The following is a 144,179-nucleotide window of genomic DNA, read 5'->3' on the forward strand; positions in this document are numbered from 1 at the left end:
CACAAGAATGGTCTTGGGAATGAAGGGTTTGTCATATGAGGAGCGCCTGAGAGCTCTAGGCCTGTACTTGAAGGATGAAGGTGTGTGGGTGTGGAGTCTGATTGTAACTTACAGAATACTAAGAGGGATGGTTGGAGTGAATGTGGAGAAAGTTTTAACATTATTAGGAGATACTAGAACCCAAGGACACAGCCTCAGAGTGAAGGGAAAACCCTTTGAACTGAGATGATAAGAATTCTCTCCAGCCAGTAGGGGATGAATCTGTGGAACACCTTGCCACAGAGGGCTATGAAGGCAAAGTCATTGAATGTATTTAAGACAGAGGTAGATACGTTCTTGATGAGTAAAGGGATCAAAGGCTATGGAGAAATGGCAGGAGAATGGGATTGAGAAACATATCAACCATAATCAAATGGTGGAGCAAACGCAATGGGCAAAATGGTCTAATTCTGCTCCTACATTTTATGGTCTTACAGTCTTTTCAAGGGCAACTCAGAATGGGCAATATATTACAAAGCATTGTAAATATTTTTCAATCAACCTGTTCAGAGACGTTATAGCATACTTCTGGAGCAGATGGTACTTGAAGTCAGACCTCCTTATCCAGATGTCAGGATATTTCAGTCATAGAGTCATAGAGTTATGCAATATAGAAACATGTCCTTTGGCCCACCATGTCTGTGGTCCAACAAGCACCAAACTACACTTATCACATTTACCTGCACTTGGTCCATAATCTGCTGTGCCCTGGCATTTTAAGTGCTCATTCAAATGTTTCTTAAATGTTGCAAGAGTACTTGCCTCCACCAACCTCTCAGGCAATACATTCTGTATTTCTATCACCCTCTGGATGAAAATAAATTTCTTGCATCTTCTGTAGTCACTTACACCTCACCTTTAACTCATGCCCTCTGGTCTTGGTCACATCTATCACAGGGAAGAGATTTTCATGATCTATTCTGTATGTGCCTCTCCTAATTTTGTATACCATTATGAGATTCACACCCCAACCCCCAACCCACCCCTGCCAGCCGGCTCTGCACAAAGGAAAACAAATCCAGGCTATTCAGACTCTCCTCATAACATAGATTTTTTATCCAAGACAACTTCTTTGTGAATCTCCTTTGCACCCTTTCCAGAGCAATCACATCCTTTTGATAGTATGGCAACCAGAACTGCACAATTGTAGTCCAAATCAATGTTTTATAAAGTTGTAACAAGACTTCCTTGTTCCTACATTCTATGCTCTGGCTAATGAAGGGATCTATGGACTTGTACACCAAGATGCCGTGCACCACTTCAACTCAAAAAGCCCACACTCCAGGTTGTGTGTTGACCTATGTTGCTCCTGATTGAGCAATGTCTCAATTTTAAAATTTTCATTTTGTCTTCTTATCCATCCATGGCTGTACTACTCACAATCTTTCTCTGACCTCCTCCAATTCTGTAATTCTGAGGCAATTATGAAGGTCCAATTTTGGCCTCTTGAACATCCCCAATTATAACCATCCATTATAATCAAGGGGAATTAGTGGTGACATGGGGTAATGTCATTGAACTAGTAAAGGCAATAGACAATAGACAATAAACAATAGACAATAGGTGCAGGAGTAGGGCATTCAGCCCTTTGAGCCTGCACTGCCATTCAATATGATCATGGCTGATCATTCCTAATCAGTATCCTCTTCCTGCCTTATCTCTATAACCCTTGATTCCACTATCTTTGAGAGCTCTATCCAACTCTTTCTTAAATGAGTCCAGAGACTGGGCCTCCACTGTCCTCTGGGGCAGAGCATTCCACACAGCCACCACTCTCTGGGTGAAGAAGTTTCTCCTCATCTCTGTCCTAAATGGTCTACCCCGTATTTTTAAGCTGTGTCCTCTGATTCAGCACTCACCCATCAGCGGAAACATGTTTCCTGCTGCCAGAGTGTCCAATCCTTTCATAATCTTATATGTCTCAATCAGATCCCCTCTCAGTCTTCTAAACTCAAGGGTATACAAGCCCAGTCGCTTCAGTCTTTCAGTGTAAGGTAATCCTGCCATTCCAGGAATTGACCTTGTGAACCTACGCTGCACTCCCTCAATAGCCAGAATGTCTTTCCTCAAATTTGGAGACCAGAACTGCACACAGTACTCCAGGTGTGGTCTCACCAGGGCCCTGTACAGCACCTCTTTGCTTCTATACTCAATTCCTCTTGTTATGAAGGCCAGCATGCTATTAGTGTTCTTCACTACCTGCAGTACCAGTATGCTTGCCTTCATTGACTGGTGTACAAGAACACCCAGATCTCTTTGCACTGCCCCTTTACCTAAATTGATTCCATTTAGGTAGTAATCTGCCTTCCTGTTCTTGCCATCAAAATGGATAACCACACATTTATCCACATTAAACTGCATCTGCCATGCATCTGCCCAGTCACCTAACTTGTCCAGGTCACCCTGTAATCTCCTAACATCCTCATCACATTTCACTCTGCCACCCAGCTTTGTATCATCAGCAAATTTGCTAATGTTATTGCTGATACCATCTTCTATATCATTTACATATATTGTAAAAAGCTGCGGTCCCAGCACGGATCCCTGCGGTACCCCACTGGTCACTGCCTGCCATTCCGAAATGGAGCCGTTTATCACTACCCTTTGTTTCCTATCAGCCAACCAACTTTCAATCCAAGTTAGTACTTTGCCCCCAATACCGTGCGCCCTAATTTTACTCACTAACCTCCTGTGTGGGACTTTATCAAAAGCTTTCTGAAAGTCCAGGTACACTACATCTACTGGATCTCCCTCGTCCATCTTCAGAGTTACATCCTCAAAAAAGTCCAGAAGATTAGTCAAGCATGATTTCCCCTTCATAAATCCATGCTGACTCTGTCCTATCCTGTTACTACTATCCAGATGTGCAGTAATTTCATCCAGCATCTTTCCCACCACTGAGGTCAGACTAACTGGTCTATAATTTCCTGCTTTCTCTCTCCCACCTTTCTTAAAAAGTGGTGTAACATTAGCCACCCTCCAATCCTCAGGAACCGACCCCAAATCTATCAAACTCTGGAAAATAGTCACCAACGCATCCACGATTTCCTGAGCCACCTCCTTCAGTACCCTGGGATGTAGACCATCAGGCCCCGGGCACTTATCAACCTTCAGACCTAACAGTCTCTCCAACACCAAATCCTGGCAAATAGAAATTCCTGTAAGTTCAGGTCCTTCAGCCACTGTTACCTCAGGGAGATTGCTTGTGTCTTCCCCAGTGAACACAGATCTGAAGTACCCATTTAATTCTTCTGCCATTTCTTTGTTCCCCGTAATATATTCCCCTGTTTCTGTCTTCAAGGGCCCAATTTTAGTCCTAACCATTTTTTTGCCTTGCACATACCTAAAAAAGCTTTTATTATCCTCCTTTATATTATTGGCCAGTTTACCTTCGTACCTCATTTTTCCTCTGCGTATTTCCTTTTTAGTAATCCTCTGTTGTTCTTTAAAAGCTTCCCAGTCCTCCGTTTTCCCACTTATCTTTGCTATGTTATACTTTTTCTCTTTTAACTTTATATGTTTCTTAACTTCCCTTGTCAGCCATGGCCGCCCATGCCTCTTCCTGGGATCTTTCTTCCTTTTAAGAATGAAGTGATCCTGCAACTTCTGCATTATACACAGAAATATCCACCATTGTTCCTCCACAGTCATCCCTGCTAAGGTATTGCACCATTGAACTTTGGCCAGCTCCTCCCTCATAGCTCCATAGTTCCCTTTATTCAACGCTTCCGACTGTACCCTCTCCCTCTCAAATTGCAGATTGAAGCTTAATGTATTATGGTCACTACTTCCAAATGGCTCCTTCACTTCGAGGTCTCTGACCAATTCTGGTTCGTTACACAATACCAGATCCAGAATTGCCTTCTCCCTGGTCGGCTCCAGCACCAGCTGCTCTAAGAATCCATCTCTGAGGCACTCCACAAAGTCTCTTTCTTGAGGTCCAATACCATCCTGATTTTCCCAGTCTACCTGCGTGTTAGAATCCCCCATAACAACTGTAGTAACATCTTTGCGACAGGCCAATTTCAGCTCCTGATTCAACTTACATCCGACATCCAGACTACTGTTTGGGGGCCTGTAGATAACTCCCAAGAGGGTCTTTTTACCCTTAGTATTTCGCAGCTCTATCCACACTGACTCTACATACCCTGATTCTAGGTCCCCCCGTGCAAGGGACTGAATATCCTCCCTTACCAACAAGGCCACCCCACCCCCTCTGCCCGTCAGTCTGTCCTTACGATAGCACGTGTAGCCTTGAATATTCATTTCCCAGGCCCTGTCCACTTGAAGCCACGTCTCAGTTATCCCCACAATATCGTATCTGCCAATTTCCAAAAGAGCCTCAAGCTCATCCATCTTATGTCTAATGCTTTGTGTGTTCATGTATAGTATTTTTAATTTGTTACAACCTCATCCTTCCCATCAACCCCTATTTCACCCAACCTTGCAGCATGATCCCTTTCCAAGTTTTCTGCCTCATTGATACAGTTGTCTTTCTTGACTTCTCTTGTTCTAACTTTCCCTTCAATTTCCTTTTTAAACATCCAGTTTGTCCCCTCCCCCCCCCGGCAACTTAGTTTAAATGTAGCTGTGTTGCAGTAAAAAACCTGCCTGCCAGAATGCTGATCCCTAACCTATTAAGATGCAAACCGTCTCTCTTGTAGCATTTATGCTTGCCACAAAATATACCCCAGTGATCCAAGAACTTAAATCCTTGCTTCCTGCACAGTTCCCCAACCACACGTTCAAGTCCATTATCTCCCTGTTTCTGGCCACACCACCCCGAGGAACTGGAAGCAAACCGGAGATAACCACCTTGGACTTCCTGCTTTTCAGCCTTCTTCCTAGTTCTCCGAAGTCCCGCTGTAGTCTGTTCCTCCTCTTCTTCCCGACATCATTTGTGCCGACATGTACCACCACCTCTGGCTCTTCACCTTTGTCCTTGAGGATTTCCTGCACTCTGTCCACGATGTCTTTAACCCAGGCACTAGGAAGGCAACACACCATCCTTAAATCCCGTCTGCTGCCACAAAAACCCCGGTCAGTTCCTCTCACAATGGAGTCCCCTCTTACCACGGCTCTGTGCGATGTCCGACTCTTCCGCTCTGCCTCTGCGCCAACTTTTGATTGACAGACCGGGCCACCTTGCGAACTTGGCAGTGTCATCAGTCTCTGCTGTTTCCAAAAGCTTCAACTTGTTCCTGACAGGTACTTCTCCCGGGGCCTTTTGCACCTGTCTCCTCTGTGCCTTCCTCATCGTCTGCTCTCTTCTGCTCTCTTCTGGCATGATTGGTGTAATAACATCACTGAAGGTCTTGTCCAGAAAGATCTTGTTCTCTCGGATGAGCCTAAGGTCCTCGAGTTCTTTCATCAGTGCTGCAATATGCTCGGTCAATAGCTGAATGTGCACCCACTTTCCACACATACACGAGCCAGACACACCAGAGTCGTTGACCTCCCACATCAAGCACGTAGCACACTGAACCAGCTGGGCAGTCATGTCTTCACCCTCTTCAACTGTGGCGTAATCACTTCACTCAACCTCCTTGTCAAAGACTCCTGGGCTGAAGCCTCATTCTTCGATCCAAACTTCCTTAGACCCTCTTTTTGTGGCAAGTCTGTGGACTCTTAATTTAAGTTGGAGGATAAGGGAGGGAGGGAGACCCTACTTTGTAGGACCTGGGGTTTAGAACACACCCCCTCTAATAACAATCACTTACCTTCCCGACCGGCTTTGCGCTTCACCTGAACTTCCGCCCAGCTCCCGCCGCTCTCTGCTGCAAAAAAAAGTATTACAGGCAGGTAGATCCGTATATGGCACAAGTATATGAGCTCAAATCCCAACATAACAGATAGTGCAATATGAATATAATGAAAATCTCACCCCACCACGACCATGTAACCATAATTGAAATATAGGGCAGCAAGCCAAACCAAATCAGCCTCACTATCACTGGGTTCACAACACAGTGATAGTAAAACGGTCAATGACCTTCAAATTTGCTCAATGTCTAACTGGACTTTACAAATCGCAGATCTTGGACATCTTTGTATAACTTAAACAAAAATTAACAATTTATTATAAAGAATTTAACTTTACCAGAACATTGGTCAACTACAAAGAACTCTGTTAATATCTATAACCTAAGCCCAATCTTCTTTGAGCATAAACCCACACTCACAACCAATAGACAGGTAGAATTAAAGGATACATTTTAGTAAAAAGAATCATAATTTGCTAGTTCAATATCCGTTTCAATTATGGATGCCAGGTCTTCATGAAGTCCTTGGATAATAGATTGTATTACAGGCAGGTAGATCCGTATATCTTACTTGAATTCCAAAATCACCAATCAATATTACAGCTTCTGCAGACCTTTGGAGATTTTGGTTTATTTCTTACAGACAGGGGTTCTTTTGTCAGAACTTTCAATGACTGGTGAATAATTAGTGTGAACAACACTATAAATACAGCCCCAGACTAAAAGCTTCCAAGACAAAGTCCTGCCCAAAATCCAATCAGACGCTGTTTAATCTCCTTTTCTCTCTTTGTTTTCAATATTCTCTGTGGTTGGCTGGCCAGTACCGGTCTTCTCCTGATTGACCAGTTCAACATCCAACCAGCTGCAAACCAACATCTTGGTGCTGAATTATCTGCAGTGTCTTCAGAACAGTAACCAACCTTACATTATCTTGCCAGGCCAGTTCCCAGCAACAAATACCTGTCTTTTGCTCTCTTCTCTTTCTAAGACAACTGCTGTTCAAGTTTCAAATTTGAATTCTCAAGTTCAACTCAAGTTCCTAAGCAAAAATCAAAAAAATAGTGATGGTCACCATGTCATTGTTGATGTTCATGAAAACCGTTCTGGTTCATGAATATCATTCTGGAACCAAAATTTGCAATCTCTGTCCAGGTTACCTTTGACCACAGACCCATGGCAACACAATTAACTCTGAACTGCTGTCTGGGCAATTATGGATGATGGCTCAAATTCCTAAGTTGCTCCACCTCTCTCTTTAATATGTTCCTTCAGCACAGTAAAATGTCCCAAAGCATTCCTCAGAATCACCAGCAAACAAAATCAACACAGAACCACATGAAGAAACATTCAGACAGATGAGAAAAATATTTGATCAAACATAGGCAAGTTTTAGGAGGATCAAGAATGGGAGAGATATAGGGGAGAATAAACAGAGATGTGACCATGAAAGACTTTGAAAGCAAGGAAGAGAATTTTAAAATTAGTGAAGTGTTCAACTGTGAACCATTGTTGGTCAGTTATTTTGCAGCGCCCTTCCCTTCCCCAGTCCTGATGAAGGGTCCCAACCTGAAATGTTGCCTTCCCTTCTCCTCTGGTGCTTCTTGATTTGCTGTGCCTTTTCCAGTCCACTCTTTATCCAGTCCTCAGTTTAATAATGTCCTGCCTAAAACAGGAAGACCGGAACTGCACACAGTACTCGAGAAGAGGCCTCACCAATGTCCTGTACATCCTCAACATGACATCCCGACTCTTCTACTCAAAACTTTGAACAATGAAGGCAAGCGTGCTAAATGCCTTATTAATCACTCTGTCCACCTTTGACACAGATTTAAACCTGGAGGTGAAAGGCTAGAACTGAAGAAGACCAGTCAGAATCTTAAACCTGTTCTACCAATCAGTACCATCAGTCTGCCATAAATCTGGTACATGTAATATCCTTGACTCAACAATACTCCCAATTTCATTTTCAAAATTTTCAAGTGAAGTTCAGTAACTTTTTGTTGAGGGTTGAGTTAAAAATTTCCATTGCCCTTTGTATGAAGGAATCTTGCTGACATCACTACCGAATTGTCCAGTTCTAATTTTAAATTTATGCCCCCCTCCTTGTTCTGGACCTCCTGACCAAAGGAAGCCATTTCACTTTCTCGATCCTATTAAACCCTTTCACCATCTTAAACACCCGAATAAGTTTCCCCCTCTGTACTTGATGGTATACAACCCTAGCCTATCCAATCTATCTTCTTAATTTAACCCTTTAGCCCCAGGTATCACACGTTGTTACATTATCTCTTCATTTTGTTGGCTATCAGTAATATGTAACAGCTGCACATCATTGTCCCCTTAAAAACAAAACCACAGGAAGAAAAGCTCAATTAAAAAAAAATCAGTTCAATTATCAAGCAAAGTGATCCCCAAGCACTGCGAGCGCCAGTGGTCATTTATTGTAATGGATCCTTGAAGAGTTTAAAATCCACACAGACACTGGATTGATTTATTGAGTTCAGATATTTTTATATTCCCCGTGTTCATGAGGTAAAACCTTCACCTTATCCATCGTGATTACTTTTTGTCTTCCCGGTGCAGAGACATTGCTTCACTGACGGAAATCACTTGCCTGGCTACCGGAGGGCAAGTTGCTGAAGTACATAAACAGCAGATGAGGTAATGTGCCAGCCTGACGCCCAGGGAATTTAAATATTGATAGGATGTGCAGCTTTTGCTAATGCATTAAACCTTTAAGACCTGCTCTGTATGAGAAGATACTATGATGACTGAAGTCGACAGATTTCATGCTTAAGTAGGTCAAAAGGAAAGGCAATATGTCCATTTTATTTGTCGTCCCACTGTCTTCCAAAGGTCTGTACTTTTTCTTCATGTGCTGTCCTCTCCTTTTGGATTCCTTGCTCTGTATATCAGATCTTATCTAATTGTGCATTAAAAATGTAAGACTTTCACTGTTGTGTGCTGAAACAATTCTCTCCAGAGTAACTTGGTCCTGATTTGAGATGGACAGAGATTTTTTCACCAAGAGTATAAAAGAAAAGATATGAAACTAAAGTGGGTCGATATTCTCAGCAAGCTTTCAGTTTTTTTTTATATTTGACAGCATTCCAAAACCCACAACCTCCAATACCTAGAAAGATAGGTGTGGCAAATATATTGGAAGCACCAACACCTGTCAGTTCCCTCCAAACCACACACCATCCTCACTTTGAACTAATTTCCATTCCTTCGCTGTCATTGGGTCAATATCTTGGGGATTCCCTTCCTAACGCTGTGGATGTCTCTACATTCCAGGGGCTGTAGATGTTCATTAAGGCAGTTTACCACCACCATCTCCAGGGCAAATAGCAATGGGCATTGTATAAGACTCTGGTGCGGCCGCATCTGGAGTATTGTGTGCAGTTTTGGTCGCCATACTATAGGAAGGATGTGGAGGCACTGGAACGGGTGCAGAGGAGGTTTACCAGGATGTTGCCTGGTATGGGAGGAAGATCGTATGAGGAAAGGCTGAGGCACTTGGGGCTGTTTTCATTGGAGAAAAGAAGGTTTAGTGGTGACTTGATAGAGGTGTATAAGATGATTAGGGGTTTTGATAGGGTTGGCCATGAGAACCTTTTTCCACGTATGGAGTCAGCTATTACGAGCGGCATAGCTTTACATTAAGGGGTGGTAGGTATAGGACAGATGTTAGGGGTAGATTCTTTACTCAGCGAGTCGTGAGTTCATGGAATGCCCTGCCAGTAGCAGTGGTGGACTCTCCCTCTTTATGGGCATTTAAACGGGCATTGGATAGGCATATGGAGGATAGTGGGCTAATGTAGGTTAGGTGGACTTGGATCGGCGCAACATCGAGGGCCAAAGATGTTGGTTTGCAGCTGGCTGCCCTACCTAGCTCCCTAAATTCTTGTTTCAGGACTCATCTCTCTTTCTCCCAATGTTCCTTGTCTCAATGTCAACTACAATCTCCAAAGGTTTCCCCACTCCCTTCAGAATGTCCTTCAGCCATTCAGTGATATCCTTGACCCTGACTCCAGGGAGGCAATGCACCATCTTGGAGTCAGGTCTGCAGTCAAAGAAACACCCATCCATTCTCCTCATTGTTGAGTCTCCTGCCTCGATTGTTCTTCCTTTCTTTCACTTTGCTCAACTGGATTCTGGCTTCACTCCCCAGAGGAACCATCACTCTCACCATTTCCCAACACAGAGAATCTGTTCTTGATTGAGAAGCAGTTTGGAGCTTGCCTGACTACCTGCCTGCCTCCCTTCTTCTGACTGATGGTCAGCCACTCCATTGCTGACTTCATTTCATTGTGTTGCAGGGTGACCATGTCTAAAAGTGTTCTACCTACATAATTCTCAGTCTTACGGATGAACTGCTGTGTCCGCAGCTGATGCTCAAGCTAGTTAAATCGGAGCATTTTTTGTAGATGTGGTCATCCAGATTGTCAGGGACATCTGAAACCTTTCATATACTGCAGGCCAAGCATCACATTGAGACTGAGCTTCCCACCATCCCTTTCGTTAAAATACTCTTCCCTAAATTTAAGCCAAGTAGAAAACGAATTACTGATTTTTTTTAAAAAAAGGCTATAACTCTTACTTTTCCAAAATACTGCTGTAAAGTGGAGAAAAAATATTTTACCCACAACCCACCACTCAGCTCTCTGAGTTGATGTCACCTTTGTCAGCTTTTTTGAATTCTGGCAGAAGTCCTGTTGTTTGGTTGCTGCTCTGACTGAGCTTGATCTGGGCTTCAAGCCTCAGACTTTTGTTGAGAAGGTCCACTGTCACTGTTCACCCTACCCTGCTCCTGAAAAGTCAACATCCATTCGATAATTTTTTAAAAATGCCTTACATGTCTGCCTAAACATCCCTTTTCATCTATTCTATAGCTAAGCATGCAGTTCACTTCAGCTGGCTCAGCTGAGATGCACACATATTTGCCTGTATCTATGTTTAAAACACAAGTCTTAGGCCCAAATTTTGACCTTTCAAACTCCTATTGTAATCATGACTATCTAACGCTGCCTCTACTCTGAGGCCATTTATTAATCCTGTTGAAGGGCTGATGCCTGAAACGTCGATTCTCCTGTTCCTTGGATGCTGCCTGACCTGCTGCGCTTTTCCAGCAACACATTTTCAGCTTCATTGCACAACACCAGGCCAATTATAACCGGATGTCTAGTTGGTTCCTGAGCTGGCTGCTCTCAGAAACTATCTTGAAAGACCCTGTGAACTCTTCATCTAAGCTACCGCCAATCTGATTTCTCCAATTTACATGTAGATTAAAGTCACCCATAATTACTGCTACCTTTTGATCACAAACACATATTATTTCTTCTGGTGTACTTTACTGTGTTGACTGTTATGGGGTCTATGGACCAAACCCACAAGAGATGTTTTCCCCTTCCTATTCCTCATTTCCACCCAAACTGATTCAATACCTTGATCTCCTGAACCAAGGTCATCTCTAACTATTATAAAAATGGCATCCTTGATTAACAGCTGTTATCTATTTTGCTTGAATATCATATAAACCTCAATATTCAGAACCCAATGTATATTGCCCTGCCGCCATGACACTATGGGCAATTTAGCAGAGCCAATCCACCTAGCTTGCACATCATTTGGATTGTGGGAGAAAACCCTCACAGACATGAGGAGAATGTGCAAACAGACGGTTGCCTGAGTGTGGAATTGAACCCAGGTCCCTGGTGCTGTGAAGCAGTTGCTAACCACTGAGCCACGATGCTGTCCCAGTCAATGGGAATGAGAGGAAATCTCTTCACCAGTTGGAGTCATACCTATCACAAATGAAGATGGTTGTGTTTATGGCTGTTCCAGACTGTTCAGCTCAGTTGAGAGACATTGCTGCAGTAGTTGCTCAAGATAGTGTCCTTGTCTGAACCAGACTCAGCTGATCTATCAATGATCCTCCTCTCATATAAAATAAGGCCAGATAAATTCAGAGTATTCAACCGAGTTGGCAACTAGCAATTCATGTCTATGTAGAGCAAGATCTGGTCAATATCCAGGCTTAGGATAATAAGTTGCAAGAAATAGTCATGCCACAGTGGTGCTGACCAAAAACCATCTATCCTTGACAATAAGTGGTATTACTATCCCCCACCATTAACATCCTGGGGGTTTACCATTGACCTGAATTGGAACTGGAGCAGCAACATAAATGATGTAGCTACAGGAGCAGGTTAGAGCTGGGAATTTTACAGCAAGTAAAATACATCCTGTCTCCCCAAAGCCTATGCAACACCTGCAAGACACAAGTTAGCAGTGTGATGAAATGCTCTCCACTCATCTTGATGTATGAAACTTCAACAACACTCAAAAAAAGCTAAACATCATACAAGGTAAAGCAGCTTACTTGATCGGTTCACTGTCCATCACCTTAAAACATTCACTCCCTCCTTCACAACCTACTAAAGCTCATTCAAGAACATCTCACATACTTGTGACCTCTACCAATTAGAAGGAGAAGGGACAGCAGGTGAATGGGAAGACGAGTTCCTCTGAAAGTCACACATCATCCCACTTGGAAGCATATTGAAATTCTGTCACAGTTAATGCATCAAAATCTTGGAACTCACTGCTAGCAGCACTGTGGGTGCCTGTAGCAGTCCAGAAAGGCAGCTCCCCTCAACTTGTCAAAGACAATTAGGAATGAGCAATAAATGCTGACCTTGCCATAGATGCTCATATCTCAAGAACAAGTATAAAGAAAAGCTCTGATGATAGTTTCCCAATATGTGAGACATCATTAAATGATCAGACTCAAGCAACGAGTGTTTAAAAGGAATTGAAGAGGAGAATTAATCGAGCCTTTTAAAAGTCACCATGAAATCTGGGTTGAATGAGCCTGTTTAGGTAGGCAAAAACGTTATTAATTAAAAATTAAAGTAATTATGTAAATGAGAAAAATAAGGAGTAATTTCTTTACACAATTTTTGGAGTTGAATACTTTGTGACATGAAGTAGTGAGGCAACTACCATTGTTTCTTTTAAAGGAAGCTGGATAAATACTTGAAACAGATGGTCATGAAGGGGCATGGCAATAGAGCAGCCTGTGAGATTAGTCAATGATTTAACAGAGATACAATGGTCCATCACTTATAATGGCTGCATTATAAGTGTACTTTGGCAGGTTTATTATTTTGTCAGAGATGATTCAAACTGTTCATTGATGGTCTAGCAGTCTGCACTACAGTGTAAGGCAATGACTACTTCCCCAGTGAAACAGAATCCCTGGGTCAGTCAGGCTGTGAAGTGAACTTGCAAGCTGATAGGCTGGTAGCCTAATCCTAAAATCACCAGAGCTATCAGACCACCCTAAACTACTTAAAGAGATGTGTCAATAAAACCCTTGGAGGCAAGTCAAATAGAAATGAACTTGAACTTTGTGAGTATTTGATGTGTCATATGTTTAATAGCTGCCATAAACTAAAGTAAAAAGTGAGTGCTGAGAAACTGGTCACATTACTGTGGCAAGCCAGGCAGTGCGCAATGTGCAAATGTCAATCCTTCAAACTGTGAAGGTCTTGTACAAGAAATGTCTTGGTTTGTTTACTGGATAGAGTCAAGCTCTGATGTTTGTTTGCTTCCTCATATGCTACTGAACAAAGTCAAACTGCTTTAGTGACATTGCATCTGTACAAAGATATTTTTATGAATAAAGTATATTTTTGAAATAAAAAGACATAGTTTATTTTCACCAATTTTAAATTGTGACAGAATTGCAGAAATATTCTTTTGTTAAATTTGATTGGCAGATTATGTTCAGTTTGGACTATTTGGCCTATTTCCGTGCTGTATGACTATGTCTTTCTCTTCATGTTTGGGCATCACTATTTTGAATTTATTCCTGCGCTAAAGGTTTTCACTACCAGACGAGTCTTGGAGCTTTTTGCAGGTGTGGAGAGGGCTCCTCACGTACAGCATGCCATTGCAACTATTTTCCACAAAAACTTTATTCTTACATACAATTAAGGTAACTCAGCATAAATTTCCACTGGAGGCATTTCAGTTAAGGCTAACTAGATTGTTCCTTTGGTGAATATGTAAGCGTATAAATTATATATATTGCAGGTTAGAAGAATGAGTGGTCATCTCATTGAAATATAGAACATTCTGCAGGAGATTGACAGGATGGTCAATGAGAGGTTGATTCCCCTGACTCTGCTTCTATTACATAGGGACAGAGTCTCAGAATAAGGAGCTAATCATTTTGACTGAAATGAGAAGAAATTCTTCCCTCAGAGTTGAGTCTTTGGAAATTTCCAGCCTCGAAGGCTATGGATACTCCTTTGCCTGGGGCAGGTGGCAGTGTGTTGGTAAAGTTACTAGACTAATAATCCTGAGACCAAGGCTTGGATTTCAGCATGGCAAATGATGTAATCTGGAATTAAAAACTAATCTAATGCCATTGCCATCTCATTCATAGCATCCTTTAGGGTGTGAAATCTTTACCTGGTCTGGCTTCCATGTCACAACAAGGATGTGGTTGACTCTTAACTATCCTCTGAAAAGGCCCTAGGAAGCCACTTCATTCAAGGAGTAGTTGTGATGGTCAATGAATGCTGACCCAACCAGAAATATCTGGATTTCAGAAATGAATAAAAAGCAATTCTCTCTCGGCATCAGAGTTCTACAGTGTCTCCATTTAAGTAAAATGCTACTTTTCTGTCCTTCCTGTCAAAGTGGACAAGTTCCCATTTTCCACATTATAGTCCATCTGCTAAATTTCTACCCATTCACCTAATTTGTTTGTATCCCTTTACAGACTTCTTATGTCCTCTTCATAACCTAATTTCCTACCTATCTTTGTATCACCATCAAATTTAGGAAATCATTCATATAAATTCTGATTAGTTTAGAATATATTAGATTAGATTCCCTACAGTGTAGAAACAGGCCTTTTGGTCCAACAAGTCGACACCGACCCTCCAGAGAGAAACCCACTCAGACCCATTCCCCTGACTAATGCACTTAATACTACAGGCAATTTAGCATGGCCAATTCACCTGACCTGTACATCTTTGGACTTGAGGCCCCAGCACTGATACTCCACTCATCACATCTTGCCAACTAAAAATGAAGACCGAATTATGCATACTCTCCATTTCTTGTTACTTAGCCAATCTTCTATCCATGCTCACGTTACTTCCTTAATCCATTAGATCTTATATTGTGTAGTAACCTTTATCAAATGCCTTCTCGAAAGGAAATCTAATTTAACAAGTTGAAGCTTTCTCTTTATCCACATTGCTTGTTATTTCTTCAATTTCCCTTCAAACAATCCTGTTAACTCCAAACAAAAAAAAAGCTGCAGATGCTGGAAATCGTGAAAAGAAAAACCCAGCAAGTATTGTGTTGTTTGTGGAGAGAAAGCAAAGTTAACATTTCGGGTCCAGTGACCCTTCTTCAGAATTGTTCTGAACAGTTTCTGTTCAGCAATTTCTGCTATTGTTTCATAGAACCTTTACAGCACAAATACAGACCCTTTGCTCCAAACAGTCCATGCTAAACATAATCCCAAACCAAACTAGTTCTGCCTGCTCCTGGACAATATCCCTCCAAACCTTTCTAACATGTACTTATCCAAATAACTTTTAAATGTAGTAGTTCTACCCACATCCACTACTTCCTCAGGAAGGTCATTCCACACCCAGACCATACTGTAAAAGAATTTGCCCCTCATGTCTATTTTAAATCTCTTTCCTCTCACCTTAAAAATGTACACCCCTCGTCTTACAACATGCTGGTGTGCAAAGGGACATGGGTATTCTTGTGCATGAATAACAGAAGTTTGGTTTGCAGGTGCAACAGTTAATTAGGAAAGCAAATGGAATTTTGTCCTTCATTGCCAAAGAGATTGAATTTAAAAACAGGGAGGTTATGTTGCAGCTGTATAGGGTCTGGTGAATCCACACCTGGAGTACGACATGCAGTTTTGGTCTCATTACTTGGGAAAGGATATACTGACAGTAGAGGGGGTGCAGAGGAGGTTCACTAGGTTGATTCTGGAGTTGAAGGGGTTGGATTATGAGGAGAGACTGAGTAGACTGGGATTATATTCATTAGAATTTAGATGATGGGGGGGCTCTTATAAAAACATAAAATTATGAAGGGAATAGACAAGATAGAGGTAGAGAAGATGTTACCACTGGCGGGTGAAACTAGGACATGAAGGCATAACCTCAAAATTAGGGGAAGCAGATTTAGGACTGAATTGAGAAGGAACATCTTCACCCAAAGGATTATTAATGTATGAAATTCCCTGCGTAGTGAAATAGTTGAGGCTTCCACAGTAAATATGCTTAAAGGAAAGATAGATACTTTTTTGAATAGTAAAGGAATTAAAGGTTATGGAGAGAGGATGGGTAAGTGGAGCTGAGGCTATGAAAAGATCAGCCATGATCTTATTGAATGGTGGAGCAGGCTCGAAGGGCCTACTCCTGCTCCTAGTTCTTATGCCTTGAAATCCCACATGCTGGGAAATGTCATCTAGTGTTAACTCTATCTATACCCCTCATCATTTCATAAACTTTGGTAAAGTCACCTCTCAACCTGCTACACTCCAGTGAAAGAAAGTCCCAGTCTATCCAGTCTTTCTTTATAACTCAAACTTTGAATTGAATTGATTTGAATTTATTGTCATGTGTACTGAGGCACAGTGATAAGCTTTGTCTTGGGAGCAATACAGGCAGATTACATAGTTAAGTAATATAGATAAGTAAATAATAGGTAAACAGCGGCAAAACAAAAACACAGGTACAGGCGAATGTGAAGAGTTTTTGAATCCATTCAGTATTGTAACAATAGTAGAGTAGAAACTGTTTCAAAACTGGCTGGTGCATGTGTTCAGGTTTCTGTACCTTCTCCCTGATGGTAGAGGTTGTAGAAAAGCATTACCAGAATGAGATGGATCTTTGAGAATGTTGGCGGCCTTTCCTTGACAACGGGCCTGGTAGATGGATTCTGTAGATGGGATGTTGGCCTTTGTGATTGTCCAGGCCAAGTTCACACACTCTGTAACTGTCTCTGATCTTGAATGGTACAGTTCCCATACCAGGTAGTAATACATCCAGACAGAATGCTCTCGATGGCGCACCTATAAAAGTTGGCAAAGGTATTTGCCGTCATGCCAAATTTTCTCAGCTGCCTGAGGAAGAAGAGACATTGTTGGGCCTTTGTAACCAGTGTGTCCACGTGAAGAATCCAAGAAACAATCTCTATCATCGGGATGAAGGTACAGAAGCCTGAACACAGGCACTAGCCAGTTTCGAAACAATTTATACACTACTGTTGTTAGAAGACTGAATGGACTCAAAAACTCTTAGCATTCTCCTGTACCTGTGTTTTTGTTTTGCCACTGTTTACCTATTATTTGCTTATCTATGCTACTTAACTATGTGATTTGCCTGTATTGTTCACAAGACAAAGCTTTTCACTGTGCCTCAGTACACCCGGCAATAAATTCAATTCAATTCAGTTCAAGGTTGTTGATGACCTCTCCCAGGAGCTTGACGCTGTCCACTCATTCAACCTCTGTGCTGTTAATGTGTAGGGGAGCATGAATAACATTCTGCCAAAAGTCAATAATGAGTTCCTTGGTTTTGCTGACATTGACAGCTAGGTTGTTCTCAGTGCACTATTTTTCCAGTCCACCTATGTCTGTAGTCTGTTTTGTGGCCATCTGAGATTCAACCGACTATGGTGGTGACATCAGGAAACTTGTAAGTGGCATTAGTTTAGTTAATGTTTCAAGTCCAATATGACTCTTCTGCAGAACTAGATTTACGCGATTTTACTGCTCCTCTGATGCTGTGCTTTTCCATCATACTCTTGACTCTGCAGAACTAGATTGGTCCATGTTATTGTTTGAGTTCCGTCTCCACCTCTTTCATTTAAACCCATCAACAAGTTCTTCTATTCCTTTCTCTCAGATGCACTTATCCAGCTTCTGCATAAATGAATCTATATCGTTTGCCTCAACCACTGCAATTGATAGTTGAGTTCGATATTCGCTCCAGTCTCAGTAGTCATTGCTCCTGAGTTCCTAACTGGATTAACTGAATTGAATTGAATGCCTGGCATGCCTTTCCATGTCCGGTAACATCTCCTCTGAACCCTCTCCAGCATAATTATATCCTTCCTGTAGATAGGTGACCAGAACTAGACATAATATTCTGGAAGGAGAAAATGAGGACTGCAGATGCTGGAGATTGGAGTTGAGAGTGTGGTGCTGGAAAAGCACAGCAGTCAGGCAGCAACTGCAGGGCAAGAGAATTGATGTTTCGGGCAAAAGCCATTAATTAGGAATGAGGCTTGTGAGCCAAGGGGGTGGAGAGATAAATGGGATGGGTGGAGCTGGGGGAGGGTGGGGGGGGAAGGTAGCTGAGAGTGTGAAAGATAGATGGAGGTGGGGGAAATGGTGATAGGTCGGAGAGGAGGGTGGAGCAGATAGGTGGAAAGGAAGATGGACAAGTAGGACAGATCATGAGGGTGGTGCCGTCTCTACCCTCATGACTTGTCTTACCTGTCTATCTTCCTTCCCACTTATCCACTCCACCCTCCTCTCTGACCCATCACCATTACTCCCACCTCCATCCACCTATCGCACTCTCACCACCCCCTCCCATTTATATCTCTAAACATTTGGCTCATAAGCCTCATTCCTGATGAAGGGCTTTTGCCCGAAACACTGACTCTCCTGCACCTCACGTAGTATTCCATAAGAGGTCTCACCAATGTCTTGTATGATTGCATTGAGATTTTCAAAGTGACACATTATATTATCCAAAATAAAGTAAATTCAGCATTTTCCCCTTGACAAATGTTAAGCCTATTGAAGTGATTTCCTGCTTCCACCTTTCTTGAATAAAAAGAACAAATAAACCATTCAACACAGGTTATACATTAAACTATATAATCTAATCACATCAAGATATGGCTCTCTAATTGATGCGTCACTATTTTTCTCAACTGTACATACCCCATGATGAGTCAAACATTCTCATAACTCTCTCCTACAGAAGTTTCCCTCAAATTTCCTGACTCTCTCATCTTTGCACACCCCCTTCAGGTATCCCTCACAGGACTGAATAATCCTCCCCCTTGTGGACAGCATCAATTCCATGAAAACGTATTGTAAGTTTATATAGCCTCTTCTATTTCTGAAAAAAAAAGAGCTGGGGGTTGCTTAAAACTATTGCAGATCCTGGAAAGCTGAAATAAAAACTGAAAAGTGCTGGAGAAACTCAGCAGGTCTGGCAGAGTCAGTGGAGAGACAGAAAAAATTGACTGGAGTCAATTATAAAGGATGAAATTATGACACATCTGGATAGCAGTAACAGGATAGGTCAGAGTCAGCATGGACTTATAAAGAAGAAATCATGCTTGACTAATCTTCTGGAATTTTTTGAGGATGTAACTCTGAAGATGGACGAGGGAGATCCAGTGGATGTAGTGTACCTGGACTGACAGAAAGCCTTTGATAAAGTCCCACAGAGGAGGTTAGTGAGCAAAATTAGGGTGCATGGTATTGGGGGCAAAGTACTGACTTGGATTGAAAATTGGTTGGCTGACAGGAAACAAAGAATAGTGATAAATGGGTCCCTTTTGGAATGGCAGGCAGTGACCAGTGGGGTACCGCAGGGATCAGTGCTGGGACTGCAGCTTTTTACAATATATGTTAATGATATAGAAGATGGTATTAATAGTAACATTAGCAAATTTGCTGATGATACAAATCTGGGTGGCAGGGTGAAATGTGAGGACGATGTTAGGAGATTACAGGGTGACTTGGAGAGGCAAGCATGCAGGTACAGCAGGTAGTGAAAAAGCTAATAGCATGCTGGCCTTCAGAACAAGAGGGATTGAGTATAGAAGCAAAGAGGTTCTTCTGCAGCTGTACAGGGCCCTGGTGAGACCACACCTGGAATATTGTGTGCAGTTCTGGTCTCCAAGTTTGAGGAAAGACATTCTGACTATTGAGAGAGTGCAGCCTAGGTTCACGAGGTCAATTCCTGGAATGGCGGGACTATCTTATGTTGAAAGATTGGAGCGACTGGGCTTGTATACCCTTGAGTTTAGAAGACTGAGAGGGGATCTGATTGAGACGTATAAGATTATGAAAGGATTGGACACTCTGGGAGGCAGGAAACATGTTTCCACTGATGGGTGAGTGCCGAACTAGAGGACACAGCTTAAAAATACCGGGTAGGCCATTTTAGGACAGAAATGAGGAGAAACTTCTTCACCCAGAGAGTGGTGGCTGTGTGGAATGCTCTGCCCCAGAAGGCAGTGGAGTCCCAGTCTCTGGATTCATTTAAGAAAGAGTTGAATAGAGCTCCCAAGGATAGTGGAATCAAGGGTTATGGAGATAAGGCAGGAAGAGGATACTGATTGAGGATGATCAGCCATGATCAGAATGAATGGTGGTGCAGGCTCGAAGAGCAGAATGGCTTACTCCTGCACCTATTGTCTCTTGTCTAAAAACAGTTAATACTTCCAGTCTGACATGTTCAAGGTTGTGCAGTTTAGTTGAATTGGCCGTAGTGTTCAGGGATGTTTAGGTTAAGTGAATAGGTAAAAACAATGACTGCAGATGCTGGAAACCAGATTCTGGATTCGTGGTGCTGGAAGAGCACAGCAGTTCAGGCAGCATCCGAGGTGCAGTAAAATCGACGTTTCGGGCAAAAGCCCTTCATCAGGAATAAAGGTTAAGTGAATAGGCAATAGTGTTCAAGGTAAAAAACAATGACTGCTGATGCTGAAAACCAAATACTGGATTAGTGGTGCTGGAAGAGCACAGCAGTTCAGGCAGCATCCAACGAGCAGCGAAATCGACGTTTCGGGCAAAAGCCCTTCATCAGGAATAAATGAATAACTGCTGTGCTCTTCCAGCACCACTAATGCAATAGTGGTCAAGGATGAGTAGATAGGGTAAATTGGCCATAGTGTTCAGGAATGTGTAGATGCATTAGTTAGAGGAAAGGTAAAATAATAAGGTAGGGTAATGGGTCTGGGTGGGTTACTCTTCATAAGGTTGGTGCAGACTTCTCGGGCAAATAGCCTTTGTCCACACTATATGGACTCTATGGCCTTTCTTCAGGCGCCTCCTCACTATATTTTCACTCTCTCTCCTATTGCTCCTCCCTTTCCTATACCCAGCGCCTCGCTGGAAACGGCCACGTCTCCGTGGTGATACCCACGAGCCGTTCCTCCAATCAGGAAGGCACACCACCGTCAGGAATGGACGGTGTCAGGGCATCACGAGACCAACCGCTCGCGTCACCCGCCCCAATCCCTCCACTCATTGGTCAGACCGGGGAGGCTCGGGTCGTGGAGAGGCGGCCCGGCGGCCCGCCGTATGCGCCCAGAGCCGATTGGGCAAGCGCAGAGCGGGCGGCCAGCCCCTTGACCAATCACAAGACGAAGACCCCCCCGCCCCTCAGGGAAACGGTGATGAGTGGTCGCAGAATGTGAGTGGCATTGATATTGTGCAATCAGGCACTGGAGGGCGGGTTCTAATGCCATGATCTGATCCGGTATTGGTCATTCCCATCGGAGTGACGTAGATGCTAACCAATCGGTGGACGGGAGGGCGTTGCCGCTAAACCCCGCCCACAGCCTCCCTTCCTAACGGACCATAACAAACAGAGAGGAGAAGGGCCGGAGTTGAGAGTTTTCCGGGTGTCAGCAGCTGCCGTTGGGTCTGCTGCTTCTGTCGTTCATGTCCGATTTATGGATTCCTGTCTTCGGTTCGGCCCCTTGGGCCGCTCTCTCCTTCTTCTCTTTCTGGCGGTGGCCGTTGCTGTAGCCCAGGGGCAGCCGCTCCCCGAGGCTCGGGTTCCGGCTCCGGCTCCGCCCGAGGCCGCCTGTGTCCGCGGGGTGAAGCCGATCGCAGTGTCCGGCTCGCCGGCGGGAGGAGGCGGCTTGGAAGCGGTCGTGGAGGACGATGAGGCGGAGGAGAGTGATACGAGCGGGGAAGATCAGCTCAGGTAAGGGAGCGTCCTCCCAGTAAACCCGACCGTCTCTTCGCCCCACACCCCCCCCCCCACCCCACCCCCCACCCACACCCCCCCCCCACCCCACCCCCCACCCACACCCCCACACTGACCACACTGTCCTCACTGTCCTCCTCCCCACACCCCCCACATTGACCACACTGTCCCCATCCCCACACCCCACCCCACCCCCCCCACCCCCCACACTGACCACACTGTCCTCACTGTCCTCCTCCCCACACCCCCCACATTGACCACACTGTCCCCATCCCCACACCCCACCCCACCCCCCCCCCCACCCTCCACACTGACCACACTGTCCTCCTCCCCACACCCCCCACATTGACCACACTGTCCTCCTCCCCCCACCTCACCCCCCACATTGACCACACTGTCCTCCTCCCCACCCCCCACCCCCCCATTGACCACACTGTCCCCATCCCCACCCCCCACCCCCCACATTGACCACACTGTCCTCCTCCTCCCCACACCCCACCCCCCCACATTGACCACACTGTCCCCATCCCCACACCCCACCCCCCACATTGACCACACTGTCCTCCTCCCCAATCCCCCCCCACCCCCCCACATTGACCACACTGTCCTCCTCCTCCCCACACCCCACCCCCCCACATTGACCACACTGCCCCCATCCCCACACCCCCACATTGACCACACTGTCCTCCCCCCTCCCCACCCCCCCACATTGACCACACTGCCCCCCTCCCCACCCCCCCACATTGACCACACTGCCCCCCTCCCCACCCCCCCACATTGACCACACTGCCCCCCTCCCCACCCCCCCACATTGACCACACTGCCCCCCTCCCCACCCCCCCACATTGACCACACTGCCCCCCTCCCCACCCCCCCACATTGACCACACTGCCCCCCTCCCCACCCCCCCACATTGACCACACTGCCCCCCTCCCCACCCCCCCACATTGACCACACTGCCCCCCTCCCCACCCCCCCACATTGACCACACTGCCCCCCTCCCCACCCCCCCACATTGACCACACTGCCCCCCTCCCCACCCCCCCACATTGACCACACTGCCCCCCTCCCCACCCCCCCACATTGACCACACTGCCCCCCTCCCCACCCCCCCACATTGACCACACTGCCCCCCTCCCCACCCCCCCACATTGACCACACTGCCCCCCTCCCCACCCCCCCACATTGACCACACTGCCCCCCTCCCCACCCCCCCACATTGACCACACTGCCCCCCTCCCCACCCCCCCACATTGACCACACTGCCCCCCTCCCCACCCCCCCACATTGACCACACTGCCCCCCTCCCCACCCCCCCACATTGACCACACTGCCCCCCTCCCCACCCCCCCACATTGACCACACTGCCCCCCTCCCCACCCCCCCACATTGACCACACTGCCCCCCTCCCCACCCCCCCACATTGACCACACTGCCCCCCTCCCCACCCCCCCACATTGACCACACTGCCCCCCTCCCCACCCCCCCACATTGACCACACTGCCCCCCTCCCCACCCCCCCACATTGACCACACTGCCCCCCTCCCCACCCCCCCACATTGACCACACTGCCCCCCTCCCCACCCCCCCACATTGACCACACTGCCCCCCTCCCCACCCCCCCACATTGACCACACTGCCCCCCTCCCCACCCCCCCACATTGACCACACTGCCCCCCTCCCCACCCCCCCACATTGACCACACTGCCCCCCTCCCCACCCCCCCACATTGACCACACTGCCCCCCTCCCCACCCCCCCACATTGACCACACTGCCCCCCTCCCCACCCCCCCACATTGACCACACTGCCCCCCTCCCCACCCCCCCACATTGACCACACTGCCCCCCTCCCCACCCCCCCACATTGACCACACTGCCCCCCTCCCCACCCCCCCACATTGACCACACTGCCCCCCTCCCCACCCCCCCACATTGACCACACTGCCCCCCTCCCCACCCCCCCACATTGACCACACTGCCCCCCTCCCCACCCCCCCACATTGACCACACTGCCCCCCTCCCCACCCCCCCACATTGACCACACTGCCCCCCTCCCCACCCCCCCACATTGACCACACTGCCCCCCTCCCCACCCCCCCACATTGACCACACTGCCCCCCTCCCCACCCCCCCACATTGACCACACTGCCCCCCTCCCCACCCCCCCACATTGACCACACTGCCCCCCTCCCCACCCCCCCACATTGACCACACTGCCCCCCTCCCCACCCCCCCACATTGACCACACTGCCCCCCTCCCCACCCCCCCACATTGACCACACTGCCCCCCTCCCCACCCCCCCACATTGACCACACTGCCCCCCTCCCCACCCCCCCACATTGACCACACTGCCCCCCTCCCCACCCCCCCACATTGACCACACTGCCCCCCTCCCCACCCCCCCACATTGACCACACTGCCCCCCTCCCCACCCCCCCACATTGACCACACTGCCCCCCTCCCCACCCCCCCACATTGACCACACTGCCCCCCTCCCCACCCCCCCACATTGACCACACTGCCCCCCTCCCCACCCCCCCACATTGACCACACTGCCCCCCTCCCCACCCCCCCACCCCCCACATTGACCACACTGCCCCCCCCCCACCCCCCCCCACCCCCCACATTGACCACACTGCCCCCCCCCCACCCCCCCCCACCCCCCACATTGACCACACTGCCCTCCTCCCCACCCCTCCCCCCCCCCCACATTGACCACACTGCCCTCCTCCCCACACCCCCCCCCCCACATTGACCACACTGCCCTCCTCCCCACCCCCCCACATTGACCACACTGCCCTCCTCCCCACCCCCCCCACCCCCCCCACCCCCCCACATTGACCACACTGCCCTCCTCCCCACCCCCCCACCCCCCCACATTGACCACACTGCCCACCCCCCCACATTGACCACACTGCCCCCCCCACCCCCCCACATTGACCACACTGCCCTCCTCCCCACCCCCCCACATTGACCACACTGCCCCCCTCCCCACCCCCCCACATTGACCACACTGCCCCCCTCCCCACCCCCCCACATTGACCACACTGCCCCCCTCCCCACCCCCCCACATTGACCACACTGCCCCCCTCCCCACCCCCCCACATTGACCACACTGCCCCCCTCCCCACCCCCCCACATTGACCACACTGCCCCCCTCCCCACCCCCCCACCCCCCACATTGACCACACTGCCCCCCCCCCACCCCCCCCCACCCCCCACATTGACCACACTGCCCCCCCCCCACCCCCCCCCACCCCCCACATTGACCACACTGCCCTCCTCCCCCCCCCTCCCCCCCCCCCACATTGACCACACTGCCCTCCTCCCCACACCCCCCCCCCACATTGACCACACTGCCCTCCTCCCCACCCCCCCACATTGACCACACTGCCCTCCTCCCCACCCCCCCCACCCCCCCCACCCCCCCACATTGACCACACTGCCCTCCTCCCCACCCCCCCACCCCCCCACATTGACCACACTGCCCACCCCCCCACATTGACCACACTGCCCCCCCCACCCCCCCACATTGACCACACTGCCCTCCTCCCCACCCCCCCACATTGACCACACTGCCCTCCTCCCCACACCTCCACCCCGCCACATTGACCACACTGCCCTCCTCCCCACACCCCCGCCCCGCCACATTGACCACACTGCCCTCCTCCCCCCCACACACTTTGACACTTGCCCCTTCTCCCACTACACCCCCATTCTTGCCACTTGCCCCTTCTCCCACTACACTCCCATTTTTGCCACTCTCCCTTCCTCTCTCTTTTGCTCGTCTTCCCTCCCGCTGCCCCCCCCCCCCCGCTGTTGACACTCTCCTCCTCCTCTCTCCTTTCCTTTTCCCCCATGACCCCTGCTCCTTGCCCTCACTGTATTAAGTTTCATGTAACGAAGAAGAGCTCATGTTGATAGGTGAACATCTTCAAAATTAATGTTCATTTCCTATGGATATGTAAGAATGAGAATCAAGGTGTACAGAAAAGAAGTTGAAATACTTCAGTAGAAACTGAAAATTAATGGAATGACTTCAATCTAGGTTTAGTTTAAAATCACACAACACCAGGTTATCCAACAGGTTTGTTTGGAAGCACTAGCTTTTGAAGCGCTGCTTCTTCTGGTGGTTGTGAAGCAGGGCCACATGACACAGAATTTATAGCCAATATTGTTTGCTATAACCTGGTGTTGTGATGTTTTGTTTTTAACTTTGTCCACCCCAGTTCAACACCCCAGTACCTCCGAATCATAGGTTTAGTTTGACATTTTTCTATTCTCATGGAGCTCCTGTACTTCATTTAACCTAGGAGTAATAATTTGTGTTCAGTTGTTGAACATGACCTACGTGAAACAACATATACTAATCCACCTCAAGTAAACTTGCAAACTATGATTTATGGCTGTCTCGTGATTAATAGTTCTTAGCTACACTTCTTCTAGGAGCAATTTAAATTCAGTGCAGGAACACGGATGCTTTTAGACTGAACAGACCAGTTCTAACTGCTGGCCAGTGCTGAAAGTTCTCAGAAGGAAGTAAAGTTTTAGCAACAGAAAAGAATTGAGTTGGAACATCTGCGGGCAGTGTTCCTAGATCTTTGGTTGATTTCCACACTCGATATTACATAATTTCTACTTAATTTTATGAAACCCTTTTGCAGTGGAACCATTTCTATTAGGATCAATAGAATAAACCCATCCTAGTGGATGAGAGAAACTCTGGTCCACCAAACATGACCTTGTTTGTTTGCAGGCATACTTAACTTTTTTGAATGAATATTTAAAGAATACAAAGGATATTAAATTTTTTTTAATAGTTGTTGCAAGTATTTTGATAAACAGGTCGTGATTTGATTTTGAGATACAGTGAGAATGTTTGCCTCAAGGCTTTGTAACTTTACACGGAACTGGTATGATTTTATTGTTTAAATGTTGGCATATGTTTTGTTCAACATTTCGCAATACCTTTTAATATAACACTACAAGTTAACTCTGTCGATGATGATGGTTCACTCATCAGTCAGAAGTTGCACGTTGAAATTACAAGTGCAAAAAGAACTAAGAAGTAGCATCTTAAGACAATGTTTAAAAAATCAGCCATTTGATTGAAGAATGAAGAGCCACAGATAACTCTTTTTAGAGAGTAGAGGGCAGCAGAAACAGGTAGAGATTTAAGCATGTTTGGGTAATCATCAAGCAGTTTCAGCTACAGGACCACAAGTGTCTTGCTTGGAGTAGCTCCAAGCAGCCAAAGGACTATACACATGATTGCAGACACGGCAGGATCAGTGTTTTAGGAGTTTTTGGTGCTAATGAGCAGAGGATCAAGGGATTGCTGATGGCCTCGGGAGAGAGATGAGAATGGCTTGAACAAAAAATGTTTGCAAATAGCTGGAGTTCCTCATTGCCTTTTGTGCTGTAAATTCTGCGTAGGCCTGTTATATTATTTAAGATGGTCTTTGTGGACACAATACAAGTTTGGAAGGGATTAATATTCTATGATTTATGAACACTTAATGGTAAGGTCCTAGGGAGTGTTGCTGAACAAAGAAACCTTGGAGTGCAGATTCATACCTCCTTGAAAGTAGAGTCATAGGTAGATAGGATAGTGAAGAAGGCATTTAGTATGCTTTCCTTTTAATGGTCAATGCATTGGTTACAGTAGTGGGGAGGTCATGTTGTGACTGTACAGGTCATTGGTTAAGCCACTTTTGGAATATTGCGTGCAATTCTGGTCTTCTTCCTATGGGAAGGACGTTGTGAAACTTGAAAGGGTTCACAAAAGATTTACAAGAATGTTGGCGGGTCGGAGGATTTGAGCTACAGGGAGAGGCTGAATAGACTGGGGCTGTTCCCTGGAACGTTGGAGGCTGAGGGGTGACTTTATAGATGTTTATAAAATCTTGAGGGCATGGATAGGATAAATAGACAAGTCTTTTCCCTGGCGTGGGGGTATCCAGAATTAGAGGGCAAAGGTTCAGGGTGAGATGGGAAATTATAAGAGAGACCTAAGGGCCACTTTTTCACGCAGAGGGTGGTGCGTGTATGGAAGGAGCTGCCAGAGGAAGTGGTGGACTTCCAATTACACCATTTGAAAGGCATCTGGATGGGTATATGAATAGGAAAGGTTGAGAGGGGTTTGGACCAAGTGCTGGCAAATGGGACTAGATCAGGTTAAAATATCTGGTTGGCATGGATGAATTGGACAGAAGGGTCTGTTTCTGTGCTGTACATCTCTATGACTCTATTGAGCACTGTGGAAGCATGTGGTGTAAAGTCTGGAAATCACACCAGCCAGTTTTATAGAAATTCATCAATGGAATTTTCAGTCCTTATATGGCTCCTACCAAGTTTGTAACTTTTTTGAGGAGAAAACATTTTTTTTGTCAGATTCCTTACTCTGATTGTATCTGCTGGCAGATCCCTGGTTATTGTAAGTATGATGGATGGTCGCATTGCAGCATTGGATCCAGAGAATCATGGAGTCAAGCGCTGGGAGCTTGATGTGGGTGCTGGTTCTTTAGTCTCAGCCAGTCTCAGCAAACCTGAGGTAAGAGGCAAATGCCATAGTCTGCAATATCTTAACAGTTTTATATTATAACCTTCTTTGTTTCTGCTTATGTCCATCTACCCAAAGCCACACTGATGCTCGTTGCCTGCAGATACAACCATCTGAAAGATTTCTTGCTTCCTATTGTCCACCTTCTGTAGACTTCAGCTCATTCCGCATGCTATCCCACAATTAGACTTGCTGTCCCAAATTTACTATATTTGTGGATTTGTCCATTGTGTATTTGTAGAACCAACTCCTGTCCTGCACCTTGCTGGAGCCCTGGATTACATCAACTTTGGCCTCTCTACAATTCCCTGTTTACTCTGGCCATTTGTTCAGCTGTTAAGCTTGAACTCCCTTCCTAACCTCTCTCTCTGCCTCTCCAACCCACCCTTTTCCTCAAGATCTACCTCAAAACCCACTTGAGAAACCTGTTTTAATTTGAGCCTTTAGTCATCCCACCTAAATTGATGCTGTTCTGAAGAAGATGTTTTCATCTGCAAAACCTTTTCAGATTTTTTTAACTATTCAAGGTTTTTGTTGCAATTTCTATGTTGAAATGTTTGTACATGTTTTGTTTTTAATTTGTTGGTGCATTGCATTGTAGACATAGATCAGTTAGTAATGCTTCCAACCTGTTGTGAGATAAAACCCTACTGCAGACCTGGTATTTGTTTAAACATGTTTAAAAAGAAAATTCATGTTCATGGGATGTTGCTGTCACTGGCAAGGCCAGCATTTCTTGCCAATCCCTAATTGACCAGAGGGTAGTTATGAGCTGATGACATATTTGTGTGTTGTGTGTAGCCCAGACTAGGTAAGGATGGGGCAGCTTTCTTTCCCTAAAGTATGTTATTGAACTAGGTGGTTATATATGACAACTGATAATAGTTACATTAATATTAATTACACATCTTTGGTGCAGCAAGGACTTAATGTGGGCTTCCTGGCTCAGTGGTGGTCCTACCCTTATGCTACAAAAAGTCCTTCTAAGGGATATTAAATTTATTTTTTATATAAGCGCAAGTGGAGATTTTTTTTATTAACTTGTTTGTGGAAACTGAGAATAGAACCCAGACCTCAAGGCTCTAAGGTATGCACACTACCACATAAGCTCTCCTTAATTGATTTCAAATATCTTCATCTGTGACAGTGGGATTTCAACTTCTCTTTTCCCAGAACATTAGTCTGGGACTCTGGTTTATTGGTCTATTAACTTTACCTCTTTCAGTTGTTGCTTCACTGATTGATTGGTTTCCTTGATGTCCTGTCTGAATTCACTTTACCACTGTGACAGCACTCTCCCCAGTGTGGAGGGCAAAATGCAGATATGTATTGTATGCCTGCTTAGAGTAGTTTTTTTAAACAGACTGTTCAGGCATGTTATGACACGCATCCAGGGCCAGTGGAGCTTGAACTCTGATCTGGTTTGGAAGTAGGTACACTACCATTGTGCCACAAAAAATAGTTCTAGGCAACATTAGGATGAGATATTTTGTAATTACACACTTCTGAAGCTGGTAGGAATCAAACCTGGGTCTCCTACCTCAAAGATGGGGATACTATCACTGTACCAGAAGTCCCCTTTTAGGAGCTAGTTCCTCTTTCATATCTACAGATGCTCTTAGATATGACTAAATGTTTGTTTGGATTCCCATCACCAAATCAGTTGTGGCCACAGAAGAGGGACAGTTAGTCAGCCAGCAAATATGATACTCTCCAAAGCTTGCTGAATCGACCTGTTAATAGACAACTTGGCTAAGCCCAAGGGAAGATTGCTTGAAGGTCCTCTGACGTGGCCACAATGCTGCACTGAAGCCCAAAGATCAGGAGCATGGGGCTGAAATGCAACCTTAGGCTAAACAAAAGATTTTTTAATTGACAATAAAGGAGGTGCATTCACCCACAGCTAATATGTACATGATCCACAGACTCCACGACATGTAAAACAAACTGTTGGGGTGGGGATCTGTGAACTGTTGTGATCTGCACTTATATTGGACCCCTGTGCACAACACTCTTCACATCAGATTCCTGACAGAAAGTTGAGTATTCCTGCAAAAGGAGCGCCATCCACATCACATGGGAGTAAATAAGTACCCCAGGCATGTCTGGGAAGTTGAAGTGGACGGTGTGCAATAACAGCCCATACAAAAAGGATCTATTGCCAGGTGGAACAATATGTAGGGCGTTCTCATGAGGCTCTTCAGATTGTAAGGAGGTTCAGTAACCTGGGGCCAAAGTGAAATTCCATCCGAGCAGCAGTACATGCAGACCAGATTGCTGCACACCTATTCTTCCAACTGGTGTCTGAGCACTGACATTTTTAGGCCATGACTTTGACTTTATTGACAGGACTTAGAGGTAGTCACTCCCCAGATAAAAGAAAAAGACAGATCGGTGACAGTTAGGGGACAGAAAGGGCAGTGCAGGGATCCCCTCAACAATAAGTATATCGTTTTAGATACTGTTGGGGGGGATGACTTGCCAGGGGAAAGCAGTGGGGCACCTGCTGCTCAGAAGGGAAGGGGGAAGAGGAGCAGAGTGGTAGTCATTGGGGACTCGATAGTTAGGGGGACAGATAAGAGGTTCTGTGGGGACGAGAGAGAGACTCCCGGTTGGTGTGTTGCCTCTCGGGTGCCAGGGTCCGTGATGTCTCTGTTTTTGGGATCCTTGGGGGGAGGTAGAGCAGCCCCAAGTCGTGGTCCACATTGGCACCAACGACATAGGTTGGAAGAGAGATGGGGACTTGAGGCAGAAATTCAGGCATTTAGGATGGAAGCTTAGAATTAGGACAAAGAGTTGTTTTCTCTGGTTTGCTGCCCGTGCCACGTGCTAGTGAGGTCAGGGATAGAGAGAAAGGAATTGAACACGTGGCTACAGGGATGGTGCAGGAGGGAGGGTTTCGGGTTTTTGGATAATTGGAGCTCTTTCTGGGGTAGGTGGGACCTCTACAAGCAGGATGGTCTTCATCTAAACCAGAGGGGTACCAATATCCTGGGTGGGAAATTTGCTTAAAGCTATTAAGGTGGATTAAAACTAATACAGTTGGGGGATGGGAACCAAAATTGTAGGACAGGTACAGAAGAGGATGAGAGTAGGGAGTTCCAAAATCAAGTATCTGACACTGGCAAGCGAGAACCTGGTTTGAAGTGTGTGTACTTCAACGCAAGGAGCATCCGAAAGAAAGTGGGTGAACTGGCAGCGTGGGTTGGTACCTGGGACTTCGATGTTGTGGTGGCCATTATGGAGACATGGATAGAGCAGGGACAGGAATGGCTGTTGCAGGTTCCGGGATTCAGATGTTTCAGTAAGAGCAGAGAAGATGGTAAAAGAGGGGGAGGTGTGGCATTATTGATCAGGGACAATATTACAGTTGGAGAAAGGATGTTTGGGGACTCGTTAACTGAGGTAGTATGGGCTGAGGTTAGAAACAGGAAAGAAGTCACCATGATGGGAGTTTTCTATAGGTCTTGCATCTAGACTAGAAGAGATGGAGGTTCACAAGGAAGATGTATTAGAAATACTGCAGAGTGTGAAAATAGACAAGTCCCCTGGGCCGGATGGGATCTATCCTAGGATCCTCTAGGAAGCAAGGGATGAGATTGCCGAGGCTTTGGCATTGATCTTCAAATCATCATTGTCTAAAGGAATAGTGCCTGAGCAAATGTGGCTCCCTTGTTCAAAAAGGATAGTAGAGGCAACCCTGGTAATTACACACCAGTGAGTCTCACTTCAGTTCTGATCAGGGGCAGTCAGCATGGGTTTGTGAAGGGTAGGTCATGCCTAACGAATCTTATTGAGTTTTTTGACAAAGTGACCAAACAGGTAGATGAGAGTAAACCAGTTGATGTGGTGTATATGGATTTCAGCAAGGTGTTCAATAAGGTTCCCCACAGTAGGCTATTATACAAAATGCGGAGGAATGGGATTGTGGGAGACATAGCTGTTTGGATCAGTAATTGGCTTGCTGAAAGAATACAGAGGGTTGCAGTTGATGGAACATGTTCATTTTGGTGTCCAGTCACTAGCGGCATACCGCAAGTGTCGGTGTTGCTCATTTTTATAAATGACCTGGATGAGGGCTTAGAAGGGTGGGTTAGTAAATTTGCGGGCGACACTAAGGTCAGTGGAGTTGTGGATAGTGACGAAGGATGTAGTAGGATGCAGAGCTGGGCTGAGAGGTGGCAAATGGAGTTTAATGTGGACAAGTGCGAGGTGATACACTTTGGACGGAGTAATCGGAATGCAAAGTACTGGGCTCTTGGGAGTGTAGGTGAGCAGAGAGATCTTGGTGTCCATGTACACAGATCCCTGAAAGTTGCCACCCAGATTGACAGGGTTGTTAAGAAGGCATACAGTGTTTTGGCCTTTATTAATAGAGGGATTGATTTCCGGAACCAGGAGGTTATGCTGCAGCTGGACAAAGCTCTGGTACGGCCACATTTGGAGTATTGTGTACAGTTCTGGTCACCGCATTATAAGAAGGATGTGGAAGCTTTGGAAAGGGTGCAGAGGAGACTTACTAGGATGTTGCCTGGTATGGAAGGAATGTCTTACGAGGAAAGGCTGAGGGCCTTGAGGCTGTTCTCGTTAGAGAGAAAAAGGTTGAGAGGTGACTTAATAGAGGCATACAAGATAATCAGAGGGTTAGATAGGGTGGACAGGGAGAGCCTTTTTCCAAGTATGGGGACAGCAAACATGAGGGGACACAATTTTAAAGTGAGGGGAGATAGGTATAGGACAGACGTCAGAGGTAGTTTCTTTACTCAGAGTAGTAAAGGTATGGAATGCAACGGTAGTAGATTCGCCAAGTTGAAGTGCATTTCAGCCGTCATTGGACAGGCAAATGGACGTACATGGAATAGTGTAGGTGGGATGGGCTTCAGATTAGTATGGCAGGGTGGTGCAACATCAAGAGCCGAAGGGCCTGTACTGCTCTGTTTACTTCCACCAGGTAATCAAATCCATGATGGATTAGTGAGAACTGATGTCTATTTTGTACTTTTGTGAACTCCCTTAACTCCACAGTGCTTGAGAGAGATACTATGAGCTGGAGGAACTGGGTGGTAGATATTTTCTAATCGCCCTGTTCAGAGATGTTACGACACCTCTGGAGCAGCTGGGACTTGAACCTGAATTTTCCAGCTTGATAGCAAATTAGCCTTTTTGTATACTGTTAGAGGTATCTCTCTTCTTCAGAGTCCCATCGTTCATTGCAACCTTCATGCTCACATGTTCTCTTGTTGGCTTTAAGGCAGTGACATGAATTGGATGTCTGTTGTGACATGGAAATATTCACTAATCCAGTCAGGATCAGTCTGAAGTTGGATTAGTGCCAAATTCAGCTAGTTAAGTTTCGAGTTACATCTGTGCTATGAACTTTGTAGCAAATGCTGATGCAAGTTTAGAGACAATAACATGATTTAAGTAGAAGCTTGTGTGGATCCCCTTGGCGTTGAAATGTTTACCCTGTAAATTTATTCAGATTATAGTAAACTCCAGAGTATTGTTTATATTTCTTTTGGTCATTAGTGACTCAGATGAGGCAAAGAGAGCAAATATTTGATATTGTGTATAAATATACACATCTTCGTTCTCAAAGTTAATTGTTATTTTCATATTTATTCAACAGCATGGTAATGTTACTATTCTGTATAGCAGCTTACAATACGAAGGAGTAATTATAAAATGACCCATTCTATCTCTATGCATGTCCTATGCTGCAAATGATTATGCAATCGTCTCCATAATCTATGCTCATGGATCAAAATTTACCAGGAAATGTCTCTGCATCTCTCCTATTCTCTCGTCGCTAATTTTTCAAATAATGGCCACCAGCATACATTGGTAACAGTATGTATCATCTACAAGATGTACCGCAGTACCTGTCAAGGCTCCTTTTGACAATATGTTCTAAACACATGACCTCTGCCACCAAGGTGAAAGTGAGTTCTGCAGGCGCTGGAGATTAGAATCAAGAGTGTGGTGCAGGAAAAACACAGCAGATCAGGCAGCATCCAAGGAGCAGGAGAATTCACGTTTCGGGCAAAAGCCCTTCGTCAGGAATGAGGCTGGGACCCTTGTGGAGTGGAGAGATAAATGGGAGAGGGGTGGGGCTGGGTGGAAGGTAGCTGAGAGTGCAATAGGTGGATGGAGGTGGGGGGTAAAGGTGATAGGCTAGGGGGGAGGGTGGAGTGGATAGGTGGGAAGGAAGATGGACAAATGGGACAGGTTATGAGGATGGTACTGAGCTGAAAGCTTGGAACTGGGATAAGGTGGGGAAGAGGAAATGAAGAAACTGTGGATTGTATCATCGATGCCATGGGGTTGGAGGGTCCTGAGGTGGAAGATGAGCTGTTCTTCCTCCAGTTGTTGGATGGTAAGGGAGTGGTGATGGAGGAGGCCCAGGACCTGAATGTCCTCTGTGGAGTGGGAGGGAGAGTTGAAGTGTTTGGCCACGGGGTGGTTGGGTTGGTTGGTATGGGTGTCCTGGAGATGTTCTCTGAAGCAGTCTGGGAGCAGTGGGTACAGTAAATGACATGTGGAAGTGCAGGTGAACTTTGATGGATGTGGAAGGCTCCTTTGGGGCCTTGGACGGAAGTGTGGAGGGAGGTGTAGCAAGAAGAATAAGGGCATCAGATAATTGCAAATGCCGCCACATACAGTCTTGAGTTAGAAATTTACCACTACTTCACTTTCATTAACGTTGATGTGTCTACACCAAATGGGTGGTAGTGGTTCAAGAAGGAAGATCATAGCAGCTTGAATAAAGTTAGAGATGGGTGTAAATGTTAGTGGCACTTTCAATCCATGAATAAATCTTTTGAATAAACTGAAGAGAGTTCAATGCTCCAAATTCTATGAGCTTAGTTTGGTTACATAAAAATATTGTGCAATTTAATGGCTATTTCCTTAGAAGCCTAGAACACCTTTGAAATAGTTTGCAATGTGCTTAATAATTAAATATTAATTTAAATAAGAAACTTCATTAACACATTGGTACACCAGGCCTTTAAATATTTGATCATACTGCAATTTCATTGTATCAGTGCTTCTTTTATTGTTTTGTGATCAATTCCAATCAAAAATAACAGTTGCGATATGTCTTAAAATTAAATGAATAATTGCTTTCTGACTTTTACTGCTGCTATGTCAAGATTTGACCACCTTGTCTCCTGATAATATGGAATATAATTAGATTATTATATGGAGGTTGGCTGGATGGCCGGTTGCTTTGTGATTCAGAGCGATGCTAGCATGGGTTCAATTCTTATCGACTGGGGTTACCATGAAGGTCCCTCCTTCTCAATATCGCTCCCTTCAATTGTAGTGACCCTACAATGAGAGCGGAGTCTTATAAGGATGATAGAAACTTTACCATTTTAAACTTATTTTTATGCATTTCACGCTTTGGATTATTTTTGTGCTGTCTGAACATTTGACTTTTGGGGGGTACTGGTAGTTAGCTGTTAGAATATAAACATGAATGTAAGGTGTTCTGCTGATTTTGCTGTTTGCTTACAAGGTGTGAGGCAAGCTAAATACCTCCATCATTTGACTATGAAGGACTTCTGCAGTAACCATTAAGATCCCTGGGGTCGGGGAGTCCAGAACTAGAGGGCATAGGTTTAGGATGAGAGGGAAAAGATATAAAAGAGATCTAAGGGGCAACTTTTTCAGAGGGTGGTATGTGAATGGAATGAGCTGCCAGAGGAAGTGGTGGAGGCTAGTACAATTGCAACATTTAAGAAGAATTTGGATGGGAAGGGTTTGGAGGGATATGGGCTAGGTGCCGGTAGGTGGGACGAGATTGGGTTGGGATATCAGCATGGACAGGTTGGTCCGAAGGGTCTGTTTCCATGCTATACATCTCTGACTCTATAAACTACGCAATCTAAATGAGAATAGGCCTAGAATAATAACTTTTTGACCTCTATGGTATCTTCTGTGAGTGACATACAGTAAGCTTTATCTGTGTTCTTCTCAAAGCTGATTACAGCTTTTGATGAGCTTGCCCACACTATTCTGCTCCAGGGGATTTCAAGAGTGGGGGAACGTTTTTATGGTGAGAGGAGAGAGATTTAAAAAATGAGGTGCGCACTTTTTACACAGAGGGTGGTTCGTATGTGGAATGAACCTTCTGAAGAAGTGACCAAAGGGTGTTTATAAATTTCTTGAGGACAAAAGGGTAACTAGGGAGAGAATAGAGCCCCTCAAAAATCAGCAAGGTGGCCTTTGAGTGGAGCCACAGGAGATGGGGGTGATACTAAACCAGTATTTTGCATCAGAGTTTGTTGTGGAGAAGGACATGGAGAATATAGAATGTAGGGAAATAGATAGTGATATTTTGAAGCGGAGGTGCTGACACACAAAAGTGGGTAACTCTCCAGGGCCTGATCAGGTACCCTAGAACTGTCTGGGAAGCTAGGCAAGTGATTGCTGGGCCCCTTGCTGAGGTGTTTGCATCATTGATAGTCACAGGTGCGGTGCCGGAAGATTGGAAGTTGGCTAACAGGGTGCCACTATTTAAGAACGTTGGTAAGGAAAAACCAGGAAATTATAGACCAGTGAGCCTCCTGTCAATGGTGGGCAAGCTGTTGGAGGGAGTCCTGAGGGACAAGATTTACATGAACTTGGAAAGGTAAGACTGGTTAGAGATAGTCAGTCAGTATGGCTTTGTGCAAGGGTAATCATGTCTCACAAACGTGATTGAGTTTTTTGAAGAAGTAACAGAGAATTGATGAGGGCAGAGTGGTAGATGTGATCTATGTGGACCTCAGTAAGGTGTTTGACAAGGTTCCCCATGGGACACTGATTAGCAAGGTTAGATCTCATGGAATTCAAGGAGAAATAGCCATTTGGATCCAGAACCTGCTCAAAGGTAGAAGACAGAGGGTGGTGGTGGAGGGTTGTTTTTCAGACTGGAGGCCAGTGACCAGCGGAGTGCCACAAGGATCCGTGCAGGATCCACTACTACATTTATGTAAATGATTTGATGTGAATGTAGGAGTTATAGTTAGTTTTATGACGGTGTAGGTGTGTACTGTAACTTTTGAGAGCATGGAAGCTAGCAAGGATTGGCTGAAAGCACAGTGTGCTGAACAACTTAAAAATCTAACATTTAACTGAAACAAATAGCTGGAGTTGCATTGCCATGGTACAAATTCACATTCAGCTAATCAGTTTAAATTATGCCCCAGAGACCAAAATCCAATCTAATTTGAATTTAGTGTTTTGATGACATCAAACCAATGAAATCATCTGATGTTTTGGGGTAGAAACTGGATATTTTGAATGGTTAGAGAGAGAACAGCAAAGAGCACCCACAAGTAAAGACTGCCTGCAGAAAAGCTCTGAAAGAAATTTGTGCAGCAGAAGACTGAAATGGACATAGAGAAATCTACAGAGAAAGTTCAATGTCTGAAGGTGACAACTGGCTTTGAAATTGATTTGCCGTTAAGAGGGAATTTATTGGATCAGTATTGTAGAGTGGGAGGTAAAAGATAGGTTTAAGAGAAAGGAGTTGTAAGTAGTGGTTCTAATGTTCTCTGTTAGACTTGAATAATTTAATTGTTAATGTTTACTATAAATAGTGAAATCTTGGAAACTTTTTGCCTCTCAAAATTTGTTAGATTATGGTGCGAGGTGAGCTTCTGTGTGTCGGGTTGAAATTAGCCGAGGGGTTTACCCCATGTCGTAACATTAGTAAGTTTACAGATGACACCGAAATTGATGTAGTGGACATCGAAGAAGATTACCTCAGAGTATAACGAGATTTTGATCAGATGGGCCAATGGGCTGAGAAGTGGCAGATAGAGTTTAATTTGGATAAATGCATGGTGTTGCATTTTGGAAAAGCAAATCAAAGCAGGATCCACTTATGTCATTTATGTAAATGATTTGATGTGAATGTACACTTAGTGGTAAAGTCGTTCAGAGTATTGCTGAACAGAGAGACCTTAGAGGGCAGGTTTGTAGTTCCTTGAAAGTGGAGTCATAGGTAGCTGGGATAATGAAGGAAGGTATTTGGTATGCTTTCCTTTATTGGTCAGAGTATTCAATACAGGAGTTGGGAGGTCATGTTGTGGCTATGTAGGATGTTGGTTGGGCCACTTTTGGTTTGTGTGCAATTCTGGTCTCCTTCCTATGGGAACGATGTTGTGAAACTTGAAAGGGTTAAGAAAAGTTTTACAAGGTTGTTGCCAGAAGTGGAGGATTTGAGCTACAGGGAGAGACTAAATAGGCTGGGGCTGTTTTCCCTGGAGTGTCGCAAGCTGAGGGATGACCTTTTTGTAAAGGTTTATAAAATCATGTGGGGCATGAATAGAATAAAAAGCCAAGGTCTTTTCCCTGGAGTGAGGAAGTCTAGAACTCGAGGGCAAAGGTTGAGAGTGAGAGAGGAACATATAAAACGTACCTAAGGGTCAACATTTTCACACAGAGGGTATACGTGTATGGAATGAGCTGAGAGAGGACATGGTGGAGGCTGAGGACATGTCCCTCAGCAGCACAATCAGAAAACATAATGTCAGGTTTCTTTCACATGCTATTGTAACCTATCTTGACCATGATATGACCCATGTCATCCAACCTCACTGCCTCTTGTTACCTGTAGACTCAACTGTTCCAATGCTTTCCTGAACTGCCACCCATTTTGTTTGTAATCCTGTGAATTGAGCTCAACCAAAGCTCTGGCTATACCCTAACTTGCACTAAGCTTTCTTTGTGAGTCATAGCTCTGCTTGCTGGCCTTATTGCTCATAGTCCAGCCAAACTTTAAGTTTCAACATTCTCAATTTTGGGATTTCAAATCTTTCCATTACTTCACACTTTTTCTTACCCCATGTCGCATAGTGCTGTGATTTCAATATTCCTCCAATTCTTAAGAATTCTTAAGGCTTAAGGACACCTATTTTGAAGTTATAAACTCTCTAATTCTCACTGAATCTCTTTCTGCTCATTGTATACACTGTTGTTCATTATTTGTTCGTGACGAATCTGTCGAGATGCACAATTAAGACCATTACGGAACACTTCAACCCCAGGGCATCAATGTGGACTTCACCAGTTTCCTCATTTTCCTTCCTCCTCTTTCTCCTCCCCCTGTCCGCGCCCCCCCACCCCCACATCACCCCCAATTCCAAACTTCCAGCTCAGCACTGTCCCCATGACTTGTCATACCTGCCTATCTTCCTTTCCACCTATCCACTCCACCCTCTTCTCTGACCTTCATCCCACTCCCATTCACCCATTGTACTCTTTGCTACCCTCCCCTATCCTCCTCCCTGACCTATCACCTTCATCCCCACCCCCACTCACCTATTGTACTCTAAGCTACTTTCTCCCCACCCCCACCCTCTTCTCATTTATCTCACCACCCTTCAGGCACTCTGCCTATATTCCTGATGGAGGGCTTTTGCCCGAGACGTCGATTTTCCTGCCCCTCGGATGCTGCCTGAACTGCTGTGCTTTTCCAGCACCACTCTAATCCAGAACCATGTATTGATTTATGCCCATTCTTTCTTCCTCTCAACAACATACTAGTTCAATTTTTGCTTTTCACTTGGTTCATGGGTTGCAGATACTACTGCAGCAATATTGTCTATTGGAATTGCTCTTGAAAGTGCTGGTAAATGGAAGCACTGCAATGTGATGGGTGTACTTTCACAGTTTATAGAGTCAGCACAGCAACAGACCCTTCAGTCCAACCAACCCCAGCCAAACATAATCTCAAACTAAACTAGTCCCATCTTCCTGTGCTTGGTCAGTTTCCATCCAAACCTTTCTTATTCATGAACTTGTTTAAATATCTTTTAACATTTTAACTGTATCTGCATCTACCACTTTCTGACAATTCATTTCACACATGAACCACTCAGTGTTTTTAAAAAGTTGTCCCTCATATCCTTTTTTAAAAACTTTCACCTCTCACCTTAACACTATGCCCCCTATTCCTGAAATCCCCCACTCTATGACCCAATCCTAGGGATTTATCTACCTTTATGTATTTTGTACTCTCCATCATCTTCAATGTTGTTCTTCATTTAAATAATCACCACCTGTATTCTTCTGGCCAAAGTTCACACCTCACATGTTCCCACAATATAATTCACCTGACTAAAATGCCACCTCCTACCACCCTCCATTTACTGTTAGTGACGCTTAGGATTTTGATACAGCGATCATTAAGGAATGACAAAATATTGTCAAGGTTGTGTGGCTTGGAGGGAACTTGCAGGTGGTGGTGTTCCCATTATATCTGATGCCCTAAATGGTAGAAGTCATGGGCTTGAAAGATGCTTTTGAAGCAGGCTTAGTGAGTTTCTGCACTGCACGTTGTGCATAGTATATACTGGCCCTACTATGGATTTACTGTGATAGAATACCAACCAAACAGGTTGCTGTCCTCTGGACACTAAGTTTTTTGTGTTATTAGTGTTACACATATACAGATGAAGAATATTCCATCATACTCGTCCTAACTTGTGCCTTGTAGGTGGTTAATAGACTTTAGGTATGCAGAGGTAAGTTATTTGCCACAAAATGTTTAACTACAATATTTATATAGCTGGTCCAGTCAGCTTCTTGTGAATGGTAATGTTTGCGGACCTTGTTATCTTAGGAGTTGCAAATACAACGATCAAGAATGAGTCGCTTGGCCCATCAGAGTGTGGTACAGCTGGTCAGGCAGCATCTGAGAAGCAAGAGAGTAGACTTTTCGACCATAAGCTCGTCTTCAGGAATGTGGGGGTGGAGGTGGGGGTCTGAGAGCTAAATGGGAGAGGGGTAGGTAGCTAGGAATGAGATAAGTGGGGGTGATGGTGATAGGTTAGACTGGAGACTGGAGGGGATAGGTGGGAAGGAAGGTGGACAGGTAGTATAGTTCAAGAGGGTGGTGCTGAGTTGGAGGGTTAGATCTGTGATAAGGTGGGGGGGGGGGGGGGGGGAGGGGAGACAAAAAAACTGGTGAAATTGACATTGATTTTATGTGGCTGGAGGGTCCCAAGGCGAAAGATGAGGTGTTCTTCCTCCAGTTGTGTGGCTAGGATTTGGCAGTGGAGGAGGCCCAAGACTTGCATGTCCTTGGTGGAGTGGGAGGGGTGTCGTCCCGTTCCCACATCAAAGCAAAACACTCAGATACATGGTACAGTTTTACCTCCTTCATCTTTATTCTGGGTCCTGGAGGGAGAGTGAACAATCACCCATGTGCACAGGGTTCTCAGTCTTCTCTGGAACAGCAGATTTTTTTTTTAAGGCAAGTCCCAGGCAGCAGTGGTGGAGGCAGACCTCTGGCAACAGCAGTGGTGGAGGTCCTGGGGAGGGGCCCAAGGCAAGTCCCAGGCAGCACCAAAGCGAGTCCTGGGCAGCAGTGGTGGAGGTGGGCCTCTGGCAGCAGTAGTAGTGGAGGTCCTAGGAGAGGCCCAAGGTGAGTCTCAGGCAGCAGCAGTGAGGCAGGCCTCAAGCAGTAGCAGCAGAGGCAGGTCCGGGTAGGGTCCCAGGCAGCAGCAACACTCCCTTGACCTGGGTGAGGCTCTGGCAGCAGCTGTGGAGGTAGGCCAACAGTAGATTCTTAATGAATTATATCGTCACTTCAGAGAGGAGCATCCAGGTAAGGCAACATACATTTTGATTGGGTGACCGTTACAATCAATAAGTGTCAGCAGTAGAGATTAAGCCATCTGCTGTTACGTAATGAATGTTGTAACCTTGTTAATTGGCTTCGCGTAATGAATACTTTTCACCTTGTTCACTGACTTTACATACTGAATGATTCAACGAATGCTTTTCCATCTTGATAACCCACTACCCTTGCCTCAAGTACCTCATTTACTGCAAGTTCTTATCTGAGTCATGTTTAGCTGAGCCTCTTGTTTCACAAAACTTAAAACTTAACTCTTTCCCTACGCGTTCATACCTTATACACTTTCTCAAGGGGAGTTGAAGTGATCGGCCACAGGGTAGTGGGGTTGTTTTGTGCGTGTATCCCAGAGATGATCCCAGAGATGTTCTCTGAAATGTTCTGCAAGTTGACGTCCTGTCTCCCCAATGTAGAGGAGACCACATTGAAAGCAACAGACGCTATAGATGATGTGTTTGGAGATGCAGAAAAATCTCTGCCAGATGTGGAAGGATCTTTTGGGGCCTTGAATTGAGGTGAGGGAGGAGGTGTGGATGCAGGTTTTACCAGTCTTGGGGTGGCAAGGGAAGGTGCCAGGAATTGAGGGTGGATTGGTTGGGGGGTGGCGAGGACCTAACAAGGGAGTCGTGGAGGGAATGGTCTCTGTAGAATGCTGAAAGGGGTGGTGAAGGATATATCTCGCTGCTGGCGAGTTCTGACTGTAGGTGATCGAAATGGCGGAGGATGATGTGTTGTACCCAGAGGTTGATTGGATAGAAGGTGAGGACCAGACAGGTTCTGTCCTTGTTGTGGTTGGAATGATGGAGTTCAAGGACGGATCTGCAGGAAGGTGAGGAGATGTACTGAAGGGTACTGTTGACTACGTTGGAGGGGAAATTGCAGTCCTTGAAGTAGGAGGCCATCTGGGATGTTTTGGAACGGAATTGGTCTTCCTGGGAGTAAATATGGCAGAGGAACTGGGAGAAGTGGGTAGTGTTTTTACAGGAAGAGGGGTGGCCCATCAAGTCTGTTGTGGCATTCAACATATTGTGGCTGATCTGGTTTTAACCTCTGCTGTGCATTCCTGCAAATTTCTGAAATCTTTTTCAATAACTATCTATCACTGCCTTAAACACATTAGATGCAGAATCTTTCAATATATTTTGAGGATGGGAATTTGAAAGACACTCAAAAGAAAATACTTCACCATTTTAAATGGGCAACCTGGTATTTTTAAACTGTAACTAAATGGAACTGATTGATCATTTCAATTATTATTGCTGACCTTGAGAGAGCAGAATATCATTGACAATTTTTGATTAGAGCCCTAGCCTGAGGAACATGTGCATCAGTGCCCTGAGACTGAGATGATTGCATTTCAACAATCTCCGCCATCTTCCTTTTATGTTTGGTGCAAATCTAATCATTGCAGTGCTTTATTCTGGTTCCTGTTGTCTTCAATTTTGTTTGAGGTCATTGATACCATGTTCAACTATACTCTTTCCTTACCCCTCTCTTTTCCTCTAGCAGCTAACTATTGATTTATTTTCCCATGGCTGTTATGTGGTTCTTGTGGAACCCACAATAAGCAAATGCCTTGTTGCTGCATGTTATCACTGTTGACAATACCTTTTATCATTTTGAGGATACATTGGAGCAATAGTTGGCAGGGTAATAAACTTGTGATTTTGATGCTACTGTTACTCATGTACTGTAAATGCCTTGTAAGTAGGTCAAATGACTAAGCTAACTTCATCAAATGCAGTTGTGCTGACTTGTGGTTGTAGCCATGTACTATGGTGTGTGGATATGGGTTTATACATTTGCAAGTTAAACATTTGAGCCTATGCCTATTTAACTTTGGACCTTTTTAAAAGAAAAAAAATTCTTGGCAACATTTTTATACTTTCATGTGATTACCTGTAAACACTACATTCTTGTGACTCAGAATGTTGACTGTTCCATTGGAGGACTGATTGGTATTCTCTAAGCAATTATGCTCTGATATCAGCAACAGGAAGGTTACTGCCCCACTTATACCATCCAGCAGACTTTATCCACTGACCTCTTTTCTATTCTTTCCATGTCTTCCTTTGTTTCCAAAAACACCATTTGTTTCCTTAAATCTTGTTTTAAATGTACAGGTATTACATACTGATCATAAGCATGGAGAAAAATGAGGACTGCAAATGCTGGAGATCAGAATAGAGAGTGTGGTGCTGGAAAAGCATAGCAGGTCAGGCAGCATCTGAGGAGCAGGAGAATTGACGTTTCGGGCATAAGTCCTTCATTAGGTATGAGGCTTGTGGGTCGGGGCAGAGAAATAAATGGGAGGGGTGGGGTGGGGTTGAGGAGAGGTAGCTGGGAAAGTGATAGGTGGATGAAGGTGAGGGAGAAGGCGATAGATCAGGCGGGGCAGTGATGGAAGGGTCGGTGGGGTGGGGGGAGCGATACCAAGCTGGTGACTTGGGACCGGCACAATGTAGGGGGCAGGAAATGGGAACGCTGTTGCATTCCACTTTTATCCCATGTGGTTGCAGGCTTCCAAGGCAGAATGAGGTGTTCCTCCTCCAAGCATCGGGTGGTAACGGTTTGGCGGTGGAGGAGACCCAGGAGCTGCATGTCCTTGATGGAGTTGGGGGAGGGGGGTGGGTGAAGTGTTCAGTCACGGGGTGGTGGGCTTGGTGGGTACGGGTGTCCCAAAGATGTTCTCTGAAACGGTCCACAAGAATGCATCCTGTTTCCCTTATGTAGAAGAGACCACACCGGGTGCAATGGATGGAGTAAGTGACATTGGTAGAGGTACAGGTGAATTTCTTACAGATGTGACTCCCTTGTCTGGTCCACACCCACCACCAGCCCACTCCTGGCATCTTTCCCTACCACTGCAGGAAGTGTAAACCTGCGCCCACACCACTCCCCTTACCCAAGGGATCCTTCCACATCTGTCAGAAATTCAGCAGTACCTCTACCAAGAACAAAGGCATGCACGGGAATTCCTAGAAGCATGGCATTCCCAACTGGAACTCTATCATCAAGCTCATCAGGTTAGACCCCATCTACCACCCCTGAGAAAAGGAACAGGAGGTGACTTCACCATGGGAAATCACACCACAAGAAATGACACCACCAACCCAAACATATGAATGGAAAGCAGGAATTATCAACAGTGCTTTGCCTGAGGCCCACTGAAGATGTCACCTAGTAGGGTGACGAAATGTCTATAAATGAACCTTCCAGCTCAGTGAGCAAATTTACATCCAAAACCTCACTCTGAGCTACGAATCTTCTTAAAACTCACTTACCTCTATTAATGTCATCTCCTGCAACCATTGCATCTGGCGTGGTCCCCTCTACATTGCGAATTGTTTGGGAGAACATCTCTGGGACACCTGCGCCCACCTTCCCATGGATGAACACTTTTTTTAAATTTAAATGCATTCATCACCCTGTAATCTTCTTGGATTTTTCTCAGTCTAGTTTTTGGAAGATGATAGCCAAAGCATTCACTCTTTTCATGGCCACCTTCTTTAGTAACCTGGGATGTAGGTTATCAAACCTTGGGCATTGATCAGCTTTCGATGTCTTTATGTTGTCTGGCACTTTTTCTCCTCTTAATGCTGACTTCTTTCTATTTCTTAGCGTATCAGGGAAAATATACACTGCCTTTTCCTTATTCTCTATGATCATTTGTCATATTTCAGATTGTAAGGAACCTAAATTTGTCTCAGCTAAGTGGATATGGGGAATGTTGAATCAGCCATGATCCTATTGAATAGTGGAGCAAGCTCGAGGGGCCAAACAGCTGACCTGTTCTTAATAGTTACCTGCTGGGTTCTTTGTGTTCTTTTTGCATCCTTCAAAGCAAACTGTAAGAGCTTCTACATGTATCTTGCAAGCTTACACTCAAGCTATGTTTCTCCCCTTTAACCAGTTTCTTCATCCTCCTTTGCTCAATTCGAAACTGCTCCCAATCCTCATGCTTGCTAAACACTTTGTGTGATTCTCCCTTAGATCTAATGCTATCCTTAATTCATTTTGTTATCCATTGTTGGGCTGATTTTCCTGATGTATTTGTCCTCTAGAAAGAAATATATAAATATTGAAATGCATGAATTTGTTTTTAAAATAATAGCCATTGCTTATCCACCTCATGTCTTTCACTGAAATTGTAGCCAGTTTGTGCCTCATCCTCATGATTTCCTTTTATGTTTAGGACCCAGCTTTGGATTAAACTTTGTTTATTTTCTGTTGCATTGAAGAATGCCATCAAATGTGGTAACACTTTCCTGAAGGAATTTGCACAAGCAGATTATTAATGAATCCTTTCTGATAGCCTGGTTCCTAGTTTGTTCCTCATAATGTCAGTCTTAAAACAAATTTTGTACACAATTCGTGAGCCACTGTATAATTGCACATGTGGTTTGCCCATTCTGTGTGTAGATTAAAGCCATCGATGATTACTCCAGCCTTCTTGGTATGTGCATGTCTCGTTTTATTTTAACTTGTGATTACTGAGTTTTTTGTATGTTATCTGAATATATGTTTTTTGGCCTCTTGCTTATTAGCTCTACTGAGACTGATCCTGATCATTCATTGAGATTTTCTGAGCAAACATGCTTTTCCACTATTGGACTCCCTTTCTTTTGCCTGTTCTTCCAAAACATTGAATAATCTTAGCCTTGGTTACCCTGCAACCTTGTCTCTGTATTTCAATCATTTTGTATCCTGTTACAACTACTGTGCATTCAGATACGGTACTTGACTGAATGGAATGCATCGCATCATAGAATGTTAAAAGAAGTTGCTACAGAAATAGGGTGTGCTAGTAGTAATCTGCAAGAATCTTTAGATTCTGGCAAAGCCCCAGAAGTTTGGAAAATTGTCAATGTAGCAGCATCTTTTAAAAAGGGAAGAAGACAAAAACCAGTGAATTAGCTTCACATCCATCATTAAGAAAATGCATCCTTCATCTGTGATGAAGGATGTAATAATAGAGCACTTAGAAATATAAAACATGATTAAGCAGCATCAGCATCGCTTCACAAAGAGAAAATTATGTCTGACAAATTTTTAAAATTTTCAGGAAAGTGACGAGCAAGATGGGTAAAGAAGAGGCAGTGGATGTAAGAAGACATTTGATAAGTACTGTGCAGTTGGCTACTTAAGCTAAGAGCCCATCGTGTTGGAAGTAATATGTTGTCATGGATAGAGGATGGGCTAACTAATGAAGAAGTCAGTGTTGGGCTGATGGTTGTGAGGATGCTGCCTCAACTGCTGTGCTCTTCCAGCACCACTAACCGAGAATGATGGTTGTGAATGCTCTGTGGATTTTCAGAATTTTCACTTGTAACTAATGGAGTCCCACAAGGATCAGTGCTGAGGCCACAATTATTTACAATATGTAATAATGAATTAGATGAAGAATGTACTGTCGCTACGTTTGTGGACGACACAGGTGGGAAGACAATTGGTGAGGATGAAACCGTCTACGGAGTGATTAGCCAAGTCAAGTGAGTGGACAGAAACCTGACACAGAATACAATGTGGGAAAGAGCATACATTGGAAGGAAGAAAAGAGGTGATTATTTAAAGAGAGCACAACTATAGAAAGCTATAGAACAGATGGGTTTTTAAAATATTCATTCACAGAATGAGGGCATTGCTTATTATTGCGTAGAGGACCGTTAAGAATCAACCACATTGCTATGGCTCTGAAGTCACATGTAGGGCAGACCAGTTAAGGATGGCAGTTCCTTTCCCGAAGGGGCATTAGTGAAACAGATAGATAGACTTTTTCAACAATTGGATTTGTGGTCATCATTAGACTTTTAATTCCAGATTTTTATTGAAACCACATTCTATCATCGTCTGTGCTGGGATTTGAACCCAGAACATTACATGGATCTCTGGGTTAACATTACAGTGGCAATATTGCTTGATCACCATCTTCCTGAGAGGGAGTTTGGGAGTTCTTGAGCACAAAAAGCTAGGATTTAAGTTTAACAGGTAATGGGTAAGGTAAATGAAATGTTGAAGTTTAATTCAAAGGCAATGGACTATAAAGTGGTGAGATTTTATGACAACTATACAAGGCACTAGTCAGACCACACCTGCAATACTGTGACCGGTTTTGTCTAAGGAAAGATATATTGCCTCTGGATGCAATCCAGAGAAGATCACAAGCTTGATCCTGAAAAAAGGTGGGACTGTGGCATGGTGGCTCAGTGGTTAGCAGTGCTGCCTCACAGCACCAGGATCCCAGGTTAGATTCCCGCCTCTGGCGACTGTGCAAACTCCACACAGACATTCTCCCTGTCTCTGGGTGCTCCAGTTTCCTCCCACAGTCCAGAGATGTGCAGGTCAGGTGAATTGGTCATGCTGGATTGCCCATACTGTTAGGTGCATTAATTAGAGGGAAATGAGTCTGGGTGGGTTACTCCTTTGGAGGGTCGGTGTGGACTGGTTGGCTTGAAGGGTCTGTTTCCACACTGTAGGGAATCTAATCTATTTTATGAGGAGAGCCTGAATAAGTTGGGTTTGTACTCTCTAAAGATTAGGAAAGTAAGAGGTGACCATATTGAAACTTGGAGGACTTGACAGGGTAGATGCAGAGAGACTTTTTTTTCTACTTGAGAGTCTGTAGAATTTTTTTCACCATGGAGTGATGTCAAGACTGGGTTGTTAAGTATGTTCGAGACTGAAGTAAACAGAAGTTTAATGAGTAATGGATTGGAAGGTTATATAGTGAACAGTACAGCACATAGTGGCCCACCATGATTGTACCATCTATGATGCCATTCTAAACCAATCCAATCTGTCTGCAAATGGTCCTTGTCTATTTATTCCCTGCCTGTTGATGTCGATGGAAACATCTCTTAAATATTGCTGTCATATCTGCTTCTACTGCTTCCCTTAGCGGTGTGTTCCAGCTATCTACCATTTTTTTTTTTAAAAACCTGTCTTGCCCATCTCCTTTGAACATTGCCCCTCTCACCTTAAATCTATGCCCCCCAGTAGAAAAGAACATAAGAACTAGGAGCAGGAGTAGGCCGTTTGGCCCTTTTGAGCCCGTTCTGCCATTCAATAAGATCATGGCTGATCTTTTTGTGGAGAACAAAACTGCAAACAGCACTCACCGGCACCTTGTACAGCTGCAACATGACCTCCCTGCTTTTAAACTCAATCCCTTTAGCAATGAAGGACACAATTCCATTTGCCTTCTGAATTACCTTTTGTACCTGCTGCTTTCTGTGATTTATGCACAAGGACACCCAGGTCATGCTGCAACTTTTTAACCATCCAATGATAGTCCTTTTTACTATTATTTCTTCCAAAATGAATGACTTCACATTAACTAACATTCTATTCCAGTGTGGTTGGCCTACTACTTCCATAGTCTTATTGCATTTTTACATTTTTTTGTATATTGGCCCTATTTTCCCTAGATTCTCTGCCTTCCATTTTTGCTCTTTACTTTTCAATCTTCAATTTCTAACTTTGTTTCCTTTTCTTCTGGCTTCTCTCTCAAGTTTCCATATCCATCACACTAGTTTAAACCTTCTCCCACAGTACGAGTGAATGCAAGGGTGATCTCCTTGCAATCGATCCTGACAGTGTGCTGTTGCAGAATCAAGCAGTGATTTTTAAAAAAAAATATAAAAAAGCTATCTTATTTGTTGATCGTACGTTGTTGTGTTGGCCTGTTGTTGCACAGGTATTGCCCCTGCCTCTGGGCCAGAAGGTCAAGATTCAAGTCCCCACTTAACACAGGTGTGTTTGAACAGGTTGATTTTTTTTTGTTACACATTAACTCAAACCCATATGAAAATTATCCTAAATTGTTGCAATCATCTTGATTCCAATTGCTACTTTAGTGACCATCTATGCATGTTTACTCCTTTCCAGAATGACTCCATTTCATTCTAGTTTCAGTCAACTGGCAGCTGTCCAGTTCTGTGCTGAAGTGACTATTTATGCAAGATGGCAGTATGTGTTGCCAGACACCAGCTCGCACAACATTGAGCCAAATATCATTCTTGCCAGCTTGAGTCACAATATTTCCTCTGGATTGGCTGCCTTCGATCCTTGCGTCTTGAGAAATCATTTAGGCAGTTTCTGTCTTACCTGGGGTTGTCAATGTCTATCAACCAATAAAGTAAGGGCAACGTAAGGTCCTCAAAGCTGTCACCTGCTAACTTGCTTAAGATGAGGGTCTGAACAAGGAATTTTTTTTCACTTAAGATCTTATCCTTCTTTCACCTGAGTAATTAATGAACAGCAGATGAGGATGTGCAAATCTTCTGTGCGTATTCCTTTAGATTATCTCTTGTGAATAACTAATTAAGTTTAAAGAATGTCACCTGCTAGAATTTCTTGCTGGATACTTGCCCTGCTCCTGCTGACTTCAATCTCTGCTCCCCACTGGCATTCTGTAAAACATTTTGAAATTATTTTGCAAGGGGCAATAACTGTTTGAATGTGGTGCTACTTGGGAGCAATAGGATGCCTTCCGTCTGGTATGAGTCATACTAACAGATTAGCTGGTGAGGTAATGGTCTTTGGAGAGACAGGAGGATAGATGATGTCACCTTGTTTCACACTGCATCTTCAGATACCTACAGTAAGAGTGGAGACTGAGTAATTTATAATCCAATGTGTCATTGATAAATTCCACTGTTAATCTCTTCCCTTTTTAATTAGAAATTTTCAGTAAAATGCCAGTTTGCCAATGATGTAAAATAATTTGCTGTGCTCAGCTTTTAAATTCAGCCTCTTGACTGTGGAACAGATATAGTGCAGCTTCACTGCACTGCACTGATGTAATTTGCTGCAGTCTGAATCCATTCTGCATATAGCTGCAGCCATGAGATGATCCTTCATGGGATTGGGAGGGGGGAGGTGGGAATTCATAAAGTTTCCTGCAGTAAAATGTGTAAGAAGTGAGATGGAAGTCTAGAAATCATTTTGGTTACATTTTGAGAAATTAAAAACTTTGTTGTGCATGTGCTGCAAGTACTTTCACATGCATCAACCTGTTCTCCAGTTTTAGAGTATTGTAACTCATGTAACATTGCTCAGTAGATTGTATAATTTGGCTGCATTTCTCATGGCCTTAAAAGATTTTCTGTGCCATTGATTGCTTAGTTAAGGCAAGTGTGATAGAGAATGCATGAGATAAACAAACACACAAATGAGAAAGGAATAGTGTGTTTTTGGTTTCAGACCCAAGTGGTTATGAGGAGGATTTGTGAAGTGTAAACACTAGTTGTGCTGAAATGGTTTTACAGCATAGGTCAGTGAAAATTTGGTGCTGAGAAGAGACAATGTGGCAGATGAAAGAAGGTCCAGGATTGTCACAACTCTGTGCTGTTCAGATGATTTTATTTCTTTACTGTCATGTGTACTTTGTTACAAAATACAGTGAAAAATGTATGGTGTTGCCATTCTTTGCCATCTTAAAACAGAAAAATAAACTACATCAAGGCAGAAAAATAAAATTAGTTCAACTTTACAGTCCTTAAGTATCACCCATGGGGATGATGGAATCCAGTGCCACAAGGAATGACAACTTTTGCTAATTATTTAGCTATTAAATTTTGCGATTTGTATTGATGGAATTTGAATTTGATAAAATTCTGAAACCCAAAAGCTAGTTTGACAATGACTATGTAACACTTGTTGTTTGTTTGTTTCTAAAACTGATAATCTAGTTCACCTTAAGGAAAGGATATCTGCTGTCCTACGTGTAGCTCCAGAACCAGAGCAATGCGTTGACTGTAGCTACCATCTGGGGAATTCTAGATTAGATTAGACTACTTAGTGTGGAAGCAGGACCTTTGGCGCAACAAGTCCACACTGACCCTCCGAAGAGCCACCCACCCAGACCCATTCCCCTACATTTACCCCTTTAACTAACACTACAGGCAATTTAGCATGGCCAATTCACCTGACCTGCACATCTTTAGACTGTGGGAGGAAACCGGAGCACCCGGAAGAAACCCACGCAGACACTGGGAGAATGTGCAAACTCCACACAGTTGCCCGAGGTGGGAATTGAACCCGGGTCTCTGGCGCTGTGAGGCAGCAGTGCTAACCACTGTGCCGTCCATAAGCAGTAAATGTTAGCCGAGCTAGTTACTTGCTTATTCCTTGAATTCATTTTTCTTTAAATGTTGTCGTCTGAAAGGAGCATTACAGCAAAACAAAAACACAATATTTTTGTTGAAAGCTTTTCTTCAATAGAAACCAGAAGAAATTGTTTAATTACCAGCTTCAGTGAAACCCATTTGTGAGCCAAGGTCTTCTTTTGTATTGAGACAAAATTCAAAGTTAAATCCTTCCACTTCAGGGACCCAATACCATACTGGTAGGTTAATGTTTGTTTGGAGCTCTTTAGAGATTGAGATGTTTACTAAGATTATTGTTTCAAGTTTGCATGTCAGTGCAGTATCAATGGGGTTTTGTTGTGGAGCCACTCCTGGAATAAAACCATTTTTCAACTTGTTCCTACAGTTCGGATATCTTTATAGTCTTTTTTTTATTCCACCTGTTATTTGAAATGAGTGTTTTTGTATCCTGCCCAACATGCTTTCCCCTAAACCTAAAACAAAGAAATGTTGATTTTGAGGTCGTAAACAAAAACAGAAATTTCTGGTGAACTTAACAGACCTGCCAGCATCCTTGGGAGAAAGCACCTTCATGTTAGAATTTCGCTAGCAATTTCTGTTATTGTTTCATGTCTCCCTCGAACAGTTTGTTACTTCGCCCAACTAACTTGGTTAGCTAGATTCACAAGTGAAGGACAGCCTTTGCTCGTGGTGTACCCATTTTTAATAACTTATTTACTCCTCCTCACAATTAACTAAGAGTTCCATTCTGTTTGGATTCCTTTCTTATCGTGTATCATTCTTTAAGAAGTTCCTGATATCAGCCTTCGACATCACTTTTCCTGATATTTGTTTCGACATCCCCCTCACAGCTTATATGGAAATGATCTCTGTTTATTTGATGACAATCTTGCTTCTGTCAGATCACCTCTGGCATCTCTTTTTTTTAATGTCCTCATTTCAATGTCAGGGAACGTTTCAGGCAGTTTGTGAAAAGTAATTAATGATCTAGTAACCTCTCCTGAAATCATTTGATTGAGGGATAAATATCATAACTTGCACTTTAGTAGGACTGGACCTGTTATGCTTGTGGAGAGATTTAAAAGTCTTGTTTGGGACAATGTAAGCTAACCCCTCAGGTAGATGGGAACCCAAGCAGAAGTTCAGAATTAAAACAAAGCTGGCATAGGAGGAAAACAGGTCGTAAAAGGGCCCAGTGATACAGTCACTAGGCTATTAATCCAGAAACTTAGCTAATGTTCTGGAAACCAGATTCAAATCCCAAATGGTAGATCATAGAATTTGAATTGTATTTTTAAAATATCTCTGAGTCTACTGATGATCATGAAACCCTTGCTGGTTCACTAATTTCCGGGAAGGAAATCTATTCTGGTCTGCATGTGACTCCAGACCCACAGCAATGTGGTTGATTCTGAACTGCCCTCTGAAATGGCCCAACATGCTACTCAGCTATTTAAATTGCTATGAAGTCCTAGCAAGTTTTGAGAAGATTATTGAGAGGATCTCAATAATGAATGAAAACTAGATGGACCACCGCTCAACCCTAGGCAACAGGAAAGACCATGATCGAAACAGCTCTGTTGCCCTTGTAAAGACATCCTTATAAACCTTTTGTGTCGAGTGCCAAAATTGCAACAACTATCTCGCTGAGAGTCAAGCAACAGCCTGAAACGGTTATACTCATAGAATCATACCTTACAGACACTGTCCCAGACAGCAGCATTGCCATCCCTGGATATGTGCTGTCCCACTGGCAAGACAGACCCAATGCAGTTGAAGAAGTTGCCCAGGAAGTTCTCAACATTGACTCTGGACCTCACAAAGCCTTGGAGGTCAAGTCTTCAGGTTAAACATGGGCAGAAAAACCTGCTGATTGCCTTGTACTGTCATCTCTCTATTGATGAATTGGTACTCCTCAATGTTGAACCACTCTTGGAGGAAGTAGTGAGGGTGGAAATGGTGCAAAATGTACTCTGGGTGGGATTTTCAATTCCCATCACCAGGGGTTTGATAGCAGCACTACTGATCAAGCTGGTGGGTCCTAAAGGACATAGCTGCTAGACTGGGTCTGTGGTAGATGATGAGGGAACCAATATGAGGGGATAATGTACTTGACATCATCCTTACTAATGGGCAGATACAGTCATGGACAGATGCATCGGTAAGTGGCCACTGGACGCTTCTCCTGGAGATGAAGTTCTGCCTTCACATTGCAAATAATCTCTATCGTGTTGTATGTGAAATGGGACAGACTTAAAAGATTTAGCAACTCCAGCCTGGGCGTTTGAGGCACAGTGGGCCACTTACAGTGGCAGAACTGTACTCCTAGCCCGGCATATCTGTTTACAGCTTTGCTGACGACACTACTGTTGTAGTTGTGGTTTTGTTCGCCGAGCTGGGAATTTGTCTTGCAAACGTTTCGTCCCCTGTCTCGGTGACATCCTCAGTGCGTGGGAGCCTCCTGTGAAGCGCTTCTGTGCTATTTCCTCCGGCATTTATAGTGGCCTGTCTCTGCCGCTTCCGGTTGTCAGTTCGAGCTGTCCACTGTAGTGGCCGGTATATTGGGTCCAGGTCGATGTGTTTGTTGATAGAATCTGTGGATAAGTGCCATGCCTCTAGGAATTCCCTGGCTGTTCTCTGTTTGGCTTGCCCGATAATGGAGGCTCCCAAGCACTGAGATGTCACCTAGACAGGGGACGAAACGTTTGCAAGACAAATTCCCAGCTCGGCGAACAGAACCACAACAACGCGCACCCGAGCTACAAATCTTCTCCCAAACTTTGAACTACTGTTGTAGGGCAGATCTCAAGCAGCGACAATGGTGAATGGTGGTTGACAATGAAACCACTCACTGGTGGAGCAGTCTCCACAAATATCCTCCTCCTCAATGACGGAAAAGTCCAACACATCAATGCAAAATAATAGGCTGAAGTATTCCCAGCAATGTTCAACCAGAAGTGCCGAATGTATGATCCATCTTGGTTGCTTTCAGTGGACCCCATCATGACCGATATCAGTCTTCAGCCAATTTGATTCACTACATGTGATATCAAGAAATGGTTGGGGGCACTAGATACTGTAAAAGCGATGGGCCATGACAACATTCTGACAATAGTACTGAAGGTTTGTTCTCCAGAGCTAGTTGCACCCTTAGCCAAGCTGTTCCAGTGTTCTACAGCACAAGCATTTACTGGACTACGTGGATAGTTGCCTGGGTGTGTCCTACGTACATTGGAGGACAAATCTAGCCAGACTAATTACTGTCCAATCAATCTACTCTAGATTCATCAATGAAGTGATAGAAGGTGCCATCATTAGTGCTGTCAAGCAGCACATGCTCAGCAACAACCTGCTCAGTGACGCCAAGTTTTGGTTTCGTTAGGGTCACTCCGCTCCTAGCTTTATTACTGCCTTGGTTCAAACATGGATGAAAGAGCCGAATTACAGGAATGAGATGAGAGTAGCAGCCTTTGACATCAAGGCCATGTTTGACTGTATGGCTTGAAGGCGACCTAGCAAAACTGGAATCAGCGGTTGTCAAGGGGCAAACTCTGCAGTTGAAGTCAGTCATATAGCACAGAAACAACCATGGACAATCTGAGAGATGCGTAATGTTGAGCAATACCAATAACACATTTTGAAAAAGTGTACTTGAAGAGAGAATGTAGTGCTGTAGTGATTAGCAGGACCTAACTGATTCAATCTGCATCCTGTTCTGTATGGTTTATGTTTTCATACACTTTACATTTCAGTGCTTTTCTTATTTTTGCAAGTGATCCCAACCTAGGCGTACTTGTAGTTTTCATGCTCTGCATGTTCAAATTTGGTCAATCTATTGATGTGTAGTTTTTATCTTTTGCCATGCACAAATCTATGCATTAGACAATGTCTTTCTCACTAGTTATATCAGGGCGTATATACTTTGAAATAAAATAGTAATTACTCTTTATGTAACATAGCGATTTTCTAGAGACAGATATTCAATGACTCTGTCTACCTTTTTTCTTACATGTACATGTATTCATATTATCCCCAAACTTGAATATGTGGTTAATGTTTAGATATAACATGCTCAGTTCTGAAGAAGGGTTATATGAGGCACAAACTGTGAACAGCTTTTCTCTCTCCATGGATGCTGCCTAGTTCTCCACTTTATTTTTATTTCCGAGGTTCCTCATGGGAGACTGATTAGCAAGATTAGATCTCATGGAATAAAGGGTGAACTGGTTCAAAGGTAGAAGACCGTAGTGGTGGAGGGTTGTTTTTTGGACTGGAGGCCCGTGACCAGTGGAGTGCCACAAGGACCGGTGCTGGGTCCTCGACATTTTGTCATTTACATAAATGATTTTGATGTGAGCATAAAACTTACAGCTAGTAAGTTTGCAGATAACACTAAAATTGGAGGTGTAGTTGACAGTAAAGAGGGTTACCTCCGATTACACCAGGATCTTGTCCAGATGGGCCAATGGACAGAGAAGTGGCAGATGGAATTTAATTCCGATAAATGCAAGGTGCTGCATTTTGGCAAAGCAAATCTTAGCAGGACTTATACACTTAATGGTAAGGTCCTAGGGAGTGTTGCTGAACAAAGAGACCTTGGAGTGCGTGTTCATAGCTCCTTGAAAGTGGAGTCGCAGGTAGATAGGATAGTGAAGAAGGTGTTTGGTATGCTTTCGTTTATTGGCCAGAGTATTGAGTACAGGAGTTGGGAGGTCATGTTGCAGCTGTACAGGACATTGGTTAGGGCACTTTTGGAATATTGCATGCAATTCTGGTCTCCTTCGTATCGGAAAGAGGTTGTTAAACTTGAAAGGGTTCAGAAAAGATTTACAAGGATGTTGCCAGGGTTGGAGGATTTGAGCTATCGGGACGCTAGACGCTAGACGCTAGACGCTAGACGCTAGACGCTAGACGCTAGACGCTAGACGCTAGACGCTAGACGCTAGACGCTAGACGCTAGACGCTAGACGCTAGACGCTAGACGCTAGACGCTAGACGCTAGACGCTAGACGCTAGACGCTAGACGCTAGACGCTAGACGCTAGACGCTAGACGCTAGACGCTAGACGCTAGACGCTAGACGCTAGACGCTAGACGCTAGACGCTAGACGCTAGACGCTAGACGCTAGACGCTAGACGCTAGACGCTAGACGCTAGACGCTAGACGCTAGACGCTAGACGCTAGCATTCAGCCCTTCGAGCCTGCACCGCCATTCAATATGATCATGGCTGATCATTCCCAATCAGTATCCTGTTCCAGCCTTATCTCCATAACCCTTGACTCCACTATCTTTAAGAGCTCTATCCAATTCTTTCTTAAATGAATCCAGAGACTGGGCCTCCACTGCCCTCTGGGGAAGAGCATTCCACACAGCCACCACTCTCTGGGTGAAGTAGTTTCTCCTCATCTCTGTCCTAAATGGTCTCCCCCGTATTTTTAAGTTGTGTCCTCTGGTTCGGCACTCCCCCATCAGCGGAAATATGTTTCCTGCTGCCAGAGTGTCCAATCCTTTCATAATCCTATACGTTTCAATCAGATCCCCTCTCAGTCTTCTAAACTCAAGGGTATACAAGCCCAGTCGCTTCAGTCTTTCCGTGTAAGGCAATCCTGCCATTCCAGGAATTGACCTCGTGAACCTACGCTGCACTCCCTCAATAGCCAGAATGTCTTTCCTCAAATTTGGAGACCAGAACTGTACACAGTACTCCAGGTGTGGTCTCACCAGGGCCCTGTACAGCTGCAGAAGCACCTCTTTGCTTCTATACTCAATCCCTCTTGTTATGAAGGCCAGCATACTATTAGCCGCCTTCACGACCTGCTGTACCTGCATGCTTGCCTTCATTGACTGGTGGACAAGAACACCCAGATCTCTCTGAACAGCCCCTTTACCTAATTTGATACCATTGAGGTAGTAATCTGCCTTCCTGTACTTGCCACCAAAGTGGATAACCTTACATTTATCCACATTAAACTGCATCTGCCATGCATCTGCCCACTCACCCAACTTGTCCAGGTCACCCTGTAATCTCCTAACATCCTCATCACATTTCACCCTGCCACCCAGCTTTGTATCATCAGCAAATTTGCTAATGTTATTACTAATACCATCTTCTATATCATTTACATATATTGTAAAAAGCTGCGGTCCCAGCACGGATCCCTGCGGTACCCCACTGGTCACTGCCTGCCATTCCGAAATGGAGCCGTTAATCACTACCCTTTGTTTCCTATTAGCCAACCAATTCTCTATCCAATCTAGTACTTTGCCCCCAATCCCGTGCGCCCTAATTTTACTCACTAACCTCTTGTGTGGGACTTTATCAAAAGCTTTCTGAAAGTCCAGGTACACTACATCCACTGGATCTCCCTTGTCCATCTTCCGAGTTACATCCTCAAAAAATTCAAGAAGATTAGTCAAGCATGATTTCCCCTTCATAAATCCATGCTGACTCTGTCCTGTCCTATTACTATTATCCAGATGTGCCGTAATTTCATCCTTTATAATAGACTCCAGCATCTTTCCCACCACTGAGGTCAGACTAACTGGTCTATAATTTCCTGCTTTCTCCCGCCCACCCTTCTTAAAAAGTGGCACAACATTAGCCGCCCTCCAATCCTCAAGAACCGACCCCGATTCTATTGAACTCTGGAAAATAATCACCAGCGCATCCACGATTTCCCGAGCCACCTCCTTCAGTACCCTGGGATGCAGGCCATCAGGTCCCGGAGACTTATCAACCTTTAGACCTAACAGTCTCTCCAACACCAAATCCTGGCAAATATAAATTCCCTTCAGTTCAGGTCCTTCAGCCACTGTTACCTCAGGGAGATTGCTTGTGTCTTCCCCGGTGAACACAGATCTGAAGTACCCATTTTAATTCCTCTGCCATTTCTTCGTTCCCAGTAATATATTCCCCTGTTTCTGTCTTCAAGGGCCCAATTTTTGTCCTAACCATTTTTTTGCCTTGGACATACCTAAAAAAGCTTTTACTATCCTGCTTTATATTCTTGGCCAGTTTACCTTCGTACCTCATTTTTTCTCTGCGTATTTCCTTCTTACTAATCCTCTGTTGTTCTTTAAAAGCTTCCCAGTCCTCAGTTTTCCCACTTATCTTCGCTAAGTTATACTTTTTCTCTTTTAACTTTATATGTTTCTTTACTTCCCTCGTCAGCCACGGCCGCCCATGTCTCCTCCTGGGATCTTTCTTCCTTTTAGGAATGAACTGATCCTGCAACTTCTGCATTATACACAGAAATATCCGCCATTGTTCCTCCACGGTCTTCCCTGTTAAGGTATTGCACCATTGAACTTTGGCCAGTTGCTCCCTCATAGCTCCATATTTCCCTTTATTCAACTGAAATATTGTCACTTCCGATTGTACCCATTCCCTCTCAAATTGCAGATTGAAGCTTATTGTATTATGGTCACTACTTCCCAATGGCTCCTTCACTTCGAGGTCACTGACCAATCTGGCTCGTTACACAATACCAGATCCAGAATCGCCTTATCCCTGGTCGGCTCCAGCACCAGCTGCTCTAAAAATCCATCTCTGAGGCACTCCACAAAGTCTCTTTCTTGAGGCCCGATACCATCCTGATTCTCCCAGTCTACCTGCATGTTAAAATCCCCCATAACAACTGTAGTAACATCTTTGCGACAAGCCAATTTCAGCTCCTGATTTAACTTACATCCGACATCCAGACTACTGTTTGGGGGCCTGTAGATGACTCCCATGAGGGTCTTTTTATCCTTAGTGTTTCGAAGCTCTATCCACACTGACTCTACATCCCCTGACTCTAGGTCCCCCCGCGCAAGGGACTGAATATCCTCCCTTACCAACAAGGCCACCCCACCCCCTCTGCCCGTCAGTCTGTCCTTACGATAGCACGTGTAGCCTTGAATATTCATTTCCCAGGCCCTGTCCCCATGAAGCCACGTCTCAGTTATCCCCACAATATCGTATCTGCCAATTTCCAAAAGAGCCTCAAGCTCATCCATCTTGTGTCTAATGCTTCGTGCATTCATATATAGAATTTTTAATTTGTTACTGCTCTCACCCATCCCCTCAACCCTTACTTCACTCAACTTTACAGCATGATGCCTTTTCCAGTTTTCTGCCTCCTTGATACAGGGAGAGGCTGAACAGGCTGGGGCTGTTTCCCCTGGAGCATCGGAGGCTGAGGGGTAACCTTAGAGGTTTACAAAATTTATGAGGGGCATGGATAGGGTAAATAGGTGAAGTCTTTTCCCTGGGGTCAGGGAGTCCAGAACTAGAGGGCATAGGTTTAGGGTGAGGGGAAAGATATAAAAGAGACCTACAGGGCAACTTTTTCATGCAGAGGGTGGTACGTGTATGGAATGAGCTGCCAGAGGAAGTGGTGGAGGCTGGTACAATTGCTATGTTTAAGAGGCATCTGGATGGGTATATGAACTGGAAGGGCTTGGAGGGATATGGGCCGGGTGCTGGGAGGTGGGACTAGATTGGGTTGAGATGTCTGGCCTAGTTGGATTGAAGGGTCTGTTTTCATGTTGTACATCTCTGACGCTATCTTTATCGACAGTACTTTGCTTGTATTTGAGTGTTCTTCTTTCCCTAAATCTAAGTGGTGTTGGGTTGCTTGGAGAAAATCTACCTGAATAGGAGTTTACACATTTTGTCATCCTAATGATATGGTGTTTCGATTAAGAATTTTCTGGTCGTCCCTTGCTTCCCCTCTTGCTTTTCCCCATCATCTCCCCCCCCCCCCCCCCCCTCTTCCCCATGTATTGGTGTTATGTTAGACAAAGTTGCTTTAGATTCACAGCCACTGAACAATGAGCTTTATCTTGACTGAACGAGTGGCTCTGAAGCTTGCACTGTGGTTGTCTCGTGCTGTGTTTGCCTGGTGCTGCAACCCACAGCTACATGTCGATGTACCTAATTGCTGTACTTACCCACAGGTCTTTGGGAATAAAGTAATAATTCCATCCCTGGATGGAGATCTTTTCCAATGGGACAGAGACCGGGAGAGCATGGAGACCGTTCCTTTTACAGTGGAATCCCTGCTGGAATCTTCCTACCGATTTAGTGATGATGTGGTCTTGGTTGGAGGGAAGTCACACACAAGCTATGGGTTGGATCCGTATACTGGAAAGGTGAGGTTACTCAACCTGTGGATGTAACTTCTTTTGTAGAATTTCTGAAAGAATTAACAAGTGGTTTCTTCTAATGTATATTCATTCTCCTAAATGGGTCTTTTGGAATTGAATACGCGTCTTTTGTAATTAATTGAAATTAAGTATTACAATATAAGATTAAAGCTATTGTGGGGTTTGGTCCAAGGTAACTCTATGGAGTTTGGCCATAGCTCAGCCATGATCTCAATAAATGGTGGAGCAGGCTCAAGGTGCTGAATAGCCTATTCCTGTTCCTATATTCCTGTTTTTATCTAAGATAACTGAAGAAATAAGGAACATTAGTCTTCTAATTAAAATCATAATGTCTGCTTCAGTCAATCAACAATACAATAGCTGCCTCTTATAACCAACACAGAAATAAAGGCAGTAAGAGCTTTTGCTTGAGGGAGGATATTTTTAATTAACCTATCCAGAGATGTTATTACAGCAAACAGCAAAATAAAAGCGCATGTGAAGTAACTGCAACATAATGCAGGGGGTATACACATCACTATTATGCTTTTATTTACAGCATAAATCATTTAAAGAACGCAATTTAACCTTTAAATAAAACTTAGCGGCAGACAGCGTTCTCACTTGCGCCCTGAGCTGCCTACTCGGACACTGGGGAGGTTATTATAATACAGTGAGCATCCAATATTTCAGGTATATTATTTTTGTCGGTTTAGCAAGAGTGATGGTCCATAAGGTGCTGGTTAAAACAAAGTTTACTGTATGTGCTTCTGGGGCAGGTGCGACTTCAATCCAGGCCTGGACGCTACCACTGTAACACTAGACCCCAACTTGCTTGAGAGAGGACTGCTACTTGAGAAATCATAAATCTTGCTGCTTGTTTCTTCAGACTTCCTGCAATCCACATGAATCAGTGGCACAAGATGATCAACTTCTGGTATCCAAAGAAATAATCTCCTACCGAATTCCTTTGAGCGAGTGTAGGTTACCAATCTGCCATAGTGGGGCTTTAACCTGTAAGTTGTTGAATCCTAGAGCCCCTCACAGCAGCACCCTTAATCAAACTCCAATGACGTGTTTCTATGTGAGGTGAAAGTGAGTACTGCAGATGCTGGGGATTAGAGTGCACAATAGGTCAGGCAGCATCCGAGGAGCAGGAAAATTGACGTTTTCGGGCAAAAGCCCTTCCTGATGTAGGGCTTGTACCAAAACATGGAAATTTTGTTTTTGTTGTTTCTATTTTAAGTATATGCAATTTTTAAAAATGCAACGTATGCAATCAGTGGTATGTGTGACCACTCCTAATAAATACATTCTAGCATTGGGACATGAGCTGCATTATGACCACTTAAGAGACTCTTGGCCAATGCTTCCTTCCATTAGATCCGAATTGCTAAAGTGAGCTTCTCCGTTGTAATGGTTGCCCCAAGTTCAGTTGCTGCACTGTCTCTCAATGGAGTGGGAATTGAGGCCCCAGCTAAGACTGATTTAAATTCTACAATTCTGCCTGTGGTCTAGCTCTGGTCAGAGCAGTGACCAGAAGTGAGAGTTTCTCTGTTGTCCTACCAATGTTAAAAAAAAGTTTCCTCCTCTTCTCTGTTTCCCCATGTCCTTGAACAGATGCGATATATCTGCTCGGCAGCAGGCTGCCGCCGCTGGGAAGAGGAAACTACTGAGCAGGATTTGGGTATCTTGCTGCTGCAGCGTACGCAGAAAACTGTCAGGGCTGTGGGACCTCGATCTGGTGCTGAGAAGTGAGTGCAGTTCACTCTTGCATTCATTGCTGTTGTCCTGATACAATGTGGGACCATTTGGAGGTTGTTTTATAACAGAGGACAACAAGTATTTCTCCCTCTATTTACTTGTTTATTTTGGTTTTCATGGCTCAGTTCCACCAATTCTGGCATCATGAGAAATAAGAAATTGGGATCTAGATGGATAATCTAATTGCAGACCATGAGTAATGAAGCATTAGATGGTTTTGCATTAATGCCACCCTACTTGGATTGCCTGATTTATGTTTTAGAAACCTTGTAATATATCACCGAATTGTTACGGTGAGGAAGGAAGCTATTCAGCTGATTGTGCTGTCACCCGCTCTTTCTGTGAGCATAGTTACACTGTGCAAATATCCTGCTTTCTCCCCAAACCCTTGCATATTCTCTCTTTTTCTATTCAGCCTGTACAGAGCAATTGTTACACAGCTATGGAGCAAATGGAATTTGAACCTGTGGCTCCCAGTCCAGAGATAGGGATACTACTCTTCACCACAATAACCCTTATTTCTAGCCAAAGAAGTCATCCATTGTGGTGCTGAATGTCTCAGTTGAATCTTTGTCCGACACAGTCCTGGCAGGGCCTTCTATATCCCACCCACCTGCTGTGTGAACATGTTTTTCTCACATCACCCTTGTTTCTTTTGCACATCGTTTTAAATCTATATTGGAAAACTAACTGCAGCATTTCATGCCAACTATAACTATTACCTAACTGGCTTTTGAGGGGTGATACACAGTAACTCGTCTGTGCCTGCCTTACCTGCAATGTAATTGATTATATTCTTAGAGGTTATGTTAGCTTATTTCAAAATTCTGACTTTGTTTTAAAATTCCTCCCTGTCTTCAACCATTTCCTGCATCCATCCCATACCTCGGCCTTTTGTGTGTCTCATATATTTTACTTGCTTCTCCTTTTTATTCACTCTTTCATTTCTTGCTCCAAGGTCCTAAACTTTGGAATTTCTTGCCTAGCCTGTTCCCCTTGTCTGTCTTTCCATTTAAGATATTCCTTTAAAGCCTGTCACCTCTTTGACCAAGCTTTGACTACCCTATCCTACCTATTATGGCCTTATTTGCTTGGTGTGAAGGTTTATTTGATAGTGAAGTTTCTTGAAAAGTTTTGGGATATAAAAGTAAGTTGGTGTGAGTTGCCTTTTAAACTCTGCCATTTCTTTTAAAGATGGAACTTCAGTGTTGGGCACTACGAGCTAAGGTTTATTCGAGATGCAGCAACGAATATCAACTACATTGAGAGTAGTTCCACTGCTAGCAGTAAGAATGGTCGATCAACGACATTCTCTGAATGGGACCAGGGTGCCACTGTGAAAGATCACATCATAAAAGTCTCCGTGTCAGACTGGAAGGTGATGTCTTTTAGCAGTAAACGAGGTGGCCAACTGGAGTGGGAACACCAGGTGACAATACAATTTTTTCAATTCACAGCTGTATTAATAAAAAAGAAAATTTGTTTGAATTTGAAATTCTCTGCTGCTCTATAGGTAAACAGTTTGTAGAGATTTGTGACTACCCTTATCTCTTCCATTCCCTGGTTAGTTCTGTACTCCAGTGGCATCTGCCTGGTTGGTGGAGGATGGGGAAGTAATTCCAGTCAGCCTGTTTGACGATGCCAGCTATTCTGCTAGCCGCAGCAATGAGATAGAAGATGAGGAAGATTTGGTGGAGGCCGCAAGAGGAGCAGCAGAGACGTCCGAGTCTGGAGTCTATCTCGGTAAGAGAATGAAGTTCAGTTGCAGTGGATATAAGTAACCTTGGCATCACTCTGAATGTGGCACATCAGTGTAGGTTACGTTGCAGTTAAACACTAGCACAAGATTGTTGCAAGTTCTTCATGCAGTGAGTTTTTGATTGCTCGTGGGATGTTAGGGAAGAAATCTCGGTCCTGTTTGATAACTTCAAAGGGAATGAAATCTAAAGGTCTAGAATTTTAGATTGAGTTGTTAGAAAACAAAACTGCTTCATTTCTCATTTAGATATGAACATGGGAGTAGGAGATGGCTATTTAGTTGTTCTAGCCTGTGCCACCCATTCAGTAAGGTCATGGATGATCGCAACTCTGTTACTGTCTACATCCCCATAACTCTTGACTATTATAACAAAAATCTACCTGACTCAGCCTTGGATAAATTCAATAACTGCTGCATTCTGGAGAAGTGATTTGCACAGACTTGTGATCTTTCTCTTAAAAGGCCTTTTACTTTTAAGTTGATTTACAAAGATTCTTTTATGTGGGATTTGATCTTCGGTGCTGCCACTGAACCAAGGAAGATTTAAAAAATAATTATTCTTCTGTGGGGATATGGTTACCCCTTACTGAATCGATTGCTTGGCCATTTCAGCATCAATCACATTGCTGTGATCTGGAGTAACATATAGGCCAGACCCGGTAATGATGGCAGATTTCCTTTGCTAATGGGGAGTTCGATATGTCAAAGAAACACAGATTAAAACACACAATGACAGAAGTATGCTGTGTTGGTTAACACCTGAAGTGGAGACACAATGTAATGGTAATGGCCATAATTTTAACAGACGGAGGGATGTGCACTCATGAGAGATTGGTGGTGGTTTATCCTGAGGGTTACCATCTGTCAGGTGAGGAAAGCGGTTGAGAAGGTGAATGCTTCATGATGACTTCAGCTGGTGTGGGGATTAAACCAGTATTATAAACCATCCAGCCAGAGTCCATATAAGGTAATTTGATTAGGGTTAGTGCTAATAAGGGATCGGGATGTGGAGAGCAGATGAGTTTTTCCGACAATCAGCAGTGCCAACATGGCCATTTGATTAGCTTTTAGCTCCAGATATTTTTAAGGAATTCAACTTTCACCATCTGCCTTGGGATTTGAGCCTGTTGTCACGACATCACTGCCTCCTCATGGAGTCATTCAAGTGATTGATGCTGCTATGATTGGGGTTTTGGATAACATGTATCTTTCTGGGTGGATGCACTAATGTAGGAAAATGTGGCCATCTTCAACTCCAAACTACCCTGTACTCTTGGATATTATATAAACTGCTCAAACCCCCCCACCCACCCCACCTCCAAAAAGTCAGTGAAACACAATCTGAAAATGAAGTACTCAAAGTCAAGTGAAGCAGTGTTGTGCTAACAGAAAATCACTCGTGTTCGCTACAAAGTAGCAGCATGAGATGAAGTCTCACCTCCAGAGATGCGTCATGCATGTCTGAAGAGGATGAGTGTGAGTAAAATATGTACCCCTCTCACGCTATTTCAATCAGTAATCTCTTTCCAAGCTTGCTTACCTGAAGGTTAGTCCTGATTGCAAGATGAAAAGGTTTGACCTTGTGCCACTCTTTCGCACTGTAGTATCAAGCTATTATTTGTAAATACAGCATAATAAAATAAAATTTGAGGTAATGGAAAGGTGCAAGTAATGCAGGTGACAGTGGAGAGTTACTTGGTATGCTAGTTGATTTAATGGATCAATGAGATTCCGAGCTGATTGGTAAGCTCCCCCATGACCCCGTTCTGTATTAGTACTAATAATGAACCAAACCCATACGACATCAGTTACACTTTAAATGGAGAGATAATGTAGCACACTTCTTTTTTTTTGTTTTTAATCTCTTCACTTTACCTGTCAAGTTTTGTCAGGTGACATAACTGCAGTTTAAAAGTAAATAACAAGGTGAATGTTCTAGCTGACTGATCTCCTGTAGATTCCTACCATGTCTAAACACTGCATTTGTTCACTCTCCCTATTCCAGGCATGTACAAGGGACAGCTGTACATGCAGTCATCTGTCAGGCTATGTGAAAAATTCCCATTGATGCCCCCCCTTGAGGACTACGGGGACAACCAAGTTGCGTCCTTGCCTAATGTCAGATGGAAGCCTCTAATCCGTAAGTTACTACTGTACTTTTTTGTTTTTGTTTGTTCATGGGATGTGGCCACAGCTGGCTATGCTAAAGTTTGTCGTTTATCTCTAATTGCCTCTGGGACATATAAGGGTCAGTCATATTACTATGGGTTTGGAGTCACGTAAGGATGGCAGATTTCCTTCGCAAAAGAACATTTGTGAACCAGATAGGTTTTTATGATGATTGATGTTGGTTACACAGTCACCGGTTAGATTAGCTTTCCATTCCAGATTTTTTTTATTGATTTAAATTTTCTCCCATCTGCCAAGATAGAATTCAAACATTAACTTCTGAATTGCTAGTCCAATGATATTACCATGATCATTTCCAAGGTTTGTTATTTGACTTGCATTTCCCTTAAATTTGCCTTTGATTTTAGCCATTTTATTTTCTAATAAATGTAAAGTGCGATGCCTCTTGTATGTATATTATAGTTAAAGCACAAAAAACCAATCATTTAGCCTCACTGGTCTCTACTGGTGTTTGTGTCTTTTGACATCTTGCTCTTGGGTCTATTTCTTTCTCCCTTCTATACTGATCTAGCTTTCCCTCGATTTTTTTTCATTTATAATATTCCCTGAGATAGTGAATACCATGTGCTAACCACTGAAGAGATTTTTGTGAATTCCTGATTCAAATAACTTTAATACCCATCACTGTTCTGTCTGTTGCAATTCAAACAGATGATACTAGACCTGGGGTATACTTCCAGCATTTTCTGTCTTAATTTCTGATTTCCAGCATTGGTAGTACGATGCTTTTCTAGGTAAAGTCAGATTATTTTGCAACATTGAAGTTTATGAAAGAAGCCTTTTGATTTTTATGGGGTGCTGTCTGCCTCTCACCCGTCTTCCTGCTTATGTGTTTGATTGCAGCAAAAGAACACCCCAACCCCCAATAAACAGCAGTGTGTGAATTAAACTTAATTCACACCCCTAAAGCAGACCCAAATTCCCAAGCTGTTCACTAGCTGCATCTTCCCTGCTGCTGTGTATACTGCTGTCTGTGAGAGATGTTCCTTCCCTGTCTTTTCTCTTGTGCTTGTGTTCCTCTCAACACATGGCCCCTTCTCTGCTAGCACTAGCCGCCTCACTGTATACCCCAGCCATCCCTCCAGGATCCTGTTGGTTGATTACTGGTCTTGTGCTTGACTCTTTGTTGTTTGCTTTAACCGTAGCTTCTAAATTGCACAAAGTATTTGAACTGCAACTCTAGATTAGATCCTGGGGTGAGAGGGTTGGCCTATGGTGAGAGGCGGAGTACAATGAACCTGTATTCTCTGAAATTAATGAGCAGTGATCTCATTGAAACATTAGAAGATTCTGAAAAGACTTGTTCAGATGAGAACCTGGCTGGGGAATTGAACTTGGGGTTGCACTCTCTGGATACCTAGTAAATAAAATTGAGCCCAGATGTCATTATTGTCCAGATAGTTGTTGTTTGAATTGATCTTTTGTTATATTGCACAAAAATAGTCAAAATTAATTTGAAATTTTTCATTCGCATCAGACTTTGGAAACAAGGGCATATAAAGGAGTAACATGAATGTGGCTTTCCAATTACTTGGTGTACCTGTACACTAAACTCCTGCGATTCATACACAAGAATATCCAGGATCCTCTGCATCTCTGAGCTCTGCAATTACTCACCATTTTAGATTATACAAATTTTTATTCTTTCTGCCGAAATGAATAATTTCACATTTTCCTGCGTTATACACTTTGCCAGGTCTGTCCCCAATCACCGAACCTGTGTATATACTTTTGTAACTTCATTATGTCCTCTTCACAACTTTATTTTCTTACCCATCTTTGTATCATTAGCAACTATAATTCCTCCATCCCTCCATTTTAGTAATTTATTTAAATTATAAATGGTTGAGGCCACAGCATTGATCCCTGTGGCACATGATTTGATACAGCTTGACAACCAGAAAATGAGTATTTTGTCTATCCTCTGTTTCCTCTTAGCTAGCTAATCGACTATCCATTTTAATGTGTTACCCCCTACACGATGAGCTTATATTCTCCGTGATGAAGGACCTTATCAAATGCCTTCTGAAAATCTAATTAAAGTACATCGTGCCATTCCTGTTATTCATAGCACATCTTAGTTCTTTTAAAGAACTATCTCACTGACTAATCAAGCAAAGGCATCTGGATGGGTATATGAACAGGAAGGGTTTGGAGGGATATGGGCTGGGTGCTGGCAGGTGAGACTAGATTGGGTTGGGATATCTGGTTGGCATAGACAAGTTGGACCAAAGGGTCTGTTTCCATGCTGTACATCTCTATGACTCTGACTCCATGACTCCAATAAATATTCTCTCTCTCAACCGATGTTGACCCTGTCTGATTATCTTGAATTTATGAGAGTGCCCTGCAGTTATCTTTAATAGCATTGAACATCTGCCCATGACAGATATGAAACTAATCGGCCTTTAGGTCTCTGCATTCTGTCTCCTCCTGTTTTTGATGTATTTTCCCCAAATCTAGGGAGTTTTGGAACATTAGAACCAATCCATGAACTGTCTCACGAGCCACTTGTTTTCAGAACTTAGGTTGAGGTCTGTCAGCACTTGGTGAGTTGTCAGCCCTCAACTCCAATAATTTGCTCAGCACCACTTCCATGGTGATTGTAAATCTCTTGAATTCCTCCTTCCCTTCTATTTCCTGAGGTGCAGCGATTTCTATTTTGAAGGACCATATGTGCTGTTGAACCAACCTCACCATTCATTATGACTGACATCTTGCTTCGTCTCCACTTTCCTGCCCACTGCCTATATCCCTCAATACCCTGAGTGACCAAGAGGCCTGTTTATCTCTGTCTAAATACAAGGAGCATGCAGACCTTGACTTAAATGGCGTATTTACCATATTCTGGATTAGTGCTGCTGGAAGAGCACAGCAGTTCAGGCAGCATCCAAGGAGCTTCGAAATCGACGTTTCATCAGGAATAAAGGCAGTGAGCCTGAAGCGCGGAGAGATAAGCGAGAGGGGGGTGGGGGTGGGGAGAGAGTAGCATGGAGTACAATGGTGAGTGGGGGAGGGGATGAAGGTGATAGGTCAGGGAGGAGAGGGTGGAGTGGATAGGTGGAAAAGGAGATAGGCAGGTAGGACAAGTCATGGGGACAGTGCTGAGCTGGAAGTTTAGAACTAGGGTGAGGTGGGGAAGGGGAAATGAGGAAACTGTTGATGTCCACATTGATGCCCTGGGGTTGAAGTGTTCCGAGGCGGAAGATGAGGTGTTCTTCCTCCAGGCGTCTGGTGGTGAGGGAGCGGCGGTGAAGGAGGCCCAGGACCTCCATGTCCTCGGCAGAGTGGGAGGGGGAGTTGAAATGTTGGGCCACAGGGCGGTGTGGTTGATTGGTGCGGATGTCCCAGAGATGTTCCCTAAAGCGCTCTGCTAGGAGGTGCCCAGTCTCCCCAATGTAGAGGAGACCGCATCGGAAGCAACGGATACAATAAATGATATTAGTGGGTGTGCAGGTAAAACTTTGGATGTGGAAGGCTCCTTTTAGGGCCTTGGATAGAGGTGAGGGAGGAGGTGTGGGTGCAGGTTTTACAGTTCCTGCGGTGGCAGGGGAAAGTGCCAGAATGGGAGGGTGGGTCATAGGGGGGGTGTGGACCTGACCAGGTAGTCACGGAGGGAACGGTCTTTGCGGAAAGGGGTGGGGAGGGACCCCTGGTGGTGGGGTCTGTTTGGAGGTGGCGGAAATGCCGGTGGATGATTTGGTTTATGCGAAGGGTGGAAGGTGAGCACCAGGGGCGTTCTGGTTTCCAGCATCTGCAGTCATTGTTTTTACCTCGTTGTATTTACCATATTGTCCACCAGGTGGTGGTGGTGAACCATTTTGTTTTGCTAAATCTTTGAAGATACAATTAATGTGAGATAAAAACCAGTGCTGGTGAAACACGACATAGAATATTACAGCGCAGTACAGGCCCTTTGACTTCGATGTTGCGCTGCCCTGTCATGCTAATCTGAAGCCCATCCCACAACAATATTCCATGTACGTCCATATGCTTGTCCAATGACGACTTAAATGCACTTAAACTTGGCGAATCTACTACCGTTGCAGGCAAAGCATTCCATACCCTTACTACTCTGAGTAAAGAAACTACCTCTGTCATCTGTCCTGTATCTATCTCCCCTCACTTTAAAATTGTGTCCCCTCATGTTTGCCGTCCCCATACTTGGAAAAAAGTTCTCCCTGTGCACCCTATCTAACCCTCTGATTCTCTTGTTTGTCTCTATTAAGTCACCTCTCAACCTTCTTCTATCTAACGAGAACAGCCTCAAGGCCCTCAGCCTTTCCTCATAAGACCTTCCTTCCATACCAGGCAACATCCTAGTAAATCTCCTCTGCACCCTTTCCAAAGCTTCCACATCCTTCTTATAATGCGGTGACCAGAACTGTACACAGTACTCCAAATGTGGCCGTACCAGAGCTTTGTACAGCCGCAGCATAACCTCCTGGTCCTGGAAATCAATCCCTCTATTAATAAAGGCCAAAATACTGTATGTCTTCTTAACAACCCTGTCAATCTGGGTGGCAACTTTCAGGGATCTGTGTACATGGACACCGAGATCTCTCTGCTCACCTACACTCCCAAGAGCCCAGTAATTTGCATTCCGATTACTCTGTCCAAAGTGTATCACCTCGCACTTGTCCACATTAAACTCCATTTGCCACCTCTCTGCCCAGCTCTGCATCCTATCTATGTCTGTCTGCAACCTACTACATCCTTCATCACTATCCACAACTCCACTGACCTTAGTGTCGTCCGCAAATTTACTAACCCACCTTTCTAAGCCCTCATCCAGGTCATTTATAAAAATGACGAACAGCAGTGGACCTAACACCGACACTTGCGGTATGCTGCTAGTGACTGGACACTAAGATGAACATGTTCCATCAACTGCAACCCTCTGTTTTCTTTCAGCAAGCCAATTACTGACCCTACCTGCTATGTCTCCCACAATCCCATTCCTCTGCATTTTATATAATAGCCTACTGTGGGGAACCTTATTGAATGCCTTGCTGAAATCCATATACACCACATCAACTGGTTTACTCTCATCTACTTGTTTGGTCACTTTGTCAAAAAACTCAATAAGATTCGTTAGGCATGACCTACCCTTCACAAACCCATGCTGACTGCCCCTGATCAGATTATTCTTTTCTAGATGGTTATAATTCCTATCTCTTATAACCTTTTCCAACACTTTACCAACAACTGAAGTGAGACTCACTGGTCTGTAATTACCAGGGTTGTCTCTACCACCCTTTAGTCCTCAGGCACTATTCCTGTAGAATGATGATTTGAAGATCAATGCCAAAGCCTTGGTAATCTCTCTTCCCTTGCTTCCCAGAGGATCCTAGGATAGCTCCCATCCGGCCCAGAGGACCTGTCTATTTTCACACTCTGCAGTACTTCTAATACATCTTCCTTGTGAACCTCCATCTCTTCTAGTCTAGATGCAAGTATCTCTGTATCTTCCTCGCCAACGTTTTCTATAGTGAACACTGTCGAAAAATATTTATTTAGTGCTTCCCCTCTCTCCTCTGATGCCACACACAACTTCCCACTATTATCCTTGATTGGCCCTAATTTAACTCTTGTCATTCTTTTATTCCTGACATACCTATGGAAAGCCTTAGGGTTAACCCTGATCCTATCCGCCAACACCTTCTCATGTCTCCTCCTGGCTCTTCTGAGCTCTCTTTATAGGTCTTTCCTGACTTCCTTGTAACCCTCAAGCGCCCTGAGTTTTCACATTTTGTCCTAACATAAACCACCTCCTTCTTCTTGACCAGGGATTCCACTTCCTTAGTAAGCCACGGCTCACATGTTCTATATCTTCCTCCCTGCCTGACCGGTACATACTTATCTAGGACATACAGGAGCTTTTCCTTGAATAAGCTCCACATTTTTAATGTGCTCATTCCCTGCAGTTTCCTTCCCCATTCTACGCTTCCTAAATCTTTCCTAATTGCATCGTAATTTCCCTTCCCCCCCCCCCCCCCCCCCCCCCACCCCCCACCCCTCCCCAGCTGTAACTCTTGCTTGGTGGCGTAAAGTAAACCTGACAGAATTGTGATCACTGTCTCCAAAATGCTCCCCCTTTCCAAGTCTAACACCTGGCCGGGCTCGTTACCCAGTACTAAATCTAAAGTGGCTTCGCCCCTTGTTGGCCTGTCTACATACTATGTCAGGAAGCCCTCCTGCACACACTGGACATAAACTGACCCATCTATAGTACTCATACTGTAGTGATCCCAGTTAATATTTGGATAGTTGAAGTCCCCCATGACAACTACGCTACCTCTCTCACTCCTATCAAGAATCATCTTTGCTATCCTTTCCTCTACATCTCTGGGACTATTCGGAGGCCTATAGAAAACTCCCATCATGGTGACTTCTCCTTTCCTGCTTCTAACCTCAGCCCATTCTACCTCAGTTAACGAGTCCCCAAACATCCTTTCTGCAACTGTAATACTGTCCCTGATCAATAATGCCACACCTCCCCCTCTTTTACCATCTTCTCTGCTCTTACTGAAACATCTGAATCCCGGAACCTGCAACAGCCATTCCTGTCCCTGCTCTATCCATGTCTCCATAATGGCCACAACATCGAAGTCCCAGGTACCAACCCACGCTGCCAGTTCACCCACTTTATTTCGGATGCTCCTTGCGTTGAAGTACACACACTTCAAACCAGGTTCTCGCTTGCCAGTGTCAGATACTTGATTTTGGAACTCCCTATTCTCATCCTCTTCTGTACCTGTCTACAATTTTTGTTCCCATCCCCCTGCTGTATTAGTTTAAATCCACCTTAATAGCTTTAGCGAATTTCCCTCCCAGGATATTGGTACCCCTCTGGTTTAGATGAAGATCATCCTACTTGTAGAGGTCCCACCTACCCCAGAAAGAGCTCCATATCTGGTGGTATCTCTACAGAGAAAACGGTCTTGTTTCAAATCCAGTGACCCTTCATCAGAAACTGTAACTGTTTTCCCTCTAAAGATAATGGGCAGCACGGTGGCACAGTGGTTAGCACTGCTGCCTCACAGCGCCAGAGACCCGGGTTCAATTCCTGCTTCGGGCAACTGTCTGTGTGGAGTTTGCACGTTCTCCCCGTGTCTGCGTGGGTTTCCTCTGGATGCTCCAGTTTCCTCCCACAGTCCAAAATATGTGCAGGTTAGGTGAAATGGCCATGCTAAATTGCCAGTATTGTTGGGTGAAGGGGTAAATGTCGGGGAATGGGTCTGAGTGGATTGCTCTTCGGAGGGTCGGTGTGGACTTGTTGGGCCAAAGGGCCTGTTTCCACGCTAAGTGAGTAATCTAATCTAATATTGCCAACCATTGCAGCACAGTGTTTTTGTTTGAGATTTCCAGCATTAGTTCGTTCTGCTTCCTGTGAATGTGAACTACTGTCAGCTTTGGCAATGATTATTGATGGTCTGAGATGCTGCATCCAAGTCTCACAAAGAGTAGTGACAGAAGTGAATAATCTTCTTTTACAAAAGTCGAGAGATGGATATTAGGAAGAGAGCACTGTCCTATTTACCACGTAGTTTTGTATATATCGACCTGATACTGCAGGCAGGATCCTTGGTTTAACATTTAATGTGAAAGATGTTCCTTTCAACATTGCTATGCTCTTTCAGTGCTCCACTGAGGTGCTGATCTAGCTGATTTGCACAGTTACTGTCGTGGGCTTGATTAGAAAGGTGAGTGTGCTACCTAACTGATGAGACGGTAGGTGAGGAACCTGAGAATACTGTCCACAGCTTGTCATCTAAGGTTTACTTCTCTGTTTTTTCTTTTTGTTTGGAAGATTCACCAGCTAGAACACCAGCATTGATTCGGTCGGATGAGCATGATAAATGTCTCAGCAATGATAGACGCTCTCATGATGAATATAGCAATGGAGCTCTGTCAATTTTACAGTATCCATATGGTGAGTTAAGTGTCTCCACTAACTCAGCATCTTACTATGGTAAAAAGTAAGTTGCAGTTAACGTAGCAAAATCTTCACTAATTCTGCACTTCTGATTTGTCAGTAACTCTGCTTTTTAAATCTTCAGTTTTAATGGGTTGTGCTATTGGTGCTTTTAATATGTGGTGGCAAATGAGCTTAGATTAGAGCCTTGTATCTAATGTATTCTGTATTCTATGAACTAAACAGGATGTTGCGATATAGTTTGATATGATTAAGACCCTCTATTATCACCGTATGTACTTGTGCCTAGTATGGGGTATTTTAAGGTAAGTATATGATTAGTTGTTCTCGTCTTTTTGACTTGTCCAGTTCTCTCTCTCTCTCTCCCTCTCTCTCTCTTGACTGTACTGGAATACAATTGCATATACACTGGGGAACACTTGCTTAAGAGACAGCTGTGAACCTTTCCAACAAGAGTTTGAATCTTTGTTGTGATTTTTCAAATTTTCCAATTCTGTTTGTAGCCTGTCTATACTCTGCCATCTCCAGCAACAATGTCATGGTTATTTTCCATTGATTAATTTCAGAGAAAGGGTGCTCACATTCCCAGAAATGAAACTTGACCACTTGGATTAGTTTTAAAGCATACATGTGAAATGATGTTTCAAAAGTCAGTTATCTGAAGTTAAGCCCTATTGGCAATAAGAATATCTGTGAAGCTGTCAGAATGGCACAGATGAGTTTTTGGCGCAGTTTTGTTGTCCTTACTGTGTGTAACTCTAATCCCCACACTCAATATCATTAGAAATGGGAACAAGGTGGTTCATTTGGTCCCTCAAGCCAGCCTCTTCCATTCAATAAGCTGATCCAGCTTTTCTCACCGCCATTTTCCTCAAACATCGGTCTTCCCTACAGATCAAGAGTCTATGTCTGCCTTAAATATACACAGAGAATCTGCCCCTTCAGCTCTCTGTGGTAAGGAATTCCAAAGCTCAACATCATTGATTCTTAACTAACTTGTGGAGTACCTTTTAACAAAGCAGTTCGATGTATGAAATTGGTAGTACACGCAAGCCCAGACCCCTTAGCATTCGAGCTGGGGAATAAATACCAGTTTTGCCAGAAGCATCCGTATCTGTGAATGAATGAAGATGATAAAATCCCCATTATTTTCAGTGTGGAACAGCAGAGGTTGTTTGGAGACAAGTTGTAAGTACTAGAAAGCAAGTCTGAATTCTTCCTGCATTCTTTAAAATTAATAGTCACACTGAAGGGTTGTGGGTGAGCATAGTAGCAGTTCATGCATAACATAGAACGTAGAAAAATACAGTGCTCGATGTTGCGCCGATCCAAGCTCACCTAACCTACACTAGCCCACTATCCTCCATATACCTATCCAATGCCTGTTTAAATGCCCATAAAGAGGGACAGTCCACCACTGCTACTGGCAGGGCATTCCATGAACTCACGACTCGCTGAGTAAAGAATCTACCCCTAACATCTGTCCTATACCTACCACCCCTTAATTTAAAGCTATGCCCCCTTAATTTAAAGCTATGCACTTAACCTGCACATCCATTGCTCTGTGGGAGGAAACCGGAGCACCTGGAGGATGTGCAAACTCCACACAGACGGTCGCCCAAGGCTGGAATCAAACCAAGTGCCTGGAGCTATGAAGTAGCATCCCAAAAGGTCAGAATTTGTTGAGAAACCTTAAAGAACAGGGCAGGTGAGGCCATATTGATTTTGAGAATTATAGAATTCATGTCAACCCAGGGGTCAATTAGATCAAGGAAACTGGGATACTGTATGAATGGGAATTATTGTGAACAAGAACATGGCTCTGCAGTGGTTGAGGTGAACTTGAATTTGTGACTCCTTTTTGTGTTTGTATTGGCAGATAATGGTTTTCATTTGCCTTACTATGTGCGAGAGAAAAACAAGCGTGGCACCCAGGTTTCCATCAAATTCTTTGACTCAACAAGGACCAAGAAGAAAATCACAAGGAAGGACCCCATTCTCCTGCTGGAATGGTGGAGGGAAATTGCTTTCACCATCCTTGGCTGCATTGTTGCAACTACTTATGTGGTCCATAAACTCATCCGATATCCAGCTTCAGTCATGGTATGTGCTGCAAGTCGATCTATAAAGTAATTTCATTGCTGTTTTTGTTAACTCTGGACAAAGATGCACGTTTACATTATTTTCTGGAATCTAATTATTTCTTTTATATCCACCTTCACTAAATATATTCTTACTGTTGTTGCAATTATTTTACAACAATTATATTTAGACTGTGTCAATGTTCAATTCTTGCTTTTCAATATTTGATGTAAACTCTTCAGTTGGGCTATTTTGGTTGGAGGCTTGTGATTTAAAAGGTTCCATTCTTAGTGAGATGTCTTTGCAAATTCTTATTTTAAAATAGTTTCAGTGATTGTGTGAGGCCGAAAAGCACAAGGGGGACACCCTTTATCTGCCTTTATTCTTGATGGTTGAGTGCTTTTGCAGCTGATGTTCTGGTTTAGTCTGATTCACTCACTCATCTGCAATATTTCCCCCCCCCTCCCTAGCAAACATGACTATGTCCCTCTGTCTTGCTGGAAAATGCTTCAGTTCTGCAGCCTGTTGGGATCTCAGCTTTTGATGTATTCCTGATTTTCCATAGCTCCACTGCTGATGGTCATTCCCTTAGCTTCCGATGTCCTAAACTCTGGTAATACCTAATATTAAGATCATAACAATTTGAAGGGGAAGGCCATTTGGCTTATTAAGTCTTCTCTGCCATTCAGTTAGGTCATTCCTGATCATCCTGGTATAAGAGTTTAAGAACGAGGGCAGGAGAAGGCTTAGTCAGCTATTTGATACAATTGTGGCTGATCTCCTCTTTGCCTTGACTTAGCTTTCCTGACCACACTCCATAATTCTGCAACCCATTACTAATTAAAAAATCATCCATCTCCTCAAATTTACTCAATCTCTCAGCAGCCGCCACAAAGAATCATGACATTTGAGAGAAGTAATTTCTGTTTGTCTCTGTTTTAACCTTTTGTGTGGCACCTTATGAAATGCTTTCTGGAAATATATAAGGTTTGTGCAATATATTCAATAAGATTTTGGCCTCCCTTTCTGCATTCCATGACCCTGGATTCCTTTGCCTAACAAAATCTTTCCAAATTTATCCATTGTTCCAGCTTCCACTGCTCAGTGAGGAACAGCATTCCATTGACTAAGAAACCTGAGAAGAAATTCCTCCTCATCTCTATCTTATCTTATTACTAAACTGGCTGCCATAGTTCTAGATTCCCCAATGGGAAGAAATATCCTTTTTAACATCTGCCCTGTCGAGCTCCTCCGAATCCGACGTTTCAATAAAAGATTTTCTCCACATCAGATTTTATCTCCAATTTACCAAGCTTACTATGTGACGCCATCCCTCTGTAGCAGGATGAAGATTGGCTAAGACAGTGGCCTGTCACTGTTGTCTGTTCTGTGCAGAAAAGGGAAGAATTGGAGTCTCCGTGTCGGACTAACAGCACAAGTGAGGTGCCTGTGGGAGAAGTTAAGGTTGAGTTGGTGAATTGCAGTGGGACTGCTGACTACGTGTCCAGGTAAAAACAGTATTAAACTTTATTGTGTATTGGTGGTATGTGTGCCTGGAGGTGTGTTTGTTGTGATGAATGCTTCCCAAGCAAACATAGGCTAAGGTGTCCAGCTCCTGTGGTGTAGCCAACATGAATTAGACTACCACATTAGTGAACATGCATATTGAATTTTGATAAGGGGATATTGACTTGGATCTGCTTCTGGTCACTGCCTTGACCCATTTTTAAAACCAAAATTATTGTTTCTTGTCCCTGCCCAAAACTTAAGCACGCGGAGAAGCCTGTCCTCAACGCAGTACTGACAGAACCTAACAGTCAGATGTACCATCCTTTGACTACAGTATGTTCACCCTTCACTTATCCCTAAAGTTCAAGCGACAATGGAGTTAACTGCTAAATGCATAACGACAAAAAAAATTATTGGCTTTAGCCAGTCGTCTATTTCTTTCCGCCCATCCCCTGGATCCATTGGTGCAGGGCCTATCCTGTCAAGCCTCTACAGAATCCTATTTGTGTCCATGAGAGAAATTCTCTCCTAGACGACAGGCTCAACTTGCTGAACCTCTTCCTCATATGACAATTCCTTCATCTCCAGAGTCAGCCAAGTGAACCTTTTTTATAAGTAGCTTCCAATGCAAATGTAAACATCCTTAAGGAAACCAAAGCAGTGTTAGGTTTCAGTGCAATCTCATCATTGCCCAGTACGGTTGTAGCAAAACTTCCTGATGTTTATCCTTCAGCGTTTCTTCCCTATGCAATAGGTGTCAGTATTAATTCCACTTAGTTCCTTGCTATACCTGTGTACAGTATTTGAATTGAATTGAATTTATTATCATGTGTACTGAAGCATAAGAAAAAGCTTTGTCTTGCGAGCAATACAGGTAGATCACCTAGTTAAATAGCACAGAGAAGTAAATAATAGGAAAACAGCGGCAAAACAAAAACACAGTTACAGTCGAATGCTAGGAGTTTGAGAGTCCATTCAGTATTCTAACATTAGGGTTGAAAGTGGCTGGTGTGTGTGTTTTGGCTTCTGTACCTTCTCTCCGATGGTAGAGGTTGTAGAAAAACATTGCCAGGGTGGGATGGATCTTTGAGAATGCTGCCGGCCTTTCCTTAACAGCGGGCCTGGTAGATGGATTCTACAGATAGGAGGTTGGCCATTGTGGTTGTCTGGACTGAGTTCACCACTCTCTTTAACCATCTTCAATCTTGAATGGTACAGTTGCCATACCAGGTAGTGATGCATCCAGGCAGAATGCTGTCTGGCACACCTATAAAGGTTGGCAAGGGTATGCGCCATCATGCCAAATTTTCTCAGCTGCCTGAGGAAGAAGAGGATGCTGTTGGGCTCTATAACTAGTGTGTCTACATGAAGAGTCCAAGAAAGCTTGTTGTGGATGACCATTTCCAAGAGCTTGACACTCTCCACCTCTCTGCTGTTAATGTGTAGGGGGGTCATGAGTAACAACCTACCCAAAGTCAATAATGAGCTCCTTGCTTTTGCCGGCATTGAGAGCTCGGTTGCTTTCTGCGCCATTTTTCCAGCTCTTCCACCTCCTGTCTGTAGTCTGTTTCATCACCATCTGAGATTCGACTGACTATGGTGATGTCATCAGTGAACTTGTGAATGGCATTAGTCTGGTATTTGGCAAGGCAGTCATGGGTATACAGTGAGTACAGTAGGGGGTTAAGTACACACTCGTGGGGGTGGGGGGGGTCCAGTGTTGAGTGATGGTAAGGGTGAAATATTGTCCCCAGTCTTGCCTGGTAGTGGCCTGTGGGTCAAGACACTGAGGATCCAGTTGCAGAGAGTGGGGCTTAGTCAGAGATCACTAAGTTTTTAGTAATCAGTCTCAAGGGGAACATAGTATTGAATGTTGAACTATAGTCAATGAGTAGGATTCTTACGTAGCTGTTCTTGGTGTCAAGATGTTCTAGGGAGGATTGAAGGGTAAGTGGTATGGCATCTGATGTAGATCTGTTGGTCTGATGGGCAAATTAGAGTGGGTCAAGAGTAGTGGGGAGGCTGGAGTTGATTAATGCCATGACCAGCTTTTTAAAGCACTTCATGACCACTGAAGGTAGGGTCACTGGGCGGTAGTCATTGAGACATGCTGCGTGAGCCACCTTAGGCACAGGGATGATGTTGGCCCTCCCGAAACAGGCAGGGACTGTGGCCTGCTTCAGGGAGAGGTTGAAGATTTTGTAATTCACGTACAAGGAAGCCCAAAACCCATTGAACTGTAGAGTTCTGTTGATTCTCTCCAAATAAAGTAATGCACTGCTTTTCTTTTCTTGCAGTCTTGCATAGTTTCCTATATCATACTTGCCCATCTGACATTTTTGTCCACGCACTTAATGTATTTAGATGCATTTTCAGATGCTTTGTATCCTTCTTCTAATTTATTATTTTTATCAATTCTTAAATTAGCAATAAAATTGCCTATTATATAGTCAGTCAATTCATCCATATCATGAGCATTGTAAAATTTATGCCCATCTTGGTTTTGTGAGGAGTAGGTTCTGCCTCACAAACCTTATTGAGAAGGTGATCACAAAGGTGGATGAGGGTAAAGTGGTTGATGTGGTGTATATGGAATTCATTAAAATGTTTGATTAGGTTCCCCACAGTAGGTTATTACAGAAAATACAGAGACATGGGATTGAGGGTAATTTAGTGGTTTGGATCAGAAATTGGCCAGCTGAAAGAAGACAGAGGGTGGTGGTTGATGGGGAAATATTCATCCTGGAGTTCATTTACTAATGGTGTACTGCAAGGATCTGTTTTGGGCCCACTGCTGTTTGTCATTTTTTATCAATGACCTAGATGAGGGCGTAGTAGGATGGATAAGTAAATTTGCGGATGACATTAAGGTCAGTGGAGTTGTGGATAGTGCTGAAGGATGTTGCAGGTTACAGAGGGACGTAGATAAGCTGCAGAGCCGGGCTGAGAGGTGGCAAACGGAGTTTAATGTGGAAAAGTGAGGTGATTCACTTTGGAAGGAGTCACAGGAATACAGAGTACTGGGCTAATGGTAAGATTCTTGGTAGTATAGATAAGTAGAGAGATCTTGCTGTCCATGTATGTAGATCCCTGAAAGTTGTGACCCGGGTTGTTAAGGTGGCATACGGTGTGTTAGCTTTTATTAGTAGAGGTACTGAGTTTTGGAACCATGAGGTCATATTGCAGCTGTACAAAACTCTGGTGCGGCCGCATCTGGAGTATTGAGTGCAGTTCTGGTCGATGCATCATAGGCAGGATGTGGAAGCTTTGGAAAGGGTTCAGAAGAGATTTACTAGATGGTTGCCTGGTATGGAGGGAAGGTGTTATGAGGAAAGGCTGAGGGCCCGGAGGCTATTTTCATTAGAGAGGTGACTTAATTAAGACAAGATGATCAGGGTGGACAGTGACAGCCTTTTTCCTCTGATGGTGATGGCTAGCACAAGGGGACATAGCTTCAGATTGAGGGGTGATAGATGGAGGACAGAAGTCCGAGCTAGGTTCTCTGCTCAGTAAGGGCGTGGAATGCCCTGCCTGCAACATTAGTAGACTCGCCAACTTTACAGACATTTAAATGGTCATTGGATAAATGCATGGATGATGATGGGATAGTGTAGGTTAGATGGGCTTCAGATTGGTTTCACAGGTCAGCGTAACATCGAGGGCTGAAGGGCCTATACCATGCTATTGTGTTCTAACATTGAACCCTGGAGCATTGCACTAGCTTCCAACCTGAGTGTGATCCATTTGTATTGACCTGTATTCCTGTTAGCTTGGATATAAGGTTGGCTTACCTTGCAACGCCATGAGCTTGTCTTGTGTGGTAAATTTTTATGTGGCACCCTGTCTCATTGTCAGTGTGTTGTCCATGTCACATTGGTATTTTAGCTCACAATGTTGGTACTCTTTCAAGTTTTGCCTTTTTCCGTATCTTCAACATCTGTCCCTTACCAATCCAAGTATACTACATCTGCTTGTTTTCCATTTATCTAATCTGTCTGTTATCTCTTCAAAGAATGCAATGCAATTTGTCAAGCATTATTTCCCTTTCTTGAAGTTGTTTCTTCACTACTGCTGGATCAAAATGCTGGAATTCCCTTCCAAATAGCACAGCAGGTGAACAGACATCCAAGGCTGCAGTATTTCAAGGAGGCAGTAACATTATCTTAAGGACAATTAGAGACTGACAGTTTCAGACTTAGCCTGTGACATCTCGTACCATGAGTGAATTTTACAAACATGTTTGCAATATGATTTTCTCACTGTCCTGTTGCTCACTTTTGATATTGGTTTCAAAATGTAGAGAATAGGCGTAGGTTATTTGCTGTTTGAGCTTACTCAACCATTCAATATAATCATGGTTGATCATCCCACACAGTGTGCTGCTCCTGCTTTTGCCCCATAACCTTTAATCCCTTTATTGTTATGAATTATTTCTTAACTGCTTCTTGAGAATGTTCAATGTTTGGGCCTCCAGTGTTTCCTATGAATTCCACACCTGCACACTTAGTTATTTTTTTAATTCTCATCTCAGTCCTAAGTGGCCCAACCACTTTCTTAAGCTGTGACACCTGGTTTCTAGCATCTTTCCAATGCCGGAATTAACTGGTCTGCAGTTTGCAATCTCCCTCTGGTCTGGATCAGTGGCTTTCTGTTTGGCTTTTCAGGTTTTGATTCTTTCCACAACTTTAGCACTTCTCCTTTGCCTGTGCCAGTCTGTCACTTAGCAGCTGTCTTGTTTCTACATATCTGTCAAATCATAACTTCAAGGTAGCAGACTTAACCTGGAATAACTTGTATACTTGCATTCGATCTTGCTTACCTAACTAAGATGTAGTTTCTTACTACGGTCAAGAGTAGATTGTCCAGATGTGGTGTTTGTGACCTGTTCTGAGGGCTAATGCTTGATTATCTACCTCCTGTAGGTGTTTGGTCATCTAGTGTTATCTTTTTGCGGTTTTCCGCCCCCCCCCCCCCCAATATTTCATGACAAAGATCAGTCAAGACAATAACTGCAATCCTCCTTATATTTTAATAATCTCCACCTACCTGAATGGATGCCGCTCCAACAGCATTCCAAGCTTGACACATTCAGAACAGTGCTTGATCGATGCCCCAGGCTTGGTAATAAACATTCATTCCTTCCTCCATTAGACTAGATTAGATTAAATTCCCTACAGTGTGGAAACAAGCCCTTCGGCCCAACCAGTCCACACCAATCCTCTGAAGAGTAACCGACCCAGGCCCATTTCCATCTGACTGATTTACCTATCACTACGGGCAATTTAGCTTGGCCAATTCACCTGACCTGCACATCTTTGGACTGTGGGAGGAAACCAGAGCAGCTGGAGGAAACCCATGCAGACACGGAGAATGTGCAAACTCCACACAGAGTTGCCCAAGGCTGGAATTGAACCTGGGACCCTGGTGTTGTGAGGCAGCTGTGCTGCCCTAATGCACAGTAGCAGCAGGATCCATGAACGCCAACTGGCCACCGATAGACATGACCCACTATCACTAGTTTCTATACATACAGACACTTTGACTGGACAACACACCACCTCGTCGCCTCCTCGGAGGCTGCCTGACCTGTGGTTTTCCAGCACCACACTCCTGCCTCTGATCTCCAGCATCTGCAGTCCTTACTTTCTCCTATAAATAAAGAGGCGTGACATACCACTAGCACTTTACCAGAGACTCCACTGATGTTACCTAGTATAGTGAGGAAATATCTGAAAACAAACCTTCCAGCTCAGCGAGCTAACTTCCATACTTATCATCAACCTGAGCTACAAACCTTCTCAAAAAAACATTCGTAGCAGCAGTGTGTATCATCTACAAGATACACTGCAGCTACTTGTGGTCACTTCAGCACTTCCCAAACCCACAGACTCTGTTGCTTTGAAGCATAAAGGTATTAGAACACAGTCAGACACAAGTTCTTCTCTAAGACATGCACCCATCCTGACTTGGAAATATAGCTCCTCTTACGGTCACTGGATCATGCCCCCAGATGCTATTCCTTAGTAGGATGTGGTGTACTTGCATTATGAGAACTGTCAAAGAAAGTGACTCCAAGCCAGTTACAGAAAGTAATAAATATTGGCTTTATCAATGATGCTCACATTGTATGTAGGAATGAACTTAAACAAAAATTGAAGACTGGTAGTTTGCAAAGCCCTGCCTTAAATGCCCTTGAGCTGGAAAACATGGAAACAGACCTTTCAGACCCATTAGTCTATGCCGAATGCATTCCCAAACCAAACTAGTCCCACCTGCCTGCACTTAGCCCATATCCCTCCAAGCATTTCTTATTCATGAACTTGGCCAAGTCTCTCTCAAATATTGTAACTGTACCTGCATCCACCACTTCCTCTAGAAGTTTATTGCACACATGACCCACCGCCTTTTCAAAAAAAATGTTGCCCGTCATGTTTGTGATTTCATCCCAGTTATCTCTATCCAATATATGACTCTTGCTTAGTCTTGACCAGAACTTCAAGACTGATAGTTCTTCTGTAACATGATGATTGCGTTCTTGTGCAATCCCGCATTATTAAAAAAATGTGCTTGGGAAACAGTGCTTAAAGCGTTGGTGATGTAGTAATGTTACAGCCAATACATGTTTTAAAAGTTTGCACTTCAGAAACATTGTCCCCAATTCGTCAATTTTACAGCGAGTTTGAGTCAAAAAGGATGGTGTTGCAAAAGCGCAGTGGGTCAGGCAGCATCTGGGAACATGAGTTGTTGTTTCAGGCATAAGCCCTTCAGCTCCTGCTCCTTGGATGCTGCCTGACCTGCTGTGCTTTTCAATCCTACCCCTTTTGACTCCTGACTCTCCATCTGCAGTCCTCACTTTCTCCTAGTTACAGCGAATTCATGTTAACAGAATGCACATTATAAATGAAAGCTGTATCTTTCTTCATTATTGCTCCCTTTTCTTACCAGCCTTACCCTTCACCCGAGCGGGAACATAATGCCTCTGAACTCTTGCTATCATACTTTTGAAAGCCACCCACTTGTCAGTTGTCCCTTTACCTGTGAATAATCTGCTCCAATCAACTTTTGAAGCTTCCTGTCTTATACCATTTAAAATTCGCCTTACTGCCAGTTAAAACATTTTAACTTATCCTTTTCCATAACTATTTTAAAATTAATAGAATTTTGATCGCTAGTGCCAAAGTGTTCCCCTACTAACGCTTCAGTCATTTGCCCTGCCTTGTTTCCCAAGAGAAGGTCCCATTTTCTCCTCCCCTAGTAGGTATATATGGGTAAAGAAAATGATCTTGAACACACTTAACAAATTCCTCACCATCCACCCTCTAACTCAATGGCAAACCCAGTTAATGTTGCATCCCTACTATTCTTACATATATCGAAGATTTCTCTACATATTTGCTCCTCAATTACCCTCTGACTACTGGGGGGACCTGTAGTACATACCCATCAAGGCAATAATCCCTTTCTGATTTCCAAATTCTACCAAATTCACTGGCCAATCCCTCAGAAATATCATCTCCAAATACAGTAGTAATGTTTTCCTTAATCAAAAACTCCCTACCCTTCCTCTCTTGCCTTCGTCTGTGTCCTTCCGACAGCCTGTCAGGGTGTGTTACTGCCTGTCAGGGTGTGTTACTGCCTGTCAGGGTGTGTTACTGCCTGTCAGGGTGTGTTACTGCCTGTCAGGGTGTGTTACTGCCTGTCAGGGTGTGTTACTGCCTGTCAGGGTGTGTTACTGCCTGTCAGGGTGTGTTACTGCCTGTCAGGGTGTGTTACTGCCTGTCAGGGTGTGTTACTGCCTGTCAGGGTGTGAACATTGAGCTGCCAATCCTGGCCTTCTCTCACCCATGTTTTTGTAATAGCTGTGATGTCCCAGTCCATGTTCCCACCCGTATCCTGATTCCATCAGCTTTTCCCATTTACATTGAAATAAATGCAGTTTAATTCTTCAGAGTTATCTTGGTGTCTTGACTTGCTCTTGTCTGCCTTTCCTAACTGACTTGCTCTTTCTTTTTTTTTGATTCAGTGCCATCCTCCTCTGCCCTTCTGTTTTCATGTGACTTCGGAACCACCCTCCCCACTATTTTAAAGTCTCCTGAAATAGAGCTAGCAAATATCTTCACCAGATATTGGTCCCTTTCCAGTTCAGGTGAAAACCGTCCTTTTTCAATAGGTCTTTTCTGCAGCTGAAGAAATCCCAATGATCCAAACACTTGCACCCTTGAATTCAGAAGGCTTGAGGGTAAGCTAACTGGGATCTTTCAAATTACAAGAGGCTTCTGTAGAACAAATACAGAAAAGCCACAATAGGATGTAACCTTAATTATATTCCGGCCACTTGGGAGGTCACCAAGAAGGTCTTCATGCACTAAGATATTTGGAACTGCCTTCACCTCATGTTGGAGAGCTTCTCAGGACTTGATGAACAGATTATTTTGTTTAAAACCACTGTGAAGCAAAGGTGGGGAAAATGCGATTTGAGGTACAGACTTGCCAAGACTTAATTGTGAGACAGCAGATTTAAGATCACAATCAGGTCAACCATGTCCTTTTAAATGATGGAGCCAGCTTCATGGACCAATAACCTATTCCTGTTTATTCGGATCTTATTAAGCTTGATTAGCTTAATAGCCTAATACTGTTCTTGTAGTCCAATTTATTTTTTAATTCACTTCCTTTGTGAGAATGCTTAATTCAGAGGATGTATAATTTTGAATCTTCCCACCAGTTTATGGAGTCTGAGTTGTACAGCATGGAAACAGACCCTCTGGTCCAATTCATCTGTACCGACCAGATATCCTAAACTGATCTAGTCCCACCTGTCAGCATCTGGATCATATTCCACTAAACCTTTCCTATTCACGTACACATCCAGACACCTTTTTTTAAATGTTGTAATGGTACCCACCTCCACTTCCACCTCCCCCACCTTGTTCCCCACACACTCACCATCCTCTGAAAGAATTGTCCCTCGGATCCCTTTTCAAATTTTTCTCTTCGCAGCTTAAACCTATACTGTCTAGTTTTGGACTCCCCTAGTTATTTGGTTTTTAACATGTATAGCGATGGAAAAACTATGCCAGTGGTGTAATTAATGCAGATAAACCCCTTTTTCAGATGCCTTACTGACTTTGAATTGGTCCAGTGTCTTGGACGTGGAGGATTTGGTGTTGTGTTCGAGGCAAAAAACAAAGTTGACGATTGTAATTACGCTATCAAGAGGATACGACTCCCGAATCGGTATGCTAATGTTTGCAAAGTTTTGTTGCAAAAACGTTTTCTGTTAGTCTCTGACTACCTCCTTCAACGGACCTGTACTCATTGGCTCTTAAGGGTACTTGCATTTCTATCATGCACACACATGGTAGGCCCAGAAAGTGAGTCAAAAGGTATCCGATTGGGTGCATAAAACTTAAGACCACATTCTTATCAACTGGCAGAGCAGGTTTGAGAGGCAGAAAGGCCTGAATATGGATAACGTAATGTAGTTAACAATCTGAACTAAAAAGCTGCTATCAGTAAAAGTGACCATTACAATGTTCTATTGTCATTCTCTGACAAAAGAAAGCCTAGTTTACTAATGTCCATTAGGAAAAGAATCCTCCCTTCTTTATGCAGTCTGTTCTAACATAATTCCAGTCCTACATCACTGATTAACTCTCCACCTCAAGTTATTGTAAAATCCATCCAGTGTGGATGGACAATAAATGCTAATCTTGCCAGTGATGCCCACATCCTGAGAACAAATTATATTTCAGTACACCGATTTCCCTCAGCTATGTGTTGCTGTATGTTCAGTTTGGAGCTTTGACAGTCCTGTGATTTGATATCCAAGTGCGATATTGAAATTATTTTCTTTACTTCTCTATTAAGGCAGAGGATGGTATTTGCCTAGGGAATGGTCTTGAGTCTTATTAACTTCATATTTCCACAGAGATCAAGCACGGGAGAAGGTGATGCGGGAGGTAAAGGCACTGGCTAAGCTGGAGCATCCGGGCATCGTCCGTTATTTCAACGCCTGGCTGGAGACACCACCTGAAGGCTGGCAGGAGGAGATGGACAAGCAACTGCTGAAAGATGAAGGGTAAATTGACAGACTAAATCTCACCTTGACTCCAGTGCTCGTGGTCATCAAGTGCAGCTGAATATGCTCTTCTGAATTGACTGTCACTTGTTGCGTGGCTTACAGCCAGGGTAATGGATTGGTCTATTTCTCTCCTCCAACTGCCCCCCCCCCCCACCCCACCTCTCAATTCGTAAGAACAGATGGAGAGTATTTAATATGGCCCATGGTTTCAGCCCAAATTTCTTGTTTATCTACATCCCTTTTCTGTATTCTGACTTCCCAAGTAAATACCCATTTGTTTTTAGCACTTTATCTGTGACACTGAAAGTGTTTCACACCCTCTGTTTCATCGTACTGTAGGCAGATCAGATGTCACCACACCTTAGAAAGGACGTTTTGGTTTTGGAGGGAGTTCAATGTGGTTCACAAGATGATGCCTGAACTTTAGGAGTTAAGTTATGGGGAGAAGTTACACATTGTCCTTAACCTACTAAATTTTAGAGAACAATCTAATCAACATCCTCAGGATATTTACACGAAAAAATGGAAGATAAAAGTAAACTTTTTCCATTGGTTGAAAATTCTAGAATGAGGGAACATCGTCTAAGAATTGGGGCCAGGTCATTCAGGAGAGATGTTGGAAAGCACTTCCACTCAGTAATGCAAGTTTGGAACGATGGTCCTCAAACACCTGTTGATGCTAATTCATTTGTTAAATCTGACAGATGAGCTTTTAAGCGAAGGCATTGAAGAATATGGCCCAAGGTAGGTGTATTGAGTTGGGCCACAGATCAGCCTGATTTTCTTGAATGGTGGAGGAAGCTCAAGGGACTGAATGGCCTACTTTTGTTCCTGTGTTCTTGTTGTGGGAAGAACATTTTCTTCAATTTATTTATAATTGCCTTAACTGAAGTCTTAAGACGATACCTACTTATTGAGTTCTTCCAGAGAAAGAGTCAGTCCCTATCTGCTCTGTCAATTCTCCATGTTTTGAGCAGTTCAGTTGGACTTCTCCTTGATCTTTGTCTCGAGTTTAACAAACTCAACTGATGTTTATCTGTTGCCTTTTCATAGTTCAGTCCTTTCATTGCAGTATCATCCATGAATCATTATTGAACCTCCTCCCAGTGTATCCTTCTCAGGTAGAAGTACCCAGAACTTGGTATACTGTGTCACATATCATCTTCATGTTATTTATGATCACAGTAGCACTTGTTTGCTACTTTGTGTACTCTAGCATCTCATTTTCTTTTTCCTTTTGCAACTAACTGTTTAAATAAGTTTGTTTGCCTTGATCACTAAATTTCCTTGTTCATATATTACTCACTATTTAGACTCTAAATCTATATACCTATCTGATGTCCAGATAGTTGCATTCAGCTATACTAAATATTGTCCTGTCATCATAACCTATGTCTGCTATCCATTGAAATCTTTGGTTTTTTAGCGTAATCCATATCCAGGAATAGGTTGTGATTAAATATGTAACCTTGTGTTTAGATGGGCATGTCTGCAAAAGCTTTTCTCCTGTCTTACCTTTGTTTCATCTTTTAATATCATTTAGTTCCCACATGTTCATTTTTATACCAGAAATATTATTCCTTAAATTTGTGATATGATTTAATTATCAGACATGAAAACCTTGTTTCATTTTGTTTTTTGCCTTAACTTTTCCAGCACTGATTGGCCTGCGAGTTCTCCAGATGTTCCCTCTGTAAACCGCCTAAAGCTTCCTATTGCAGCAACCTGTTTGGGTAGTTCGTCTTCGGTGAAGTTTAGTTCCTACTCTGTGATCACTGCCAATCAAACGTCATCTTCAGAGCCATGTGTGTGTTTGGACCTGCCTACAGACTTCAGCCAGTCTCTGGAACAGCCCCAGTGTTACCAGGATAGTCGTCTGTCTGAGCGTGAAAGTGAAGGCAATTCTGAGCTGGTACATTCCTTTGAATCATTCCCTTCAGCTGCTGGCAGTCTTATGAAGGAGGACAGGACCACATCCTTTGACGTGGTGTTTGAAGATTCTGGCTGTGACCAAGCATCTGAGCATACACTGGACTTGGCGCCCTTGTGTCACAATAGAAGCAGTGGTGGGAGACAAACTACCGTTTCTCGGGAAGAGACAACAAGTGGAACTGCGGGTCTGGTTTCCAGTGATGCTTTATTGCGTTCTCCACCAAGACCCACATCATTAAATCTGGGCCAGTGTCAAGAACCAGGGGAGAAAGCAAAATCAAACTCACCTAAAGTTTACTTGTACATTCAGATGCAACTCTGCAGGAAAGAGACTCTGAAAGACTGGATGAATGGTCGATGTCAGATTGAGGACCGGGACCGGACTGAGTGTTTAAAAATATTTTTACAGATGGCGGATGCTGTCTGCTTCTTGCACACCAAAGGATTAATGCACAGAGATCTTAAGGTACTGTACTGTGTTCTCTGAATCTTTCAATGGTGGCCATATTGTATTTGTCTTGCATATGAAAGAATTTGGTGATACTACATGAAACTCTGCAGGTCTGTAAGCATTTAAATATGCAATTAAAGTATACTGGTTAAGATTTCACATGTTGACACCTGTAACTCAAACTTAATTGGAACCATTTTGAATACAGTTGAACTAAACAAAGGGGGGAGTGGAATGTAGTTCTTAGCCTTTGAAATATGGGTTGTCCTTGAAGAATCATTGAATTGTACAGCAGAAACTTCATTTTGTGTAGAACCTCTTAAAGTGTCTCTGGGTGCTCTACAAATGTGTAGTGAGGTAAAATGTGGCATTGTGTGAAATGAGATATGAGGATAGGTGAACAAAAGCTTGGTCAGTGCAGTAGGTTTTAAGAGGCATCTCAGAAATTTAAAAAATGTGCTCGAGAGGTTTAAAGAGGGTATTCCAAATCTTTGGGGCTCAGGCATTTAAAGTCCTAACCACCAGAAGTGGAGCAATTAAAATTCAAGGATTGTAGCACTGGAGAAGATTGCAGTGATTTAGGGGTGGTCTGGACACAAAGCAGCGACAAAAGAAATTTTGAAAACTCCATTTCAATTTAACTGGGAACCAGTGTAAACCAGCAAGGAAAGAGGTGATTGCTGAAAGATGTTTTTGATTATTTTAAATAGTGCATCCTGGAAGCATTCTGTCATGGATTGAAGTGCCCGAGAGATGAATCTTTCCTGAGCTTTTGCCTCTACACCTCCAATATCAATTCCATCATTTTGTCTTCATCTGAGTCCTAAGCTGTCCATTTAACTAACTAAAGCTTGTGACCTCTTGGCTTAATCTTCAAAGCAAATGCTGAATTTAATGTGCACTCTTGTGCATCTTTGTCTATCTAAAAAGAACCACCAGTGTTGTTACAGGTATACCATTTTGAATTTAACAGGTGTCTTGTTGGCCTTTTTGGGAAGCCTTAACAAGTTCTGTTGCATTATTCAAAGAGGAGTAGATCTCTGAGCCAATGTTCTTCACTGTTTGAAGCAGTTTTAACTGCCCCTAAATGGTTTAGCTGTTAAATTTGCCTTTTGATTACTTTTCCACTTGTAATTTAGTGGCTGGGATTTGATGAAGGGATAGGGATCAGTCACAATACTAGCTAATTTTCTCTATGCCTATTTGTTTAACCATATTTTTGGTCCACATATATTAACCCAACATCTTGAATGTAGAAAAGTACATCAAGGCAATTTACTTGAGCATTATACTTGGTCTATTTCTCTGACTGCTCTATTTTGCTACATTGATGTTCCATATGATGACTATTTGTCCTGCAGTACATGACTGTCTTATCTCTTTCTTTTCAATCTCCAGCTTGTTTGCACATTTATCTGTCATATGTTTCAGTCTTGCTGACGATGAAGAGTACTCTGCTTCAGTGCACACAGAGGTGTAGAATTTCATTTCATTTTATAATTTTGATTCAAACATCATATTTGTTCAAATTACAGCAGGAGTAACTTTAATTTTTAGTATACAATTCTTTGGAATGTATTGCATAGCACTGTGGTTTAGTGATTTACAATTAGGAGTTTTTATTTCAAAATATACATAGTCAGAAAGTAGTTTCAGTTCAAGGAAACAAACATTGGAGTTTGGCTCTATTCAAACAAACCAAAGGCATCTCTTACTTGACCCAGACTATATTTGCAAACATTTGAAGCCCTGGAAGAAGTCAATGTTGACTGGAGGTAGTGAAAGCTTGTGGTATCAGGCTAAACATGGGCAAGAAAACCTCCTTATTACCAGGTGCTGACTTCTGCTCATGAATTAGCGCTCCTTCATGCTGAACTCCTAACTACTAAGTGCTTCGTGTTTATAATTGTTAAAGGTGCAAAGAGTAACTACTGCTAGAAGTAGAAATTGTTAGTTTCTTCCACTTTTTGTCCTTTTAAGTTACCTGGTTTAGATTGTTAAATTGAGTGTCCGAGTCAACTCTGACTCCTTATATAATTGATGTCACATTCTCATGCAGTGTTTATGAGAACCTGTGAAGCTTGACTTTCTGCATCAAGCTGTTGTCTTTTCCTTTATCTTTTCTCAGCGCTATTTGTATTATGGACTGTCACAATGCCCCACAATCTTAATGTGGAATGTTGTGAGGAGTCCAGTGAGCTGACCTTTTTAGAGTCAGAGTCATAGAGATGTACAGCACGGAAACAGACCCTTCAGTCCAACTCGTCCATGCCAACCAGATGTATCCCTCCAAATGCTTTCTATTCATATACCCATCCAGATGCCTTTTAAATGTTGCAATTGTTCTAGGCTCCACCCTTCCTCTGGCAGCTCATTCCATACACGTACCACCCTCTGCGTGAAAAGGTTGCGTCTTAATTCCCTTCTTTATCTTTCCCCTCTCACTCTAAACCTATGGCCTGTAATTCTGGATTTCTCCACTCCATGGAAAAGACTTTGTCTATTTGTCTATTTATCTGATCCATGCCCCCTGTGATTTTATAAACCTCTACTATCATTTTATAAAATTAATTGAATTTCACACACACAATCTTGTCATTCTGTCCTCACAGATTTATATTCTTCTCAGTGCTTCTCTATTCTTCTCTATCAAATTGCTCCTTTATATTTTTCCATCCCTCTTTGTTGCATATTTTTATTATCGTCTCTTCAGTGCTGTCATGCTCAATACTTAGGGTAGTGTCATACGATAACGAATTTTACTTTCTAGACACTGCATGCCTAAACAGGCTTCCCCTTACTTCCACCATTAGATTAATTAGTAATCATCTTAACACCAGCACCTTCCAGTTTTGAACACTATTTAGCCCCCATCTTGTTTCTTGTTATGCCAGTCATATGTTTTGAACATTCAAACGTGCTAATTAGCAGAAGTAGGCCATTCAGCCCCTCAAGCCATTGGGTAAGACCATAGCTGGTCTGAGGCATTGTGTTCCAAAGAGGCGCAACTCTGAGAGGGAAACCCTGAATTTTAAAATAGTGTCCCTTTGCTCTGGGCTTGACCCGTGAAGAGACCTCCTTTCCACATCTTGTATACTTCAATTACCTGCACCATTCATGACTCTTCAGAAACTGAAGCAGTTCATGCCCAACTACAGTACTTGGACAGTATCCAGGTTTGGGCTGATAAGTTGCAAGTAACATTTGCACCACACAACTGCCAGACAATGATTATCTCCAACAAGAATAGAACATAGGACAATACAGCTCAGAACAGGCCTTTCAGCCCTGGATGTTGCGCCGACCTGTGAACTATTCTCAGTGCGTCCCCCTACACTATCTCAAAATCATCCATGTGCTTATCTAAGGATTGTTTAAATCTCCCTAATGTGGCTGAGTTAACTACATTGACAGGTAGGGCATTCCACGCCCTTACCACTCTCTGCGTAAAGAACCTGCCTCTGACATCTGTCTTAAATCTATCACCCCTCAATTTGTAGTTTTGCCCCCTCGTACAAGCTGACGTCATCATCCTAGGAAAAAGTCTTTCACTGTCTACCCTCTCTAATCCTCTGATCATCTTGTATGTCTCTATCAAATCCCCCCTCTTAGCCGCCGCCTTTCCAATGAGAGCAGACCTAGGTCTCTCAGCCTTTCCTCATAAGACCTTCCCTCCAGACCAGGCAACATCTTGGTAAATCTCCTCTGCACCTTTTTCCAATGCTCCCACATCCTTCCTGTAATGGGGTGACCAGAACTGTACACGATATTCCAAGTGTGGCCGCACCAGCGTTTTGTATAGTTGCAGCACGATATTGCGGTTCTGGAACTCGATCCCTCTACGAATGAAACCTAACACACCGTATGCCACCTTAACAGCACTATCCACCTGGGTGGCAACTTTCAGGAATCTATGTACGTGGACTCCAAGATCCCTCTGCACATCCACACTGCCAAGAATCTTTCCATCGACTCTGCCTTCCTGTTATTCTTCCCAAACTCTACCTCACATTTAGCTGCATTGAACTCTGTTTGCCACCGCTCAGCCCAATTCTGCAGTTTATCCAAGTCCCCCTGCAAACGGTAACATTCTTCCACGCTGTCTACTACTCCACCGACTTTAATGTCGTCTGCAAATTTACTAATCCATCTACCTATGTCTGCATCTAAGTAATTTATAACAATGATAAACAGCAGTGGTCCCAAAACAGACCTTTGTGGCATACAACTAGTAACCGGACTCCAGGCTGAATATTCTCCATCAACCACCACTCGCTGCCTTCTTTCAGAAAACCAGTTTCCAATCCAAACTGCGAAATCACCCTCAATCCCTTGCCTCTGCATTTTCTCCAACGGTCTACCATGTGGAACCTTATAAAAGACTTTACTGAAGTCCATATATACCACGTCAACTGCCCTACCCTCATCTACATGCTTGGTCACCTTCTCAAAAAAACTCCGTGAGGTTGTGAGACATGACCTGCCCTTAACGAAACCATGTTGACTATCTGAAATCAAATTGTTGCTTCATAGATGATGATAAATCTTATCTCTTATTATTCTTTCCAAAACCTTTCCCACAACAGAAGAAAGGCTCACTGGTCTATAATTACCTGGGTCATCTCTACTGCCCTTCTTGAACAAGGGCACAACATCTCCTCCATAGCTTCCCAGAGAATTGATTACACCTGTTCGTAACTAACCTCGATCCTTTCTAGTCTAATATCTCATACCTCATTCTTCTCCTCAACAATATTCTTATTTTCCTGAGTGAAAACCAATGAGAAATATTCGTTTAGCACCTCTTCGATCTCCACAGGGTCCACACTCAACTTCCCACATCTGTCTTTGATCTAGCCATCATTCCATATATCACCATTGCTAAATCATTTAGGGGGTTGTATTTTGCCAGAAACTGAACTAGACTCATCATACACATCCTGTGGCTATCAGGGCAGGTCTAAGACCAGGAATCCTGCAGCAAACAGCTGTCCTCTTGACTCCCCAAAGCGTGTCCACCATCTATTTGGCACTAGTCAAGTGTTTCAAAGAATATACTTAATTTACCTGGATGACTGCAGCTCCAACAATAATCAGTTTTACACCAGGTAATAAAAACAGTCTGCTTGGTTTGCACCCTATTAATAAGCATTTGTCACAGTAGTGAGTACCATCTACAAGATGCACTGAAGAAATATCTAAGCTTCCTTAGGCAACAACTTCCAAATACACAGCTGCTACCATCAATAAGGACAAGAAAATTTGCATGGAAACACCATCACCTACATGTTCCTCACTAAGTCTCTCACTTAGTGGAAGTGTATTGCTGATCCTTCAATTTTTGTTGGTTAAAATCCTAGAATTCCTCCTAAGCAGTTTTGCGGTTTTGGTTTCTCTTGTCATACAGTGTGGTGGAGGCCACTAGGCTGATCAGGATATCCTATGAGGAGCGACTAGTTCACCTGTGCTTGACTTAATTAGAATTTTGAAGGATGACAGGTACTCTAATTGAAAAGTGTAAAATTCTAATGGGTTAGGAGCAGGGAGGATGTTTTCCCTGGTTGGGGAGTCTAGAGCCATGGCACACAGTCTCAGGGCATTTAGGTTTAGGATGAGAAAAGATTTCTTCACTCCAAGGTTCTCTCACAATGAATGTTCTCCCACAGAAGGCTGTGGAGATGAAGTTACTGCATGTATTCCAGACAGAAGTTTATACATTTTTTTTAAAGGCACCACAGGGTTTTGGGAGAAAACAAGAATATGGTATTGCGATAGAGGATCGGCCATGTCATGGTGAATGGTGGAGGAGTTTTGAGGGCCGAATAGCCTACTTCTCCTACTTTCTATGTTCTCCGTTAAATGTAGTGGTTCCCAGTTGCACTTTCAAACAAATCCTAAATTTGTTGCCAAAAAGTTTTAATTTAACAATCTCTTATTTAGTCTGAATACACTTTTATCAATAGTTTCTCTTAATCACGAGTCTTATGCACTCTTGTTTGAAATGGGGTTCATTTTTATTTCCCTTTTAAGCCTTCAAATATTTTCTTTACTTTGGATGATGTGGTGAAAGTGGGTGACTTTGGGCTAGTCACTGAAATGGACCAAGAGGAAGAAGAGGGATCCATACTTACACCAATGCCAGTGTATGCTAGACACACAGGGCAAGTGGGCACTAAGCTCTATATGAGTCCAGAGCAGGTGAGTAATGTCAAACTCAAACGTTTCCACTGAACTTGGTAAATGCTAAGTTTAACATTGTAAAAGCTTCTTTATACTTCATAGATATCTGGAAATACTTACTCTCACAAAGTGGACATCTTTTCTTTGGGCCTGATCCTGTTTGAATTGTTGTATCCCTTCAGTACACAAATGGAGAGAGTTCAGGTAAATACCACTGCAGAGTTATGTAACATTGAAGAGACAATGAGTTGTGAAGAAAGATGTTTTATACTTGTTATTATTATGGGATTTATTTTTTTTAAATAGAGGCAAGTAGATTGAGTCACTTCCTTGAAGGTCATTTTTTTTTTTAAAGAAGGTCAAAGTCCCAACATCAGTGACCCAAGGAACAGTGCCCAAATGTTTGTGATGACACTAATGAACCTGGGAGAACCATTATACTGATGGATAGATGCTTATTTTGAGTTTACGCGATTAAAAGGCAATAATTTTAGTTTGACCTCCAAGCACAAGGTTCAAGGCCTCTCTTCAGAAGAACTAAGAGTTCACTTCAGAAGCAAGAACACTTGCTATCAGCAGAAAAGCTGAACATATTGTACAGAGGAAGTCACAACAACCAAAGTGTTATAGTTAATCAATTTTCCAAGGCAGGCAAATTGGCTAGAAAGCTTCACCTTGTTAAAACTCCGAGCTTAAGCACTCAGAATTATGAAAGGTTCATGCCAGTGAACTTTGATAGGAATTGAAAAATTATCTCAAGGTCAAAAGATAAGAATTGGAAATATCACTTAAGTAATCCATAGCATTAAACTCTGAGTCCTATTTGTCTAAAATAGTGTCCCTAAAAATGATGGTGTTTGAGAATTGGTTGAAACTTTGCTGTCTTTATCAAAATTTTTGGACTAACTTGTAATTTTGTTCTTTGTATAATAAATATATGCTTTTTGAGTGGTAAGTAGCAAGAATAACCTCGCCATTCAAGGAGGGCAAGAGGTTTAGATTAGATTACTTAGTGTGGAAACAGGCCCTTCGGCCCAACAAGTCCACACCGCCCAGCCGAAGCGCAACCCACCCATACCCCTACATCTACCCCTTACCTAACACTACGGGCAATTTTAGCATGGCCAATTCACCTGACCTGCACATCTTTGGACGATGGGAGGAAACTGAGCACCCGGAGGAAACCCACGCAGACACGGGGAGAACATGCAAACTCCATACAGTTAGTCGCCTGAGGCGGGAATTGAACCCGGGTTTCTGGCGCTGTGAGGCAGCAGTGCTAACCACTGTGCCACCGTGCCGCCCACAAACTAGGTAGAAAACTAAAGCCAGTTAGCTTAATGTCTTTCTTGTGGGAGGTGTTAGAATCGATCACTAAAGAGAGGAGAGCTGTGCACTTCAGTATCTGTATTTGAGAAGTCTGCATGGTTTTGTCCAAGGGATATAATGGAAAAAAAATTGGTAATCTTTGTATAAGTTATTTGCACTTTGGCTAAGAGGGAGTCTGAATACTTGGGTTTCCAGAAGGCATTTCGTAAAGTGCTACATCAAGAACAGTAGCAGAAAATAAGATTTCATAGTGTGGGGTACTATATTAGAATGGATAGACGGTTGGCTGGCTGGCAGAAAATGGAGTATACATAAATGGGTCTTTGCCATGTGATGTGATGAGATCATATGCTTCAGGAGTCTTCTGGAGCCTCAAGATTTTGCAATTTGCAATAGTGATGTCAATGAAAGGCATGATAAGGGCTGACAACTGGCATTCATGTGACACTAATGCCGAGCGTTGACCATCACCAATAAAAGGCAATCTAATCACTGCCCTTTGATATTTAATAATGTCACCATCATTGAATTCCCCTTCTTTCAACATCTTGGAGTTACCATTGACCAGAAACTCAACTGGGCTCGTCACAAGCTCAGGAGCAGATCAGAGGTTAGGAATGCTGTGGCAATTCTGACTCCCCAATGCCTGTCCGCCACCTACAAGTCACAAGTCAAGAAGTATCTGGATGGGTACAGCTCCAACAACACCCAGTATGCATCTTCCAGGACAAAGCAGCCTGCTTGATTGGCACTATATCCACAAGCATCCACTCCCCCCTCCAACTTCACTCAGTAGCAGCAGTATGTACCATCTATAAGATGCACTGTGATATTCAGAGGTCTTAAGACAGTCCCTTCCAAACCCACGACCACATCCATCTCGAAGGACAAGGGCAGAACATATGTGGGACTCCACCACCTGCAAGTACCCCTCCAAACCACTCACCACCCTGACTTGAAAATGTATCATCTGGGTCACTGTCATTAGGTCAAAATCCTGAATTCTCTCCCTATTGTGGGTTAACCAACAGTACGTGGACTGCAACAGTTCAAGGAGGTAGCTCACCACCATCTTCTGTTGGGCAATGAAAGACTGATAATAAATGCTGACCAGCCAGAGTGGTGTAAATGGATTCCATGAGAGGTTTTGAAAGAATATATTTGAGAGAGAGTTGGAGAATGGGACCAGCTGGTTCGCTCTTTTGGGAACTGTTGTAGGCATGATGGGCCAAATGGCTTCCTGTTCTGTAAAATTCTACAGTTTGAAAGACCAGTACAGATAGATTGAGTGTGCAAACATCTGGCAGCTGTAACACCATATGGGAGAATGTGATATTGTTCATTTTGGCAGGAAGACTGAACAACAGAGCATTACTTAAATTACTTCAAAAGAAAGCCTGAAATTCTGAGCTCGGGATTTTGATGTTCAGATGCACAAGTCACAAGGTTAATAGTGTATGCAGGTACAGCACAAAATCAAGAAAGCTAATGAAATACCCTTATTTTTTATGACAAGAAGATAGAAGTGTAAAAGTAAGGATTGGAATCTTCAGTTATGTAAATCAGTTGTGATACTATGTCCCAAATACCATATAAACTTTTGGTCTCTCTTTGTTTTACATGTAAATGCCTGAGAGGTTCAGTGGAGCTTTACTAAAGTATCGAGAATGAGTGTGTTGTCTTGATGATGGGTTGCACAGGCTAGGTTTGTTTCCTCCGGATTTCAGAAGAGTGAGAGGAGACTTGTTTGTAGTACAAGATCCTGAACAGTTTTGCTAAGTGGATGAAGAAAGAATGTTTTCTGTTTCAGGTCAGTCTAGAGCTAAGGGGCAGGGTTCAAAGTTAGGAGGTTGCTCTTTTAGGGTAGAAATAAGAAAATTTTTCTCTGGGTTATAGAACTTTGGAATTCTTTGCCTCCAGAACATGGTGAAAGTGAGGTCATTAAACATTTTTCAGAGGATGGATTCTTGTTAGGCAGAGGAATTGAGGATTATCCAAAGTAGATGGGAATGTAGAGTTTAAAAGAAAAGAACAGATCAGCCATCAACTTGAATGTTAGGAAACGTACAAGAGGTCAACCAATCTACTATTGCCCCTTTGTTTTGTATGCTTGAATGTTCTTTTGTTCAAAGAAACCTGTAGCCTTGTATGAGTGTGTTTCTAATCACCATGGTAAGCAAAGTCAAAAGTCACATGACACCAGGTTATTACCCAATAGATTTATTTAAAATCTCAAGGTTTGGAGGGCTGCTCCAAATTCACTTCAGTCCACCGGATGAAACAGTGCTCTGAAAACTAATGATTTTAAATAAATCTGTTGGGCTATAACCTGGTGTCATGTGACTTTTGACATTGTCCATCTGCATCTCCATGGCAAGCAATTGCAAACAATTAAATATAGATCTGTAGAGCCATGTTTCCTTCTGGGAATGTGTTTGATTTAGTAATACCACTAGTTGAGATAATTAAATAACAAATTAGACAGTTGGTAACTAGCAAGGTATTCCCCCAGTTGACAAGATTTTAAAAACAAATTAGGAGTATGATGATTTTCTGTTGATCCCATAGAATACATGCAGTTCACTAAGCCCAAAGTGACAAACCAGTCACTGTATCACAGCTGTTCCACTATACAAGGAGTGTGTGTTTGTTTGTTTGTGGGAGGGATTGAGAGGGAGGGAGCTAGTAGAGAAAGATCTTTTCGGGGAGTGTTGCTTAGGTGAAAAACCATATTCTGAAAAATATTTTGAAGGTGAACAGAAAGGTAGAAAAGTTTTTTTTTGGCCAGTATGCCAGTGCTGCCCTCTGCTAAGTGTCACTAGATTAGTAATCCAAATCTCAGAAATAAAGGTATAGGCAGCAGATTATAAATCCCACCACGGCAGATTTATGAAATTCAACTTTAGTAAAAACTGGGTCTTAAAGATAACCTAATGGTAACCATGTACCCATTGTTGGTTGCTATAAAGACTCAAATGATTTGCTGATACCTTTCAAGAAAGGAAATCTGCCATCTTTATCTGGTCTGGCTGATGTGGTTCCTTCTCTACAACAATGTGGTTGACTCTTAATTGCCCTCTGAAATGGCCAAGCATGCCACTTAGTTCAAGGTCAATTTGGGTTGGACAATAAACACTGACCCACCCAGTGACTTTGAAGTCTCAAGAATTATGTTTTTCTTTGAAAATAAAAAGAGGGACATCCAGGGAGCAGATCAAAGAGAGGTATGGCGGCAGGGATGTTGGCTGACTACATTTTTTGTTAATTTCCTTTATACTTCTGCCATTTTCCTTGCTGGCTTTAGTTAACTAGTGCATGTCAAAGATTAATCTAAGATATGGTTTGTGTTGAAAGCAGTGTTTATCCATTGAATTATCGGTAAATTCAAGGCTAATTTGTAATGTTTAATAAAATTCCTTTCCCTTTTTAGACATTAACAGATGTAAGAAATTTGAAGTTCCCCTCTTTATTTCTTGAGGACTATCTTCAGGAGGTAAGCATTGGGCTTGGGGCGCAATCTGATACTTAGCTTTTAATTGGTAGCACAAATGATCCGATGTTAACATGTTAAATTATATGGGCATTAACAAGAACAACACAAACCTAGATTATAAACAGAACTGGGAACTTTTTGTGACTTACCACTTGCTGGAACATGAGAAGATGAGGTGAAATTCTTGCGCATGTACCATGGCTTCCTAATCTCAGTCAAAAAGGCAGAAATGAGGAATGGAAAGAAGCATAGATCTCTGTCATAGTCAATGGTCTGCAGGCAAGTGAATACAATCCTTAATGATTAAATATTCAAATATTGATGAGCTGGCCACATTGGGAGTGACCATCTGTTACAAGCTTCAAGCTGGGAGTATGTAATTGCTGAAAATAGTGACTAGTAATGCATGATTTCTATCAACTTCTGAGTATCACTGCCTATTTCACAGTTCTATAATCTGGGTTTGCCTGGAAGGGTTAGAGCTGTTTTGACCAGGGAATATTATTCACAGAACTCCTGGTCAGAAACTTAATTGCTTAACACCAAGCCACCTGAGCAGTACAAGCGGACTGACAGATGGTGAGGACAATGGGGAGGTATTTTGCTTTCACTGTTGGAAGTATCATAGTCTCAACAATTTGCATATTTTTCTGCTGTGCTGCCTTGTGATTTTGCCTGTGTACTTATTTCTGAAGCATTATATGTTAGACAACCCTGTGTCATCACCAGGATGCCTTGCTCTAAGCTGTCTTAAGTTGCTGTGAAAAGTGTCAATGTGTCACAGATAAATATTCCGATTTCATGGTGACAATGATTTCCTAATAAAGTCATACACCGCAAAAGGAAACCATTTGGTCCACATTTCGCATACAGGTCGTTCTGCTATAATACGACAGTTGTATTCCTCTGTGACCTCAAGCGATAGAATATTGTTCTGGAGAAGATCACTATAGAAAATCACTATGCCCATGTGTTATCCAAGCAGCATCCACAATTCATTAATCATGTTAGAGTTAATTTGCATTGCTTTTTCACATATTATACCAGAACAATCTGTACTCTGAGAGAACAGTCAGTTAGTGTCTCACCTCTGCTGTTATTTCTCCTGTTGCATTGCAATTCCTTTACAGTTTTTAGAGTGGTGATCCAATTCTTTTGTTAAAAGTTGCTATTTATTCAGCCCTCTTCCATCGTTTTCAGACAGTACATTTCTGATACTGTCCTTGACTGTGGTGCTGTGACAAATCCTTGCCCATTTTATCTATCATGTTTAAATTCTTTCAAATTGGTTTCTGGTCATGTTGGATTAAAACTGCCCTATAAAAATCACAAATTACATCCTGTAAACCTCCTCTTCTAATCTGTCTGCAGCTTTTGACACCCTTGGTTAAAACCCTCCTGCTGCAGCACTCCACTGTTAGTCATGGAGTTGTACAGCATGGCAACAGACCCTTCGGTCCAACTTGTCCGTGCAAACTCTATACCCTAAACAAATCTAGTCCCATTTGGCTCATATCCCTCTTAAACATTCCTATTCATATGTCCTTCCTGATGCCTTTTTAAATGCTGCAATTGTACTAGCTTCCACCACTTCCTTTGGCAGCTCATTCCATACATGCACCACTCTCTGGGTGAAAAATTTGCTCTTACCTTCCTTTGAAATCTTTCCCCTCCTTAAACCGATGCCCTCTTGTTCTGGACTTCTCCACCCCAGGGAAACTTCCTTTTGTATTCACCCTATCCATACTCCTTATGATTTTGTAAACATCTATAAAGCCTCTAACACTCCAGGGAAAATAGCCCCAGCCTATTTAGCCTCCCCTCATAGCTCAATCCCTCCAATTCTGACAACATCCTTGTAAATTGTTTCCTGAAACTTTTCAATTTTCACAACATCCTTCCTAAATCATGGAGATCTGAATTGCACGCAGTATACGAAAGTGGTCTGACCAATGACCTGTAAAGCCGTGACATGACCTCCCAACTCAGGTACTCCATGCACTGACCAATAAAGGCAAGTGTACCAAATGCGACATCCAGTATCTTGGATTAGTGGTGCTGGAAGAGCACAGCAGTTCAGGCAGCACCCAAGTAGCTTCGAAGCTACTTGGATGCTGCCTGAACTGCTGTGCTCTTCCAGCACCACTAATCCAGAATCCGGTTTCCAGCATCTGCAGTCATTGGTTTTTACCACATCCAGTATCTTGTCCAGCCAGATGGGACTGCACTCCCCTGGTTCCATTCTTCTCTATCTGGTTGTAACTAGATAATAATCTAAAATGGTTTCTCTTTCCACTCCTGTACAGTTACTTCTCAGAACCCTCAGGAACCTCTCGTCAGCCCTTTGTTATTTCTTATGCTGCCCTTCAGTGATATCATTTAAAAACATAATGTTCAGTTCCCTATGTTGCCTTTGATGCTAAACTTTATACTATGCATTCCCCTCTCAATCCTTAGACTGTTGTTTATCTGATTTCCAGTATGATACTGGTCTCTGGCACAATCCCATTCCTTACCTGCTGACTGTTCCCCCTCCTCTTGTCAGCATGACTGGCCCACAAGACTATTCTCAACCCTGGTGTCATTTCATTTCAGTTTCTGACTGTGAAAGTTTGACGATAGGACTGCCTCATTCCACTGCTCCATCCCTGGTTCAGCTGATTGCTGAAGCTCTCCTCCAAAGCTTTGTTGCAACATGACTTGACTTTTCTAATACTGTTCGGGCTGGCTTCCCATTTTGTAACCTACCTAAATCCAAAACCCTGCTGCCTCTACTACGTCCTGTTCACATATCACACCTCTTATTGGCTTCTTGTCCACAAAGGTTTCAACTTAATTTTTGTTTTTCTTTTCCTCAAATCTTTATGGACTAAACCACATTTCTTTCTGACCAGCTCAAGATCTGTAATCTTCACATTTCAGTATTCCTCTGAATCTGGCTTATGCATCACTGATTTTATTGCTCTATGTTGCCAACTCTGCTATCAGCTGTCTCAGCCCAAATCTTTGTAACTTTGACATTCAGTGACATTACTGTTATAGAATCTGCAACTACAAACATCTGTTGGGTATACCAGAAACTGAACTGTCTAGCCATCTAAATGTTCTGGCTACCAGGCAGGTCAAAGGCCACCTATCTTGCATTAAGTAAATCATCATGTAACTCCGCAAAGTTGATCCACCACATACCATATACTAGCCAGGGGTGTGTTTGAATACTCCTCATGTGCCTGAATGAGTACAGCTGTAACAACACTCAAGAAGCTCGTCCAAGACACAGCAGCCTGCTTGATTGGCATTACAATCACAAATCCCACATCTTCCACCACTGATGCTTTGTAGCAGCAGTGTGCACCATCGATAAGATGCCCTGCAGAAATTCATCAAGACTCCTTAGGATCTTTGAAATCCATGACCATTATCATCTATAAGGTCAAGGTCAGCAGATACACCACGATCTGCAAGTTCCCCATCAATCCACTCACCATCTCATATATCGCTGTTCATTCAATGTCAGTGGAACTCCCTCGCTAATGACCTTGTAGTTGTTCTTGCATGAAATGGACTGCAATGATTCAAAACGTCAGCTTAATACTACCACTGTCTTTTCAAGGGAAAATAGGGATGAGCAATAAACACTAATCCAGCCAATGACACTTACATCCCATGATTTCTTTTTTAAATCCCTACTTTAATCGTTTTGTCGATGTTGCTTCCCTCCAAGAAGATGCTGCCTCTTGACCAAGTTTTTTTGTCACCTGTTCAAATGTCTTATGTTGCTCAATGTCAAATTTTGTTTCACTTTTACAAAGCACCTTATGACAACTTGGTGCATTTTCTGCAAGCTATTTAGTCTTTGTGGAGTAAAAATAATCTCTCAGTTGCCTTTTTGTTAGTTGTGTTGAATGTGCCATAACATTTACGTTACTGACACTGGTGTCAGCAGATAGTTTCTTCCTATCGTTTTTTTTTTCTCCTCCGTAATGTTGACCTCACCAGCTAAATCTTTCCTTAATGTCTCTGATAATTGAAACCAATTTATTAATCTCCTCTGTGCTGTCCTAGGCCTTAAGTTTCTTTTGTAAGTTTTGATGTGGCATTGGTCACAATATTCTGCAGAGGTCTTTCGAGAATATATTTGCAACAAGATGAAAGTTGGGCAAACCTAACAGTATGCTGTGTGGAAATTAACTTTTCTGAATTTTTGAAACCCCTCCTGGTACAGCATGAAATGGTGCGGCAAATGCTTTCTCACGAACCAGTGGAACGTCCAGAGGCTGTGGACATTGTCAACAACCCATTCTTCGAGAGCATTGACATTCCTGAAAGGCAGCTGCTGAGGCAGAGGTCCCGGACACTCAGCTGCAATGGAGTCAAGGCTGTGAGGGCATCTGTCTCATAACAGTGGACGTCATCTGCTCAGCCTGCAGGTTCTTGATCTCTGACACCTTCCATTTCAATTGTTACAATGCAATCAATATTTGAGAAAGATGTCAAGGCACGTTCTGACCACTTTTACTTTGAAAAAGTTATCAAAGGTCTTCAGGACCAAGTGATGTGATACTAAAGCCTCTCACCACGTTTTCTACTATACATCTAAACTGATTCTTAACATTTTTAAGAAAATGTCTCTGCTTGGAGGATTATGTATTTGAAGTAACAGGTGCAGATATACTGATTTGAGGACTCATTTTGTCTTGTGCACCCACAGTTTCAGTTAATTCTATTCTATAAGCACATACTGTGCACTCCTCTCGTGGCTGCACGTGCACAGTAGATCAGATGCATGCGTTTCAAAAGAAAGTGAAAACTGGAACTTAGTTTGTGAAGAGGGATGTTTGCTCGTGGTGCACCTAACTTCATTGCATCCTTATGTCTAAGGGCATTTGTCCAGCTTTCAACTGTAAGCCTGTATTTTTAGAAACTGAATCAACACTGCAATGTGGATTTGAAAGCAATACCTGCCCCTCAACCATAAATTTTTGGGAATTGGCCTGATTGGACATGGTGAATGGTGAAGTTTAAAATGTATTTATAGTGCTGTGAGGGCACAATGGCATAAATACATCTACTATTAATCATGCTGTGCAAATTTCATAGTGAGAGGAAATTTGAGTTCTTAATGCAAGCTGTATCTTTACATTTGACACTTTGTTTACGCTACTGTATTGACTGAAGATACTTAATTTCTTGTCCTGTAAGTATCTTGCTTGAATTTCTGATCAGCTAAGAATAGATGAACATTCAGAAATTTCCCATGTTGTCACGACACTTCTTTCTCCAACTCTTCAATGCTTGAATGGGTAATAATTTAGTTCTGTGCAGCAGTGATCAGTTCAGGGAGAAGGTCCCAGGCTCCGTTTCCATTAGGGTTTGGTCAGCCGCTCTTAATTGTAGTGCTACTACTTCAGCACCTTTTTGGGTTATTCTAGTGAAAATTCCAACCTGCATATCTGCATCTGATTTGGCAGAAGGCCTATCCTTTACATTTAGATTAGGTTACTTAGTGTGAAAACAGGCCCTTCGGCCCAACAAGTCCACACCCACCCACCGAAGCACAACCCAATTCAAGCCCATCCCCCTAAATTTACCCCTTCACCAAACACTACGGGCAATTTAGCATGGCCAACTCACCTAACCTGCACATTTTTGGACTGTGGGAGGAAACCTGAGCACCCGGAGGAAACCCACGCAGACACTGGGAGAATGTGCAAACTCCACACAGTCAGTCGCCTGAGGCGGGAATTGAACCCAGGTCTCTGACGCTGCGAGGCAGCAGTGCTAACCACTGAGCCACCGTACCGTCCATCCTGTGCTCTCATTTTCATTGCAGATGTGGAGGGTAGGTGTTGGACTGATACTGGGCTATCCTCATTTAAGATGCAGTGCAAAATTCAAACCCAGTTCCTTTGCCTTGTCCTGTCAACCAGGTTCATGTAGAACACATTGATCTGGTTGAGTATCCAAAACCAATTTGTTTCATTTCTTTAATTGCCTAAACAGTTTTCAAAATTGATTCAAAATCAGATTAAAAATTACTGAGCAGAATGCTTAAGTCTGTCCAATCTGATTATTCCTCCAGGACCTTTATTATGCTATTATATCACTTTGTGCATTCTTAAGATCATGGGTTTGTGTTGTGGTGTTCAGCAAATGTTAAAATTTTCAAATTTATACATCTATTTTGATTTCTGACTTTAATTATTATGGTGACCCCCATTTTAGTTTTTGTTCAGCCTGGAGGAAAAGCTGTTTAATGTGCAGATTGTAACCAGTTTTAAAAAAAAAACACCTGATCTTACTCAAACATATGTGCCATCAATTATTATATCAACTTTCTTCAGTACACAAAAACTGAGGTACTATCTGAATAATGAAAGGCTGTTGGGAAAGGGTAGAAATAGGATTAGCAAAGTGGTGCTGGAGTTAGCCCATACAGGTGAATAGGCTACTAGATTGTTATCTTTGCTGCTCTTGTCATTTTTTAAAAAAAAATTGTCAACTTGCTAAATCAAACAATATTAAATCTTCATTCGAAATATAGTATGTTGGTACTACAAATGGGAAGTGGTGGCATAATGATATCACCAGACTAGTAATCTGCAGAGCCAGTGTTCTGAGGACATGATTTTGATTTTGAATCTACCATGCCAAATGGTGAAATCTTAATGAACAATCTGGAATTTGGGGAAAAAAAAACACCCTAACAGTGAGCATTTCACTATTCTAAAAATTTACAAAAAAGCCATCTAGTTCATTTCCTAGGCTAATTTCCTTAGACCATTCCTGTCGTAAGTTAGTTGATCATTCTTTTATTCATTGCTTATGTTATTGTCCCCTGTCGGGGGTGGAAATTTGTTATTCGCATCTGATTTGGCCACGCTCTGACTTCAGACCCACAGAAATATAGATTATTCTTAATTGGCTCTCTAAGCCATTCAATAGGCAATCCGTTCAAGGACCAGTAGGGATGGGCAACAAATGCTGACCTAACCAGTGATACCCTTGTCTTCTACATGCATAAAAGAGGCTGTTAAAATCCAGGGATGAATGAATTGTTGTTTAGGGTCAACCACTTGAAACAAAAGTGAACATAGGCATCTTAGGAGAAAGATGGAATTAAAAAGTAAAAGTTTACTTCAATCGTTGCAATCTTTTAATGGAATTTGTGATGTGAGCATGGTGACAAAACCAGCATTTGCAGTCCATCCTAATTGCCCTTCAAGTGAAGGTGAGCAGCTTTCTTGAAGCACTGAAGTCTGTGGATTCAGGACACCCAAAGTCCTGTTGAGAAGGGATTTTGTGGATTTTTATCCAGTCGCAGTGAAGGAGCAGTGATTAGAGATCCAAATCAAGTTGGTGTGTGATTTGAGGGGAGTTTGCAGATGGTGGAGGTCCCATACATCTGCCATTTCTTTTACTAGATGGTAGGGATCACCAGTTTCAAAGGGGTTGTCGAAGCTTTGGTACGGTGCAATTTAAAATTGAAACTTTGACTTAATCTTCCAGAAACGACAGTGATTGAGCAAAAAAAAGTGGTCAGGTAATTGAAAATTGAAAAAAAAGTAGTCTATGGAAATTAGCATGTAATTGGTCTGAAAGTTGAAAGAATCTGCAAATGCATAAAATTCAGATTGCAACACTGGTTGTGTCTTGCCAGGCGATAAATAAGAGAACACTATATGGGTAGATTCTTGTTTGTTTCTGGACTGTCCTCTCAGAAGGGTTTACTACCAATACAATTAACCCTTTGTGAATGGCAAGAATGAGGAATGTGGCCAAGATCTCTAAATTTACTGAGGATATTTTCTCAAAACCAGAGGGATGGAGAAATAGGTGGTGGTGTTCCTCCAGTTTTCTTGTAACATTGTTGGAAGCTGAAGACTGAGTTTCAAATAGAAACAGAAGGAGGAGTTAACATTGAGTCACCCTGAGTGGGTGCCCAGTAAAATGGGCACCTAATCTGTTGCAGGGGAAGGTGTGCAGTTGCAGAGGAAGTGATGTATTCTAGGGAAGGCTGGACAAGCACATGAAAAACAAAATGGAACTCTGCTTCCAAATAATTTTTCTGTCTGACCTAAGTTTTAAGGATGTGACCCCAGCTGCCAGCAATGAAATAGCCCATTAACATTCAATATGTAATAGTTTGTGTGTTCCAGATCAAGGCATACATCTTGTAAGCATGAAGATCAGTGCTTTAAAGCACCTTGTTAGTTTTTATTTTATATCATTAACTATGTAATTTTCTCTCCACACTACCACAGTTTCATTTCTTATCAAACCACCTCTTGTAAATGTCAATCTACTCGATACACTCTAGCCTCTTCCTACCTTACCTCTCTGCCCACTTATTTATTAAGCGGTCTTCCCCAATTCCATCCATAGCGTACTCACTAACTCCCGTCCCCTTGATTTGGGAGTGGTTTCTGGTACCAGTACAACAGAATTTATCAGTCTGGGCTAAGGAGCCTATTTTATGGGAGCAGGAACACAATAGTAAAGTTTGAACCAGCCACTCACCACCTCACCTGAACCACAGAAGTTCATAAGATATAGGAGCAGAATTAAGCCATTCGGCCCATGGAGTCTGCTCTGCCATTCAATCATAGCTGATATGTTCTTCACCACCATTTTGCTGCCTTCTCTCCATATCCTCCAACCTATTATCCATTAATAATCTGTCTAACTCCGCCTTTAAATATACTTACTGTCCCAGCAGCCACTACACTGTGGGGTAGTGAGTTCCACAGAATCAAAACCCTTTGGGAGAAATAGTTCCTCCTCAAGTCTGTTTTAAATTTGCTACCCCTTATCCGAAGGCTATGACCGCTTGTCCTGGAATGCCCAATGACCTGGTATGACATCGTCAGGATTTGACATGATGTTGTCAGGGCCGAATTGCATGTACACAAATTGGATCCGAGCAAAATTATTGCACCAAGTGTCAGCAACTGCCCTCAAAAGTTCCAGGCCCACATGAACTCCATGTTAGAAATATTTTTTCAAGTAGAGTGAGCTCTTTGGGCTTACTTGTTCCTTTGCTGACATTAATCCAGTGGGTTCAGGATTGTCCTGCCAAACTTCCAGACTGGGCAATCTCTTCCTCTCTGTTGTATTTGTTTTTACAGAGATGCGGATTGTGACCCAAATGTGACCATCAATTCACTGGGATTCATAACGCATATTTTGGAAATACCTACCATAAATTCCAACTCCCCCAAAACTTGGGATATGATAATGTAAAATTAGGTAGGTTATGCTATTCAATTCATAATCCAGAGCTCAGACTTCAAGTTGGAGAGTTTAAATTCAGTTAGTAAATCAGTCTGGAATAACAGTTGGCTTCATTGGTAACCATGAAACTCTCAGATTTATTTTCAAAAAATCTGACTCGCTGCTTTTAGGAAAAGAAATCTGCTAATCTTACCTGGTCTGGTCTACATGTGAGTCCTGTTCCACAGAACTGTAGTTAACTCTGAATTGCCCACTAAACTGATTAGTAAATCATTCCGTTGTATAGAAAAAGCCAATAAATGTTCGCCTTGCCATTGGTGTCCACATCCTGAGAGTGGACAACACAAGCCTCGATCTGTAGACCAATAATTAGAAACAGGAGTAAGCTGTTTAGCCCCTTGAGCCTGCTCCACTATTCAATAGCATCACGGCCTATCAAACATTCCTCACTTCACTTTCCTCCATAATACTTTATTCTCTGACTTACCAATAATCTATCTTTAAATATCCAAGACTTGTGATCCCACAGCTCTCTGTGGCAAGGAATTTCAAAGGCACTCAACCCTCGGATGAAATTCATCCTTATTTCAGTCTTAAATTGGTGCTCTGTAATTCTGACACTATGCCCTCTGGTCCTAGACTCTTTGATGAGGGGAACCATCTTCTCAAACTCCTTTTTAGATCACTGTGTTTCAATGAAATCACCCCTCATTATTCCAAATTTCAATGACTAGAGGCCAACCTTTGCTCTTAAGGCTATCTTTTAATATTAGGGACCATAGAGTCACAGAGATGTACAGCACAGAAACGGCCCTTCGGTCCAACCCGTCCATGCTGACCAGATATCCCAACCCAAGCTAGTCCCACCTGCTAGGACCTGGCCCATATCCCTCCAAACCCTTCCTATTCATATGTCCATCCAACTGCCTCTTAAATGTTACAACTGTACCAGCCTCCACCACTTCCTCTGGGAGCTCATTCCATACATGTACCACCCTCTGTGTGAAAATGTTGTCCCTTGCATCTCTTATATCTTTCCCCTCTCACCCTAAACCTATGCCCTCTAGTTCTGGACTCCCCGACCCCAGGGAAAAGACTTTGTCTATTTATCCTATCCATGCTCCTCATAATTTTGTAAACCTCTGTAAGGTCATCCCCTCAGCCTTTGACGCTCCAGAGAAAACAGCCCCAGCCTGTTCAGCCTCTCCCTTAGGTCAAATCCTCCAACCCTGGCAACATCCTTGTAAATCTTTTCTGAACCCTTTCAAGTTTCACAACATCTTTCCGATAGGAAGGAGATCAGAATTGCACGCAATATTCCAACAGTGGCTGAACCAATGTCCTGTATAGATGCAACATGACCTCCCAACTCCTGTACTCAATACTCTGACCAATAAGGGAAAGCATACCAAACGCCGCCTTCACTATACTATCTACCTGCAACTCCACTTTCAAGGAGCGATGAACCTGCACTCCAAGGTCTCTTTGTTCAGCAACATTCCCTAGGGCCTTACCATTAAGTGTATAAGTCCTGCTAAGTGTTGCTTTCCCAAAATGCAGCACCTCGCGTTTATCTGAATTAAACTCCATCTACCACTTCTTAGCCCATTGGCCCATCTGGTCCAGATCCTGTTGTAATCTGAGGTAACCCTCTTCGCTGTCCACTTCACCTCCAATTTTGGTGTCATCTGCAAACTTACTAACTGTACCTCTTATGCTCGCATCCAAATCATTTATGTAAATTACAAAAAGTAGAGGACCCAGCACCGATCCTTGTGGCACTCCACTGGTCACAGGCCTCCAGTCTGAAAAACAACCCTCCACCACCCCCCTCTGTCTTCTCCATTTGAGCCAGTTCTGTATCCAAATGGCTAGTTCTCCCTGTATTCTGAGATCTAACCTTGCTAATCCGTCTCCCATGAGGAACATGTCGATCGCCTTACTGCAGTCCATATAGATCGCGTCCACCGCCCTGACCTCTTTGTTACTTTTTCAAAATACTCAATCAAATTCATGAGATGTGCTTTTCCCACACACACAGCCATGTGGACTATCCCTAATCAGTCCTTGCCTTTCCAAATACAAGTATATCCTGTCTCTATGTATTCACTCCAACAACTTGTCCACCACCAACAACAGGCTCACTGGTCTATAGTTCCATGGCTTGTCCTTACCACCCTTCTTAAACAGTGGCACCATGTTAGCCAACCTCTATATTTCTGGCACCTCACCTGTGACTATCAATAATTTCAATATCTCTGCTGGGCACCTTGCTTATCACTTCCCTAGCATCTCATAGTGTTCTCAGATACATCTGATCAGGCCCTGGGGATTTATTCACCTTTTATGCATTACAAGACATCCAGCACCTTTTCCTCAGTAATATGGACATTTTGCAAGGTGTCACTATCTATTTCCCTACATTCTATATCTTCAATATCCTTTTCCACAGTAAACACTGATGCAAAATACTTGTTTAGTATCTCCCCCATTTGCTGCGGCTCCACACAAAGGCCACCTCGCTGATCTTTGAGGGACCCTAATTTCTCCCTAGTTACCCTTTTGTCCTTAATGTATTTGTAAAAACCATTTGGATTCTCCTTAATTCTATTTGCCAAAGCTATCTCATGCCCCCTTTTTGCCCTCTTGATTTCCCTCTTAATTGTACTCTTACTGCCTTTATACTCTAAGGATTCACTCGATCTATACCTGACATATGCTTCCTTCTTTTTCTTATCCAAGCCCTCAATTTCTTTAGTCATCCAGCATTCCCTATACCTACCAGCCTTCTCTTTCACCCTGACAGGAATATACTTTCTCTGGATTTTCATTATCTCATTTCTGAAGGCTTCCCATTTTCCAGCTGTCCCTTTACCTGCGAACATCCACCTCCAATCAGCTTTCTAAAGTTCTTGCCTAATACCGTCAAAATTGGCCTTTCTCCAATTTAGAACTTCAACTTGTAGATCTGGTCTATCCTTTTCCATCACTATTTTAAATGGTCCCTGGCCCCAAAGTGCTCCCCCACTGACACCTCAGTCACCTGCCTGCTTTATTTCCCATGAGCAGATCAAGTTTTTTGTACCTTCTCTAGTAAGTACATCCACATACTGAATCAGAAAATTTTCTTGTTTACATTGAATAAATTCCCTGTGAGGGAACCACACAGGCACAGAATTTATATGCAGAGAGATAGTGGTAAGATAATTCCAGGTAATGAAAAGTGTCAAAAGATAAGTACAAATGGTGTGTCTGTGTGTGTCTATGAAGGAAAGCAAGTGAAGGGATGATCTATGATCCAATTAATTAAGGTAGAGAGAGAATTCCAAAAAAAAAAAAAAAATAAGATGGTGCTAGAGACAAACCAAATGACTGGAATAGCATGATAAGTATAAGAGTCATATGACGAGGGTCTAACCAAAGTAAGAAGTAATGCAAAACTGTGCAAACTAATTAAAGGTAGAGAGATAATAAGTTATCAAGGTGATGGTGGTAATCTAATCTTAAAAAAAAAACAGAATAATAAGGAAGATTTCACACAGAATAATATGGTGAGGTTATATGTAGCACATCATAAACTCAAGATCTCAGTTGAGGCCATCCTCATGATGGCGGAACTTGGCCATCAATTTTTGCTCAGCAATTCAGTGTTTTGGTGTGTCTTCAAGGCTGCCTTGGAGGATGATTCAGAGGTTAACACTCTACTCACACCAGTTGACACTTTTGATCACCTGCAAAGATTTAGTCAGCCTGTTGACACTCCATTCTCACTATTTATACTTAATTTTTGACACTTGTCATTGCCTGGAATTATCTTGCCATTATCTCTCTGCATGTAAATTCTGTGCATATGCTGTTCCCTCCACTTCACCTGACAGAGGTGCAGTTTGACTGTAACCTGATGTTGTGTGACTTCGGATTTCTAGTATTGCCAGCTCAATTAATTTACAATCCATAGTCTTTCCTTCTTTATCTTGAAATACTCCGTGATTTGGTTCCACTTGGTCATACCTGTTTGTTACAAACCACGAGATTTTGAGCAAAGTTCTTTGGCAGATTTGAACAAGATGACCTTTGAAGTTGCACATAAGTGCTGTGGTCTTCCCACTGACCCCGACCCCCCCCCCCCCCACCCCAAAAAAAAAATTAGACTGATAGGGCCAAATGCCTGTTCCTGTGACCTGTACACTGTTATCCTACATTTTCTGTATGGCTGCTAGCTGTGCGTTCTGTTCTTGGATCTGGCTTGAAATGCCACCATCTTTTATTGGTAACTTCCAGCATTTTCAAATGTTTGTTTATAAATTAAGTACACATCCAGTTTCTTCCTCAATTTTTTTTTTGTTTTCTAACCTAATTATTTTCTGTCAACAACTGTAACACACTTGTCTTGCCTAAATTTTGATGCATTGTTATTGGTTTGAGGTGAATTTAGCCGACTGATACTGACTAGGCTGTAACCCAGGATGTGAATTTGTATTTTGTTACAGGTCCTGATGTCTGATTCACTCCTGACTGTGTCTGATCAACAAAGCTCCCATTTGCCTTGCTTTTCAGATTATGCAGAAACACATCAAAAATCCCTCACTTTTCCTGAATTTAATTTAGGTTGGATCATGTAAAATAGCCTTTTAAAAGATTTGTGCATGAGAATTGCTTTCACCAAGGTGAATGTGACACATGAAAACCACTTTATTATACCTGCGTCTTTTAAAAAAGATAAAATTTGCCGCCATTTATACAGTGTGATACAGAGAAGTAAGTTAAGGTAATGGCGAGACTGCTGAATGGTGCAGTGAGTGATGTTGCATGCCTTGTATTGGTATAACCATTTATTGTGTGCACTCTTTCCGGGACAGCAGTTCTGCTCTTGTGTCAGGTACATCAGATTTAAAAGTGCACGTTGTTTATACAATTCAAGTGTATGGTGCACTGTTTTAATTCTGAAGTATGAATTTTATAAATGCACTTTACTCATGAATGTTTATATTGTTCTTAAAAACATTCAATCATAATCTTGCTTATTAAGGATCATAATTCAAAGAGGACTTGCATAAACATATTTTTAAAGTACTTGTATTGTGGACTTAATAAAACCTCTTACTTCTGATATTTGTGTACTATTCCGAGGCAGCCGTTTTGATGGCCAAGGGCATAGTCTGAAATGATTCATGATCTGAAAGCATTGAAGCTGGTATAAGGTGGTGTAAACATTTCCTGGTTAGGAGCCATTACCATTAATACTTAGCAGATTCAGCCCTCCCATACTGAGCTATCTGAATTTCCATTAGACTGACTGTTTGTGGAAGGGGAGATTTGAAATATTTGAAGGGTTACTAAATCCATTATCATATCCTGGGAGTATACAGACTCTGTGGTCATATTTACTGAACAGATAATCCACAAACCTGGTAATAATGATCCAGAGACTGGCTCAAATCCTGACTTGGTAGCTGGAAAAGTTTAAAGCCTATTGTATGGGAAAATGGAATGAAGTGCTAGTATCAGAACCTTGAACCCAGAGAGTTGTGGTAAAAATTTACCTGATTTACTGATGCATTTTAGTGAAGGAAATTTGTCCTTTGCCTGGTCTGAGACTGTCTTGATCTCCCTCCTGAAATGAACCAAGAAGCCATTCAGTTGTATTCACAAAAATGGCTAACTGCCAAATTATGTCCATTTCAGAATTATGAACAATGACCAGTGGGCAGCTCAGTGGTTAGAGTGGTGCTGAAAAAACACAGCAGGTCAGGCAGCATCCAAGGAGCAGGAGAATCAATGCTTCGGGCAAAAGCCCTTCCTCAGGAATGAGGCTGTGTGCTGAGGGAGTGGTGAGATAAATGACTGGGGCATTGATGCACGGCATCAATGTGGATTTCACCAGTTTCCTAATTTTCCCCTCCCCCACCTTTATCCCTGTTCCAACCTTACAACTCTGCACGGCCTCATGACCGGTCCTACTTGTCCATCATCCTTCCCACCTATCCGCTCCACCCTCCTCTCTGACCTATCGCCTTTACCCCCTACTTCCATCTGCCTATCGCACTTTCAGCTACCTCCCCTCCTGTTTATCTCAAGACCCCCTCAGTCTCATTCCTGATGAAGGGCTTTTGCCCGAAACGTCGATTCTCCTGCTCCTCCAATGCTACCTGACCTGCTTTTCCAGCATCACACACTTGACACTAATCTGCAGCATCTGTAGTCCTCACTTGCACCTAACTCTGGTTAGCACCACTGCCTCTCAGTGTCACAAAATTGGATTTGATTCCATCCTCTGGTGTCTGTGTGGAGTTTGCACATTATCCCTGTATCTGCTTGGGTTTCCTCCGTGCTGCGGTTTCCTCCCACAGTTCAAAGATGTGCAAGTTGGTGGATTGGCCTTGCTAAATTACTCAGTGTCTAAGGCTGTATCAGCTAGGTAGATTTACTATGGGAAATGTAGGGTTGCAGGGATAAAGTAGGGGGAATGGGTCTATGTAAGGTCCTGTTCGGAGGGTCTGTGTGGATTTGATTTAAATTCATGGGAAGTTTTTTTTATATACTGGAAATAACTTCTTTTTGGTATTTTTCAAAGGTAAAGCAATATGTTTGGCATGAAGAGCACTTCCCAACTCCATTATTATTTTAAACCTCATTGATGGGATGTGGCCAGCCATTCTCCATTCCTAATTGTCCTCAAGGATCTATGTTTGAGGGCTGTTATGCAGTGTAGTGTCCCTACCTCTGAGCCAGAAAGCCTGAGTTCAAGTCCCAACTGCTCCAGAAATGTCATAACATTTCTGAAGAGGCTATTTTTATTTTAGTGAGTGATTGCATTTGCTGACACCATGGACTTTATGCATTAGCCTTCCCCTCAAAATCTGTGCTTTGGGTTTTTTTGAGAGTTGGCTTTCCAGTTAAATTAAAAATGGTGGTGACCAAATAACCTGACTTATTGTATGTACTTGGTTGTTGCCTTTTTTTGACAGGGCATTTTGCAAAGGGTGGATGCATAGACTTCGCGTGCCAAATGGTGTCAATAATACGGCTATTTAATAAGCTTGTTCGGTAGACCTTACAGTTTGCTTCATTAAGTAGAAATAATATGCGACTGTCTTTTTGTTATTGATAGCCTTTGCATAGAACACTGGTTATACACCAGCTCCCTCAAGATGGGGTTAACTGTCTGAAAGAAACATGACTGTGCTGAATCCTCGTGTGGGAATCATAATGTCCTATTTCTGCCACTGTGTACATTAAGCCTCTCTTGTTTGTTTTTCTACAATAAACGCATTTTTCTTAAGTCGGAAGGCAAATTGATATTCAGAATAATTGTCTAGAATCATTCAGGATTGTGCAATAGCATTTTACATTTTAAAATGTATTTTATAAAGGAAATGTTGAGTAGATTCAATTGCAGAAGATTAGATTTTCTTTGTCATACAGTGTAAATCTGTATTATTATTCGTCATTATCAATCCATTTTGGGTTGTTGACATTGGCAGTGCACTCCTTGCAATAATTGGTGTATTGCGGCATTGTGACTTCATACAAGTCTAAAAATTCAATAAAATATTGAATTGTACCTTCTGTAACTGGGTTTTTTATTTACCAAATGCAAACTGGTTGGTTAACTTTATCGGATGTACTTTCCATGACATTACTGAGAAAATGTCCTAAATACGAGCAATACAGACTGTGGGATGCTCAGGTTCTGTCAATAGTCCCATGTTTGTTAACCTACAAAGAAAGTGGGCAAGGGGAGAGGATGAGGCAGACACCTGATGGTACTGTTTTGAATTGAAGTTAAGGCTGGAGAGGTAGATTATATTAAGCATTGCCTTGTATGACCTAGGAGCCCCTTTCAAGCATGGCAGCCTGTGCCACCTATGTGGCAGAAGATCTCAGTGGATTGAGAGGGTGTACAGTACACTTGCATTTCTGTTTTCTTCAACCAGCTGAGTTTTTCATTTCTGCTCGCCTCTTCTCATTCCCTTCCAAATAGTCAGTTCCTAGAGACCATGCCATCAGTGACTGTCTCCCAGGCTCAGTGTATACCCCCTCAGTGTACATCTCCCTTTCAAGTTGTTATGGATGATAGTTGATCATGAGCCCAATGCCAGTTCACCACACAAATGATGTTTGGGTATTCAGCTGTCATCCATCTGGTGAGCATGCCTGAGCCAGTGCAAACATCATTAACTTCATTAACTTAGTAGTTATGGTCTAATTCCATTGGCATATCCTAAGACATGGGAGTATAAATTAGACCATTCAGCCCATTGATTCTGCTCTGCTATTCAGTCATGGCTGATAAGTTTCTCAACTCCATTCTCCTGCTTTCTGCCTGTTGCCCTTGATCCCTAACAACCTATCTATCTCAGTCTTAAATATACTCAATGACTTGGCCTTCTGTGGTAGTTCATTCCATAGATTCACGACACTCTGGCTGAAGAGATTTCTCCTTATCTCTGTTCTAAAAGATCTTCCCTTTGCTCTAAGGCTGTCCCTCAGGTCCTCGTCTCTCGTACCAATGGAAACACCTTCCCAACATCCACTCCGTCCTGGCCATTCGGTATTTGGTAAGTTTCTATTAGATCCCCCGCATCTTTCTAAACCATCGAGATCCAGAGTCCTCAAGTGTTCCTCTTATGTTATGCTTTTCATTCTTGGGACCATTCTCACGAACATCCTCTGAACATACTCCAGGACCAGTACATCCTGAGATTTGGGGCTCATAGCTGCACACAATACTCCAAATGTGTTCTCACCAGAGCCTTTTAGAGCCTCAGAAGTACATCCCTGCTTTTATATTCAAGTCTTTGCAAAATAAATACATCATTGCATTTGTCTTCCTAACTCCTCACTCAACCTGCAATTTACCTTGAGAGAATCCTGGAGTAGAACTCCCAAGTCTCTCTGCACTTCAGACTTCTGAATTTTCTCCCCATTTAGAAAATAGTCCATGCTTCTATTCTTCCTACGAAATTGCATGACACCTCACTTTCCCACGTTGTACTCCATCTGCCACTACTTTTCCCATTCTCTTAACCTATCCAAACTCTTCTGCAGCCTCCCCACCACCACAATGTTACCTGTCCCTCTATCCTTGTATCATCTGCAAACTTGTCCAAAATGCGCTCAGTTCCTTCAAAGAACAAAGAAAATTACAGTACAGAAACAGGTCCTTTGGCTCTCCAAGCCTGCACCAATCCAGATTCTCTATCTAAACCTGTTGCCTATTTTCTAAGGATCTGTATCCCTCTGATCCCTGCCCATACAAGTATCTGTCTAGATGCTATCATTCCCACCTCTACCACCACCGCTGGCAATGCGTTCCAGGACCCCACCTCAGCGTAAAGAACTTTCCACACATATCTCCCCTAAACGGTTCCCCTCTCTCTTTGAACTCATGACCCCTACTAATTGAGTTCCGCAATCTGGGGGTAAAAACTTCTTGCTATCCATCCTGCCGATACCTCATTTTTTTTGTAAACCTCACTCAGGTCCCCCCCAATCTCCGTCTTTCTAATGAAAATAATCCTAATGTATTCAACCTCTCTTCATAGCTAGCACACTCCATGCCAGGCAACATCCTGGTGGACCTCCTCTGCACCCCCTCCAAAGCATCAACATCCTTTTTGGTAATGTGGCAACCAGAACTGTACATAGTGTTCCAAATGCGGGTGAACCAAAGTCCTATACAACTGTAACATGACCTGCCAACTCTTGTACTCAATAGCCCATCTGATGAAGATCTGTATGCCGCCTTAACTACTTTACTGACCTGCATTGCCACGCTCAGGGAACAATGGACCTGAACACCCAGATCCCTCTGTCAATTATCTTCAGGACTTTTCCATTTACTATATAGTTCGCTATTGAATTGTATCTTCCAAAATGCATCACCTTGCATTTGCCCGGGTTGAACTCCATCTGCCATTTCTCTGCCTATCTCTCCAATCTATCTATATTCTGCTGTATTCTCTGACAGTCATTTTCACTATCTGCTTCTCCACCAATCTTGGGGTTATCTGCAAACTTGCTAATCCGGCAAGTGATATGTATATATCAGTGGTCCCAGCACAGATCCCTGTGGAACACCACTGCTCACAGGTCTCCATTTTGAGCAACTCCTTTCCACCACTACTGTCTCCTGTTGTCCAGCCAGTTCTCTATCCATCTAGTTAGATCACCCTGGACCCCATGTGACTTCACCTGCTCCATCAGCCTCCCATGGGAAACCTTGTGAAACGCCTTACTAAAGTCTGTGTATATGACAGCCCTACCCACATCAATCAACATTGTCACCTTCTCAAAGAATTCTATTAGGTTTGTAAGACATGACCTTCCCCACACAAAACCATGCTGCTCCTTACTGATAAGCCCATTTTCTTCCAAATAGGAATAGATCCTATCCCTCCATTCTTCTCCAGCAGCTTCCCTACTATTGGCATCAGGCTCACTGTTCTATAATCACTTGGAGTATTCCTGCTATCCTTCTTAAGCAAGGGGACAATATCAGCAATCCTCCAGTCCTCCGGGACCTCAGTGTTCAAGGATGCTGAAAAGAAATCTGTTAGAGCCCCAGCTATTTCTTCTCTTGCTTCCCTCCGTAACCTGGGATAGATCCCATCTGGACCTGGGGACTTGTCTACCTTAATGCCTTTTTAGAATACCCAACACTTCCTTTCTCCTTATGCCAATTTGATCTAGAGTATGCAAAGATCTAACCCCAACATCAACATCCGTCACGTGATTCTCCCCTGTGAATACTAATACAAAGTACTCGTTAAGAATCTCAACCATTTTCTCTGACTCCACGCATAATTTTCCTCCTTTGTTCTTGTGGGCCAACCCTTTCTCTCATTACCCTCTTGCTCCTTATATATGAATGAAAGGCTTTAGGATTTTCCTGAACACTGTTTGCTAAAGATATCTCCTGATCCCTTTTAGCCCTCTTAATTCCTAATTTCGGATTGGTCCTACATTCCTGTTATTCTTCCAAAGCTTTGTCTGTCTTCATAGCCTGGACCTTATGTACGCATCCTTTTTCCTCTTAGTTTGTCTCACAATTTCACCTGTCATCCATGGTTCCCTAACCTTGCCATTTCAATCCCTCATTTTCTCAGGAATATACCTTTCCTGAATTCTAATCATCATTTTTTTTTAAAAGCCTCCCACATATCGAATGTGGATTTATCTTCAAACAACTGCTCCCAATCTACATTCCCCAGTCCTGCCGAATCTTAGTCTAGTTGGCCTTGCCACAATTTAGCTCTCTTCCTTTAGGACCGCTCTCCTCTTTGTCCATGAGTATTCTAAAACTTATGTAATTGTGATTTCTATTCCCAAAGTAATCCACATGAAACTTCAACCACCTGGCCGGGCTCATTTCCCAACACACATTTCCCTTCCTGAGTTGGACTATTTACATACTGCTCTAGAAAACTCTCTCCTGGATGCTCCTTACAAATTCTGCTCCATCTAAACCTCTAACAGTAAGTGAATCCCAGTCAATGTTGAGAAAATTAAAATCTATCACTACGCTGTTGCTCCTACATCTTACCATGATCTCTCAACATATTGGCACCTCTGTCATGTTTGCTGTTGGGGGGTCCTGTAGTACAGTTCCAGCATTGTTATTGCACCCTTCCCTATTTCTGAGCTCTGTCCATATTGCCTCCCTTCAAACCTGTTCTATTCATGTGCCAACCCAGATGCCTTTTAAATGTTGCATTCATACTAGCCTCCACCACTTCCTCTGGCAGCTAATTCCATACCACCCTCTGCGTGAAGAAGTTGCCCCTTGGGTCTCTTTTATATCTTTCCCCTCTCTCACTAAACCTATGCTGTCTAGTTCTGGACTCCCACCCCAGGGAAGAGACTTTTGTATATTTATCCTATCCATGCCCCTCATGATTTAATAAACCTCTATAAGGTCACCCCTCAGCCTCCGACGCTCCAGGGAAAACAGGCCCAGCCTATTCATCCTCTTCCCATAGCTCAAACCCTCCAACCCTGGCAACTGAACCGAAGTAATTTTTCAGTTCCTCAGCCATTTCCTTGTTCCCCACTACTATCTCTGAGACGTCATTTTCTAGCAGTCCAATGTCCACCTTGGCCTCTCTTTTGCCCTTTTCTATATCTAAAGAAACTCTTGTCATCAACGTGTCAAACATTAGTCTTCTGGATTAATGGTGTACAACCATTTCAGATTATAAAGTGTTAATTGAAAAATAAGGAGCTATTCATTGAGCTTCACTGGAACAGTGCTGTCTTCCAGGAGTACAGATGTCCGCATGAGAGCAGGTTTGGGAATTAAAATACTAAACAACTGAAAAAATGTGATGTTTGCTTTGAGATGTTCTGCTCAGCCAGTCTGCATTTGCTGTCTCCACAATGTGGAGAAGAGATCCTTGTGAGTAGCTGCCTGTTTAATGCATCACTCAATTTTCTTTCCCACTGATATTGTTGATGTGTGCAAGGCAATCATTGAATTACAGAATCCCTACAGTGTGGAAACAGGCCCTTCGGCCCAACAAGTCCATACTGGCCCTCCAAAGACTAACCAACCCAGTCCCATTCCCCCTACCCTATTACCATACATCGTACCTGTGACTAATGCACCTAATCTACACATCTGTGAACACTATGGCCAACTTAGCATAGCCAATTCATCTAACCTGCACACCTTTGGATTGTGGGTGGAAACTGAAGCACCCAGAGGAAACCCATGCAGACAAGGGGAGAATATGCAAACTCCACATAGTCACCCAAGGTTAGAATTGAACCTGAGCCCCTGGTGCTATGAGGAGGCAGTGCTAACCACTGAGCCATCATTACAATCTGATTTTATAATACTTACCAAATCAAACTTCAGGGAGTGTAGTACCTGCCTGTTTGCTTCCACCCTCCACACTACCCAAAACCCCAGATGCGCCTTCCAAGTGAACAAGAAATTTGCCTGCACTTTGCTCAATCTAGTCTATTGTATTCACTGTTCGCAATGTGGTCTGCTCTACACTGGGAAGACCAAACTCAGACTGAGGGACTTTTGCAGTGGCAAAAAAAACTGCAGATGCTGGAATTCAAACTAGACAAGCAGGAGGCTGGAAGAACACAGCAAGCCAGGCATCATCATGGGGTAGAGATGTCAATGTTTTGGGTATAACCCTCCTTCAGGTCCTGGAATGTTCTAACCACCTGGACTGCTTTACAGAGCATCCATCTTCTGTTTGTAAAAATAACCCTGAGCTTCCTGTGGCCTGTCACTTTAACTCCCTGGTCAACAGCTCAGGCTTACTGCAGTGCACCAACAAAAACTCAGCACAAGCTGGAAGAACAGCATTTGAAATTTTGCTCGGAGATCCAACAGCCATCAGTTTCAATAATTTTACAGTCCAAGCATGTCCCATGTTCTTACTCCACCCCTTGCCCATCAGGTCCTCTATAGCCTACGACCACAAACAACCCATTATAGCCAGTATTATCCCCATTAGCAGCTATTGATTCTCCCAAACTGACCTTTACTCTTTCCTTTGTGTGCCCGACTATTGTTCTCTCTGTCAGCTCCATCTCCACCTACCACATTTTCAGCGTATATACCAACCTTCTCCTCGCTACAGTTATGAAGAAGAGACCCGAGACACAGAACTTCAACTTTGCTTTCTCTCCACAGATACTGCCAGACCTGGGTTTTTCCAGCTATTTCTGGTTTTGTCTCCGATTTCCAGCATCTGCAGTTCTTTGTTTTTTGAAACTACTCTTGCATCTTTTTATTATGCATTTTATTAATACCTTTGATGATTTCTTTTTTCCTCATGGTTTACTGTATGTTCTATACCGGGGACTAATATTCACTGTACACTCTGCTGTGTGCAGCAAATCTCTAACCTTGCATTTCAATTTTTTTGGTAAGCTTCCAGTGGGGATATCTTTGACTTGATACTCATCCTCATTTTAGGTTTCTTTATTAAAAGCAAAACATTTTCTGTCAATAATGTAAGTGAATAATGTAACCCTGTTTTATTCAGTCACCTTTTTTGCCTGGATTGCAGGATTGGATGGAAAAAGAAAACCATTTATATGCTATTTTTCACGACACCAGATGTCGTAAAGTGCTTCACAGACAATAAAATATATTTTAACGTATAGACAGCACCTTCCAAACCCATGAGCACCTCCATCTCAAAAGGACGAGGGCAGCCGATACATGAGAACACCAATACCTTCAAGTTCCCCTGCAAGCCACTCACCATCCTGACTTGGAAATATATTGCCATTCCTTTGCTGGTCCTGTGTCAAAATCTTAGGGAAAGAATTCTAAGGGCATTGTGGGTTGGCCTAAAGCCACTTAGACTGCAGCAATTCAACAAGGCAGGTCACTACCATCTTCTCAAAGTCAACAGGGGAAAGGCATAAGTATTGGATGGCCAGCCAGTGATGCCCACGTCTGGGGAGTGAACTGAAAAAGTCACTTATGGGAAATACATTCACCAACTTTGTGGATGGGGCCTCAGTTTATTGTCTTACCCAACAGACAGCAGCTTTTCTCCAGACCTTCAGGGACCGTTACCTCTTCCCAGTGTATCAGCTCTCTCACACTATCTAATCTATCTACGTGGTTCATTTTACAGTTCTCATCTTCCCCAGGAAAAGTGCTAAATATCTCCGAATCTGCCATTGCAGCCCAACATTGAACCCCTCTCATAATAAAGTGTAAAATTGTAATTCTGTAGTGAGTTTCTCAATCGCTGGGCATCTTTAAGGCCTTTGCAATCAACAAAACGTTTAACTAATGTACCGCTGTAGAAAATATGGCAGTCAATTAGCACACAGCAAGGTCCCATGAACAACAACATGATCATGGTCAATGACGATGGCTGACTATTTGGCATTTCCACCCTGGGAAAAAGACTCTAATTATGTACCCTATCCATGCCTCATAACTTCATATATTTCTGTCAGGTTGCCCCTCAGCCTCTGACTCTAGTGAAAATTGTCCAAGTTTGTCCAACTGCTTCTTGTAGCTAACACACTCCAATCCAGGTACCATCCTGGTAAACTCTTCTGCATCCTCCCCACAGCATCCACATCCTTCCTACAGTTTGGTGACCAGAACCACACACTCTTGACTATTGACTCTTAACTGCCATGTCCAATAGCCTGGCAAGCTATCTGATCTGGATAAATTCGGAGCATGAATCAAAGGTGGATTAATCCCCAGGACCTGATCAGATATACCCAAGAACTCTGGGAAGCTAGAGAAGTGATTGCTGGGCCTCTTGCTGAGATATTTGTATCATTGATAGTCACAGGTGAGGTGCTGGAAGACTGGAGGTTGGCAAACATGGTGCCACTGTTTAAGAAGGGCGGTAAAGACAAGCCAGGGAACTATAGACCGGTGAGCCTGACCTCGGTGGTGGGCAAGTTGTTGGAGGGAATCCTGAGCGACAGGATGTACGTGCATTTGGAAAAGCAAGGACTGATTCGGGATAGTCAACATGGCTTTGTGCGTGGGAAATCATGTCTCACAAACTTGACTGAGTTTTTTGAAGAAGTAACAAAGAAGATTGATGAGGGCAGAGCAGTGGACGTGATCTATATGGACTTCAGCAAGGCGTTTGACAAGGTACCCCATGGGAGACTGTTAAGCAAGGTTAGATCTCACGGAATACAGGGAGAACTAGCCATTTGGATACAGCACTGGCTCAAATGGAGAAGACAGAGGGTGGTGGTGGAGGGTTGCTTTTCAGACTGGAGGCCTGTGACCAGTGCAGTTTCACAAGAATCTACTTTTTGTTATTTACATAAATGATTTGGGTGCGAGCATAAGAGGTACAGTTAGTAAGTTTGCAGATGACACCAAAATTGGAGGTGTAGTGGACAGTGAAGAGGGTAACCTCAGATTACAACAGGATCTGGACCAGATGGGCCAATGGGCTGAGAAGTGGCAGATGGAATTTAATTCAGATAAATGCGAGGTGCTGCATTTTGGGAAAGCAAATCTTAGCAGGACTTATACACTTAATGGCAAAGTCCTAGGGAGTGTTGCTGAACAAAGAGACCTTGGAGTGCAGGTTCATAGCTCCTTGAAAGTGGAGTCGCAGGTAGTTAGGATAGTGAAGAAGGTGTTTGGTATGCTTTCCTTCGTTAGACAGAGCTTTGAATATAAGAGCTGAGAGGTCATGTTGTGGCTGTACAGGACATTGGTTAGGCCACTATTGGAATATTGCGTGCAGTTCTGGTCTCCTTTCTATAGGAAAGATGTTGTGAAACTTGAAAGGGTTCAGAAAAGATTTACAAGGATGTTGCCAGGGTTGCAGGATCTGAGCTACAGGGAGAGGCTGAACAGGCTGGGGCTGATTTCCCTGGAGCGTCAGAGGCTGAGGGGTGACCTTATAGAGGTTTACAAAATTATGAGGGGCATGGATAGGATAAATAGACAAAGTCTTTTCCCTGGGCTCGGGGAGTCCAGAACGAGAGGGCATAGGTTTAGGGTGAGAGGGGAAAGATATGAAAGAGACCTAAGGGACAACTTTTTCACGCAGAGGGTGGCATGTGTGTGGAATGAGCTGCCAGAGGAAGTGGTGGAGTCTGGTACAATTGCAACATTTAATAGGCATTTGGATGGGTATATGAATAGGAAGGGTTTGGAGGGATATGGGCCAGGTGCTGGTAGGTGGGACTAGTTTGGGTTGGGATATCTGGTCGGTATGGACGGGTTGGACTGAATGGGCTGTTTCCATGCTGTACATCTCTATGACTCTATGACTGTAAATGCTGGCCTTACTGATGACTTCTACATCCCATGCAAGAATGAGTTAGAGGGAAGTAAATTCATAAATCCACTCCAGTAATAGTCTGTATTCGATCCATCAAACATGTTTATTATTAGTGGGTGATGCTTGGTTAGCTCATTTGGCTGAATGGTTGGTTTATGATGGAAAACGACACAAACAGTGGGGATTCAATTCCGGTTACCATGAAAATCCAACCTTCTCAATCTCACCTCTCACCTGAGGAGTGGTGACCCTCTGGTTAAACCACCACCCGTCATTTATCTCTCTGAGGGAATCTCTTTAGGATTATGACAATTGGTCATGCCAGCAAGAGAAATGAAAGATTTGCATTTAATGGGCTGATGGTAAATATTCTTTCAGTTGTTACACTAGTTAATTTTTCCATCCAGCTGTAAGACCACATTGGTTCAAGCACTCCTCCGTATAGCAGTATGAAACCTAGATAAATAAGGATGAGCCATCCAAGGAAAGCAACACAGATCACTCATTGTACGTGAAAGAAAATCATCAATGTAATTTTCCTATCTTTGAAAGGTGGGTTACTTATATACACACCATCAGAAGACTTCTGGATCCACATTCACAATTTTCTAAAGCTGCTGCATAAATCGCTCAAGGTCATTTTGGATAGAAAAACTATGACAGACACCTTTTTATTTATTTTCATACAATAAGAGAAAATGCATGAGCCCACAGACTAGATCTTAATGTTTCGAGTCTTTCTTGCAATCAACAGCTCTGAATCTTGGAATGTTATTCTGTCCACATCTTGTTAATCAGGAGCAGAAGCAGGTTATTTGGTCCCTCAAGCCTGCTGTACTGCAAAATAATATGACTCATCTGTTTGTGTTCTGAGTTATCTTGTCTAACTTTGTCTTAAAAGTATTCAATGATTTTGCTTCTATTGCCTTCTGAGGAAGAGAGTTCCAAATTTGGACAACCATCTGAATGAAAAAATTCCTTGTTTCTGTAATTTTAAAACTGTGTCCCCTCCCCTTGACTCTCCCACATCTTTCTGTAGAAGAGCCACATTTGACTCAGTGAATTTCTCTCTTCAAAGCTGCTGCCAAACCTATTGAGTTTCCACAGCATATTCTGTGTTGGTTTCACCATCCCCAGTATTTTGCTTTTATCTTGTCTATCTTGTCGAGATCATAAATTCTGTTGAGTAAGAAAATTGCCAAAAGATTAACCTTTAATCTGTCATTAACTAGAAATGTTAAGGTTACTACCAATCTTAAGGAACAGTAATTCTGCAAAGCCAGGGACAGATTGGACAGAATAGTTGAAAAAAAGGACAAAGAATTACCAAAGCAGAAAGTAAGCAGAAATATATATTTTTCAGGTTCTCAAGATGTAACGAGTGGTGTGCACAGAGATCAGTGTTGGAACCTCAATTCTTTATATGAATGACTTGGTGCAGGGATGTAAGGAATGGTTGCCAAATTTGATGATGACACAAAGATAAGTAGGAAATCAAGTCATGAAGAGGTTATAGGAGCTCTGCAATGAGATATCGACAGGTTAAGTGAAAGGATAAGTATGAACATTCTATTTTCACTTGCATGTTAAGTTTTTGTAAATACTTTGCATTATTTTCTCTGTCAAAGTAAACAGTTTCACATTTTCCCACTCTGATGTAGTGCTGTCAAAGGTCATCAATCTCAAGCTTTGGCTCAGATTTTCCAACAGCTATAGAGTTATTATTTCAGTATAAATGCAATGCAGAAAGAATCGCCCAGGAAATTAAATTTACCATAACTTCTACAACTATCTGAAAGCCTCCATTTATATTGGATACTACTGATGAAATGAAGCAAAATAGTTCCATGAAATGTGAGAATATTAAACACCTAACCTGATCCCTGAGTAAATATTAAACAAACCCCACACTGACCTCTCACACATGCCTAACGCCAGACCCGTTGCACCTCCGAGTCACTGACCTGACTGTTGCTGCCAAACTTCTACGGCCAGATGGTTACTTTCTCGACCTGACCGATGTCCCACTGCTGTGGGTCCCAACCTTCTTCCATCCACTGCATCACATCATTCCCACCAACCCCCCCCCCCCCCCCCCCCCCACCACCACCAACATCCCCACTGTTGGACCTAACATCCACTTGGAACGCAATTTATCCTGCCCTCCTTGACCATGCCCGCGCTGGCCTATTACCTGCCCTTGACCTCTTCATTTCCAACTGCTGCCAGGACATTAACCGCATCAACCTGTCTACCTCCCTCCCCCACTCCAACCTCTCACCCTCACAACGCACAGCCCTCCAATCCCTCTGCTCCAATCCCAACCTCACCATCAAGCCAGCGGATAAAGGGGGCGCAGTGGTAGTCTGGCGCACTGACCTCTACACCGCTGAAGCCAAACGCCAACTCGAGGACACCTTTTCCTACTGCCCCCTTGACCATGACCCCACCCCCCCATCACCAAACCATCATCTCCCAGACCATACAGAACCTCATCACCTCAGGAGATCTCCCACCCACAGCTTCCAACCTCATAGTCCGGGAGCCCCGCACTGCCCAGTTCTACCTCCCTCCAAAGATCCACAAGCCTGACCACCCTGGCCGACCCATTGTCTCAGCATGTTCCTGCCCCACTGAACTCATCTCTACCCACCTCGACACTGTCCTATCCCCCGTAGTCCAGGAACAGCCCACATACGTTCGAGACACCACCCACGCCCTCCACCTCCTCCAAGACTTCCGTTTCCCCGGCTCCAATGCCTCATCTTCACCGTGGATATCCAATCCCTCTACACCTCCATCCGCCATGACCAGGGTCTCCAAGCCCTCCGTTTTTTCCTCTCCAGACGTCCCCAACAGTACCCTTCCACTGACACTCTCATTCGTTTGGCCGAACTGGTCCTCACCCGTAACAATTTCTCCATTGAATCCTCCCACTTCCTCCAGACCAAAGGGGTAGCCATGGGCACACGTATGTGCCCCAGCTATGCCTGTCTCTTTGTTGACTACGTAGAGCAGTTGATCTTCCGTAATTACACCGGCACCACTCCCCACCTCTTTCTCCGCTACATTGATGACTGCATTGGCGCCAACTCGTGCTCCCGCGAGGAGGTTGAGCAATTCATCAACTTCACCAGCACATTCCACACTGACCTTAAATTTACCTTGACCATCTCTGACACCTCCCTCCCCTTCCTGGACCTCTCCATCTCCATTAATGACGACCGACTTGACACTGACATTTTTTACAAATCCACTGACTTCCACACCTCCCTGGATTACACCTCTTCCCACCCTACCTCCTGCAAAAATGCCATCCCGTATTCCCAATTCCTCCGCCTCTGCCGGATCTGCTCCCACGAGGACCAGTTCCACCACAGAACACACCAGATGGCTTCCTTCTTTAGAGACTGCAAGTTCCCTTCCCACGTGGTTAAAGATGCCCTCCAACGCATCTCGTCTACATCCCGCACCTCCGCCCTCAGACCCCACCCCTCCAACTGTAACAAGGACAGAATGCCCCTGGTGCTCACCTTCCACCCTACCAACCTTCGCATAAACCAAATCATCCGCCGACATTTCCGCCACCTCCAAACAGACCCCACCACCAGGGATATATTTCCCTCCCCACCCCTTTCCGCCTTCCGCAAAGACCGTTCCCTCAGTGACTACCTGGTCAGGTCCACGCCCCCCTACAACCCACCCTCCCATCCTGGCACTTTCCCCTGCCACCGCAGGAACTGTAAAACCTGCGCCCACACCTCCTCCCTCACCTCTATCCAAGGCCCTAACGGAGCCTTCCACATCCATCAAAGTTTTACTTGCACATCCACTAATATCATTTATTGTATCCGTTGCTCCCGATGCGGTCTCCTCTACATTGGGGAGACTGGGCGCCTCCTAGAAGAGCGCTTTAGGGAACATCTCCGGGACACCTGCACCAATCAACCACACCGCCCCGTGGCCCAACATTTCAACTCCCCCTCCCACTCTGCCGAGGACATGGAGGTCCTGGGCCTCCTTCACCGCCGCTCCCTCACCACCAGACGCCTGGAGGAAGAATGCCTCATCTTCCACCTCGGAACACTTCAACCCCAGGGCATCGATGTGGACTTCAACAGTTTCCTCATTTCCCCTTCCCCCACCTCACCCTAGTTCTAAACTTTCAGCTCAGCACTGTCCCCATGACTTATCCTACCTGCCTATCTCCTTTTCCACCTATCCACTCCACCCTCTCCTCCCTGACCTATCACCTTCATCCTCTCCCCCACTCACCCATTATACTCTATGCTACTTTCTCCCCACCCCCACCCTCCTCTAGCTTATCTCTCCATGCTTCAGGCTCACTGCCTTTATTCCTGATGAAGGGCTTTTGCCCGAAACGTCGATTTCGAAGCTCCTTGGATGCTGCCTGAATTGCTGTGCTCTTCCAGCACCACTAATCCATCCTAAACAGTGAATCACTTAACTTGTCCCCCTTGCCGGCTTGCATTCTGTCTACCTCATTCTTATCCAGCTTTGAGTGACTCCACTGACACACACACACACTGGAGTAAGAGTACATACTATGCCCTTGTTCTGTGTAACTTAACACCACAGTGTGTTTCCAAGGCACCACACTTTAAAATCTATAGATTAAAAAATTGACACAGCTGGTCGTCGTGATTCATATCAGTGAAAAGGAACAGCAGTTCCCAGACAATTCATCCAATTCTCTGAGGCTGAGTTCCCAATTGTATTAATTCCTCTTTCCTCTCACTGTACAAAGTGTTTTTCACTTTCCATTGAGAAGGTTTGGCAAGATTTTGTCAGCTGCCTGCGGTTGTGTTATGGATGGGGGACAGCATTTTCTTTTAAACTTGAAAAGCTTAATATTATTTAAAGAAACACTCTGATTTCAATCTGAAGTGGGTAATGTGCTTTCTGTCTGTGGCATCCAGTTGCAGGAAAGAGGGTATTTGAAGTTTTTGTCAAATTTACAAGGGAGGTGATGGCCTTGTGGTATTATTGCTAGAGTGTTAATCCATAAAATCAGCTAATTTTTTGGGGACCTGGGTACAAATGCTGCCAATACCAGATTTTCTTTTAAAAGTCCACAATAAGGATCTATTGATCATGCAACCATTGTCAATTGTTGGAAAAAGTCATCTGGCACATTGATGTCCTTCAGGGAAGGATACTCACCTGGTCTGGCCTACATATGACTGAACCACTGCAATGTGGTTGACTCTCAACTGCCCTATGAAATGACCCAGCAAGCTACTCAGCTGAATTAATTGCTATGAAGGCTCAATAAAGAAACTGCACAGACCATTTGGCATCGATTCGAGGCACTGGAAAAGGCAACAGTAGGAACAGCCCTGTTGACCCTGCAAAGTCCTCCTTACTAACATCTGGGGGCGAGTGCCAAATTGGGAGAACTGTCTCACGGGCTAATCAAGCAACAGCCTGACATATCATATCTTACAGACAATGTCCCAGACACCGCCATCACCATCCTTGTATATGTTCTGTCTCACCAACAGGACAGACCCAGCAGAAATGGCGGCACAGTGATATACAGTCGTGAGGGAGTTGCCCTGGGAGTTCTCAGCACTGACTCTGGACCCCATGAAGTTTTATGGCTTCAGGTTAGACAAAGGATTCTGGATAATCCAAGATGGAGGATGGGAAAAATTTCTGGCTGTAACAGTCTGCTCCTTTTTTGAGGTATTTTAAGTGGTGGAGGTGATTTCCTCAAATTCCAGGAGCAGTAATTACTGTTTTATATGCTGTTGTGTTTGTTTTGGAACTTTGAAAAAAAAAGTCAAAACAACAGCACTTTTAAAAGGGAGAAAGACAGACAAAGGCAGCAAGCACATGGTCTGTAAGGGAGAGAGAGAAAGAAACCCACACTGCTAACTGACACAGCAGTGAAGCTGCGCAGTTACTGCCTTTGATGTTTGAACTCATGATCGCCAGACATCGGAGTGTGTTTAGGAAAACTTAAACAGCGAAATTCCCAACTGATCTTGGAGGAACCTCTTTGGTCACAGCACAGAAACAGACAAGTAAATAGTTTTAAGTACAGCCTTGCTGTAAATCTGCAATAGTAAATAGAGTGGGTTCTTTCTTGATGAAATGTTTTTATTGGGATCTGTCTCTTGATTAAATTTTAAAAATATAAGCAATAAATATTAAGTTAGCCTGGAGCAGTGTTTTGTAGAGCAATAAGGCGGTGCTATTTTCAGTGTCTGTAGATTGGAAGGAGCAAAATAATTTTTAATAGAGTGATGTGCTCTTGTTGAATGTAGGAATTTCAGGAGAGTTTAAGGATTACTGAGGATTATATCTGCAATAAATCTCGTTGGTTGCGAATCCTGTCAGATTGAATGGATTGGTTGGAGCGACAGTTAGAGGCAATGAGGAATTTACAAGAGCAAGGGGGTGTGATGGATGGCAGTTATAGGAAGGGAGAAAAGTCACAGATACAGTCAGGTAGGTGGGTTAGTTCCAAGAAAGGTAGGAGAGGTAGGCAGGTAGCACAGGAGTCTTCTGTGGCTATCCCCATTTCAAACAAGTATGCTGATTTGGAAAATGTGGGGGGGTGGTGGACTTTCAGGGGAATGTAGCATGAACAGCAAAGTTTTTGGTAACAAGACAGACTCTAATGTAATGAGGGGGTACATTGGGTTCCAAGCTATTGATTGTGTTAGAGGACTGTCTACTCAGGGGCACAGACAGACATTTCTGCGGGCAGCAGCAAAAAATCAGAATGGTGTGTTGCCTCCCTGGTGCCAGGATCAAGGATGTCTCAGAGAGGGTGCAGAATGTTCTCACAGGGCAAAGGGACCAGCTGGAGTACGTTGTACACTTGGTGCCAACGACATAGGAAGGGGAGAATATAGAAAATTAGGCAGGAGTTTAAACAGGAAGTCCTCAAGGGTAGTAAGAGAGAAGGCAAAATCAGAGGTAATGGTGTTACAGTTAAGTAAAGGCAATTACGAGGGCATGAGAGAGGAACTGATGAAAATCGACTGGAAGCAGAGCCTAGCGGGGAAGACAGTAGAGCAAAAATGGCAGGAGTTTGTGGGTATAACTGAGGACACTGTACAGAGGTTCATCCCCAAGAAAAGAAAGATTACCCAGGGAGGGATTAGACAGCCATGGCTGACAAAGGAAGTCAGGAAATATATCAAAGAGAAAGAGATATCCTATAAAGTGGCCAAGAGCACTGGGAAATCAGAAGTTTGGGAAGGCTACAAAAACAAACAGAGGATAACAAAGAGAGAAATAAGGAAGGAGAGGATCAAATATGAAAGTGGGCTAGCCAGTAATTAGATTAGATTAGATTACTTACAGTGTGGAAACAGGCCCTTCAGCCCAACAAGTCCACACCGCCCCGCCGAAGCGCAACCCACCCATACCCCTACATCTACCCCTTATCTAACGCTACGGACAATTTAGCATGGCCAATTCACCTGCCCTGCACATCTTTGGACTGTGGGAGGATTCTCTAAAGGTAAACATGCAGGTTGAATCCGTGATTAAGAAAGCAAATGCAATGTTGTCACTTATCTCAAGAGGGTTGGAAGATAAAAACAGCGATGTGCTACTGAGCCTTTATAAAGCTCTGGTTAGGCCCCATTTGGAGTACTGTGTCCAGTTTTGTGCCCCACACCTCAGGAGGGACATACTGGCACTGGAGTGTGTCCAGCGGAGATTCACACAGATGATCCCTGGAATGGTAGGTCTAACATATGAGGAACGGCTGAGGATCTTGGGATTGTATTCATTGGCGTTTAGAAGGTTAAGGGGAGATCTAATAGAAACTTATAAGATAATACATGGCTTGGGAAGGGTGGATGCTAAGAAATTGTTTCCGTTAGGTGAAGAGACTAGGGCCTGTGGGCACAGCCTTAGAATTAGAGGGAGTAAATTCAGAACAGAAATGCGGAAACATTTCTTCAGCCAGAGAGTGTTGGGCTTGTGGAATTCATTGCCGCGGAGTGCAGTGGAGGCCGGGGCACTAAATGGCTTCAAGGCCAAGATTGATAAATTCTTGATGTCACAAGGAATTAAGGGCTACGGGGAGAATGCGGGTAAGTGGAGTTGAAATGCCAATCAGCCATGATTAAATGGCGGAGTGGACTCGATGGGCCGAATGGCCTTACCTCCACTCCTATGTCTTAATATCTGGATCACTCCTGATGCTACGAGCTAATGAGGGTAGGGATAGGAGAATGGAGCAGATGAATGCGTGGCTGAGGAGCTGGTGTATTGGAGAAGGATTCACTTTTTTGGATCATTGGAATCTATTCTGAGGTAGAAGTGACCTGTCTAAGAAGGATGGATTGCTCCTGAATTGGAAGGGGACCAATATACTGGCAGGGAGATTTGCTAGAGCTGATCGGGAGGATTTAAACTAGTAAAGTGGTTGGGTGGGGTTGGTGGTTGGTGGGACCCAGAGAGATACTGAGGAAGGAGATCATTCTGAGATTGGTACAGTTGAGAAAAGAAGTGAGTCAAACAGTCAGGGCAGGCAGGGACAAAGCAGAGAACAAGCTAGGACTGATAAATTAAACTGCATTTGTTTCGATGCAAGAGGCCTAACAGGGAAGGTAGATGAACTCGGTGCATGGTTAGGAACATGGGACTGGGATATCATAGCAATTATAGAAGCGTGGCTCAGGGATGGACAGGACTGGCAGCTTAATGTTCCAGGTACAAATGCTACAGGAAGGATAGAAAGGAAGGCAAGAGAAGAGGGGGAATTGCACTTTTGATAAGGGATAGCATTACAGCTGTACTTAGGGAGGATATTCTCTGAAATACTTCCAGGAAAGTTATTTGGGTGGAACTGAGAAATAAGGAAGGGATGATCACCTTATTGGAATTGTATTATAGACCCCCTAATAGTCAGCAGGAAATTGAGAAACAAATTTGTAAGGAGATTTCAGTTATCTGTACGAATAATAGGGTGGTTATAGTAGGATTTTAACTTTCCAAATATAGACTGGGACTGCCATAGTGGTGAAAGGGAGGACTGCAGATGCTGGAGATTAGTGTCAAGAGTGTGTTGCTGGAAAGGCATAGCTGGTCAGGCAGCATTCAACGAGCAGGAGAACTGGCGTTTTGCACAAAGGCCCTTCAGGAATGAGGCTGGGAGCCTCGGGAATAGAGAGATAAATGAGACGGGGTGCTGGGGCTGGTGGGAAGGTAGCTGAGAGTGCAATAGGTGGATGGAGGTGGGAGTGAAGGTGATAGGTTGGAGAGGAGGGTGGAGTGGATAGGTGGGAACGAAGTTGGTTAGGTCGGACAGGTCATGAGGGCGGTGCCGAATTAGAAGGTTGGATCTGGGATAAGGTGGGGGGAGGGAAAATGAGGAAACTGGTGAAATCCACATTGATGCCCTGGGGTTGGTGACTCCCTAGCGGAAGATGAGGAGTTCTTCCTCCAAGCATCGGGTGGTAAGGGACTGGCGATAGAGGAGGCACAGGACCTGCATGCACTTGGCGGAGTGTAGAGGGGGAAGTCGAAGTATTTGGTCACGGGAGGTGGGGTTGGTTGGTGCGGGTGTCTTGAAGATGTTCCCTGAAGAGCTCTGCGAGTATAAACTGCCATACTGGAGAAGGTGCAAACGTTGACCTATTCTTGGGAAATAAGGCAGGGCAGGTGACTGAGGTGACAGCGGCAGAGTAGTTTAGGGCCAGTGACCATAATTCTATTAGTTTTAAAATCGTGATGGAAAAGGATAGACCAGATCTAACAGTTGAAGTTCTAAATTGGAGGAGAACTAATTTTGACGGTATTAGGCAAGAACTTTCAAAAGCTGTTTGGGTGCAGATGTTCGCAGATAAAGGGATGGCTGAAGAACGAGAAGCCTTTAGAAATGCGATAACGAGAGTAGAGACCGTATATTCCTGTTAGGGTGAAAGGAAAGGCTGGTAGGGGTAGGAAATGCTGGATGACTAAAGAAATTGAGGGTTTGGTTAAGTAGGAAGCAAATAGAAGGTATAGACAGGATAGATCCTTAGAAGAATATAAAGGCAGTAGGAGTATACTTAAGAGGGAAATCAGGAGGGCAAAAAGGGAACATCAGATAGCTTTGCCAAATAGGGTTAAGGAGAATCCGAAAGGTTTTTACAAATACATTAAGGACAAAAGGGTAACTAGGGAGAGAATTCAGCCCCTCAAAGATCAGCAAGGAGGCCTTTGTGTGGAGGTGCAAGAGATGGGGGAGATACTAAGTGAGTATTTTGAATCAGTGTTTACTGTGGAGAAGGACATGGAAAATATAGAATGTGGGGAAATAGACGGTAACATCTTGAAAATTGGCAATATTACAGAGGAGGAAGTGCTTGTAATGCATAAAGATGAATAAATCCCCAGGGCCTGATCAGGTGTATCTGAGAACACTATGGGAGGCTAGGGAAGTGATTGCTGGGCCCCTTGCTGACATATTTATATTATTGATAGTCACAGGTGAGGTGCCAGAAATATAGAGGTTGGCTAACGTGGTGCCACTGTTTAAGAAGGGTGGTAAAGACAAGCCAGGGAACTATAGACCAGTGAGCCTGTCGTCGGTGGTGTGCACATTGTTGGAGGGAATCCTGAGGGACAGGATGTACATGTATTTGGAAAGGCAAGGACTGATTAGGGATAGTCAACATGGCTTTGTGCGCGGGAAAACGCATCTCATGAATTTGATTGAGTATTTTGAAGAAGTAACAAAGAGAATTGATGAGGTCAGAGCAGTGGACGTGATGTATATGGTTTCAGTAAGGGGTTCGCCAAGTTCTCCATGGGAGACTGATTAGCAAGGGTAGATCTCATGGAATGGATAGGATAAATAGACAAAGTCTTTTCCCTGGGGTTGGGGAGTCCAGAACTAAAGGGCATAGGTTTAGGGTGAGAGGGGTAAGATATAAAAGGAACTTAAGGGGCAACCTTTCATGCAGAGGGTGGTCCGTGTATGGAATGTGCTGCCAGAGGATATGGTGGAGGTTGGTACAATTGCGACATTTAGAGGCATTTGGATGGGTATATAAATAGGAAGGGTTTGGAGGGATATGGGCCGGGTGTTGGCAGGTGGGACTAGATTGGGTTGGGATATCTGATCGGCATGGACGGGTTGGACCAAAGGGTCTGTTTCCATGCTGTACATTTCTATGACTCTATGACTCTATAACTAGCCATTTGGATTCAGAACTGGCTCAAATGTAGAAGACAGAGGGTGGTGGTGGAGGGTTGTTTTTCAGACTGGAGGCCTGTGACCAGTGGACTGCCACAAGGATCGGTGCTGGGCCCTCTACTTTTTGTCATTTATATAAATGATTTGGATATGAACTTAGGAGGTATAGTTCATAAGTTTGCAGATGACACCAAATTTGAAGGTGTAGTGGACAGCAAAGAAAGTTATTTCAGATTACAACGGGATCTTGTTGTAGGATAGTGAAGAAGGCATTTCCACATTCCATCCACGACCCCCTTGTCTGGTCCACGTTCCCCACCAGCCCACGTTCCACTCCCGGCACCTTCCCCTGCCAGCGCAGGAATTGCAAAACTTGCAATCACACCTCTGTCCAAGGCCCCAGAGGATCTTTCCACATCAAACAGAAATTTACCTGTACCTCCACCAATGTCTTCTACTATATCCATTCCACCTGATGTCGTCTCCTCTACATCAGGGAGACAGGACACCTACTTGCGGATTGTTTCAGAGAACATCTCTGAGACATCTGCACCCACTAACCTCACCGCCCTGTGGCTGTACACTTCAACTCCCCCTCCCATTCCGTCAAGGACATGCAGGTCCTGAGCCTCCTCCATCACCAAACCCTTATCACCCGACACCTTAAGGAAGAATGCCTTATATTCTGCCTTTGGACCCTGCAACCACACAGGATCAGTGTGGATTTCACCAGTTTCCTCATTTCCCCTGCCCCTACATTATCCCAGTCCCAAGCCTCCAATTTGGCACCGCCCTCCTGACCTGTCCATCTCCTTTCCCATCTATCCACTCCATTCTCCTCTCCGACCTATCACCTTCTCCCTCATCTTCATCTACCTATTGCACTCTCAGCTACCTTCCCCCCAACCCCCCCCCCCCCCCCCCTTCCATTTATCTCACTACCCTCTCGGCTCACAGCCTCATCGAAACATCGATTCTCCTGCTCCTCAGATGTTGCCTGACCGGCTGTGCTTTTCCAGCACCACACTCTCAACTCTGACCTCCAGCATCTGCAGTCCTCACTTTCTCTTTATGAATCAATGCTCCTATATTTTGAATAACACTTAGAGGAAGCACTGGGGGTGGTAAGGCCTTAAAATGGACTCTGGGTGGGAGAATTTCAGTATCCAATGGCAAGAGTGACTCAGCAGCAGCACTACTCATCGAGGTGGTTAGGTCCTAAAGGACATAGATGAGAGTGTATTTAATGAATTGTAGGACACCAGTTAGCTTCTAACAAATGTGAGATCTTAGGGTAATTACTCACAGATCCCTGATATTGGCAGAGAATATAAAAAGGATGATTAAGAAGGCATATGGGACTCTTGCATAGTCAATAGGAGCAATTAAGTTAATTTTGGAATTAACAGAATTTTGGTCAAGCTACAACTGGAGTACTGTGCATAGTTTTGGTCACCTCATTCCTGGAAGGCTGTGATAGCACTCGGTAGGTGGATGGGGGTGGGGGGCGCTGGCGTACAGAGGAGGTTCACCAGGATGTTGTGTCGGATGGGAAAATTGAGTTATAAGGAGATACTGGATAGGTTTGGATTGTTTTCTTTAGAGCAGAGAAGACTGGGGTGGGGGGTGGAGCGTGATTGTGGTGTATAAGATTATGAGGGGTATGGACAGGATGAATAGAGAGCAGCTGTGTCCCTTGGTTGAGGACAGTTTTAAGGTGAGAGGCAGGAGATTCAAAGGGGATTTGGGGGCAAAAAAACATTTTCACTCAGCAGGTGGTGGGAATCTGGAGAGCACTGCCTGGGAAGGTAGTAGTGGCTGGAAACCTTATAACCTTTCAAACATTTTGCGCGATTACTTCAAATGTCATAATATTCAAGGATATGGGACGAGTGCAGGAAATTGGAATTAGTGCATTTTTAGAGGAGTTATGTTAGTGCAGACTTGATGGGCTGAAGGACCTTTTCTATGCTGTATGAAACTATGAATAAATCTACCAACCCCCAGAAATCTGCATGAGACAAAGAGGATCGGGCTGGTAACGATGTGAAACAAATGGAAGGAACCATTCTAACGTTTGAGCATTATTGCAAATTAGGAATTCATACAAAATCTTCTTGAGATGAGAGCAGTGATCTATAATAAGTGCCAAGAGAGTTAGTAATTGAATATTATATAAGCTTCAAGCCTGAGCTTCTGACACTTCCAAGGTTGGTCCATTTTTCAGTTCACTGAGCTGCCTCTCCTACATTGTATACATTATCATTTCTTTCACTGGTAGATGTATCTCCTAATTAGTGATGTCTTTCCCCAGAAGTCTCTGAGGCTCAAAGATTGTTGATTTTGGCAGTTATGCATAAATATACAAACTATTCTTGGCCAATTTTGCAATTGCTTTTCTTGTGGAGCGCGGAATAATTAAATCTAATCGCCAGTGAGCAGAGAGAGGTGTCCAAAAGATTGTTTATTAGTGCAGGAAAAGAGGGAAAGAAATTGAACAATTCTCCCTAAAGATTGCTCCATTATTTTAGATGGGAGTTAGATTTGTAACATCAATGGGATGGGGTCCTTTTCCAGGTTTGCTGATGGTACAAACTGAGTAGCATTCTGAGGAGGATGTAAAGGGGCTGCAATGTGATTGAGACAAGTTGAGTGAGTGGGAAAACACATGATAAGTGACTTGGCTAACTGTGAAACTCAACACTTTGGTGTGAAAAACAGAAAAGAACAGGATTTCTGAAATGGTGATATATAAGGAAGTGTGAATGCACAAAGGGATATGGGTGTCCTCTTAATTCAGTCAATGAAAGTAGAAAGATAATTCTAAGAGAAATAGATAGATGTTTCGGTGGTCAGATATGAGACACCAGGAGTTGCCTCCCTGGTCCAAGGGTTAAGGGTATCTCAGACTGACTCCAGGCTATACTGGTTGTGATGCACATTGGTACTAATGGCATTGACAAAAAAAAGGTCCTAAAAGCAGAATATCGGGAGTTAGGAAGTTAAAGGTAGTGATCTCAGGATTGCTACCTCCACATGCTAGCCAGTGTAGAAATAGCAGGATATATTGGATGAATATGTAGCTGAAAAGCTGGTACAAGGGTGAGAGTTTCAGATTCAGATATTGGGACCTGTTCTGGGGAAGGAAGGAGCAGCATACACAAACATATCAAAGAACTGCGAATGTAGGAGATCTGAAACGAAAACAGAAATTGCTGGCAAAACTCAGGAGGCCTGGCAGCACCTGTGGAGAGAAAACAGTTTTAATATTTTGATTCCAGGGACTCTATTTGCTTTTTTCCAGTTCTGATGAAGAGTCACTGGATTCGAAATGTCAACTCTCTTTCACTTCAACAGATTTTGCCAGGCACGCTGAGTTTTTCCAGCAATTTCTGTTTTTTATTTCAGTCAAAACTGGATGGGTCAGCGTGGGCGGGACTGGGCCTGATGTCTGATGAGATCAATTTAGGAGAGCAGAGGTGGAGGTGAAGCCCAGGGAACAGGCTACCTTGAGTAATAAGACAGGATTAATAAATGACCTCCGAGTTAAAGGTCTCCCAGAAAGTTTCTAAGAGAGGGATAAACCAACCATGGCTCACCACAGAAATTAAGGACAGTTGAAAGAAAATGTATAAAGGATACAAAATTCAGTGATAGACCCAAAGACTGGGATAAATTTAGAATCCAGCAGAAGAGGATTAAAAAGAAAATAAAGGGTCAGAAAATAAACCAGAAGAGCAAACGAGTGAAGAATGTAAAATCTCACAAAAAGAGCTCTTTAAATGTATAAAAAAAGAAGAGCGGTCAAAGTGAACATGGGTCCCAGGAAATGAATCTGGGGAGGCAGTTATGGGGAAGGAAACTGCAGATATTTTGCGTTAATCTTTATGATGGAAGATATTTTGAACATCCCATTAATGCTAAGAATATGGGGAAGGAATTCAGTACCATCACAATCTTGAGAACTTGCATTAGAAAAACCAATGAGCTCAAGGCAGGTAGACCTGTGGCCCTGATGGCTTGCATCTGAGGATCCTAGAAGAAGTAGCTATAGAGATAATGGATGCATTGAAAGTTGTTAATTTTCAAGAACATTCTTGGATTCTGGAGAAGTTAAAACATAGAACAATACAGCGCAGAACAGTCCCTTTGGCCCTCGAAGTTGTGCCAACCTGTGAACTATTCTAAGCTCATCGTCCTCCACCATCCCATCATCATCCATGGATTATCCAAGGATTGTTTAAATCTCCCTAATGTCCTGGAGCATCGGAAAATTGCCAATGTGGCACTCTATTCAAAAAGGGAAAGAGGTAAAATGTGGGTAGCTTTAGCCATGCATTGTTGGAATCAACTATTAAGGAAATAATAGCTGTTTGGGAAATTCAAAATTAGGAATTTTGGACATTTAAAGTCATAATCGAATTAAGCATGATTTCATGAAAGGGAAGTCGGGTCTGATTGAATTATTAGAAATCATGAAGGAAGTTTCAACCAGAGTGGATTGAGGGGAATCAGTAGATGTTTCTATCGGTAGTAGACACTAGGACCTGAGGGTACAGCCTTAGAGTAAAGGGAAGACCTTTTGGAACTAAGGAGAAACTTCTTCAACCCGAGAGTGGTGAATCTATAGAATTCACTGCCACAGAAGGCTATGGAGGCAAGATCAGATCAGATTTAATACTCAGATGGATTTAAGACTCAGATAGATAGGTTCTTGAGTATCAAGGGGCTAAAGAGTTATGGGGAGAAAGCGTGAGAAACTTATTGGCCATGACTGAATGGTGGAGCAGACTTGATGGGCTGAATGTCTTAATTTCTGTTCCTATGTCTTATGGTCTTAAGACAATCCCTCCAACAGGGAATTGTCCAAGTCAACCTTCTCTGAACTGCCTTAAATGACATGATGTGGTCTCATTAGTACCTTGTAGTTGCAAGAAGACTTCCCTACTCTTAACTCCAACCTCCTTGAAATAAGAGCCAGCCAATAATCAGTAGATGTGTTGTATTTGGACTTCAGCAAGATGCCTCA

General features: G+C 43.4%; 1 protein-coding gene across 3 annotated transcripts; it reads left to right on the plus strand.

Moving 5' to 3' along the window:
* The first annotated feature begins 21,458 nt into the window (after positions 1-21,458).
* Positions 21,459-118,775, plus strand: eif2ak3 (eukaryotic translation initiation factor 2-alpha kinase 3). 3 transcript variants are annotated; one of them, XM_072576997.1, is made up of 18 exons: positions 21,459-21,823; positions 28,252-28,381; positions 61,077-61,271; positions 62,886-63,019; positions 64,224-64,458; positions 64,598-64,772; positions 66,794-66,928; positions 74,792-74,914; positions 76,797-77,020; positions 78,341-78,507; positions 87,623-87,745; positions 88,440-88,589; positions 90,249-90,990; positions 97,006-97,173; positions 97,258-97,359; positions 101,915-101,977; positions 106,203-106,407; positions 115,702-118,775. In XM_072576997.1, the coding sequence occupies exons 1-17, from the start codon at positions 21,567-21,569 to the stop codon at positions 106,377-106,379; spliced, it is 3,300 nt and encodes a 1,099-aa protein (XP_072433098.1). In that variant the 5' UTR covers positions 21,459-21,566; the 3' UTR covers positions 106,380-106,407; positions 115,702-118,775. The 3 variants fall into 3 exon arrangements, with proteins under 3 accessions (XP_072433098.1, XP_072433090.1, XP_072433107.1); XM_072576989.1 differs by having other exon boundaries at positions 106,203-118,775; XM_072577006.1 differs by having other exon boundaries at positions 78,395-78,507; positions 106,203-118,775.
* Positions 118,776-144,179: the final 25,404 nt, after the last annotated feature.

Source organism: Chiloscyllium punctatum, chromosome 1 (genome assembly GCF_047496795.1).
Source record: "Chiloscyllium punctatum isolate Juve2018m chromosome 1, sChiPun1.3, whole genome shotgun sequence".
NCBI lineage: Eukaryota > Metazoa > Chordata > Chondrichthyes > Orectolobiformes > Hemiscylliidae > Chiloscyllium > Chiloscyllium punctatum.

Excerpts from the sequence above, each read along its gene's own strand:
- eif2ak3 (XM_072576989.1), top strand. The coding sequence starts at position 21,567 with ATGGATTCCTGTCTTCGGTTCGGCCCCTTGGGCCGCTCTCTCCTTCTT. Across the intron at positions 88,590-90,248 it reads CAACTGCTGAAAGATGAAGG|CACTGATTGGCCTGCGAGTT; the intron begins GTAAATTGACAG and ends TAACTTTTCCAG. Across the intron at positions 97,174-97,257 it reads TCTATATGAGTCCAGAGCAG|ATATCTGGAAATACTTACTC; the intron begins GTGAGTAATGTC and ends TATACTTCATAG.